This window comes from Sabethes cyaneus, chromosome 2 (assembly GCF_943734655.1).
Source record: "Sabethes cyaneus chromosome 2, idSabCyanKW18_F2, whole genome shotgun sequence".
In the NCBI taxonomy this organism is placed as follows: Eukaryota; Metazoa; Arthropoda; class Insecta; order Diptera; family Culicidae; genus Sabethes; species Sabethes cyaneus.
In genome coordinates, this window is record NC_071354.1 from 26,258,421 (window position 1) to 26,402,599 (window position 144,179).

A 144,179-nucleotide genomic window follows, 5' to 3' on the forward strand; every position below is an offset into this window, starting at 1 on the left:
ATTGCCGTCAAGTGGAAACATATGGTCTAAGAGATGTTTGGTTGCTAGAAATGTGGTACATAAAAAAGGTATCACATATTGTCGAAACTTTTTCTATCCATTTATGTAACAATTCTGGCTTTAGTTTTCAAAAGGTCGCATAACCCATGCAAAAGGATTGATTATGCGACCTTTTGATAACTAAAGCCAGAATTAGATAACATATGCATTTAAAAAAGAGGACTGATTCTAGCGATTTGTCATGCGATTACCCTGCCACTTGGGGGTTAATGTACCTATACAGCACAAGTCCTAATAACCCTGTTGTGTACAGATTGACATTTGATTTGATTTGCAGCTGTCGAAGTGAAAACAGTCGAACAATTACGCTATATGTTTTATTCGCACTGCTAGCTCCACCGCGGAGCGAAAAAGTATCGTGAGGCACGTCGTGTCCACCGGCTATAGCCGATTCAGCAGATACAACATTTTTTCTCTTCTGGAAAAAAGCAAGGCCATCGAACGTAAGCTTGGTTCCTGAAGAGAAAGACCGAGCGCAAGAAGGCGTCGTCGTTCCACCGCTTGGGCTGGAAGGACGCAATAACTGGCCAAACGGTGAAGAAGTACCTGGCCAAAATAGATATTTTTATGCGAAAACGTCAGTCAAGACTGTAGAGTATAAACTGTAATGTGTTAAAACATCCTAAGAATACAAAAAAAAATTGGCGTATTAAAAAACAAAGCAAGCTAATTTTCAACATGAGAAAAAACGAATGTTAATTCTTCCTCTTTCTGACGATAATTGGTAGCTGACGGACGCATGTAAAAAAACTGCGTGAAAATGGAAAATCACTACAATGGCGCAGTCGGTTTTCCATCAAGGAGATAAAGGTAAGTAAGCAGAGCAAATACAAAGCCTTGGTGTTACGTTCCGCTTTCGGAACTTGACTTTCTTTTAACGTGTGAAGTTCAATTTCGCTTTGTCACTATCAGTGACGTTTGCTTTTCCATTTGATCGTTCCTGAAATGAGCCCGCAATCATCGCACATTTTCGACATACTCGACGGTACTCAAAGTCACATTCCCCCACCTGTAAACCATTTAGTTGCTCTGTTCTGGTAGTTTTGTATGCAATTAGATAAATTTGGTTCTATTGTGTTTTGCAGGAGGCGGTGCAGATTTTCTCTAGAGTTGTTCGTATTTTTTTAACTGAATTTAGAGGACAATAGTCGGTGCCTTTATCCTTACAGCTCCGGTAACCCATTAGAGGGTTAATTTCTATTTTTCTACAGATATATTTATTAAAGTCTGCAAAAATTATCTTTTGTGTTTACATATATGCTTGTATAAAGCACGTAAATATTATAAAACTAAATCCTAGGGCATTAAAGACATACTGTTTGGGATATGTGAGCGATAGAATTATTTATTAGGTAGCTGCAAGCAGTTGGCGGGACGATAAACTTAAAAATTGAATTACTCAAAATAATGTTTTTGGCGCTTGGTTCGTTCTGGTAGAACCCCGACCAAATAAGGTGTTGATAGAGTAAATCAAATGACATTCACAGAAAATATAACTATTGCACGCAGTTCGAAGTTGTGAATTTTACTGTTAAATAAGAATTTTGAGGAATAAGAAACTGATATTCGAATAGTCAACTTAATCATAGATGTTCCTGAGAAATTAAAAAATAACTATAGTTGCAGTAGAAAGGCTAGGTCACACCGCTAGGTGGATTAATTCGGGTTTTGTAGAAACGGGATCAAAATTTTCTTCAGATATTCGTCTAGCGCACATTTTAATTGAAAGCCAAACCAGAGGGTTTGTTGTTGAAGGCAAGAGAGAGAGAGAATAATGTCCTTCTGCGTCCATAATTTTGGCTGGTCTTCCACTACCTTGCTTACGAATAGTTGTTGGGCATCTTAGGATATGGTAAACGGCTGAATAATGCGTACCGTCGATGCCTTGTGCACGTGTAGGCATAAAATAGACCCTACAGTGGTTCATAGTCTTTTATTCGGCAACTCTTATTCCTACCTTCTCGTGGTACCAGCCGAGATACGAGCAGCTTTGGTGGAGATCGGGTAGCCAATCCCGGTGGAAGCCAAGGTCGTATGCTGACAGGAAAGGAGGGCTCTTCCGAGCTTCGTTGGCCCTCCGGCGAAAGAGGGCGTTGGTGTAGCAGGCTTTGCAAGCCGTCACCACGAAAAATACTAAAGCACGGAATGAAGAACAAATAAATTCTTACTGGAACAATCGGAATAGACCCACGCGACGAAAAAGGACTATGGATTGGAAACTCGGGACGTGGAACTGCCGATTTCTCAACTTCCAAGGGAGCACTCAAGTGCTCTCCGACCAAAGAACCGCAAGTTCGAAGTCGTAGCGCTGCAGGAGGTGTGCTGGAAGAACTCAACGGTACGTACGTTCAGAGATGGACATACCATCTACCAGAGCTGCGGCAACACACACGAGCTGGGTACAGCTTTCATAGTGATGGGCGAGATGCGGAAACGGGTGATTGAGTGGTGACTAATCAATCCTCGAATGTGCAGGTTGAGAATCAAGGGCCGATTCTTTAATATAAGCATCATCAACGTGCACGGCCCTCACCTCAGAAGTACCGATGACGACAAGGATGAATTCTACGCGCAGTTGGAGAGTGAATACGACCGCTGCCCAAAACATGATATCAAGATTGTCATCGGGGATTTCAATGCTCAGGTCGGCCAGGAGGAGGAATACAAACCGGTGATTGGAAGGTTGTAACCTTCGTTTACATATTTTTTATAAAATTAACTCTGCCAATTTAACATGCTTTTTTCAATCTGCTCATAATTCCCAATCCAAATTTCCTAAGTCCATCTCTGAGCAAGCTGTCGACTGTGTGATTGATAGCGCTCCAAACCTTCGGGTGGAGCGGTCACTCACACGGGTAAGCTTGTTCAGGCATATCTAAAACAACCTGAGTAAGCTGTCTACTGAGTGGGTGATAACCCTCCAAGTCTCTCGCTTTGCGAGGGGCGGACGGGTCACTCACTTAGGAAAGCTCTCTCGGGCATAGTTCAACAGGTTTGAGTTAGCAGTCAACGACGTGAGCGATATCCCTCCAAGTCTGTCGCAGTGCGACCGGGACGGACGGATCGCTCACTTCGGATAGCTCTCTCAATTATCTGCCAGAGAAACGGTGATGCGATCGACTGGGTGAGTTATATCCCTCCACGTCTGGCGTCTCTCGTCTGGGACGGAGCGGTAACTCTCTTGGGAAGGCCTTTTCAAATACAACCAGAAGATTCCTCTGTAAGTGGGATAACCCTCCACGTCCCCGATAGACGGAGGGGTCCCCCCCCCCACAGGGTTGCCCACAGATACCATGAGAAACACAACCAAGGTATTCAGAGCCATAGGGTATTATACAGTAAATAATGGTTGCCAGGACAAAAGATTGTTAAAAATTGAAAAACTTTTAAAGATTCAATTTTTAACTGACCGAACTTATAAAAGGGCTCAGGCTCGATAAACAGATCATTTTGATGTTTGGAAAAGTAAACGATAATAGTGCGCGAGAATCGTTTTGTCCATTACTATTTTAAAAATATATTTATATCGATTTGATTATTGTCGGTGAGATAAAAAGAAAGATTTTGTCGTGTGTTGTGTAAAGTTAAAAGGACTAAACTAGTGTTAAGCTATAAAAACACAGAAAGAGCTAAAAGCGAACAATTTACAAACACGTAACGAAGAAACAAACGTGGATAAAAAGAATTATAAAAGTAATAGTGCCGATATACAAGGAAGAAAAAAGGTCCTCGAGGGACCTTTTTATTCTTGGACTATTTCACAGGCGCAGAACATCAGCGCTAGCAACTGTACCCAGTGAGCCTGCGTGCCCGTCAGCATTCGGCGCAGAGCGAGTGAATCGGTGTTCTTGGCCGTTGGATCGTTTGGTACAGGCCGAGTCGCAATACCATCCGGTGTCTACTGCTGACCGTACCCGCCGCAAAAGCCTCCCTGCGGCTAATTCAACATATCTGCAATTCGAACACCCTTGCGTTGTGTAACGTAGCTGTTGATACACTCATTGCGGGACGAGAACAATACCCCGTACCATCAAGCTACGGTAGCCGAGGCCACTTTGACCACATTAACATCAAAATTGCCGTGTGTGGAAAAACCGTCGTCGGTGTTGAAAGGAGAAGGTCGTTCCACCAGCCTTAGATAAGCAAGTAACCTAGATTTAAGCCAAAATTGTCGGGAGAGGGCAAATAAACCTGTAAATTGTATACATAATCTAGAGTTTTACCAACAGCGTCACCTTCCTCTAATTTTATCTTCACCTTGATTGTAAATTTCGTTTGCGAGCTCGAAAGGAGTTTCAGTCCTGTTCGTTTATTTTTCTCCTGAGGTGTGACCCGAATGTAAACTCGATCATTGTGTTTCTGGTAGCATTATTCATCGTGATATTATCCTAATTGTTGGTTGATTTCCATCGGTTTCTGTTTGCGACGGAAACACTTATTGTATTGAGGAATAGCCGTGACGCACAACCGTTTCTATCCGTTTTAGCACCATTACCCTTCCCTTCCCTTCCCGCTGAGCAGTTTACAGGGTTACAAGGTTCAGTGCACACCAGCGGACCAACGAAATGGGCCTAAGACTTAACGAATTTGCCGCCTCCAAGAATATGGCCGTACGTAGTACTTTTTTCCAGCACAGAATCCATCACAAGTACACCTGGAGGTCACCAAATCAGACAGAATCACAGGTCGACCACGTTTTGATCGACAGTCGGCACTTCTCAGACATTATCGACGTCAGATCCTATCGAAGCGCTAACGTTGACTCGGACCACTACCTAGTGATGGTTAAGATGCGCCCAAGACTCTCCGTTGTGAACAACATTCGGTACCGACGCCAGCCTCGGTTAGATCTCGCGCGGCTGAAGCATCCAGACGTCGCCGCAAACTACGCGCATTCACTCGAAGCTGCGCTGCCAGAAGAGGACGAGCTGGACGAAGCCCCTCGAGGACTGTTGGAACACTATGAATGAACAATGAACTCGCACAGCTCTACGGCGAACCCATTATCCAGAAGGTGGCTAAAGCTGGACGGATACGATGGGCAGGGCATGTTGCAAGAATGCCGGACAACTACTCTGCAAAGATGGTGTTCGCCTCAAATCCGGTAGGAACAAGACGACCAGGAGCGCAGCGAGCAAGATGGTTAGACCAGGTGGAGCGAGATCTGGTGGAGAGTACTCGGTGTCCGAAGAATTGGAGAGCGGTAGCTCTCAACCGAGTTACATGGAAAAACTTTGTTCAACAGGCTTTCGCAAACCAGGCACGGCTTGTTGCAACGAACCAACCGGAAAGCCACAGCAGCTATGCGATAGACAAGCCGTTCGTGTATAGTCATGAGTCACAATGAAATACCAATCCAGGTGGCCAGCTGCAAGCGACCTGGGATAATTCTGGTCTTTTTGTTGTCGTGAGTAGGACTTCCGCAGTTAATTATTCCATCACGGTAGCCAGCTCCAGCTTCAATAGTTTCCTTTCCTAAGCAGCTAATGCAGCTAAGATGCTAATGAATACGACTGATCAGGAACTGACTTTGACTTTCGCTTGCTCTTGATGCTTTCTCCTTTGTCGCGTACAGACCTGCCAGTAAGATGTTGGCAGTAGCTCAGCTAGCATTTGAATAATGCTGTTCGCTGGCTTACCTCGTGTTATGTACCAGAGCAAGTGACAAGAATCGGTTCCGCCTATTTTTCGTGGTCCGTCATTCCATTATCTACGTTGAAGAAAATGGAGCATTTCAATTTCAGTCTGAACAAAAGAGCAAAGTTACCAGTGAGTCGTTCACCTTTTGTTGCCAAGGAAAAATTACGCTGCGTATTACTGTAGCACTGGGATGGATAGATTTGTGTTGCTAAAGAAAACCTAGTGAAAAGCCCTAAGTTCCAAGTTTCCTAAGTTTCATTAATTACTGAAAACCGTTCTTTTAAGAATGAAGAAATTCTTATATTAGAAAATGAACATTAACAGTTGACATCACTGTTAAATGTAATTCGCTTCCGAGTACCGTATATTATTTTTAACAATTTTGTTTGTGACCGAGTGACTGTTAATTACTGACTTGTGTTTTGTCGTTTTAAGAACTGATTTGGTCTTTTTGGCGATATTGAGTTTAATGTGGTAAACGCTAATTTACAGTTAAATTATAATTCTGCCATTCGGCTGGAGGAGTGAAGTAGTGTTGCTATTGTTTGTTAATCTTTCATTCGCTTTCTGATTACCTACGGCTGCAGCTACCACTGCTGTATACAAGCTCTCGTCGATTCGTCGGCTTCCATTCCAACGGAAGTATATCGTTAGGCGCTTCAATTTGCATTGCAACTTTCTTACCTGTGGCAAATATCATGGCTTGTGGCAGATGTAAGAAAACGGTCACTGTTTCTGACCGCATAGTTTGCCAAGGATTCTGTGGTGCCACTTTCCATGTCATCTGTGCCAAAGTTGATGATCCTGTGCGAGAGGCGCTGGGCATTGGTGGCAGCAATGTATTTTGGATGTGTGATCCGTGCGCAGAACTATTCTCGAGTTGTCACTTCTGCGCACCGCTAGCCGATTTCAATGGAAAATGTTCATCGTTTATGCCGAAAGCGATACAATCGATGAAAGAAGACATCGATAAACTGCATACAGCTTTTACTGCTTTAACTGCGAAAGTTGATGCTAAATCGAATGCTAGTACACCATATGCTTCTCCTATATCGTGGCCTAGCGTTACTCTTTCGAATGGTCTGCAGAGCACGCCGCACAGTGGGACGGTTTCAAAAATAGTGAGACATAAGTAATAGCATCGAAACCTTAACATTCAGTCCGCAGTGCGGGGTTCCTCAAGGAAGTAACTTAGGACCACTTCTATTCGTTCTTTTCTCCAATGATGTCTCTTCGATCATACCGAACAGTTGTGTGTTGATCTACGCAGATGATTTGAAAATTTATCTCGCCGTCCGCAAGCTAGATGATTGTTTCCGGCAACAGGATATGCTCGACAGCTTTACCACGTGGTGCCGGCTTAATTATCTCGTGATTAGTATAGCAAAATGCTGTGTGATTTCTTATCGGTGTCTGAAGAATCCTATTCTGTTCAACTACTCCATCGACGGAACTGTTTTGAATCGTGTCGATCAAATTAAGGATCTAGGCGTTCTGTTAGATTACTGTTAGATTCAAAACGCATTACTCTGCTATTATGGACAAGGCTAACCGCCAGCTTGGTTTTGTTTCGAAAGTTTCTGCTGATTTCACTGATCCAGTGTGTCTATGCGCATTGTACTGTTCTTTAGCATCCAAACTCAGGACAGTCCCGCATAATCCGGGACGTCTGGTCAGCCTAACTTAGGCCCAAACGCAATTGCTAAATTAGCTACTTGGGACCAGGGTTACTGCGCTCAGTTACGCTCACTTACGCTCATTGGACTGTACTGCCTGATAGAAGCAAAATCTGTAAATATCGTGTATGTAACTTTTGTAGAGCTGAGTGTAATTTAAATTAGTATAAGTGAGCGCAACAACGCTACTTGGGATTACAAAATATCTTGCTGTTGCACTTGAACTAGAGAGTATATATTGATATCGACTTGATAAAAAAAATCCATGTTTGTAGTAAATAGAAGTTGTAAATAGAATTTGCAACTGAGCATCTTGTACACGATGTAAGATTAGGCGGGTGATATATGAGAAGCAACAAATTCTACAACCCTTAAAAATGGTCTCAAATTTGCAAATGTTGACCGATTTGGCTGAAATTTTGACCAAAGTCTTAGGATTGAATATAAAACAAGTGATGTTGAGCTTAGGAATGTAGGTCACTTTTAAGGTCACTTTAGGGACCCCTAAAGTGAGAAAAATTTTAATTTTTTAGTTAAATTTCATATTTAATTGAAAAAATCATTGGGGTTGTGTACAAGACACGACCGCATATATAGGTGACGCAGGACTACGTAAGTCTCTTTGTTTAGTGATAGTAGCATGTATTCATGCTTGTAATCATTCGATTCTTCATGTATACATGCTATATGTAACATATATACATGCTACATGCGTTGTATGTAACGTTTATCAAAGTAGTAACATTGCATACGTTCAATTCTCAAAAGATTGTGCATTTGAAAACAATTTAACAAAATCAAGAACACAAACTATTGCTTTCCTGCTACCTTACTGAAATTAAAGATTGTTTTTATTATCCATGGTTTCCACGTTGAAGGGATTTTACAAATTCAATCCTATTTTATCAACAGCACATCTTTTCACTACACTTCTAATGAAACGGTAAGCATGCGTATTCATATAGAGTCATATTGTAACAAAACACTACAGCTGTAGCACATTTTTCCAACACAGATTTCAAAATCGCCTAGGTTTAATCGTCTCGCAGTAAAGAATTTGCGATCTATTGGGACAACGAACTTGTGTCATTTTTTCTGGCACACTTCCCTAACACAGACATCAAATTGGACTAGGTTTAATCGCGTTTGTAAGAAATCTGTTGGCACGAGGGGGTTTTGTCGCTCTCTCTGGCGTACTTCCCAAGCAAGGACATCAAAATGGTCTAGGTTGAAACACGGTGTTAAGAAATCTTATTGAAATGAGGAAGCTTTGTCACTTGTTTCTTTGTCACTTCCCAAGCACAGATATCAAATTGGTATAGGTTTAGATCATCGTATAGAATCTTCCAACCAATCACGAAGCGAGAATTCTGGTAAAACATAGGTTCATTATTTTCAATTTCAATAATTCAACATCAAGAATCCATACTTATCTTCATTTGAGTCAATTCTTAGAAGATTTTCCGATCGATTGGTGTAGGAATATTGAAAATCGATTGGAAAACCGCTGAGCTATTAGCGCTCAAAACCTTTCATTTTTCGTGACGCTCGCATTTTTCGATTTTGTGGAATGACACCCTATCTCTAAACTTGCCGTAAGACGTAGTCCTACGTCAAAATCTCGTCTAACTTTTGTAGAACCGAAGTGAATGTATATAAATCCTGAAAGCTTATCCTCTAAGCTTTCCAAAATTGTATAAAAAACTTAAAATTGCTTGAAAAATTATTGAGTTATTTATGATAGTATGTGTACACCTAGCCAAAAAACGTTTTTTGCAATAAATTGAAATTTTGGGGGTGTTAGGAAGATTTCAAATGTGTTTTTATGATGTACTAGGTGTGACTAACAACACATTAGGTCATTTGATAAGTATTTTTTCCGTGTAACACCGTGTATTTTATTTCAGATTTTGATTCTACAGACTTTTTCGCACATTTCGATACTAATTTTCGATACTATTTCGATACTAATTTTGTGATGATTTAATTATGAGGAGTGGGTGAAAAAAATCATACAGCATTAGTCTTTCCGTTCCGTGCGAAACCAACTCCACGCAATAAAATGCAGCTCCTATAGAAATACGATTTTCAAATTTTATGAAGTGCCTTCTTCCCGAAAACTAATATAATTGTATTGAAATAAACTTTTTTATGTTATATTGGTAAAAGTTTGTAGCAAACTTTTATTACTTTTTGCCTAAAACCGATTAAAGTAACGATTTGAGACACTCAATATTTTACTTAAATCGCACAACATGGGTAATCCGGTTTGTAAAATGAACTACGACCCTGCTGAACTCTTTTTCTAGTTAAGAGGGTCACAGTGACGGTTCACAAGAAACAATTACGACAATAATTAGTAGGTGGGAAGCTCTCTGTATTGACTGTTTATACTTTTCTTACGATGGCAGCAATCAAACACGTGGTGTGCTTACGTTCGTTAAACCACATTTCAAAACGTAATGAAACCCTTTCGTTCACAGTTGCTGTATGCGATTTCGGTTACATGCTTTCACATTATTTTACTAGAAACGACGAAACATTGTTTCGTGACAGAAACCTAACACAACTCAATGATTGCTCATTTCCTTCGAATGACCTCGCGTGAACATTCGTTGTATTTTTTCTAACCCACTTCGATGTCGTTTCGAAGCCAACGTGCATGCCGCTAGACAAAAAAAACTTCAAATGTTCGAGCCCGAACAAAGACAAAAAACACACATAATTACTACTTATAGAGCAAATAAAATCAAATTACCGAAAACTACCGTTTTCGATCATTTCCTGCATGCAACCACATCGCTCGAAAATTGCCAAATGACCAACACAGAAAAATAAAAAAATGGATTCCGGCTAAATGGCGCACACCATTGAACAGACAGGCTAGAGTTTGTACCACCGCCGATGCGCTGTGGGGTGGGAAACCCACTTCAAACCCTCGACTAGACTCGAGAGAAACAGCTTGCAAATGAACGAAGAAAAAAAGCAATGGCGTGTCTGTTTGATTTTCCACTTTTCTGGGTATACGCAGCTCAACTGTCGTCAGTTTTTCAGCGAAATTTCACCTAAGTGACCACCCAAAAGCCAATCGAAAAACCTTTGGCGTATCGATGGATTGTGCGTAAAAATAGCAGGAGAAAGGTATCCTACCCTTGGCAAACAAAAACAGATTGGTTTCACACCTCTTTCAGAACGCTTCAACTCCACAACATGCGTGTAAGAAGGTTCGGCCAAAAAAAATGCGTGATAAGTTATCAATTTTACTTCGTAAATAATCCGGGACTGTCTCTCATTCTGGTTTATGGGCACACGTACGGCACTGGTTCGTTGACACCGAGGAATTTCGTACAAACCACACCAGTGAGGGTCGGATTCGTTGACTCCAGCCACCAAACGATCAACGGTTCAACGGTCCCAAGGAGGTTGCTGCCACATTCAGTTACGATCAAGGTACTGCTGCTGGTCTAATTGACAGCACAACACCTCTCCGAGAAACGACGGAGGAGTGTTGAACCCGAACGGAACGGTTGCTGACCCGAACAGAGACAAACTCTGCTGCAGTTTGTGACAGATACAGTTCGAAGCAATTACTTCCAGGTAACTCACCAGAATGGTCCAATATTCGGTGCATCATCTCCCTCCATCACCATCTGACCAGGTGTTGTTTGAACATGAAAACTAAGGAACAAAAAAAAACGGTTTGGCGTGGTTTCATGCATCGCTACAAATTTTCGCACGTGAAATTTGATAGGTCAAGGGAGAAAAAAACAATTTTTTATTGTTGATGCGTACGTGAATGAATAGTGTCATATGATGGATATTATGAGGCGCGTACGCACATAGACATAGAATCTAGTAAAATATGTTTAAAAAGCTTGAAAACTACTGTATATTATGGAGCAATCTTCCGGGAGAAAAATTATTATTGCAAATAATAAGAACAATCTTCTTACTTATTAGATTGGAATGTTTTATAACTCAATTGAAGAAGTCAACAAATCTTATTCCAGAATAGCAAAATTTCTTAACAATCACGTTGAATGGTTGAATGCTGCTACCACATCAAAATAATAGAGTGGTGAACTTTCTAACGCTAACGTTTACTCGATTCGATTCCTTATCCACGCACCTTGATTCGGTGTAGTAACTTCAGGGTTTGAGTCTGGGATAAAAATCACGCAAAGGATAAGATTTGCCTATACAACGTTTATCCTATGATTTGTGTCTCGGATAAATGCGTTCGTCTGAAATATTTCTAGCACTGCGAACTCTTTCACCAAGAAAATTTCATGGCAGGAAATATTTCAGCTGAAATTTTAATGAATATAGGGGATATATTTATTCACTTCAACAGCTATCGCATGATATTTCGCGACTTGAACTCTAGTTTCTATAGTTATCTAGAACTATAGAAAACTGAAAATCGATACATGTTGCGAATGCAAAACATTACAAATATGCGACAGTGGAAAATCCCTATTACAGACAACCCAAAATTTACGACCAAGACTTAACGAGCGAAGGCTGTATACGACATGAAGCGAGAAGATATCACAAGTGCCAAGAACGATACAAGTGTTTGTACTGCTTCGTTAGATCTACAAAAGTGCCTCCCAACACCACACTTGACTTGTGGTCTTTTACAGTAGGCAGTAGTACACACTGAGCCTAACATTTTTTCAATCGTTCCGAGGTAAAAACACGGCCATTTGTTATCTCTGGGACGAAACGAAAGGCAGGCGCGGATCGCAGGAAATCGGATCATGCCTATACAAATGTATAGGCTCTCTGATGAGCCGGCAGTCCTGAAACTTTAATTTTGTATTCTGACCGGTATGTATACCTATACTATAGTGGTCAAAATCACAATTTTATAATTTTAATGATTTTCTTCTTTATAGTTGAAAATCTTGTAGCAACAAATTGTGATTATTCACAACTTTATGGTAACGAACCACAGCCACGAGCCACATGGATGTAGATTCCGTTCATGCAACAGTCAAAAGTGCGAAAAAAGTAAACGATTTTAGTATTGAAGTCCCGCGAGAATAAGCGGTATTCATAACACAAGTGGAAAGGAAAATTCCATTCAATGTTAAAGGAGCTTTAGCCTCCCAGTTGGCTTCGAGGTATGAACGCTGGTTTAATAAGCCAGCCGTCGTATGTTCGAATCTCGACTGGGAGAGGCTGTTAGAGTCAATAGGATCGTGGCAATGGGCCCTGCAATTGTCCTACATTCTAACAGCTAGCTGCGAAGTGTGTCGCATAAAAGCAGAAGATCAAGTTTCGATAACGGAATGTAGCACCTACACTGAGAAAACTTTTCGTTTAGTCCTACATATAGATTTTTGCAATGTGCCCAGTAAATGATTGTAATGTGCCAAACAGTTATCATTTATGTGCACGCGAAAAATTTGCACATACTATTCATATGCAAATAATTTTTATGTGTATTTCTATAAGATTGTGTTTATATGCGGCACATGCTAATCATATGGAAATTTACTATTAGTTATGTGCAGAATATTTTGAGTGCAGGCTTTGCTTTGCTTTGTTAAAGGAGCTGCACTTACCCGATTTTCTTGCTTCGAAGCTTCTACAAAAACGATATAAAAAACCAAATATTGATAACAGTGGAGGAAAACTGGAGGTAGCTGGTATAGGGGGGCATTCCAAAAAATCAAAAAAATGCGAGCGTCACGAAAAATGAAAGATTTTGAGCGCTAATAGCTTAGCGGTTTCCAGATGGATTTTATATATTTTTACGCCAATCGATCGGAAAATTTTCTACGCATCCACACCAATAATGAAACCTATTGATTTCAAAGTACGTACTATTGAAAAATTGAAAATAATGCAGCATTGTCCAACTATCGTGATTGGTTGGAAGATTCTTTACGATGATATAAACCTATACCAATTTGATATCTGTGCTTGAGAAGTAAGCCATAAAAAGTGACAAAGCTTCCTCGTCTCAACAAGATTTCTCGCGTAACTTTTCAAAAGGACCTTAGTAACAATGAGAGACTCTCTTTGGCGTCCCTCTCTTCTGATTATTACGGTGACATAAATGTATTCAAACTAAAATGTTCTTCATGTTTAGCTAGATAGTGACGAACAACCGATTCATGCAAAGCTGGTGTTTTAAACTGCATTTGCATTGCCGTGGGAGGTGAAAGAGAAGAGGCACAAAGAGAACCTCTCATTGTTAGTTAGGTCCTTTTGAAAAGTTACGCGAGATTTCTTAACACCGCGATTAAACATAGACCATTTTGATGTCCTTGCTTGGGAAATTTGCTAGAAATAGTGACAAAGTCCCCTCGTGTCAACAAATTTCTTTCGAATGCGATTAAACCTAGTTAAGTGTAATATCTGTGTTAGGGAAGTGTGCCAGTAAAAATGAATAAAGAACATCGCCTCGCAGATTGCAAATTTTTTACGGCGAGACGTTTAAACCTAGGCGAAGTTGATGGTTGTATAACATTTCGCCGAAGACCATATCGCGGAGTACCGTTTCGCGGAATACCATTTCGCGGAAAACATTTTCGCGGAAAGTACTATTTCGCGGAATGTACCAAAACGCCGAAAACCCTTTCGCGGAAAGGACTATTCCGCGGAAAACCGTTTGGGGGAAAGAAACATTTCGCGGAAAACCATTTGGCGGAAAATATTGTTTCGCGGAAAACCATGTTAGTAGCAAACGTTTCCTAGATGATTCAGGGCGAGCCGGCCGCAGGCAACGGCGAGTGTTCGCCGGTGACCCGCCGTCGGAAGCGCCGGCCACTGCGGGGGGGCAGCCCCCCTGCAGAGATCACATCTGTTTAGGTCTATTCGTTTTCCTAGGTCTACTGACCTCTAGTCAGTTTTCCCTAGTCCTCGCATCAATTTAACTTTCGTTGAATACAAAGCGGCGAAGCCGCGTTTTGCGGTTTCCAAACTGAATGAGCGGTGGTTCTCTGCCAAATAGTACTTTCGGCGAAAATTTTTTCCGCGAAATAGTACTTTCCGCAAAAACGTTTTCCGCGAAATGGTACTTTCCGCGAAAATGTTTTCCGCGAAATGGTTTTCCGCGAAACAGTATATTCCGCGTTATGGTCATCCGCGAATTGGTTTTCCGCGAAATGGTATTCGGCGAAATGTTATACAATCAAGTTGATATCTGTGTTGGAAAAGTGCGCTACAGTTGTAGTGTTCGGTTATAATTTAATTCTGTATGGGTGCGCGAATTTGTGTTGCATTGGAAGTGTAATGAAAAGATGTGCTGTTGATAAAATAGGATTGAATTGGTAAAATCTTTTAAACGTGGAAACTGTAATGTAGTAACTTTGAATAAGCTAGTTTTAACGTGTTGAACAGCACCTCTCATGTAAGTCATTACCTTTGTAACGTATATACTTTGAATAAAGCATCAGTCTCAACGCAACTCACATGGTGTCAGAAGTGGAGTTTTGGGAAAGCGCGGAGTTTCTGATTAAACCCGCCATGAAAACGTTGATAAACGTTAAGAAAAAGTGAAAAATAGTCAGCCTTTCGTCTCGAACGCACAAATCGCGCACATAAGTGAAATAATTTTTTTTTTTGATATACGTAGAAAATCGAGTGTTGCATAATCGCAGAAAATAAAATGGAGCATGTTGAGTCACTGGCTTCTGCAACGGGAGGGCTGAAGCCCCCAAAGCCACTAGTGCTAGATGACGAGCTCACACTTCAGAAAACAGCCGAAATCTGTCGCAACTACGAGCTTACATCGATACAAACGAGAGAGTTAAATAAGGAAGAAAAAATAGAAGTGTTAAGATCAGCAAAGCGAGAAGAACCAAAAAAGTGGAAAGAAAAAGTGTTCGACTGCAATCGATGTGGACAAAAGCACAAAAAGGGTGGCTGTCCGGCGTTTGGAAAAACGTGCAACTCTTGTGGACTTAAAGGTCATTTCGCGGTTATGTGCAGAATGAAAACAAAATCTGATAGAAAAGTGAATGAGGTTATACAGCAAGTGAGCGAATATGAAGAATCCGATGCAGAAGAAGAATTTTACGTACATGTCGTAGATAATAGCAATGAAGATGATTGGTTCGAAGTCGTCGAATTTCAAGGTAAACGTGTTTCGGCCAAGTTGGATACCGGTGCCCAATGTAACGTACTTCCCATAAGGATTCTTCAGGATACTTCAGCAGCTGTCAAGCCGTCTAGGACGAGAAATTTCGTAACGTACAATGGACAGAAAATTCCAGTCATCGGGGAAGTTTCAGCTAATTGCATCGTCAAAGGTAGGTCCAGTCCAATTACGTTTAAAGTCGTGAAGGAAGATGTCACACCAGTGCTAGGCCGCAAAACTTGTTGTTCTCTCGAATTGATTACTAGAATTCACACAGTCGAGGTAAACGAAGCCGTCCTGTACGATGGCTTAGGATGTTTGCGGAACTATATGATATCGATCTAATCGGCGATCCAAAATGGGAAATCCGCCCATCGAGAAACGTACCCCATAGCATCAGAGAAGATGTTAAGAAAGAACTATCGAATATGGAAAGGCTGGGAGTGATCGCCAAGATACATGAGCCTACCCCGGTTGTTAATGCTATGGTTATTGTTCGAAAGAGAGGAAAAATACGCATCTGCATAGACCCATCGCAGGTTAATCAGAACCTGTTAAGAAGGCACCACCCCCTCACGACAATTGAGGAAATAGCAGCACGCCTTAAGCACTCTCCACGGTTTACAATTTTGGATTGTAAAAAAGGATTCTGGCAGATTAAAGTGTCCGACCGAACATCGAAGTATCTTACCTTTGGAACACCGTGGGGTTGTTATTGTTGTAAGCGGCTCCCATTTGGCCTTGCATCAGCTCCCGAAATATTTCAAAATGTTATGCAGCAGCTGCTTGGGGATATAGATGGCGTTGAATGCTCGATGGACGATATATTAATTCATGCTAGGAGTTCAGCGGAGTTGCACCAAATTACAGATGGCGTATTAAAGCAAATCACTGCAGCGGGAATAAAATTAAACCGGGAGAAATGTTTGTTTGACCAGCCATCAGTTAAGTTCCTAGGACACATCCTTTCAGCCGAAGGGGTAGAGGCGGATGACGATAAACTTGACGCAAAACGGAAACTTCAGGTGCCGACTAATAAACAGCAACTGCAAAGAGCCCTTGGCATGATTACTTATCTCGGTAAGTTCATTAAAAATTTATCAGATATAACAAACCCGCTTCGAATGCTCTTGTCGAAGAATGTAATGTGGGAATGGAATGCAGAACAACAAGATGCCTTTTTGAAAATAAAAAATATGATGATTTCTCCTCCCATACTAGCTTTCTACGACGTCAACGCACCAGTCACGCTGTCAGTGGATGCCAGCTCAAAAGCATTTGGAGCTGTATTAATGCAAAGTGGTAAGCCAGTCGCTTATGCTTCGAAATCGTTGAATGCAGCAGAGCTCAATTATCTGCAAATAGAGAAAGAGGCTGCTGCAATTCGTTTTGCTTGTCAAAAGTTTCATCAGTACGTATACGGCAAAGAACTGATTGTCGAAAGTGACCATAAGCCACTCGTTGCCCACCACGGCTCAAGAGGATTAGGCTCGACGTTTCACAGTATAATCCACGTGTTATCTACGTACGAGGCAAGGACATACCAATTCCAGACATACTTAGTCGGGATGTTCTGAATCACCAAAAAGATGAGTTTGAGGATGAATTGGAGGTCCATATAGTTTTACAGATGTCGAAGCGAGCAGCAGGCGAGCTTCGAGATCATATCGTGATGGATGATGAGATGCAGCTATTGAAACAAACGATAATAACTGGTTGGCCGGATCGTAGGGATGAAGTAAATCCTATCTTGCGAAAATATTGGTGTTTCAGAGATGAGCTTGCTGTATACGAAGGAATTTTGTTCAAAGCTAATCAAGTAGTTGTACCGCAATCGCTGCGGAAGAAAATGCTTACCGCTATCCATAGTGGACACTCCGGCCTGCACAGCTGCATAAAACGAGCGAAACAGTAGTTGTGTTGGATAAATATGACTTCAGATATACAGGAGACGGTTGATGCCTGTAGAACTTGCCAGAAACATCAACATGATAATGTTAAACAAAGTATCGTGTCAAAAGAAATTCCAAGTTTGCCATTTGGGAGAGTAGCGACGGACTTATTCCACCTCAAAGGAAATGATTATATACTTATCGTGGATAGCTATTCGAGTTTCTTTGATTTTAAAAAGTTGACAGATTTATCATCACGGACAATAGTCACAAAACTCAAGGAATGGTTTGCGGTACATGGGATCCCACGAGTGCTTGAATCAGATAACGGACCTCAGTATTCTTCAGAAGAGTTCAAGGTGTTTGCAAGGGAGTGGAGTTTTGATCATAGCACTTCCAGTCCATGTTTTCCAAGAGCTAATGGATTAGCTGAACGCTACGTTCAGACAGACAAAAATATTCTAAAGAAATGCACCGAAGATAAATCTGATATCCAACTAGCTCTGCTACACGCCCGAAATACACCGAGATGCATTGGTTTACCTGCTTCTAGTGAAAGACTTATGGGAAGGCTTCTTCATACAAATTTGCCAATCACAGACAAAACTTTGCAACCCATGCTGATTTCGGGTGTTCCAGAAGCATTGTCGGAAGAGAGAAAGCTACAGAAGCAGTATGCTGATAGAGGAACAGTGGAATCGAAACAATATCAACCTGGAGAGCCAGTACTTGTTCAGAATCAAAACACTAAGTCATGGACACCAGCAACAGTGGTGCACTGTGTCGATGGAAGAAGATCGTATGCAGTAACTGACGGGGAAACAACACTCAGAAGAAATGCTCACCATATACGCCCAGTTAAGGCAGTGCAAAACGAAAATGAAGGAGTGTTAAAGCCACCACCTGTTTCGGAAAATCAATTAGCAACTGCGGAAGACGTTCCAGACAGCTTAGAAATCGACCAACCAGGTGAAAATGGAACTCTTAATAACCAGCAACAAACAACTCGTAGAGGCCGTATGCCTAAACCATTGAAGCTTAAAGATTTTGTGTATTATTAGTATTCTTTTTAAAAAAAAGGGAGATGTAATCTAGTAACTTTGAATAAGCTAGTTTTAACGTGTTGAACAGCACCTCTCATGTAAGTCATTACCTTTGTAACGTATATACTTTGAATAAAGCATCAGTCTCAACGCAACTCACAGAAACTATGGATAATAAAAACAATCTTTAATTTCAGTAAGGTAGTAGGAAAGTAATAGTTTGTGTTCTTGATTTTGTTAAATTGTTTTCAAATGCACAATCTTTTGAGAATTGAACGTATGCAATGTTACTACTTTGATAAATGTTACATACAATGCATGTAGCATGTATATATGTTGCATATAGCATGTATACATGAAGAAACGAATGATTACAAGCATGAATACATGCTACTATCACTACAAAGACACTTACGTAGTTCTGCGTCACCTACATATGCGGTCGTGTCTTGTACACAACCCCTCTGATTTTTTGGAAAAAAGTGTCTCACTGTAGACGTCCCTCCCCTACTAGTGTGTGTACAGTCAATCAAAAAAGTATTCGGACAGCAGCGCATAAATTTTTCTTTTAGTTATTTTGCGCAGTATTTTGCAAAGAATGGTAACACATATTTTTTAAAACAATGTTTACCTAAAGCACAGACAAACAGACGAGACACTCGCGATAATTCCATCGTCCAATCAAAAACCACTCATTTTTCAAAAAAGCATGTTTCGCAACATGGCCACACCGCGGCGCGCAAGTGTTGCTTTGAGTTTTCAGTATAAAACCATTCAAATGTACAAAACCCTACAGCATAAAACCCTGCAAATGCAAGCTACTCCGCAACATGCATAACAGAGGGTGCCAGTGTGCAAGCAAAATGTGCAGGACGATGGTTTTTAAAGGATTTTCTTCTAAGTGTCATGTCAGTTCGTCAGTGGCGATACTAACGCATTTTAACACACCAGCTTTGCATGAAATGGTTGCCGGAGTCACTAGTTAGCTAAATGTTTTGAAAATTTTCTTTTCTATGAATTTATGAAGCCGTAAAAAGCGGAAGAGAGGAGACTCAAAGAGAATCTCTCATTGTCACATAGGTCTATTTGAAAAATTACCCTAGATTTGTATGGGCACGAGGAAGAGATGCCAGTCTTCTTGATGGAATGTTTTTGGTATCGGTTAGGGCGAGCTTGAATTAATTTCGGCTAGAGAGAGCCACACAGAAAATTTTTCTGTACACTCTTAAATGATTCTACCTGTAAATAGGTCGGATTTAGTTAAAGCTAGGTTGAAACTACTCAAAATGCCCTTAAAGTGTACAAACTCAAACTTTGGGTAAAAATTTCAACCAATTTTGGCGACTTGCTACCGATAATTGAATTATTCTCTATGACAAATAACGCAATTTTAAGTTCCTACTACCAATTTTTTTGTTGAAAAACTACTCAAAATCTGAGTTTGTACACTTTAAGGGCATTTTGAGTAGTTTCCACCTAACTTTAACTAAATCCGACCAATTTACAGGTAGAATCATTTAAGAGTGTACGGTAACAGCGAACAACTTTATCCAGTACCAAAGTAAATTGATATATACCAGGTATATGACAATGCGAGCTGTCATATACACTTTGCACTAACACATCTACACTAGTTCTGAGATTTCGAGCATTTTGTATGGAAAATTAGTTAATTTTTTAAAAAAATCATTGGATACGCAAGATTTGTCTTTTTTTTCTTACAGCTTTTATGTTTATGCTTAGAACATTATTTCTAGTATGTATTTTCATGAATACAATGAAGTGCAACATTCCAAATTGCAAGCGGAAATTTTTTCGTCAGAGCGGTATCAAGATGTCTCAAAGAAATGTCGTTATATCGCTTTCCTACAAGTAGTAAAACAAAAAAGATTTTTTTTAAAATGCTCGGACATGATTGTTCAATAAGCAGCATGAGCAACATTGTTATCCGCCCGCGATATTTTTCGTCTGATTTCTGGTAAGCTTTTAAAGTGTTAATTATCTTCTAAGACCGTTTTGTAGCAATCTAAGATTACTTTTTATGGTTTTCTACGTAGTGTTGAGACGGGTAAATTTATGATAAAAAGGTATCATCTTGGAACAGTGACTTTTCAAGCAATAGCACAAGCATCTATTCGAATAAAACTATTTTTTAAAAGAAGACATCAAAGGCAGATATTCAAGAGCATCATGCAAGCAAAATGTTGGATGGAACGTGTTTTAATTCAAGCAACCGTATACCGTATTGATCGTGAAGTATTACATTAACATTAATTCATTTTTCAATTGCACATCGAAATAGTTAGTCACCCATGTTCTCAAATTTTTTACGCATAATAAAGAAGGCTACAAGTGCAAATGACTTTAAAATATATTCCTTACATTTCATTGTAAATGTTCAAATATTTGTCTGGAATAATATAGCTGCATTCATTAATTACAATTAATTTAGTTTTAATTTTCATGCAAGTTCCATCATATTTCAGAACTATTTCTTCTTCTTTCTACACACACTAATGCAACCCTCGATGGTCACATACCTGGTATATATCAATTTACTTTGATCCAGTACATGGAACTAGTTTTGCCCTTGTTGAACAGCACTCTGAGCGGCATTTACACGAAGCTCTAGCTCCCGATCAAATCTAGATAAATCTCCAGTGGTTTGCGTCTGAGCTAGGACTTTTAATCCATTGAAATATTTCAACGATGCTAATATACACTCTTAAATGATTCTACCTGTAAATAGGTCGGATTTAGTTAAAGCTAGGTTGAAACTACTCAAAATGCCCTTAAAGTGTACAAACTCAAACTTTGGGTAAAAATTTCAACCAATTTTGGCTACTTGCTACCGATAATTGAATTAATCTCTATGACAAATAACGCAATTTTAAGTTCCTACTACCAATTTTTTGGTTGAAAAACTACTCAAAATCTGAGTTTGTACACTTTAAGGGTAGTTTGAGTAGTTTCAACCTAACTTTAACTAAATCCGACCAATTTACAGGTAGAATCATTTAAGAGTGTACGTACTCGTACACACTAAAAGTATTCTTCATCAACATGCTGGCACATAGTAAATATTCACTGCAGCTGTATCGCATCCGCTAACTTTGAAATCATATTTCCGTCGCATCAGCTTTGTTCCAAGTCGGCCGCTCAGAGCATGGAACAAATAGTAAAATTAGATTTCTAATATTTTAAATCGTCCAGTTCAGTCCAATCTACGCATAGTTGGCGGGGAAGTACACAACTGAAAAACTTTTGTAAAAAAAAACGGTCTAGAAATACCGAAGTACCCCTTTTCCCAATAAAAACATAATATTTTACGAGAAGGTTGTTGTTTTTAACAAAGTAATTCATAATAGAATACTGTTTTTCTATTAACAAAAAATCCCTAATTTTTTTTTAAATTCTCCATATCTCAGAGAATTATTAGAGTCGATACAAGGCTATCATGTATATTTTGTTTTGATTAAAATTTAAAGTTTTGTCTGTTTTTTATAAGTTTGACTTACAAAGACGTATAAGCCCAGTTTTACTAAAAATGGCGTCGACACAAGAAGCATTTCGGAAGCGCGTTGTACACTTCTACGAACTGCAACAGAAATCTCGGTAAAAAGTATATGGCACAACATTTAAAAAGCAAACATGTTGCGACTTCGACTGTTTATTATATCCTAAGATGCCCAACCATTATTCGCAAGCAAGGCAGGGGAAGACCAGCCAAAATATGGACGCAGAAGGACATCGTTCTCTTTCTCGTTTCTTCAACAACAAGCCCTCTGGTTTGGCTTTCAAATAAAATGCACCAGACGAATGTTTGAAGAAAATTTTGATCCCATTTCTACAAAAACATCATGCAGATGGACAACACGTGTTTTGGCCGGATAGAGCATCATCCCATTACGCCAGAAAAACACAATCGTTCCTGAATACCCATTCGATCCCATTTTTACCCAAAAACCACGACCCGAAAAATCTATTTCAGTGCGCCCAATCGAAGATTTCTTCAGAATTTTGAGTTCCTTGGTATTCAAAAATAACTGGAGAGCCACGAATTGGAAACAGTTGAAGAACTTCAAGAGATGCATTCGCAAAGTTGACATGATGGTCGTACAACGCTCCTGTTTGTACATCAAACGGAAACTTCGCCGAACTGCCGATTATGAACCATTTTCAAATGTACTCTAATTTTTTTTTCTACAATGGATAATGTATATTTAATTCGGTAAATCAGATTTTCTTCATGTATCTTTGTTTTTTTTTTGACAGTTTGAGAAAAAAATTCCTAAATTTTAGTTGCCACCCGTTATGTAAATAATAGCCCGAAATCGTACTGAATTGAACTCAATCTCAGCATGTGACAATGGCAGCCACACGTGTTTTTTCACAATATTGCTATGCACCCTACCGGCAAAATCCAAAGTAACGCCATCATAATATATCATAAACTTTATTAATCGTCTTTTGCTGGGATCATAACACATCGTCACAAAACAATGATATTTAGCCTACCTTTTCTTGTTTGGGTAGCAGATAGATGCTAGTTGAGTTGTCCGCCATCGATCGTGAGTAATATAATATCTTCTTACAATTTATGTCAAAAAACATGAAATAGGATTTTTTTTCTTAGAGCTTTGTCTCTTCTTATCTTACGTCGCTAGTGTTGTATAGAAAAAATCGCCATTGTAGTAAATATTACACTGTAAATGGGTTCGGTTTTCCGTTCATTCATTCGTTATTCTGTGTTTTGTTTTATTTTCTTAAAGAAATTCGCTTGTGTAGTGTATAAATATAGCTGCTGTTAAATGTTCTAACCACAAGCATTCGGTGGCGGGATTGAAGGATTACAACAAACTAAGGTAAAAGCCCAATCATACCATACCTAAGCGATTGTTTGTCAAATGATTCCTTTCTTTTTTTTCGACACGCTAAACTATATGTAGAGTAGTTTTAAATAACAAACAATTAATAGCACTTCAAATCACTGCGTGATAAGTCTTTTTATTTGATTAGCTGCTGCTGGTTATGTTCTAGCCAGCGTTGCTGGGTGCTGAACTGAACGAATCAAGTCTTCAAAATGCAACCAAGCAACCAAGAACAACAAACGGGATGCCACGATCAATCAATCAGTTGATCAGTTGATAAACTTTAACTTGAGCTTAAAGCTAAACAGGGGAAGTTGGTATAATTTACTTCAAGTTCTTTTTTTTCGTTTGTTTTTATCAGCTAATTGTTTTCTTTTTTATTGAATACGTTTATCTAACAGATGCCATCGAAGTAGATAAAATGTGTTTTTTCTTCTTTAGTTCTGTCTGTTGACTATTCTACACACAATGAGATCGAAAAAATATGGTGCTTTCTACTAGGATCGTATGGTCTGTGGGTGTGCTCTATTCGGCTGAATTTGCGATTAATATTTTACTCGATAAGAACAGTGAAAATTTCTTTCTTAAGGTGAAATTAGTCATCATCGATTCTGCCAATTTCAAAAGCAGTTTTTTTGTTTGAAACAAAAATTCGGTTTATGAAAATATATTCGCTGTGTTCAGATTGGCAAGAAGAATGCAGCATATACATTTTTGTAAACAGAATCCCGCTTTTGGGCCGAAAAACTGCTTCCGAAATTGGGCTTTCCGACGAAAAGTCAATGACTGGTAGTTTCCCGTTAAAAGACTTCCGAAAGGGTAGTAGAGTTGTTGGCCATGCGAAGCTTATTAAAATTGTTCGCTTGTTTGAGGAAAGTTGTAGTTTTGGTTGTTCAGGAAACCGTCGGTTTATTTTGTTTTGTATTTGGTATTGTTTTCTTCAAAAGGTGTTTGATTTATGTTGCACTTGGACTTACTTGGATTAGTAGTTGGTTTATGGTTTTCGCTATTTATCTTTTTTTTACTCAATTTAACTAGTTGAAAATTCAATCTACTTAAAGCTTATTTTTTGTCACTTTCGGACGAATTTGCGTTGCATTGCACTGCCATAGATACGGATTATAATCAGTGGTATAGGAGAGAAAATATATTACTTACAATTTGTACGTGTTAAAATTTTTATCAAACATTTTCATAACATTTAAGGAAGTGGTATTGCTCTGGATTGGTTCTAGTGATACGAGTTGAGTGAATAGATATTGGATCAGGCTTGATTATTTCTTCGCCTCCGGCGTTCGCTAAATCGTTCAGTTTGTTCTCAGATCGTTACTAAATTGGTACCTTCGTTCTGCTTTAAAACAAGAAAAGACGCTTAGGTTCAATAGTTCACGGTGCAAAATAGGTTTCACAAGAAACTAGGAGACGCCGAACACTCTGCCAAATGAGATTAGATAAAACTTTCACCGGTGGCTTGGCTTGAAACTGACAGCTGGTTGGAATTTCGAGCAAGGATGAAATTTCATTAATTACCAACCTGCCACTACTTGCTGCCCAGAGTAGAACATCTTTGGACAAAGATTCAATTTATAAGCTCGGAGCTGGTATTACACGAAAAAGCAATATTATTTTTGCTATCATGGGCGAGACGGTTCCGGTAGCAAAACGAAATTGACGCTTTTTTGGCTACTTGCGTGCTACGCCGAGAAGTAGCTAGATACATAGGACAGCACGCTTCCGGTTTCGGGGGCGGCGTTTGAAGTGGAAAAATGGACCGGGCGAAGAAAGTAATGTCGAGGCAAATTAAATTAGTACTGGAAGAGCAATCGAGTGGCAAATGAAATGAAATTTTTGCTCAGTTCGGCCGGAACCGTGATCGTTCTGCCAGGTGGAGTGCAATTTAGGTATTTTATAATAGATTGTGATTACTGTTTTTCGAGGAAATGGTTCTGATAACTTGCTTCAAATTACAATTACAGACACGTGGCAGAAAACCCAAATTAATGCAGTGAAAAAGATTGTAAGTATAAGTCGTCATCTGTTTCTCAAAAAGATATCAGCTATCTTTCGAAGTCCAAAGCAAAAAAAGTGCATTATTTGCTGAAAAATCATATCAAAGAGAAAATAAAGCCACGTTCATTAAAAAGTGCATCAAATTGCAAATGAAGTTCAAACCAAAATTACCATAAAACCACTCGAGATCATACCATGTTTCAACCACCAAACCACCGGAAGGGACCCACTGCCTACACATTCGTTTAACCATTTTCACCCTCCTGATCGGTGGTGCCACCATTCACCGCCATCCCCGTTACCGTACCGTTGGCATTAGCAGCCGCTGCCACAACCACCGCAGAGGACGTTTTCGCGCTCTGTTTCCGTTGTTCCGCCGCTGTCGCATTCGTTCCATCGTTCGCTTCATAATCTTCATAATCATCCGAGTCTTCGGCTGTTTTGGAAGAATCATTATTTTTTCCGCTCGAACGTTTTCGGTTACCCTTACGTTTGCCACCCAACCCATTGATCCCATTATCCCCATTGGCAATTGCATCCTCCTTACCGCTAGAATCGCGCCTGTTTTCCGCTGTTTTACCGTCCACGGCCAGTGCCGTTTCCTGCAGGCTGCTCAGCAGTTGTGCCTTGGCATTCTCGCACAGCCGGAACGTTTCCAGGAACTCATTCAAATCGACCAGTCCATCCTTATTGATGTCCATCATTTTGCACATGTCCAGCAGCTGTTCGTGGGTGTTGTGCGGAAAGTGTTTCTCCAGCAGGGCGCAAGCCTCGCCGAACTCCTCCAGTGAAATCTGACCCGAATTGTCCTTGTCCAGGATGCGGAAGATGGTCTCCAGGCTGCTCTTATTTTTGTAGAGGGATTCCGCCACCGATGTCGTTCCATTTTGGGCACATTTCTGGAATGGATCCGAGGTTCAAAATGGGATTAAGTCAATTAGTGAAAACGACCAATCGAGCCTACGAAAATGGGGTTTAATTAGGGAAAATAGCATCAATTGGCACCCGCGCTGATGGCGGTGATGAAACGATGCTGAGTGGTTTTCCGAGCGGGTGCAGTAAGGGTAGCGTTTTGGTTGGGAAAAAGATCGTTAGGGGGGATTTGACCTTTTTCTTTGATGATGTACGACTTGTTGTGATAAATTGATTTAAATTTTTAAGTAAAAGCGCGATGGTCCCATATTGAGTTTGAAAAGGGTACGGTAAAACGATGTGGTTGAGTTTTTAATCACGAAAACTCAATCTATTGGTGTTTAATTTTTCAATTACAACTTACGAAAGAATCCGTATCGAGCAGATGTAAAGTTTTTCGGTAGCACACCTCGGTTACGGTACCGGTCGTGCTGGTGGCTGTGTTGTCCGTCGGTGCCAGTTTATCCCTCAGCATTCGCCAGGGCAGTCCCAAGTTGGTGGCAGCTTCCATCGCTTCACTCCATTTGGCAACCGTTAGCATTCCTGTGAAGAAGAGCAGATTTTTAAAAAGCTACCACCCACAGCAATAAATTGTTATAATTTTTGTTATTTTAAAACCCAAAGAACTTTCTGTTATAAATTCAAGCTTCAATTATAATTTTCAAGACCTATTATTAAATTTAAAAATCAGCGTACAGTTTTGGTCGAAGGATCGCGGAATTTCAACAAATTTTGTATAGTTTTTAGACTACTTAACAAAGACCATATCGAAGTCGAGGTCACCAATTAAGTGGTCCTGAAAAATCTTAAAGAAATTTTTCGATTTGCACAGATGTCGTTTATTTCAAAAATTTATAATAAAAAAGAAGACTAATTTTTTTTCTAGAATACTTTCACAAACACTTTTACAAACAATTGTATTTCCATAAATAAAAATCAGTACCTATTTTTAATTTGATGGAGCAATTCACAGCCGAGATACGTATTTGTCAAAATAGTGAGGAACTAGTGTATTTAAGAGGTGCCTTCTTCCTAAATCTACGGGCTAGATTAAGCTCGTTGAAGGAATATTAGACAAAATAACATTAAAAAGGTTTAGAAATAACAGGACAGGTAACAAAATTCAACCGAACAACAATATTTTCGTAACTCGTTCATGATTTCGCTTGCACCGACGCACGAGCAATACGAATTTTATTTAGACAGATACTTTCTTATTAGACCGATCGTTATTTAATTGTTGCAAACTCGGTATGAAATTTATCATTAGCTGGTTCAGGGATTTCATTGAACAACTTACTACTACATATTCTTATGCCGTGCGCTTCTATTCCATTTTATTTAGCTACGAAGCTGATGAGTAAAACGTTCAACATGACGAGATCGTTGGTTCAACGCTCGGTTGGTTCAAAAGAGTATGTGAAAAAGCTGTTTCACTCGATATGAAAATAGTGGTGTGGTGGCCATATCTGAGAGCATCATTCGAAAAAATTCTTATTTGTTGGTTCAGCCATATTTTTTGTTTGTTTAGATTATAGTCACTTTAACCAGCTTTGGGTCATTCGTGACTTCTGCGGGGTTGGGATTTGAACCCGGGTCCTCGGCGTGAGAGGCGTGAATGCTAACCACTATGCCGGGACTGGCCCCTTAGCGATATAATTGAGCAACTTACCACGGCACATTGCTTATGGCGTTCTGCAAAGCTTCTTCAGCTTTTTACGAGCCATAATGACAGACGTGTTCGTAATGTTTGAACAGCATTTTTGACATTTTCCTAATACATCGCACGTTTTCTTTCCGCGTGTTTACGGTAAAACTAAAAGAATGTACGGGAAGAAAACGTGCGATGTATTAGGAAAATGTCAAAAACGCTGTTCAAACATTACGAACACGTCCGCCATTATGGCTCGTAAAAAGCTGGATAAGCACTGACGAACTGACAATACACATAGAAGAAAATCCTTTAAAAACAATCGTCCTACACATTTTGCTTGCACACTAGCACCCCCTGCTATGCATGTTGCGGAGTAGCTTGCATTTGCAGTGTTTTATGTTGAAGGATTTTTACATTTGTATGGTTTTATACTGAAAACTCGAAGCAAAACTCGCGCGCCGCGGTGTGGCCATGTTGCGAAACATGCTTTTTTGAAAAATGAGTGGTTTTTGATTGGACGATGGAATTAACTTGAGTGTCTCGTTTGTTTGTCTGTGTCATAAGCCTATTCGCCATCGTGTGCACGCGTCGCAGTTAAGTTATTATTCTTGACTTTGGTTTGTTGTAATTTGGTTTTTGTTGGTGGAAAAGGCAGGCTAAACATCCAAAAGTAGCCCCTGATAAAAATAACGTAATAATAAATCAAAAACAATAACAAAGACAGACAGGCAGGCATTGCTGGTCCTGGAGATAAAAACGAAAAAGAGCACGAGGAAAAACGAGACAAAAACTTAACAAACCGGATAAAAAAGAAGAAAAATACTGGAGATTTAAAGTAGAAAAGCTGAAGGAAAAAAGTAGAAAAATGGGCATGAAACAAAGAATATCGAAAGAAAAATCATGGCACAATGCACAATGGGGGAAAAACGAGCTCGTAATCCCAAGTATTAGAAGCCGCTGGTTTGGAATCTTACAAGATACCTATTCTTATGTAAAAAGATGCGGGAAATCGATTGGTGATGGTTTTATTCTGCGCAGACTTCGGGAAGGGGTCCATTTTACCCTATTTTCCCCAAAAATCATAATAAAAGCTAATTAAACAGTATAAAAACTTATATGCCGCCCGTGAAACGAACTCAAATAGCTTCCAAATTTTGTCAAAACATCAGAAGAATCAAATTCCATCCATTCCATACTGTGCGAAATGCAAGAATAGTTCATTTTTCCAATTCACCCCCATATACGTAGCTAACTTAATTAAAGCAAATAAAACTAACTCAAAGGCAAAAACAACCTTCAAAAGAAATGTGTATTTTATCATACTGAATAACTTCGGAGAACAGTTGAAAGCAATAAATTCATTGGATGTGGAGTTATTGTACAGAATTGATTTTTAAGTGTACTTTTAAAAAAAATCGTTATATCTCGCAACTAACAAAAGATAGATAGTTACTATATTCAGCAAAGTTGCTTATTTTAGTGTGTTCTATAATTTTTCTGAATAACAAAAAATTTTTGGACAAGTTCGAAAAAAACAAAAGTTTGTATCACCCTGATAGATGAATATGAGATTACCTTGATAGTTTGAAAAGATGCGCTGTATTATATTGATAAACTTCTCCAAAGATATTATCGTAGAAAAATTACGATTTTTTACGCAACAGCAAAAAAACGTGTTTTTGTAGATCTAGGAGAGAATCAGGCAAAACGGACGGTTTGTGAATTCATCACGCTTCACGCTTTGAATTAGGTATTACTACACTCAAAAAAATCAGCACGTCAAGTTTACGTGAAAACATAGGTAATTCTCATCCATCACAGTTTTCATGTAACATTCACGTGAATTGTTGGTAACTCGCACTCATACTAACCAGTTTGCGTGCGATACCGGTAAATTTTATCAATTTTCCCGTTAACTAGTACATGAAGTTCACGCAAGTTGCTGTACAGAAGTTTACATGATTTTTCACGTGGATGCGACGTGTCGATTTTTTTAAGTGTATGTATTTAGGGGTGAATTGGGTAAAATGGACTATTCCTGCATTTCGCACAGTATGGAATGAATTGAATTTGATTCTTCTGATGTTTTGACAAAATTTGGAAACTATTTGAGTTCGTTTCACGGGCGGCAAATAAGTTTTTATACTGTTTAATTAGCTTTTATCATGATTTTTAGGGAAAATAGTGCAAAACGGACCACTTCCCGAAGTCTGCGCAGGATGAAACCATCACCAATCGAGTTCCCGCATTTTTTACATAAGAATAGGTATCTTGTAAGATTCCAAACCAGCGGCTTCTAATACTTGGGATTACGAGCTCGTTTTTGCCCATTGTGCAATGGGAAGGAAAATGGGATGTAAAGAGAAAGAAAAAAGTAGACAAGAAGAAAACGAGGCAAAAAAGAGGATACTGTTCAGAAAAAGAGGGAGAATGGAAGAGAAAAGAAGGGAAAACGATTAAAAGGAAAAAGAGATAGAAAATTAGGACAATTTGGACGGAAAATGCAAAAAAAAGGGAACAAATTTTGAAAACAACGGGTTAGAAAAGAGGGAAAGAAAAGGAGAAAATATGCAGCAGGAAATTTAAGAAACAAGAGCAAATAAAGAGGAAAATGAAGAAAAATATGAAAACGGAAGGCAAAAGGGATGAAACGAGAAACAAAACATGACAAAAGAAAGGAAATCAGGATTTAATAAGAGGCAACGGAGTTAACGGGACAGAAAACAAAAAAACGAGACTGTAAAAGGGGAAATTGGAAGAAAAACGGCGAAAAACAGAACTGAAATGATAAAATCAAGCAGAAAATCTAGACTGAAAAAAACGGGACAAAGAAATAAGATAAAGAAAAAAAACAGCGGGCAGAGATATGAGAAGGAAAATAGAAGCCTAATCGAGAGAGAGCGAGAGAGAGAGAGAGAGAGAGAGAGAGAGAGAGAGAGAGAGAGAGAGAGAGAACGTTGTAGCAAACAAAGACAACGAGTCGAACGGGATTTATAAGGAGAAAGATGGGACAGTGATAGGAAATGGGGATAGGATGAGGAAATTGAAAAAAGAAAACAGGCAAAAAGGACCAAAGAAAACGGTAAAACTGTAGAGATTAACGGAAGATAAAAAAGAAAGCCGGAGAATAAAAGGAAAAACGTGAGAAAAGAAGAAAAAACAGGGCATCTTAATGAGGAACAATGGAACAGATGAAGATGGAAAACGAAAAAGAGGAGAATTCGAAAAAAACAAAAACCGGAAACGAAAACAAAAAATGAAAAGACGAAAGAAAATTATAAAAAATGAGTGAAAAACTAGAGGAAAAACCGGACTGAAAATAAGACAAAATGAGGCAGAAAACGAAGAAAAACGGAACAATGAAACAGAAAACACAAGACAAAAAGAAAAGGAAAATGAGAGAAGAAGAGTAAAATCGGAAGGAAAAAGAAGCAAACTGAGAGTTAGAATCAAGGAAATGGAACAGAAAAGAAAAAATTAAACAAAAGTATAAAAACGGGACTGGAAAACAAAATAACAGAAAAGAGGTTAGTGAATAAGCCGAGATATGTTAATCCTAATTTCAAGTAAAACTTAGCTGAAAGCCTCTGAAATACAGAACTTCGTCCATGTTCATGTCTCAAGTCCTGCATGTCCGATTTTAAGGTCAATTTCAAGTCAAATTTAAGCTTTGATTTCAAGTCTAATTTCTAGTAAAATTTGAATTCCAATTTCAAACCTATTTTAAAATGTTATTCCATGTCTAATTTCAAGTCCAATTTATATCCAATTTTCGTCTAATTTCAGTTATAATTGTAAGTTCTATTTCGAGCATAATTCCAGATACAGTTTCATGTCAAATTCCAAGCTTAATTTTATTCCAACTGTAAAGTAAAATTTCAAGTCCAACTTTATGTCTAATTCCAAGTAAAACTTCATGTCCAAATTAAAGTCCAATTTGCAACTCAATTTGAAATAAAGCTTCAAGCCCAAATCCAAATAGTCCAAATTCAAGTCTATTTTAATGCCCTATGTAAAGTCCGATTTAAAGTCCAAAAATGTATTGAGTTGTGCATGTGCAGTCTCACCTACCATTCGCACCCACGCTCTTTCGGTTGCCAGCCGAATGTTTCATCAACTAAACTACTGCCGCTCTCTTATATTATATAGTCTAATACCTTCGCCCAATTCCAGCATTCCACGCGCGAACCAATAAAACATTAGGTTAGAGTAGTCTGTTTCGTTATTGTTTTCCATATGCGTCAGACCCTGTTCGTTGCACGCGGTGATCTAGTGTGCTATACGTGATGTATGAGTTTGTGCAGTTTTCAGATACTTATTCAACACCCAAAACCATACGTTTGAAATAAAATTGCAGCGAAACTAAAAGAGATAGGTGTTCCACGTCGAAAAAAAATTGTAAAACGATGCCATAGCTTTAAATTAGTCAATAAAAGCAATCAGTTTTATCACACCTGTTTAGTAGAATTGAATAAAAACGTCTTGAGAAACACTTTGCTTTGCTTTGAAGCCTCGAAGCTTTTTGCTTCTAAAAAGTTACTAAATTTCATGAAGTGGGAGGTTTAGGAGCAATTTTCAATACAAAATTTTCTCAGCTCTCAAAAGAAAGTAACAAAATTGAGCTAGTTAGCATAGTTTTTGTACTAGAGCTAATTTAAGGTAAACAGAACCGAAAACTATAAACATTTAATAACTCTGTGACGATTGAGATTTCCCCTCACCCCATGAACCTTGCACTAAGATACTTAACACGATGTATAAAAATTTCTAGTGCATCCAATATTATCATTCGTCGCACCAGATTGTAATTGTAAAACGGTGGAAGACTCCTCCTCCACACCCATACACAAGTCCAGGACGACTGTTGAGCAAAAGCAGGACGAATGCGACTTTACCGAATGACTTGCGGCTTCCATGGTACCAGCATTGCTGTGTCCCGGAAACAGGAAGTCAGATTCAGCAATGGTGCAACTGCCCAGATAACACAAAATCGTAATAGAAAGTTCACATTAAATCGTTTTCATGTCAATTTCACATTGGAATTGTATAATGATTAGAGTATGTCAAACCGAAGGAAACAATAAGTTGTTTTGCAGACGTGCGTGTCTTCATATACAATTCATGACTGTGAATTATAAAGCAGTATAGACGATTGCAATATTAAGTTATATCTTAATCATATATTCAGGAGTATTTAGTTGCGTGTTATAAAAACTACGCAAAATAGAATTACAAATAGGTGTCATAATTTTCGCACGTATATCGCCTCCACTTTGCTACATATATGTTCTTATATGGCGTGAAATATAACTTTTTCGTTCAGATATGATTTCGTATATCTCAGTTGCAATCGAGATATACAAACCAAATGGTTTACTGGGTGGTGAACGGGACACAAGGTGGTATAATCGTTGAATTTTCATACCTGCCCTTTTCTTAGGCTGGTGGGAGGATTAGTTGCACTCATAGTATCAAAATCATTGCACCCCAGTGAAGACCCAGTACCATCCACGAAACTAAAGGTTGATTGCTAAATCGAGTAGTTAACTATTTGCCGGGCATTCTTCATGCGTTAATGATAAACAGGGTACTTGACGTTCCATGCTGACCTCCTTATTCTTCGGCCGATTACCTGTTTTGTTCGTCAATTCACAATTCACAGTATGTTAATTGGCTGGAGATTAAATAGCTTGAATCGACTAATTCCAAAGTCCAGAAGGTCTTCGCCGGTTAGAATAACATCGCTACCTAGTCAATCAATCTTCATCCTACGGGTAGGAATGCACACGCGATACTCCCACTTAAAGAGTACACAAGCGGCAATCTGATTTGCTGGCTTGAGGCTCAGACTTTCCCCCATGACCCATGGTCCACCAGACACTAGTAGATCCAGCAGACCTCTCCTGGTAGAGCTTAACTGGAAGGGCTAACAATTGCAACGCGGATTTATATTTTCTTGACGATTTTATAAAAGTCCAAGTAGAATCAGACATGGAAGCAGCTGTGAGCTATCAGACACTCGTGACATTCGGAAAGATTTATTTGATCCGTATCAAATGCGTAACACAAGTACGAAAAAATAAAAGCGCAATGAAACGAAACTACTTATGGGTATGAAATGGGGAAGGCAAATTAGGAGCGTCCAATATAGCTCTAGCTTTCCCAAGCCCCTACCTAGCGCCTCCACGTGGCCATACCCGGTAATGCTCTATTGAGTAGCCAATCTAGGAGGTGCGATACTGGGTGGTTCCCGGCTGCCTGATCTGAAAATCGAGGTTTTGGGAGACGGCGGCTCCACCCGACCTTGTTAATGGGTAAGCATAAAATAAGTTATTTTAATTATTTTTTTCGTTTTAGCTTATGAAGCAGCTCCTGCTATATAGTGAAAACTTTGGCCAATACGAGTGTTAATACTGCACATGGATATTGAATACCAGAAGAAAAAATTGAATTAATTGTTAGAAGCACTTATGGAAACCAAAAGGACGCAACTCCATTCCATTCCAAGGACTGCTGGTGAGATTGTTCTATTTTTACTCATATATACAACATTTCATAAATAAACTAGAATCGGGAAGAGGGAGGGACCATCAGAGCACTTGTTTGAAGCGGTGGGCCTAGGGAGAGTGAAACAGTCAACTTTCTAGGGTTAATATTGGCCCGATTAACAACATATCGTGGATAATGAGCGGGCTCTTCTCCCCACCTGCTGGAGTCATTCTGCATTAAGACGGTTTATTCAACGATTGATTCAGGCGACTTAGCCCTTGGAAGGAAATTCTCTAAATCCCTGGTACGTGTAAGTGATGTTGCTTATCGACCAATTCCCTTTTGGCCCTTCATACAACAGTTAGGAAGCATGACCAATCGTTGAATATGTTCAACTCTTTGTGACATGATAGGTTCATTGCTATGAACGGATGTTCTGCTAAGGTAGTACCATATATTCATATTCAATGAAACGAAACTACTTAACCAAGGCACTCGCTGGAAAGCGCTTTGTACAAAACCTTATACGCGAGAAACACCGAATTGAAAGTCCGAGCTACAGTAAATTAAACATAACTTCTATAAAAAAATTGCCTTTCTAAAAAAAATGTGCGCTGCATAAAATATTTGTTTTGTTAAAAAAAAAAGAAAATAAAACTAAAAAGTTAAATATCTAAAAAAATGCATTTTTAAAAAAAATTATTTTTTGACATGTGAAAGGTAACAATATACACTACTTGTACTGAAAGTTTCACTACTGGCGAATGAAGGGCACATAAGTTATAATATTTTGAAAATTTCATGTTTTTTTATTTTCACCAAAAATATATTTTACAGTGTATATCTTTTTCTAAAGATGAGAATTATACTTATTAAAGTTTAGAAAAAGTTATACACTGTACAAAATTATTTTTGGTGAAAATAAAAATAACATGAAATTTTCAAAATATTATAACTTTGCCCTTCATTCGCCAGTAACGAAACTTTCAGAAAACCTTTAACATGTCCAAAATAAAAAAATTTAAAAATGCACTTTTTTAGATATTTAACGTTTTAGTTTCATTTCCTTTTTTTTTCAAAAAAAAAAAAATTTTGTTTTATAAGCCAACAAAAAGAGCATCCATGGAACATCGTTTTTAATTTTTTGCGTACTTTGCATAATGAATGATGAATTAATAAAAATTTATGAGTTATTTTATTAATTAATAGTATAGTATAAAAAAGTGAATAGTACTCATGTGTCAAAACGCGACACGAGTGTCAAAACCGTTTAGAGAAAGGAACTTTAATTGATGCAACATAGTTTCTATCATGTGTTTTGAACCGTACATATTGCTATATTTTGTGCTCCTTTGTCGGTCATCCTGGGGAACAAATGAGGTTGGTGACGGAAGTAAACCATAACCGACCGACCTATTCCTCAGGGTGACCGCTAAAGTATCGCAAAATATGGCAATATGTGACAGGCAGTAAAAAAACGGACGACGAGGCGAAAACAGGGAGCCAACCATGCGTCGCCGGCGACGACGCCGTCACCTTCAGTAGAGAGAACCATACAGCATATTTTACCGCGACAGAACAGAGCGGAAGTGATGTATGGGCTGCGGTTCTGCTCATGTACTTCGGTGGGATGTTGGAGTTGACGGGGTTTCTCCACGCTGAGAGCTGGCTGGTAGTTTCTTTTCGTAATGACAGCTTCTGAAGTAATTCAGTGCGTTTTTTCCATAGTAGCGGAGACCAGAAAGACATAAAGCTTCAACTTTTTTCTTCTGACATAAATTTATGATAATCATTGCATTAGCATTGAATTGAATAAAATTTTGCAGTGAATGTTTGCCCATCCAAAGCAGCTTCAGCAAACGGCAGCAGAAGCGAACGAAAAAGGATACTTTGTTTCGTGACTGCTTTGCTATAATGTTTTCCCGCAGAAAAAATATGCTATTAAAATCCATTTTAATTACTTGGGTATCCTTTTCTGATATAGCTTAAACGGTCCCAGCACTTTTTGGGATTTTCTTGCATTTGGGAGAATTTTCGGTTCATCAGTTTTTCGTATCATAATTTATTACCTTTCCCAGAGACCTTTTTGCAGTTTACGATAAAAGGTTGGCGGTGTCTCGTGACAGTAAACGGTAATGGAATCGAATTTAACCAGCATTGATGCAAATGGAAAATGGAATCAAAATCGATTTTGAAAGATAATATTATAATGTAAAGTTTGTATAATAAATTAAAAAATATTAACAATTCATATTGTTTTATCTTTCACCAGTCAATGGTTTCCAGCAGTTAAACTCTGATGAAATATTATTCGTTTGTAGCCCCATTTGTATGAAACGCAAGTCATTAATTAGTAGAATAAATAATAATCATCATTCATTCGACCGTTTTTGTATCCACTTCAGCTCGATTTGATAAACGCTTCAATTAACCAACAATAGTCCTCTCTTGATCCTCAAACGCACTGTTATCAAATAAATGCAATCTCACACCACTTGGTGGCTAACGGCAGGCTTTAGCACACGATACTCACCGGTATTTTTCTCATCCCGCGAAACGAACTCCCGCTCCAGTTCGACGCGACGTTCCCGTAGACGCGCCGCCAGTTCCCGCAGGGCCGAACTCTCCACCAGGCCGACCTGCTGCCGGAAGGTTAGCTTGCGTGTCTTGGATGCAGCTGCAGTGTACATCAGAAAACGGATATCCAGCTGGGGGTTCAGCTTGAGGTAGGCACCCTTGTTGGAGCCAATTTCGTAGTAGTTGGAGGCGGAAAATATCGTGATGACCTACATATAGCGGGACCGGCCGGTGCGCATGCAATCGAATAGGAAAGTTTATTAGCACTGCAGCACCGCTGGCTGGCATGGCGTCGTCCGTGGGCACCGTGGGAGGACACTTACCTTGCCGCCGTGCATGGTCTCGTAGCCAACGGGCTTGCACTCGTGCGACCGGACCAGATACTGCAGCTTGTAGCGTTGTAGGAACTTGTTGGTCACATCCGGGCCGAAATACGTGCCGGCACCGCGCAGCGAGTTCGGCCGACAGCCTTCGCTGGGCTGTGGGTCACTCCAGAGGATGTCGAATACCTGCGAATGGTTGGATAGGTCGTAAATAAAAACATTTCCCACGACACCGATGCAGTTCGCTATGATTTAGTATAGGTGCGATGAAGTGGTTCAGGATTATAAAACAACATGCTAGTAAAAGTAGCCATCACAGTGCTACAAAACAGCAGGACGACTGTGGGCAGAGTCAACCGAAAGAAAAACCTCACAATCGATATTTGCAGCCATCGTGCATAATCGAGTTTCCACCTAGCCGCGACTGCATGCAAACGATGACGAAAACGATCAGGATGTGCTATTCGTACCCGTCTAAACAAGGAAATTTGTGTGTTGAAGTTTCACCACACCCACCCGCCCACCGACCGTGTCTAGTCTGGTTGGTCAACAGCAGCTATATGCGAGTGACGACGGACGGCTACGAGGATTTGCACTTAGTGTGGTTTACTGCCACCGGTATTGGATGAATGTGCAAATAGACGGAACATCAGGACAAATTAGATATGCATATTTTGCAACTACACAGGTCTACACCGGACTGAACTGCGAAACATGCCGGTCATGCAACCGGCGGCGGACGAGCCTACGAGTGCCGTTGTCCTAAACACAATGTGCGTCGGTTGGGATAAAAAGAAAAGCGGTGAAAGGGGTTCTTTTCTTCATTGAACTGGACTTGTTTTAGACTGCAGTCTATTTTGGAGGCGTCCCATAGAAGTCCGCACGTAGACGGGGAGTAAGAAGGATATGTAAATTATTTTCGTGGAACCATAGGGTACGAAAGCAATTTCTTCGGCCTGCTTGACTTTGCCAAAAGATACTACTTTGCTTCCACATCCATTATGTGGCGATAAATTAACTTTTTTAAGTTCATGAAACACTAAAGCAGAGATTGCCGAATAATTAGAAGCCTGCCCGAAATTCCATCCATAAAATTTAAATACAAAAATGTGTAATATAACAATAGGTAATGTATAATATTTGATAAAGATATATATTTTTTATTATGATAATCCATCATAATCGACAAATATAAATAACAACATGGCTATCATTGTGTACATAGAGCCAAGCGTTCAATCATCATTGGCGACAATCCGGTTTCTATAAATAGAGACACCCGGCCATCCTCCGTTCGGTACAGCAACGCAGCTGGGCCTGTCGGTAGTTTGTGCATTCATGTTTAGATAGTGCAGCAGCAGCTTTGTAGTACGTACGAACGATGCAGATTGTACGTACAACACTCTTATTTACACCGGAACTACTAAATTAATTAACAGTGTTTATTCAGTGGAATCCCGGCCGATACTTCAAACACTGTTGGCCTATTTTCCGCAATATAGTGGCTGATTATTGAACAATCGATCAATAGAAGGAGATTTAAGGGGGCTAGCTGCAATTGATTTGGCTAATATGCTGTAGCAGTTGCAAGTAAAGGGCCTACCAGTTAGCCGCTAGGCACGAGATACAACACTACTGGTCTAACAAGCCAGACATCGTTGATTCAAATTTTGACTGGAGAGACTATTAGAGTCAATAAGATTGCAACACTAGTCTAGAAATTGTCCCGTACAATAGCAGTTGGCTGCGAAGTATGTCGAACAAAACATCAAATAGCCAAATTCCGAAAACGGACCAGGACTTTGTTTTGATTTGTTTTGCTTCCAAGTAAATAATTTATGGAATGTTTCTCTCTGAAAAATTTTGTTCACAAAGTCTCGAGCAGTGACTAAAATTAAGATGAAATAATTTTCAAAAACTGCTGCCTGGTGGAAGTTGTTCGCGGTAATCCCTTCTTCGTTGGCTGACTTCTACGACATGTACGTCATCGGTCATGCTTCATGCTTTCCTTCACCGACTGCACCCTCCGCTCCCATATTCCGCCCTTGTGCGGCGCGGCTGGCGGATTGAAATGCCATACTGTCGATGTGCTGCCTAAAGCTTCTGCACATTCGTATTGGATTCTCTGCATCTCGTTGGTGGTACCTTGAAAGTGCGTAGCATTACCCGAAAAGATCTCTGTTTATGTGCGTTGCAGAACCTCCAGATGGCCATCATGTAAGACTAAGTACTGAGGGTATGGAGGTATAGCTAGGCAGGTGAAAACTATGACCCACCTTTTGATCTTCGTCCAGCAGATGATCACTTCGATAGGGCTCAAAAAGTCTATGCTCACCGCGCTAAATGGCCAAAGGTAGAACGTCACTCGTTTAATCGGAAGCGGATTCATCCGTGAAGCTACTGGTAGACAGCGATGCACTTTGCACCAAATGCACTGTCTCGTAACCTTGGAAAGTGCATTTCGGATGTTCGAGATACAGAACTGCTGGCGAGGCTCAGTCACCACGGTTTCCCGATTGGCATGTCCGGATTTTCTTGCCTTCTCCGCACGTGCAATGTCGGCCGTCCATTTGATCCTGAGCTTCTACGCGACGCACAGCTCTACTAGCCGATCCACCAGGCTTTTTTCCACATCAACATCACTGATGCTCCTTCATCCAGGAACGCAAAAATTGTAATTGTCCGTTCGCCGTAGTGAAGGTTCTCCCGGATATGAACGCCGACTACCCCTTGTGCCGGATGTAGAAGAGGATTGTTTGCATCTTTGCATTCGCCGACGTTACACCGCAGCTCAAACTTGCATTAGGCTGTTCCATGCAAATAAGGCATACCTGGCACAGCTTGAAACAATCGACTATTTTTATCCGGTTAACATGCGATAGCTTCTTGAAGCCTTCGTAGCATCGCAGTCGATGATCCGTGCACTCAATAAAATGAATCAAAGAATAAAATGCTCGTTAGTATCGCTAATATGATAACCCCAATGCTCAATGGCGAAGTCGCAGAAGGAGGTGTAACAGAAATTAACCTAGCAACTGATCTCCAAGAAGTCAAACGAGAAATCGGGCTGCTGAGGATCAATAAAGCCGCTGGGAAGAACCGCCTACCGGCAGAGCTTTGGAAACATGGCGGAGAAACGCTAGCAAAGGCTCTACACCGGGTTATTTTGAGGATTTGAGAGGAGGAAAAGTTGCCGGAGGAATGGACGGTAGGAGTGGTTTGCCCCATCTACAAAAAGGGTGATCGGCTAGCTGCTGCAACTATCGCGGTATTACGTTGGTAAACGTCGCCTACAAGGTACTCTCCCAGATCCTGTTACGCCGGTTGTCACCGATAGCACAGAAAACAAACGCGCGTCTCCCACGGACGGTAACAGGATGGAGTACAAACTGAAAGCGGAGAGTCGCGGAGGTGCATAAATCACGAGCTACAGGCACTGCTTGGGGAGACTCCCATCATCAAACCTAGCGAAAGTTAGCAGGCTACGGTGGGCCGGACACGTCGTAAGGATGCCGGACGACAGTGCGACGAAAATAGTCCTCTTCAACAACCCCACCGGCACCAGGAACGTGCACGATGGCTCGACCAAGTCGAAAGCGATTTGCGACTTCTGAGACGACTAGGAAATTGGCGACGAGTGGCCCAAGCACGGAAGAATGGAGACGAGTGTTGAAACAGCACGAGCCACCCCGGCTCTATGCTGAAGAAGAAGAAGAAGAAGAAGAAGAAGAAGAAGAAGAAGAAGAAGAAGAAGAAGAAGAAGAAGAAGAAGAAGAAGAAGAAGAAGCGGCATAAACCCGAAGATATTTGATTTGGTGAAGGCTATGTGGGTTCAACATATCTGTTCAAGTGTCGACAGAAATTTAGATTAGCGACGTGGCGAAGATAGCGGATGCTTCCATCTGAATTGTCCAAAAAAGCAATGAAACGCGCCGGCCTCCACGTCTTCAAGATCCGGAAGGTACCGAATCGGAACGACAAACAAAACAAGGTAACCAAGACCTGTGTCAGGAAGCTATTCCGAGAGTGACGGGCGGAATTGAGGTGCGTCGTGATGGATGACGGGATTTACATCAAGGTGGACACAAAGCAGTAGTCCAGGGCAGGAGTTTTACCTTGCCACACCACGGTTGGTCGTTATTGAGGAGGTAAAGAAGAAGAAGAAAAAGAAGAAGAAGAAGGTGGGCATATTTGCCAAAAAGTTTAGGGTTTGCCAGGTCATCAATGGGTGCGGCAGCATGATCCCGCCTTACATCACAACGGGTACCATCAACATGCAAATCTGCCGAAACGAGTGCCACAAGAGGCACCTTCTGGCTTTCCTGCGTTACTCGTATGGAAGTGAAACGCTGCTTTGGTTGGATTTGGCATCCTGCCGCATCGCACGGCCGGTGTTAGACTGTTACAGAGGAAACAATGTTATTTTTGTACAAAAAGACGTCAACCAACGAATTCACCATAATTTTGTTGGAGATAGAGAAGTTATGGACCACCATGAAGGACAGACTTGGAAATACACCTTAGTCAATGTACCTTATGAACAGAACAGGGCCCATAGGAGAACCTTGAAGAACTCCATAAGTGATCGTTCTAAAAGTTATGGTTCCATTGCATATTTTGACAAGGGATTTCCAATACGTTATAGGGTAACGTAGGGTTTCATACCAAAAAAAATCTAAAAAAGCAAGCGTCAGAACAAGTTTTTAGGATTCATGCGCTAATATCTCAGCGATTTTCTGATCGATTATCGATATTTTTGCACCAATACAGAAAACTATTGATTTCTAAGTACGTATTAATGAAAAATTGCCAGAGCTCATGCAGCTGTTCCAATAGCACAAACATCAAGTTGGTCTTTGCTAGTGCTGCTACAGATGACTGCAGATATACATAATGAGCAGTAGGTACATTAATTTTCATCGGCTTTTAAAGTTTAGATAAATCCCTGGGGTCAGTTTCTTTATAATTTTTCGATATCGCAAGGACGGACTGCATAACTGGATACCAGACCTGTTACGGTTTAGTTCCTGGGATGTAATTTTAGTGCCTTGACGGCTCTGGAAATCGAGTAAAACCTGTTCGAAGAAAACAAAAAAACATTGGGCAAGTAGTTTTTGTTTGTTTGTCATTGCCAATGCAGCTGCAAACAAAAGTACGCTTGATATGGATGAAAGCTTGTAAATGGATTTTTCTCGCTTTCGAGGATTTGAAAAAATAGGTATTAATGAATTTTCTAGAAACTTTTTGATAGGTATAATTTATGTCATGGAACGAAACGAATAGAACGGAACATGGTAGTGAGAATTTGAATTTTGTAGGGGAATGTCGTCGTGGTTGGGCCATCTTTTGGTCTACAAATCTCATTTCAAAAGAAACTTTGGAAATTTGATAAGGGTGTATCCATAAAGTACGTCACGCTTATAGGGGGGAGGGGGGTTGACCTAATCGTGACAATTTGTGATGTAGGGGGGAGGGGGTATGAAGTTATGTGACGTCACATGAAAAAAAATCAAATGGAAAATTTATTCGGGAAATTATAATTTAGCCTTCATTTTAAGATACAACTATTGAAGGCTTCTATAAAATTAGCGTACTGATGGATTTTAAAACAAATAGTTAAATTTTTTGAATGAACACTTTTTTGAACATATATGCGTGAACAGGACTCATTTATTCTATGTAGTAACTCTCCATTAAGGCTTTACAGAATATGCAGTACACCGCTGAAGAGCTGCTTGAGTACCGTCCTGCTTAAAAGATTTTTGCAACCGCAAATAGCAGTCGCACAAACTCCTGAAGGGTTACGGGATGCTACCAGAGACCCATGGCAACGTTGATTTTGGTCAAAATTTGCGTGACGTACTAAATGGATGTCGCCCAAAGGTCTTATTAATAGTTCGTATTAAGACCTTTGTATTTAGACCTTTGTTAAATTTCCAAAACTTCTTTTAAAATGGAATTCATGGACGTCTTTTGGCCCAACCACGACGACATTCCCCTACTTCCTGACTAAATCGGACGAAGTCGGTTTAGGCATACTTAGGCATATCGCTAGTATTACCACACTTCGGAGGTACGTGGGAGCGTCTCGTTCAGTTAGTTAAAAAGACCAGGAAACACCGGCCGACTGATGAACTATTAAGTAATATGATGACCAAAATCGAGATCGCACACGACCATTGATCAGATTGTCCTTATAAGATGAATTGTCCTTGTCTTATTCTTGGATCCTAATACGATTCTAACCCCGCGAACGCATTCGAAGATACCATACCATTCTAGGAAGTGGTCGCAGGTCTGTCGAAGTATGGAAGTGGTTTGCTTTGACCAAATCCATCACTAAAATAGATGTAGTTATCATAGGGGATGTGACTTTACCAAGAACCAGCTGGCCAAAAGGTCGAATAGTTCATACCACCTGCTCCAAAGATGGACATAGCTTAGGGTATACGGACTTAAGGTATATGGACGCCAGGCATAATTTTTTTTTGCATAATGAATATTAGGCATAATAGACGATAAACATACTGGACATGATTTTCGAAGCTTCGCTTTCGCGTTGCTATAAATGCCCACTTAAATCAATTATCGCACTGCCACAATATGACGAAAACAGGGAGCACCCATTTAGCATAATGCTGTTTGGTCTTAAGCCGCTTCTCATAAAACTTCGGTATAATCATCATTTGGCATGAAGATATTTGGCATAATTCCTCCACCAACACTGAACTTAAATTTGAACTTGAAATTAAATTTAGAATTGGTGTTGTGACGATCTATTTTTACGCAATTAGTTTACTCACCGCAAAAATACCAGGGAATTGAATTGACAACTGCCGATTACGCCTTGAGGAATTATTTTGTTTCACATTTAATTTTTAAGAGAATGCCTAGACAGGCCAGTTACAAAGAATATTGGTAAATAGCAAATTTTCAGACGGTTAGTCGGTTGAACGAATTAAAAATGTATACTTTTAATTTTGGTCAATTTAAAAATATGCGCGTTAATCTGTTAGAAAGCAAGTCTGCAAAAATTCATACGGACCGGCTTGGTTCGCTCATTCTGCTTCGATTTTGCGATTTAGACTAAGCACAATGCATGCATTAATGCTCACGCTTATCTACAATATGGCTGAATTGAGCATTGTTGCGTCTCCTATATTTATGGTGCTATTAGCAAAGATTGCAGTGCCGTTGGCAGCACATTGGACGCTCATTTCACGTTACCAAGCAGGTTTGGAACCTTATAGCACAGTAAATTCAAAAGATAAAGCAATGCTTAGTTAAGCATTATTATAGGGATAAATTTACTCTAAAGGTTTCTCTTATGGTACAATTTTAAATTCAACTTGGCAGAGGCAGTACAGTCATATGAACCAAGCCTGCGCTACGGCACGGGATACGACAATGTGCTAAATCGACAGCAAATGTGTACAGGACAACATCTTTGCTATTCTATCCTGTTTGTATTATGCCATTGACATACATTATTAATTTATTTTCCTTCTGAAAGGATAAATTGAACAAATTCGTAAACACCACACAAGTATGGTATGAACAGGATTCATTTTCAGTTTTTTGCTCAATAGATTCTCATTTGACTGCAGTGCCTCAACGAAACAGAATTCAAGAAAGTAATGTAAAAGGCAATGGTAGAGTTAATTATTACCTACATTATTGTTGAAAAACGTATATTTCTATCTCTTGTATTTACGGCGCTATGGGGCTGATATCCCGTTGGTAGCAAAATGAGCGTTCATTTGGCTACCAACGGGGTAGCAATTGCATAACGCCGTAAATACTTACTTTACTTTAGTGGCAACGGTCCGTTACCGATCCTGCGCCGAACGAATTATAGTCCTCCAGTACCGTCGGTCCTGGGCTGCCGTTCTCCAATCCCCACGAACACCAGCTGAACGTGCATCGTCTTCGACAGCACACACCCACCGGGTGCGGGGTCTGCCTCGGAGTCTACGGCCTCTTCCTGGTTCTCTGCTGAAAATAGTTTTGGCTACTCTTTCATCGGGCATTCTGGCCACGTGTCCAGCCCACCGCAGCCTGCCACATTGCACTACCTTCACTATATCAGCATATTTGTATACTTGGTACAGCTCGTGATTCATGCGTCTGCGCCACACTCCATTTTCCATTTTGCCACCAAGTATAGATCGCAGAATTTTACGCTCAAAAACCCCAAGCACTCGCCGATCAGCTTCCTTTAGCGTCCATGATTCGTGTCCGTAAAGGGCCACCGGGAGGATTAGTGTTCTGTAGAGCGCCAGTTTTGTGCGAATTTGCAAACTACGGGACTTCAGCTGGCTACGTAATCCGTAGAAAGCCCGATTCGCGGCTGCAACTCGTCGTTTCACTTCGCGGCTTACATCGTTGTCACATGTCACGAGTGTACCAAGGTATATAAATTCCTCCACTACTTCATATCGTTCCCCATCTAACTCCACCTCGGCACCAACACCACTTGAGCTCCCACGTTCCCTACCAGCAACCATGTACTTCGTTTTGGCGGTATTAATGGTAAGTCCCAATCTCGCTGCTTCCCTTTTAAAGGGCCTAAAGGCCTCTTCTACTGCTCTACGGTTGATTCCGATGATATCGACGTCATCCGCAAAACCAAGAAGCATGTGAGATTTCGTGATGATAGTTCCATTCCTTTCCACGTTTGCTCTTCGTAATGCACCTTCCAAGGCAATGTTGAATAGCAGGTTAGAGAGTGCGTCCCCTTGCTTCAGTCCATCCAACGTCACGAAAGCAGCTGAGGTCTCACCCGCTATTCTAACGCATGATTTGGATCCATCCAGCGTCGCACGAATCAGCGTAACTAGTTTCGTCGGAAAACCATGTTCTAGCATTATCTGCCACAGCTCATTTCGTTTAACTGAATCGTACGCCGCTTTAAAATCCACAAACAGATGGTGTGTCTGCAAGTTGTACTCCCGGAACTTGTCTAGCAACTGGCGCAGGGTAAACATCTGATCCGTCGTGGAGCGACCCTCACGAAAACCCGCTTGGTACTCGCCGACGAAGGACTCCGCTAACGGTCTCAGTCTGCAGAACAGGATACGGGAAAGCACCTTGTAGGCAGAATTGAGCAATGTAATTCCTCGATAGTTTTTACACTCCATTCGATGTCCCTTTTTGAAAATTGGGCAAATGAGGCCATCCAACCACTCCTCCGGCATTTGTTCTTCCTCCCAGATCCTGACAATGATCCGGTGGATTGCTTCGTACAGCCGCTCGCTCCCCGCTTTTAGAAGTTCAGCCGGGATACCGTCCTTCCCAGCAGCCTTACCGTTTTTCAGCTCACTGATTGCCTTCTTAACCTCTTCCTGTGTTGGTGGCTCCACAGCTTGACCATCGCTTACAATTTCTATCCTGTCCCTGCTGATCTCCTCATTTACCTCTCCATTCAATAGTGTCTGGAAGTGCTCCTTCCACCTGGCTGCTACCGCCGTTTTGTCGGTAAGCAGGTTGCCAGCACTATCATTGCACATCACAGGCATGGCAAAATTCCTGCTTCTCACCGTTTTATAGAAACTCCGTGTGTCGTTGCTGGCGTATCGCTCCTCTGCGCCGGCAAGCACGTGCTCCTCGTACTCGCGTTTCTTTAGACGATGGATTCTTTTTTCCGCAGCTCTAGTCTCTCTGTATCTCTCTCTGTTTTGACGCGTTGCCGCAGTGAGCATGCGACTCCTGGCCTGGTTCTTTTCGTCTGTCACTCTCTGGCATTCGGCATCAAACCAGCTGTTACGCTGTCTTCCACGCGTCGTGCCTACCACCTCTCTCGCTGTTGTTTGGATGGCACCATGGATGTTCCTCCACAGCCCATTTATATCTTCTTCTTCTACCTGCTGTTCTGCGATTCGCTGGTCAAGCTTCCTGGCGTACTCCACTGCAACGCCGTCTGCCGTTAACCGCTGGATGTTGAAACGCAGCGTCCTTTCAGTGCGAGCTTTCGCCGTGTTCGACAGCCTTGCGCGAATCTTACTCACTACGAGATAGTGGTCAGAGTCGATATTTGGTCCACGAAAAGACCGTACATCGATAACATCCGAAAAGTGTCGACCGTCAATCAAGACATGATCGATCTGAGAGCTAGAGTCTCCATTTGGATGCCTCCAGGTTTGTTTCCGAATATTCAAACGTGGAAAGTAGGTGCTACAGATGGCCATCCCTCTGGCCGCGGCAAAATTTATGAGCCTCAGACCGTTATCATTGGTCGACAGATGCAGGCTATGTCTTCCAATAACTGGACGGAAGAATTCCTCCCTCCCGATCTGCGCGTTTGCATCTCCGATGATGATTTTCACGTCGTGTTTTGGGCACTCTCCATAGGTCCTCTCAAGCTTGTCGTAAAACTCGTCTTTAGCATCATCGGATTTATCATTTGTCGGTGCGTATAAGTTGATTAGGCTATAGTTGAAGAATTTGCCCTTAATCCTCAACACGCATATACGGTCATCTACGGGCCTCCACCGGATAACTCGTTGCTTTTGTTTTCCCAACACTACGAAACCGACTCCATGTTCAGCTTTCTTACCGCCACTGTAGTAGATGTGGTACTTAAAAGAAGTGCCTGCAATAGGGTCTACTGCACGGAACTCCCTTTCTCCGGAATTTGGCCACCGAACTTCCTGAATAGCAGCGATCTCCGCTCCGAGTTGATGCAGCTCTCGAGCAAGCAAGCCAGCCCGTGCCGGTTCATGGAGAGTTCGGACATTCCAGGTACCAAGTTTCCAATCGTTATCCCTTAATCGTTTCCTTGTCCCTTGCCGTGTCCTATACCGATTGTTCCGTCCTGAATTTCTTTGTTCGTTGTTCGTGGTAATTGAGTTTTCGGTATACTACCTCACCGGGGTCGCGATACCTACATCCCGCTGATGGGTCTGCCATCTTAGGTATAGCTTGCGGGATACAGCATTTCATATTCAGCCGCCCGTTACGAGACAGACGCTGTGTGAGCCGCCCCTCACCTGGAGAACAGGCGCTCTAGTTCGCACCTCCTAGCTTAGCTGCTTCAGTAAGTACATGAAGCATTTCCGGGTAAGGCCATCGACCGTCATCATTTGACTTAGATCTGCGTGGAGGCGCCAGGTGGGAGCTTGAGAGAGCCAGAGCTATGTTTGACGCTCCTTCCAGGTAACTCTCTCCATTTCATACCCAACGCCGTAAATACTGAAGATAAAACTATACTTTCTTCAACAATAATGTAGATAATAATTAGCTCTATAATAGCCTTTTAAATTACTTTTTCTAATTCTGTTCAGTTGAAGCGCTGTAGTCAAATAAGCATCTACTGAGCAAAAAAAAAAAACCGTGAATGAAACCTGGGTATGAATTGGCCAGCAAAATTGCAAACTCTAATGGCAAATTAATGTGACATGTATATGTCCTCATACATGAATGTAGGTAAAGTTGGTAAATTTTGTTTTTTTTTCAATCCCATACGGTACGATAAGAATTTTAAACGGAACGGCATGCCCCCGCTATAGAATTGAATTAGAGGGTGGACTGGATCCATTACTCAGCGTAGTTCATTGTTGTTTGATATAATGAAAAGCAAAGGAAACAAAAGCTAAACTAAAACAGGAAAACCTACTGAAACGATTAAAATTCAGTGTAGCTTACAGGTATCTGAAATAAGTAAAGAAATGTAATTAACCTTGCCTGGAAATCAGCTACTCATCATGGGTAGCAAGCATTTCTACCTGACATGGATCAGTTAGAATTTTGATCCGCGGTAATAATGTTATGTTTCTACCCGGGGAAATCCCACTGGTTATAGGTAAAACTTTGGTTTTGTATATGTTCGATTATAACGGATTGACATTTTCGAAAAAAATTCCATTAAGGGCTATTTATTGAAAATTTTTTAACCTCAGAGAAATTATAAACAGAAAAAAAATCTTTTTAATTCTACTATATTGAACAAACAATTTATTCAGATTATTTATTATTATTCAGAGAACTTTTCAAAAAGAAATAAAATGTTTTGTAGGGATACAACGTAGATTAATTGATTACAGTTGAACTTAAAAAATGCTTCGAAAAGCCGGATCACTCCAAAAATTACAATCCAGTAACAAAGAAGTAAGGGTACTGCAAAGTATCCAAAAAAATCAGAGGGGTTGACGCATATTTAACGTAGGACTACGCAAAGTTAATATAAAGGTGCGTTTAGAACGGGCAATTTTGGTTACATTTGGAATGCGATATGTTGCAAGTTTTGCTCAATGTTGCTTCTGTCGCCACTGAACATTTGTGATACGTCGCCATAGTTACTTGGAAACATCAGCAACAGTTAGGGACAATTGCATACCACTAGTTGCCAATCTAGACACACCTTACTAGAACACTTATGAGAAAATTGATTGCTAGTGGAAATCATAATACTCTTCATTGGCAGTTATGATGGTTCTGAAAAGAACCATTTTGAAAGTTTAACATTGACTGGAACAATTGGATTGGCTACTTTGTGCTGTAGAGAAAAAGCATAGTGTTATCAGATATAAAATTATAATTCTTACATCATACTGAAAGCTACTATCCAGTGACACCACTACGTAAAAGACGTTTGATCAAAATATTTGTCTTAATATTTGAAAGAAGTAACCGTAACTGCGTATTACAATGGTCCTAGATAGGCACTGTGAAATAGAAATGGTTATTGATTTTATGAATTTGCAAATCAGATTATTGCATTACATATTGCTTCGCATCGTGTAAATTAAAAGCAATCTGGCACATGCTAAACCGTTATTTAGAGCAGCATGAGATTGAAATCAGACGTCATGATAATGCTGATTATTCAAGTTTTATGTTTGGACACTGTGAATTAAAGTAATGTATGGTATAATCATAAATGACATTCTTTTTCTTACATTTGATTTCCGATGGCATGGCAAAGAAAAGCTCCTGGCACAAATGTCGATATGGAAATAACTTCAATACTGTCCATCCATGTTTCGCTGAGCACAAGGATATCTGCCTGTCTGAGAACCGCATCGGTTGAAATATCTGCTGAATGTGCGTTTAGACTTTGTATATTCAGGCTCAGCCGTACAGCAAAATGGCTTACGTTAGATATAAATTCTAGAAGTTCAGTACCTAAAGTAACCAATTTGTGGTTTTCCAGTCGCCTAAGTTCCTTCCGTAATTCCTGGATTCTCGGCGTCGTTTTCTGTCTTTGCGTTGTACCGCTTTACATAGCCGTTTCGATGAAATAGACGCACTGCGCTTGGTAGGTTCTGATTACACCATTCTGCTGTGCGGAACCTTCCCTCTACGAGCTTAGTTTCATCAGGGTCGAGTTGCTTTCCATTCCCAACTTTGGTTAAAACAGCGGAAAATTGTTCGTTGGTCGGACGCATTACTCATTATCTCATTTGCCGCCGCAAGCAGGACATGTTATGATTATAGACATTAAGTAACAGAGGAATGCGTATAAACGTGATAAACAGTATCGTTCAAGCATTAAAAGAGACAACTAATGACTTTGTTTGCTCGTAATTTATTTTGGTAATGCTGAATATGGCAGTAAATATCTAGCTGTATTCAGCCTCCATCAAATATTGTGTATGGTTATAGATTTTTTTTATTCAACAAAGTAAAGTTTACTTAGGATTCCTTGTAGAGAACATCGTATTTTTATTAAAACAATACTTTACCCGAGAATTGTAACACTTTTGTATGTAAGCAATGATAATAAAGCACAGGTTGCAACTATTTCACAAATTAATATTTTGAACCTACATTATTTTTAATAATATTCTATCCGGCAAGTTGAAAGCAAGGAATGGTATATCCATAAACAAGCCGAAAATGTTTGATGACTGATCCCGCACCCTACATTTTTACATCTTTTCGGCTTCTATTATAGGACTCACCTGTTACGTTAGGCGATACGCTGGCCTCTACGTGCGCCGGAGCGGTCACCTCACGTAACACTTCAACGTTGGAGGGACCAGCTATTTCGTGCTATGCACCATCTAACGATGTATTGTCCACTTTAGAATACATTGAATCACTATGATTTCCATTTCTTCTCAAACGGTAGAATTTACAGCGCTGTGCCACCGTCAACGCTGGCCTCTTAGCTGGTCCAGTTAATAATGCCTGCTCACGCATATATTTTGCTGAAGCAATTGAGACATTGTAAAATCAGATGCACAAAATCACTCACTTCTCACTTAAATTGATTGTATGTTATTAATAACAATTTCATATGGTAACTATGGCGACGATTGAACGAATACTGTAGGGAATTTGGAAAAATTTTTCAACTTTACGTGAAAATTCCAGAAGTTACATGCAAAATACAGTCTTCTAATGAAAACTATACAAAAGGCTGATATTTTGTGATTCGAATGGTATGCAAACCATAAAAATATATTCAGAATTGGCTGAGCTATAAGCGCTCAAAATCTATCACTTTGTCGTGTCGCGGTCATTTTTGCTTCTCCAACGTGCCAACCTATTAAAGTAAGACGTAGTCCTACGTCAAAAGATAGTGTGAAGTTTTTTAAACGCAATAAGTCACAAAAAATAGCCGAACTTGAAGGCAAGTGAGATTGCTGAGCTTATGTGCATTTACCTAAAACAAGTAAAAGTTTCCTAAAGCTTGGCATGCTGCCGCTACTCACATGACAGTCCCATTTATATAGGAAATTCCATGGAAAATGGGACTGTTATACGAGTAGTGGCAGTACAGTTCTAGCAACATGTTCCCTAGTATGAAAATCCCCAAATCACCACATAGCAAACACTTCCAAAAGAACAAAAATGCCATACTGCCGATGTATGCTGGCTTGAGATTCGGTAACAATAAATTGAAGAAAATTACATTTATCAAAAGATTTATTTTGCGAGCGCAGAAAAGCGGATACACTAAATCTCTTTTGACCTTCATTCTTTTTACGTGATTTTACGACAACTTTTTCACGTACAAAATTTGAATTAACGTCCTCACTTTTTACGTCCAAAATTTGAATTAACATCCACTCTTTTAAGGGCCAAATTTTAAATTAACGTCCTCTCTTTTTACGCCCGAAGTTTGAATTAACGTCCTCTATTTTAAGGCACAAAATTTGAATAATGTCTTTTATTTTTACGTACGAAATTTGAATTACGTCTTCTCATTTTACGTACATAATTTGTATTAACGTCCATAGTTTGAATTTTTCTCCCTTCTTACTTCCAAAGTTGGAAATAACGTCCTCTCTTTTAACATCCAAAATTTGAATGAACGTCTTCTCTTTTTACGTGCATAATTGGAATTAGCTTCCTCTCTTTTTTTACGCCCAAAATTTGAATTACCGTTCTCTATTTTAACACCTAAAATTTGAATTAGCGTCCTTTCTTTTAACGTCCAAATTTTTAATTAACGTCCTCTCGTTTAACGTCCACAACTTGAATTAACGTCTTTTCATTTTACGTACATAATTTGAATTAACGTCCTTTCTTTTAACGTCCAAAGTTTGAATTGACGTATTCTCTTTTTATGTCCGAAATTGGAATTAACGTCATCTCGTTTTAGCAAAATTTGAATGAACGTCCAAAATTGGAATTAACGTTCTCTCTTTTTACGTCCAAAATTTGACTTAACATCCTCTCTTTTCACGTCTTAAATTTGAATTACCGACCTCTCTTTTAACGTCCAAAATTTGAATTAACGTCCTCTCTTTTAACGTCCAAAGTATAAATTGACGTCCTCTTTTTACGTCCAAAGTTGGAATTAACGACCTCTCTTTTAACGTCCAAAATTTGAATGAATGGTTTCTCTTTTAACGTACATAATTGGAATTAGCTTCCTCTCTTTTTTCGCCCGAAATTTGAATTACCGTCCTCTATTTTAACGTCTAAAATTTGAATTACCGTCCTTTCTTTTAACGTCCAAAATTTGAATTACCGTCCCCTCGTTTCACGTCCACAATTTGAATTAACATCTTCTCATTTTACATACATAATTTTAATACTTTTTGACATCTTTTTAATAATAATTTTAATTATTTTAATAATTAATAATTTTAATTAACGTCGTCTCTTTTAACGTCCAAAGTTTGAATTGACGTCCTCTCTTTTTACGTCCAAAATTTGAATTAGCGACCTTTCTTTTTACGTCCAAAATTTGAATTACCATCCTCTCTTTTTATGTCCGAAATTGGAATTAACGTCATCTCGTTTTAGCAAAATTTGAATGAACGTCCAAAATTGGAATTAACGTTCTCTCTTTTTACGTCCAAAATTTGACTTAACATCCTCTCTTTTCACGTCTTAAATTTGAATTACCGACCTCTCTTTTAACGTCCAAAATTTGAATTACTGTCCTCTCTTTTCACTTGCAAAATTTGAATTAACGTTCTCTCTTTTTACATAGTGCGTCTACTATCTGGAAAACCTGGAACACTAGGAATCCTCAGGGATTTTTATTTACTCTGGGAAAACCTGGAATTTTTGAGAGATTTTATCCAGCCTTAGGGGATTCTTAAAATCTAATTTCACGCGGATTTCGAAATTTACACGGTTTTTTACGCGATTTTCGGAATTTACGCGGTTTTTTACGCGATTTTCGAAATTCACACGGTTTTTTACGCGATTTTCGGAATTCACGCGGATGTGCTCAAAACGTCTATTTTATCGCGTCGTGTTGAGATCCACAAAGTTTTTTTAACGCGAAATTTTGTTTTTTTACGCAAATTTTGGAACTTACGGCGGTTTTTTTACGCGAATTTCGGAATTTACGCGGTTTTTTCTGCGCGATTTTCGGAATTTACCAGGTTTTTTTTACGCGAATTTCGAAATTTACGCGTTTTTTTTACGCGATTTTCGGAATTTACGCGGTTTTTTAACGCGATTTTCGGAATTTACGCGGATGTGCTCAAAACGTCTATTTTTTTCGCGTCGTGTTGAGATCAGCAAAGTTTTTTAACGCGAAATTTTGTTTTTTTTACGCGAATTTTGGAACTTACGCGAATTTCAGAATTTACGCAGTTTTTTTCACGCGAATTTCGGAATTTACGCGGTTTCTTTTACGCGATTTTCGGAATTTACGCGTTTTTTTTCACGCGGTTTTTGGAATTTACGCGGTTTTTTACGCGAATTTCGGAATTTGCGCTGTTTTTTTACGCGATTTTCGGAATTTACGCGGATGTGCTCAAAACGTCTATTTTATCGCGTCGTAATGAGATCCACAAAGTTTTTTTAACGCGAAATTTTGTTGTTTTACGCGAATTTCAGAATTTACGCAGTTTTTTTCACGCGAATTTCGGAATTTACGCGTTTTTTTACGCGATTTTCGGAATTTACGCGGTTTTTTACGCGAATTTCGGAATTTGCGCTGTTTTTTACGCGAATTTCGGAATTTACGCGATTTTTTTACACGAATGTCAGAATTTACGCGATTTTCGGAATTTACGCGATTTTGATTTACGAGGGACGTATCCTTCGCGTAAAAAGCGACTTGAGTGTATAACCAACCGCGTTGGTCAAAAAGTAAAAATATAAAACATCTTCGGAATGCGCGGCCCGGTTTCTCCCAGGGTGCGCGCAACGAAATTAAACTCAAACAAAAGCTTAAACTGTTTCGCATGCCTTGTGGCTCGGAGAACGAAAATTAATCATATAAACAATTTCGCATGGTTTGTTGAAAAACACCACGGCAGGTTCTAGAGTTAACCGCAATGGGTGCTAAAGAATTCGGCAATTTGCCGGTCGGCAAAATAGAAGAAAGCGGTTCTCGCATCGAGAACTCGCCTAGGGAAAAAGGGTTGCTCAAGGCTAGCTCCGGGCTGTTCAATGTTTGGGAAGAAGGCACATTTATGTATATAGAAGATGAATATAGGCTGTCTTAACATTTTCCCTGCAATCTGAAATCTGTTTGAGATAAGTTCTTTTCCCTAAAGCAAAGCAAAGCGTAGGTTTTACATTCTGTTTTCCAAACTAAATATTATTTGAGTAACCTGGATTTGTTCCTCCAATCCCGGAAAAAATTCTTCGCAATTCTTTTTTCGAAACTGCGTAGACACCCTGGTCCAAAAATTGCCCAACTACCTTTCTTTTCACGTCTAAAATTTGACTTAACGTCCTCTCTTTTAGCGTCTTAAATTTGAATTAACGTCCTCTTATTCTACGTCCAAAATATGAAGTAACGTCCTCTCTTTTTATGTCGAAATTTTGAATTAAAGTCCTCTTTTTTAACGTTCAAAACTTGAATTAACATCGTCTCTTTTTACGTCCATAATTTGACTTAAGGTCCTCTTTTAAGTTCGATTTTTTAGCATCCCACCAGTGGACGTTAAACGAATCTTGAGAGTAAAAGAGCAAACTTCATTTTTTGTGCTCTGTGCTTCAAAATAACAAAAATAATTTTAAAACTAGTCTTAATTAAAGCACTGCTATTATCAGTATTTATTTCGGGTCTGACCTTCAAAAGAAGTGTGAATTAATTACGAACACTTTCCAATTACGCCCCAGAGCATCTCCGATGTAAAATGTCAACCCCCAAACCACGACCCGGAAAAACGGATTAATGTATGACATCCATCCGAAAGAGTAACAAAAAACCCCCGACCGGCTCAGGGTGAATCCCCCGCAAGAAAGTTTCGCGTTAATCAAATACCCGGAGCGAAATCGCTCATTACGACACGCGTACGACACACATTTCCGTGCTGTATCTCTCTGTCTTCCTGCATTGTTGACGATTGTCCTCAGCAGGGGTCTCATCATCATCATCATCCGCACTGGCACAGTCGGTTCTGTCTGTGTTTTCCGTCAGGAAAATGTCACAAAATTGCTAGCCCTGTACGAAGGAAAGTACCTATGCTGGCTGGTCCAAATTGCGACAGGAACAGGAAGGAGGGCGGAAAATGTTTCATTCTGCCAGTAGTCGATGGGAATGACGTCGTTGGCTGGGTGGTAGGTGAGCCTTCCTGTACCGGTATCGTACGAGCCGAATTTAAATGATGGGAAAATCGTTTATCCACACGGGATGAGGTCGGGGCGCGGGGCGCGCCGTGCGCCTAAAATGATTTTGTCTTCTCCTGAACTTGCTCCACATTTAGTGTGCAAATGTCAAGCGGGCGGGATGGCGTGAGACGAACGATGATGGCGGCGGAATAACATATTTTAGGAAGTATCACCGGAATCACCTTCCGTATCATACCGGGCGTCTTCCGGAGGGAACGGGATAAAGATAGCAATTTTGGAATTAAGTATTTACGCGCCGGCAATAAATTTTCTGGGAGTTTTAAAAGTTTTGCTTCTTTGGAGAGCTAACTTTACTGTGCGAAAAGGCAAGATGTTACATTTTTCGAGCCATTTTTGAGGGTATTTAATTTGAATAGGACCTTTTATGGTTATGTTTAATTCATGTATGATAACGAAAAAATAATCTAAATGAAAATAATAAAAAACCTTAGCTCAGATCAAATGTACTCACCTGTTTCCACTCAACTTTATCGATAATCTCTGCCCCCGGGGCTGAGCTCTCGGTGATCGGTGGTCGCAAAATGGAAACGTACTGCAAAGAAAAACCAACCGTTAGATCCCCCTGTTGGTAAACCCCCTATTTAATTTACCTTTCCCCGGTCCAGGCTTCGAATGAGATCCAGATCGGTGGAATCGGAAATGCCACCGTGCACCACCAGTACCCGATTGTTGACTATCGTGCCCAGCGGCAGCCAACGGTAGACTTCGTCGATGAGCTTCAGCAGTCTTTCGGCGTTGTGTTTATACTTTTGGTGCACCTCGCGGACAAAGCCATACCGTACGTTCATGACCGTATCCTCGTGGTTGCCACGGTTTAGGAACACTCCACCCGGATAGACTAGGAAGGTGGACAGCAACAGCAGCAGAACTTCCAAGCCCTTTTTACCTCGATCAACAAAGTCTCCATTGAAGACGTACGGATTCTCCGGCGATGGCAGGCCATTCTGTAAGTGGGAAAATTTCCGTTTAAAAAATATTCCACCAAACCCCGTTTAGGTAGATTACCTTGTGAAAAACCACCAGCAAATCGTCCAGCTTCCCGTGCAGATCACCACAGATTGTGACCTGCTTGGAGATGGCCGTCGAGGCCTGGTTCAAATTTGGCAGCCTTTTCAGCTTGGAGGACGCTTCCCGCAGGATGCCGGCAACATACTTCGCATGTAGTCGGTTTTTCTTCTTCCGAAACAGATCAATTATCACATCGAGTTCCTTCTTGTCGAGCGGAAATTTAATGTGTGGTCCCTGGTAGGTCCGCTCCGGCGCAGTTATACCCTCGTCGGCTAGGTCGTCCGATTCGTCCGAAAACTTAAAATCGAGAGCCTCTGTAGAGATTTAAACATGCCATCAGTAACCGAATAGAGTGAGCAAAATGAATCAGCCTACAAACCGTTGGAAGAGGCCCGTGAGGTCTCCTTGGAATTGGTGGGTCGTCCGGCGGTTTCTGGAATGTGCGTCAGTAGTGCGTTGAAAAAATTGTAAAGCTGAAAAGAAAACGAGCAAACATGGAAAGCATATAATGTTTCCGGTCTCAAAAGGCCAACAAAAAAAAAACGAATTCAATTACTACTGTTGTTTGTTGATGTACAACAGGCTGCATTTGCTGTTATGTTTCAATGCCAGTTAATTCCATTGTGAGCCGCAGCTGTGAAATGCCCCGGACTGATTGTCTCTCAGTTCAATTCAATTCAATTGAAAGTGGCGACATGACACAACCGAAGATCACTCACTGTAATTAAAATTGATTTTCTCAGCATGGACTCGATTGGCTGACGGTTGCAACAATTAACCTATATTTATCCAACAGACAGTCAAATGGGATCAGCGAGCAGAAATGTTCATTAAAAAAAATAAATCCTTCAACATCCACAGTCGTTGATTGCCTTTCGATGTTCACCATTTGAATTCATTTGTTTAATCCAGACATGTGATATTAAACAGTAAAAATAAATCGTATAAATATGTATTTTTTCTAACTTTATTTATTTCATTAAGCGGTATCAGGGATTAAAGTATCTTTTTTAGCCAGCAGAGCCTTATTGATGTGCGGGATGACGCCTCCTCCGGCGATGGTTGCCTTAATCAGCAGGTCCAGCTCTTCGTCGCCGCGGATGGCCAACTGCAGGTGCCGTGGTGTGATTCTTTTCACTCGCAAATCTTTGCAAGCGTTGCCGGCCAACTCGAGCACTTCGGCCGAAAGGTATTCCATGATGGCGGCCGTATAAACGGCGGAGGTAGATCCAACGCGGCCATGGCTGTGGGCACTTTTCTTCAGGTGACGGTGAATTCTGCCTACCGGAAACTGAAGCCCGGAACGCGATGAACGGGATACGGCCTTCGCCTTTAGCTTACCGGTGTCCTTGCCTGTTTTAGCTGACATTTTTCGATGGGAAATAGGTTGGTTTAAAAGGATCCTTACGAACTGTTGTACTCGTTCAAATGATAGCTTCAAGTGATACAGCGATAAGATTTTGTGTGCTTTTATATGATGTTGGGGTAATCGCTTTTAAGAGCAGGTCAACTTACTACCGACACACAGGCAGTTAATTGTGTTTTAACTCGTTAAAACTATTATTAAAACACAATATAAAAAAATACTTTTGTGTGTTGGTGTGAAAGAGGTAGAGGTACTAATCTTTACAAAAAGTTCTTGTTTAAAACATTCTTATTGCAGGCAGTCTGGATAGGTAAAATTTGTAAGCTAGCTAGGGCCAACCAACACACTGCAACGTGTACTCGAGTGTGAAGCTACTGAATGTTGTGCTTATGGAAAAACCGAATTGGAAGAGATCATCGTTTAATTTTTGCTTGTAAAATAACAATGAACGTCATTTTAAAATTCGTAATTTTTTTTATTTAGGCCATTGCAAATCATTTCGAAAGTTTTTGTCATCCCCCCCCCTTGGAAATTCGCTTGAAAAACCGGGGGGCAAAAAAATAATTTGTAGGATATGAGTTAAAAATTTTTTATAATATCAATTGTCTGTGGGCTCTACAGCCTGAAAAACTTGAAAAATGAGTGTACGAGTTGAGTTAACGCTTCTAGTATGAAATAGAAATGTAAATTCAAATAGCGGAATTTCCGAAAATCGACCAAAAAAATTATCTTTCTTTTTTGTCTTTTTTTCGTAGATTTGGAAATTATGGAAATTAACAACGTAGGGTATTTTGCCTATCATTGAACGATTCCAATGATTGAACAGCGTCCAATAAAACGCTAATTCTAGAATACATATACGCTCAAACCCTATCAAAGTGCACGAATTATTCGCTTTGATCAGTTGTGGATAATTTCTTGTAACAATAGCGTTACATAAGGCAAGATTTAATAACAAAAATTCAAGTTGAACATTGTCATATATAATATGGGCTATAACCCTGAATTTTGTTAGCATTTCAGATAAGAAACATGTCTCACTAATTAACGTTTAAAATAATTATATTGCCATATCATGCTGTACACAGCTAATGATATTCATCTATGCAATATTTGTCAACATTTTCAAGCAAAATAGAAAATTATTTACAGTTTTTGAAGTATTAAAATTTGACTGTTCAATCATTGGACAATAAAGCAACGATGGTCCTAAGCTTGTACAAGAACTGACATTGCATGAAAAAACCGCTTTACTTCTCATTATGCATGTGTATTTGACAGTTTTCATGTTTATGTCACTGTTTACAAATGGTTTTCATTTGTACGCAAAAATCTTTGGTTGAAAATTTATGTAATAGCACTAATTGTTTATTTTATATACATGCTTTGGTTTTTTTTTGTTTTAATACAACAATTCCACGAAAAATACTCCTATTGCGAATTAAAGCTACTCCAGATTTGTTTAAACCATGTTTACTTGAACCTTATCTGAAAAGTTTTATTATCGTGTATTTGATTTGGCCTACTCCTGAATTAGGGATTAGGGTAATCACACAATCATTTTCAGATTATTATCTTGCTAACAAATTTGTTTCGAGTAACCAGGAGAAAAACAAACATAGCTTCCCTTGTAAAAGACAGATCTTGCCATTAGGCCACAGGAAATATAAGTATGCTTCGAGGGAACCGTAAAGAGAGAAAAATTTAGGGGAAAGCAACAGAAATGAAGGATAAGAGCATCGTAGATTAGAAGGGGAAATTAACATCCCTTAAGAAATATATTGTAATTAGTAACATGTTAGCTAATTGCTGATTATTGTTAATGAATATCGGCACCAACTTTTCAAAAGGGCAAATCTGCAAAATGTAAACAAACCGAGTGAGGGTTATTTTCTGCTGGACTAAGATAGGTAAAGAAACCCTCACTCGGTTTGTTTACATTTTGCAGACTGGCCCTTTTGAGTAGTTGGTGCCGATATATCTTAAAATGTATTCATTCTTAATAGTAAGCTATCAAATTAACTTTAAGGTCGGTGCTATATATTGCATGTCCAACCATTGGGCAATAAGTGTCCAACTATAGGATAATACGGTTTCAGAAGTGTTCAACGATTAAGCATTCAAGCGTTGTCAGAAAATCGCATATTTTTCCACGAAAAGCTTATTTATTTCGTGAAAATGCCCATGTAATGTGAACATATTTTGTATCTGATTCAGATTTCCATGTTTCTGTCTATTTGTAATTATTTGTTTAGAAAATATCGTTAAAACTAAAAACACAGTGGCTTAGCTGTGCGATCATTGGCAAATTACCCTATATATCAAAAGCAAGAATAGATTTGGTTTTCACGATTAAACTTAAAATAAAAAATGCCTAAAATCCATTTTTTTGCTTCATTAAAAAATTCTCTTTGTTGTTTTTCGCCTCCCCCCCTTCAGTGGCCCAACAATGGAGGGACAAAAACTTTTTAAAATATTTGTAATGGCCTTATAGCCTTTTTTCGACTAACCTTATATATAAATGAAGATTATGGTCTGTGAATTGGAAAATTCGGTTCAAGTTCAAGTTCAAGTAGCTTATCGTTGAGCGTTTAGCACACTGTTTATGTTACATTATTATAACATTGATCGAATTTCATTCTTTTAAATCCAATGACTCAATTTACAGGCAAACTACATGATTATGCTCATTGATGTGCCCAGGTTGTGGCACGTGTCCCACCATCTCTGCAAAATTTATTGTAAAACCAAATAATTTCAGTTACCCAGAAGTCTGCGGTTTTTAATTCGGTCATTATATTTGCGGTAAATAAATTTATTGTTTAAAAAGTTCCAGTTTCAAGTCCAATTTTCATTCCAGTTATAGGTTTATCTAAGCTCAATCGCGAGTTCAAATTCAATTCTAATTTCATGTCCGATTTTAACACCGATTTTAAACCAATTTTAAGTCTAGTTTAAAGTCCAATTTCCAACACAATTTGAAATACTATTAAAATCCAATTTATACTTTAAGTTCAATGCATAGTTTAATTTTATGGCCAAATTTAATTTCAACTTTGATTTTAAGTCCAACTTCAATGCCGATTTCAAAACCAATTAACAATAAATATATGTATATAGGTAGTTATTTGAGTCCAATTTTATGCCAGGCCATTACAAATCTATCTATACCTATAAAGAAGGATTTCTGTCTGTCTGTCTGTCTGTCTGTCTGTCTGTCTGTCTGTCTGTCTGTCTGTCCGTATGTTCCTTATAGAAACGAAAACTACTGAACCAATCGGCATGAAAATATGCATGTAGAGGGTTTTTGGGGCCAGGAAAGGTTTTAGTGATGGTTAGAAACCCCTCCCCCCACTAGGAGGGGGGGCTCCTATACAAATGAAACGCAAATTTCTGCATAACTCGACAACTAATCAAGCAAATAGAACAAAATTTGGCATGTGGGTGTTTTCGGTGACAAGAATTTATTCTATGGTAAATTGAGACCCCTCCCCTCTTTATAAGGGGAATTATAACTCCTCTCCTCTTTAAAAGGGGGGGCTTCCATACAAATTTCCTCATAACTCGAGAACTAATCAAGCAAATGGAACCAAATTTGGCATGTGAAGGTTTTCGAGGGCAAGAATATTTTCTATAGTAAATTAGGACCCCTCCCCACTTTAAGAGGGGGGGCTCCTGTACCAAAGAAACACAATTTTCCTCATAACTCGAGAAGTAATTAAGCAAATGGAACCAAATTTGGCATGTGGGTGTTTTTGGAGACAAAATTTTTTTCTATGATGAATTGGGACCCCTCCCCGTTTTAGGAGGGGGGGATCCTATACACATGAAATAAAAATTTCCTCATAACTGAAGAACTAATCAAACAAATGGAACAAAATTTGGCATGTGAAAGTTTTCGAGGGCAAGAATATTTTCTATGGTAAATAAGGACCCCTCCCCACTTTAAGAGGGGGGGCTCCTATTCAAACGAAATACAAATTTCCTCATAACTCGAGAACTAATCAAGCAAATGGAACAAAATTTGGCACGTGGGTGTTTTTGGAGACAAATTTTTTTTCCATAATGAATTGGGACCCCTCCCCAATTTAGGAAGGGGGGCTCCTATACAAGTGAAATGCAAATTTCCACATAACTCGAGAATTAATCAAGCAAATGGAACCAAATTTGGCATGTGAAAGTTTTCTAGGGCATGAATATTTTCTATGGTGAATTAGAACCCTTCCCCACTTTAAGAGGGGGGGCTCCTATACAAACGAAATACAAATTTCCTCATAACTCGAGAAGTAATCAAGCAAATGGAACCAAATTTGACACGTGGGTGTTTTTGGAGACAAAAATTTTTTCGATGATGAACTGGGACCCCTCCTCACTTTAGGAGGGGGGGCTCCTATACAAATGAAATACAAATTTCCTCATAACTCGAGAGCTAATCAAGCAAATGGAACCAAATTTGGCATGTGAAAGTTTTCGAGGGCAAGAATATTTTCTATGGTGAATTAGGACCCCTCCCAACTTTAAGAGGGGGTGCTTCTACACAAATGAACTACAAATTTCCTCATAATTCGAGAACTAATCAAGCAAATGGAACCATATTTGGCATGTGGGTGTTTTTGGAGGCAACCATTTTTTCTATGATGAATTAGGACCCCTTACCTTTTTAAGAGGGGGGGGGGCTCCTATACAAATGAAAAACAAATTTCCTCATAACTCGAGAACTAATCAAGCAAATGGAACTAAATTTGACATGTAAGTGGTTTTGGACGCAAGATTTTTTTCAATGGTGAATTGAGACCCCTCTCTTCTTTAGAAAGCGAGTTATGGCCCATCTCCCCTTTAAGAGGGTGGGCTTCCATACAAATGAAATGCAAATTTCCTCTTATCTCGAGAACTAATCAATCAAATGGAACCAAATTTGGCATGTGGAAGTTTTAGATGGCAGAAATTTTTTCTATGGTGAATTACGACCCCTTCCCCTTTTAAGAGGGGAGCTCCCAGACAAATGAAATTCAAATTTCCTTATAACTTGAGAACTAATCAAGCAAATGGAACCAAATTTGGCATGTGGGAGATTTTGGAGTCTTGAATTCATTTTACGATAGTTAGAGACCTCTCACCCCTGTGGTAGGGGGATATGGACTCTCATACAAATAAAACAGAAATTTTTGCGAAACTCAAAAACTAATCGAACTCGAGAAATTCGAGACTCTTCCATAAAACATTAGTCAATACAAGACCACAAAAACTATCTATAGTAACACTAGATCATTCAGGACGAGACGGTCGCGAGTGTTGCCGGTGACCCGCCGTCGGAAGCGCCGCCCACTGGGGGGCTTGCAAAACTCGAGATTGTGACAAAGATCATCCGAGTTTCATGATTTATGTACAACACAGGTTAATGTGTAGCAATACGAAGTTTGTCGGGTCAGCTAGTATTTTATAAAGTTTTTATCCTTCCGAGGCACTATGCCGCAAAGCTGGCCAAAAGTCAAACATCCAATTTCAAGTTTTTGCCATTATTATATTTTTATCATTTTCTGGAATAGTTTGGGTGTCTGAAGTTTTTGGAGCGTCTTACCTGAAATTAAATTAAAAAACTTTCCAATTAAATTCTGCTATGTATATTTATTCTCGATAGATACGTATTTCACCTACGACTTGCCAATTTAATTGGAAAGTTTTCTTTTTTATATTATTCAATTTCAGATAGTTTGGAAGGTTTGCCTGAAAGTTTTAGCCACTGTGAAGTTCAAATTAATTTTTGACAAATGTCTAAAGTTGAACATGTCGAAGAATGATTCTTCTATACAAAATGTATGGGAAACACAGCACCTCAGCAATTCAGCGATCAAGAATGGCGATGGGAAACGTCAAAAATCGTTCACAAGGTGGCTTTCTGCGTTTGGCTGCGCTAAAGAAAGAATCTCGATTTTTTGACGGGTATATTGTAAGTGATTTCTTCGCGTAATATGATTTTCTCTTCCATAAGAGGAATGTAATCACTATAAAAATCCTCTTTTCAACACAAAAATCAAAAGCTCAAGTGTTATGCATCATTTAACTCCTCCGATAAACACACTATTTTGTGTATTCATACATGTATATTAGAGTGTCCCAAAATAGCACTATGTCAGAAAACCCGGGGGCTCACCCCTCAAATGATAGCTTAGGGTATCACAACAAAACTTTTATATGACGTCAACATTGGCTGCCGCGATTTAGGGGTCGCACATTTGAGTTTTATGAAAAAATGTCATTTTTCAGGAGTAAATTCAAAACAATATTTTTAGAAATGTTAAAGTAGGTGAAAAAAGGTACTTAACTATTTTTTCACAATCATTGGGATCTGATACATTCATAAAAAAGTTATGGTGGCATGTCTGGAGTCATATTTGGTTACAAAAATTTATTGAATTCGGCAAAAATTTAAAATTTTCGAAATTTCATTTAAATAAACGTCAAAACAGGGTATCGAACAGTATCTCAGAGTAACGTAGCTATACTGTATAGATGGAAAATTTTATGACGAACAACTTTGCCGAAGAAAGTATGGACGTATGTTCAAATCTCGCTGAGGTATTCACGTTTTTCTAAAGGCGGAACCAAACATATTTTCGCAATTTTTAAATTTTAACAGTTCCACGTGAAAAAGGTAAATGATAAAACTTGAACTATCTATTCTAAACGTTACCTACGTGTTTGATGCGAGAAAATATGCACCTTCCACAGAATTTCGAATTGTATATATGTGTGTGCAAATGTGTGGTATGAGTGTATATACATATTCAGCAATTCCACGAAAAAGTCCTATTCAAAAATGCTCTGGGGTGGTTACAATTTTGTGTACTGGTTACTTTTCGAAAAATTTTGGAGTCCTACATTTTTACTTGGTGCTTCATCCACCGCTTCCTATTCCTCCTGCTTTCCTTCCCGTCCTCGTCAGGTAAACGAAGGGCAAGATGAACAAGGCGCTACCCGTAAAAAATTACATTAAATTTTGCAGTAGAAACAATGCATCTACAGCAGTTTTTATTGTGAACATTGAAACACAGACTAACAGACGTAACACTTCGAACAAATTTTCTAACAAAACATCGTTTCAATGACACCCCTAAAACTTGGAAAAAACACTAGCATCACCTAGTGCAGTCTTCGCGCTACGCAAAGCAGCTTGCTATAAATTTAGCAATGCTATAAATTTACTTGTATATTACCTGACAACAGCGCCAGTGCAAGCGAGCGGCGTTCTCGCGCAGCGACTGTTGTTTGAGTCTTGGCTTAAGTGAACATTTGAAATGATCGTTTTTATTGGCGATGGAATGAGGCTTCAGTGTTACGTCTGTTAGTCTGTGATTGAGACTTATGGCAAATTTATTGTAAATTGCCTCAAATTCAAATTTTATTCATATTTTTGTTTCTTGTTTTATGCAAAAGAATTGGCCATATTTCATCATAAACTTGCTGCCTCTTTTAATTATATTTTGTTTTTTCGCCTTAAAAATTACCATAAAAGGATGATAACTTTTATTGTAAATGAAAATTTTTGTTCGCGAAAAAATATTTTTTTTTATTGTTAAGATAATAACCCGTCATTTTTATGGTAGAATCTCTGAAAACCATCAAAGTTATGGTAGACAACAATAAGTTTGATGGTTTGGCTGTCTTTTTTGACGATAAATTTTATTGTTTTTGCTGTATTTTGTATCCTACTGTGACAATAACATTACAACAATTGTTACAATTTTATCTTCGTGTTATGGATATTTTTTTCCGGGAAATCTTCCACATGATTGTGAGGAACGTGCTGTTCGAGCCAAAGACGCTGATACCTGATACCTGATACTTGGTGCTTAGGGTGCCTCTTTCTGAGCTAGGGTGGTCCAAAAAATCATCATTTTTGCCAAATTTCCTTTCTTCAAAAATTCGTAGCTGGGCAACCAGCACTAACTCGTCTGTCAATGTACGATATTAATCGTAAATATGTATCTCTAAACAAAATCGGCATCGTAAATCGTCGTTAATGGTCCTTCATTTATAACGATAGTAGCAAACAAACATACGATTTTCAGCACAAAGTTGTATAGCTGTATGAATCTGGTCGCGCTTAATCAGTTCTTATCGTATAGAAATACCTATATATGTGAATCGTTTAAAATTATTCTTCAAAGCGTACAACGCCTCCAAAATGGTACGTAAAAACTAGTTTTGTGCACTATGAGATTTTTTTAATAAGCTAAAATCATTAAGCTTTTTATGCTTTTTTCCATGCAAAGACCTACCAAAAGAGAGACGGCATTACATCCGTCACGACGGCAATCCGGCGTAAGTTGTTAAAGTAAACTAGTAAAACCTAAAGTTAAAGTAAATTAGTAAAGCCTGTTGTCTTTTTCGTCAAAAGAGAAGGACATTCGAATGGCACGTCATATTTGCGATGAACGCGCTTTGGTTTTAATGTTATTTGTAACCAACGACCCTTTTAAAGGCCACAAGCGAGTTAAAGTAAGATTATTGAAACATGTCCAGCTACGCATAATTATATTTAATACAATAACCTGTGGGCTGGTCAATCATTACTTTTTCAACCTTTATGAGGCACAAGAAAGAAATCTCTGTCTCAATGTTTGAAGGCGTTGTACTTATGAACCCACGTCCACGTATTTTCAAAGTCATCATTGAATTCAATGAAGAATTGAATCTGAATATTTCGCTTTTTTATTCATTCACATGAACAATGGCACTCACAGGTTCTTGTAAACATACATATGTCAGAAATGCAGTTTACATTAGTCTTCGACCTAAGGATCTAATATAATCCTACGTCATCCTTTCGTACAACCCAAAGGGCTTTATACCTTGTAGTTTTTATTCATGTCCAACAAATTTTTTTGCCCCTGAACCAATTCTAAAAGCAGAGGGGGGAGGGGGAGGAGAGACAGAAACTTTAAAAATAATTTGCAATGGCGATGGTGGAAAACTCCAAAGAAAAATCAGAAAATTATGTTCTGTCACTTGGATTTTTATCGAAACCAATATCCCCTTCCCCCCTCCCTTCCTTTCCGCTCTTTCCCCTCCTTAACCAAAAATTTTCATTTCTTTCGCCTACCGTCCCTTCATCAATTGTAGAACCACCGTTTCACTTGATCGGCAATTGATCGGCCACCTGCAATTGCACAAACCAATATATTTTTTGTCTTTATATTAAAAAAATTCAATTTCCAGTTCATCCAATTAATCATTCTTCACATTGGACACTTACACCCTTTCCAAAATAGAGTTTACGACATGACCGCTTATACACACTCAAAAAAATCAACACGTCAAGTTTACGTGAAAACATAGGTAATTCTCATCCATCTCACTTTTGATGTAACATTCACGTGAATTGTTGGTAACTCGCACTCATACTAACCAGTTTACGTGCGATCCCGGTGAATTTTATCAATTTTCCCATTAACTCGTACATGAAGTTCACGTAAGTTGCTGTACAGAAGTTTACATGATTTTGCACGTGGATGGGACGTGTCGATTTTTTTGAGTGCAGTCATATACATGCAGCGCCGTCGCGTGTAGTTGACCAAACTGGCCCTCGCACTATGGGCCAGAAATTAAAATTTCGGGACAAAAATATTTACGGTTAAACAGCATGTCTCAGCTCAATGTGGTCTACGGCAACTTTTTGAATAAAAAATTGATGCATATTTTGAAGGGGTCGTCCAATATTTAAGCATTACTTAAACAACAATTTAAGTAATAACTTTTTGAGTAAACTTTTTTTACCTTTTTGGTTTCAAAATATTAAAGATAAATCAATTTCAAGTAATTTTTGTGAAGATATCAAACTTCTACCTTTTACCCATTTTCAGCAATAGACCTTTGTTTATAAACGACCTCTTAAATCACATTTCTTCTTGTAACATGTTTATTTCAACAGACAGCTCAATATGATGTTCTAGAAAATATTTTGCACATAACAGAGGAATATTTTTGCTGAAGACTGTTTTTCTTTATATGCATTAATTAATAAGATATAACTGATCTTAGGTTAAAAACCGTCTGATGAAAAATCTGAATATCTTAGTCATCTGCAAGTATCTGCAATTAGTTTGCATAAGGGAAACAAGGGAGACTTGATCCCCATTTTGTTTTATGTATGTTTCTCAAAAGTCCACTAGAAAAAAAACCTGGGTTTTCAATTTTTCGGCAGTTTACAATACAGCTTACTACCTACAATTTATCAGTTAATGATACGTAGCGCTAAACAAAAGATATGGGATATTTTGGAAAGTACAGAAAATTGTACATATTCAAAATATGCGGGAGACTTGATCCTCAGTTTAGGCACAATTGATCCATTTGCAAATATATTTTTAAAGCACAACTTTCATTTAGAAGTTTTATTAAAATGGACATAGTTCATGTAGTATCATTATTTAGTGTACAACAGTTTAATTCAAAAGTACAAAAAGTATTTAAAAATCGTTAACTGCATCGATCTTTAAAAGTATAGCTTTGGACATCTTTTATAATTTGCGACGAAAACTTTTTCGTTGGGTTTTAATTTTTGAATCATTATATTTTTCCTGTTTAATAATCAGAGCAGCCTCCAGCTTAAATTTCGTTGGTAAATCTGTAAGGATGTATATCTCCTCGTTTTCTTACTCTTCGCATATTTTTACGTGGTGATGCCTTTGGAAATGGTTTAATATCTTCAGGTGTTTTGATAATTGCATTGTTCGGAATTATCGATTTTGGTACCTGATTAACAAAATTCTTCAAAGAAGATGAGTTGTTTTGTTCAGATGAATTCTTTGTTCGACTGCGTCTTCCTTGGAAAATGCACGGGTTGCTCCTCCGTAGTCCGGTTGGTAAATGATCTTTTCAGAAGCATTTTTTTCGTTTTCTCACATATCGCTTAAATGTCATTATATTCAAATTGAACATTTTTGCGGTTGTTCTGACCGGATCTCCGGACTATTTGTGATTTTTACATAGCGAATGTTTACGATATGCAGAATTGTTCATTTTATTATTTACGACATAACGGCCTTGAAGCTCTTCATTTCCTAACAAAAGGATCAAGTGTCACTAAAATTATGTGGATCAAGTGTACCTGTCGTAGTAAGTTTTACTGAAAATTAATTTTGTAAAATATATACAAGTTTTATTGTAAAATGTGTACAGCATCAATGAATAAACATGTTTAGCTAATTTTTTCTTTGAAAAGCAATTCAAAAATTTCAAGACATTTCTACGTAGCCAAAAAGTTGGACTTCACTAAAAAAAGAAGTATAGAGAATTATTCCGTTGCAAAACTTATTATATTAGATTTTCATTGCAATGTAAAAATTTATTACATTTTTGTTAGTTGAATGAAATGTACAACTTTATTTTTTTTCTGCATAAAAAACATTGTATTTACTGAGAAACAATGAATGGATCAAGTGTCCCAAGGGATCAAGTCTACCTGGTCTCCCCTACCAATTTGTAGGGAATTATTAAAGCTATCTGCCCAAATGTGTATTTCAGAGAATACCTGGGAATACCAGGGCTGGGAATACCTGGGAATAGTGCGGACTTTTTTTTTCATATATTTAATAACTTAATAAATATGTGTCCTAGCGTCAAACAGTTTTCACAGAAAATATGTATTTCAACATACTAAATAACTTTGTAGAACATTTGTAAGCAATAAAATAATCATGTGCAAAGTTATTGAGTGTAATTGACTTTAAATGCTCTTTTTTAACACATCATTATATTTCGTAACCGGTAAGAGATAGATAGTTACTTTATTCAGCAAAGTTGCTTATTTTAGTATTTTCTGCAACTTTTGGAGAAAAAAACTTTTTTTTAAAATTATTTAAGACAACAAAAGTTTGTATCGCCCTAATAGGTGAATTCATGATCATCCTAATAGCGCAGGAGGATGCGCTATATTTTATTTTTTTACTTCTCTGAAGACACCACCCTTGAAAAAATACACATTTTTCATCAAACGGTTTTTAGCCTAAAACAGTTATATCTTATTAATTAATGCAGAAAAAGCGAAACAGTCTCCAGCAAAAATATTCCTCTTTAATGTGCAAAATGTTGTCTAGAACATCACATTGAGCTGTCTGTTGAAATAAACATGTTACAAGAAGAAATGTGATTTGAGAGGTCATTTATAAACAAAGGTCTATTGCTGAAAATGGGTAAAAGGTAGAAGTTTGATATCTTCAGAAAAAATACTTGAAATCGGTTTATCTTTAATATTCTGAAACCAAAAAGGTGAAAAAAAATTTACTCAAAAAGTTATTACTTAAATTGTTGTTGAAGTAACACGTAAATATTGGACAACCCCTTCAAAAGATGCATAATTTCATCATTCAAAAAGTTGCCGAAGACTACATTGAGCTGAGACACGCCGTTTAACCGCAAATATATTTGTCCCGAAATTTTAATTTCTGGCCCATAGTGCCTCGCCAAGGGCAGTAGCTCTAGGGGGGACGCTAAAAACGGCCTGAACCTGAGTAAGGCACTCTCGAGTGTATGCGAAGTACTGGTTATAGGGAGTTGTACTAATCATGTATGACAGTCGACAATCAAATTCTTAAATATTAACTTCGAAGAAGTACGCATTTATGAAACGAGGTGGCGCCAAATCTGGTCTTCGCCAAGGCCGCCACGGCTCTGGAACCAGGTCTAGAATCTGGATCCAAAATCTGGTAGGTTAAAAGACGATTAAAAATGTGGAAAAATCTGCTCCAGGACCAAATCTCTTAAAAAAATGTGATCCAAAATGCTATCTAAAGCCTGGTCCAAATTTGATAAAAATGTGGTCCAGATCCAGAATTCTGGTCCAGTTCCAGAATCTGGACTCCAATTTGATTCAAAATCTGGTCCAAAATCTAAAAAATGTGGTCCAGAATCTGATGCAGGTCCAGAATGGTCCAGACCAAGTCTAGAAACTGGGCCCAAAATCAAGTTAAGCCACAATACGATCCAAGTTCTGGAATGTGGTCCAATACATGATTCAGAATCCAGTTCAAATCTGTTCCAGAATTTGGAACAATATTTGATAAAGAAAGTGGTGTACGATCTCAGTTTAGGTTTAAAATATGTACGAGGTCCACAATCTGGCTCAAAATCTTATCCAAAATCTGGTTAACCTGTTATGACCCGGACTCCACTGAAAACACATATTAAATTTCATACGCTAGGACATATTGGGTTGAAAATGTTGCTCAAAATTTGCTCCAGGTGCAAAATTTGATCAAAAATATAGTCCAAAATCAGGTTTATAATCTGGCCCAGTTTGTGAGAATGAGAATTTGTTTCAAAATTTGAACTAATATCTGAACCGAAATCTCATAAAAAATATGGTCCAGAATCTGGTCTAGACCCAAAGTCTAGTTTTGGTCTAATATGTGGTTCAAAATCTGGTGCAACATCTGATGTGGTCCAAAACCTGATCCAAATTTGATAGAAATGCAGTCCAAAATCTGTTCCAAAATCCGGAAGAAAATTTGATAAAAATTGTAGTCTGCCCCTTAGTCTACGTCCAATATACGGTCGGTATCTAGTTCAAACCGTGGTCCAAAATTGTGGCCATAAATTTGGTTTATATTCTGGTCTAATATGTTGGCCTACTCTGGTCTAGACTCTCATGCAGGTCCAGACTAGGCCTACAATCTGAGTCCAAATCTAATCTAAAATCTAATTCAAAATCTGGTCAAAAATGCAATCAAAAATGTAGTTCAAAATTTGGTCTCCAGAATCTGTTCAAAAATCTGTCAATTTAAAAAGTTGATAAAAATTGTGGTCCATGATGGTCCAAAATACGGTCCAGATCCTGAGTCTGGTCCAAAATTCAATCCAAAATCTGGTTCGAAATCTGACAAAAAATGAACCAAAATGTGGTCCTGGTCCAAAAGCTGGTCTTTTGGTCTAGAATGTGGTCCAAATCTGTCTATGTAGCAGGTGGAAAATACCTGCGAACAATATTCACTGCGCAATCTGACAAAACCACACACTGTCCAAAATTTGACCCAAAATATGATGAATAATATCCAGAATCTCCAGTTCAGGCTCAGAAGGCTGGCTGGAGGTTTTAAATTTCATCAAAAATAAACATCTTGAAAGGAGAAAGGATACAAGAAACGACGGAGCGCTAAATCGGGGTTTCGCCAAGGGCGCCACAATGTCACGCTATGGCTCTGTATACACGTAAAGGAAAATAGAACTATTTGCATTTTCAACCCCTCATTTTGATCACCTGGTTAATGGATAACTGCTAAGGTAATCAAGAAATGCACTTAAAAATTCAGCTGCTCGTTCATAAATATAATAATTAATCTTGAAATAAACTTTCCACAAATGCAATACCGGTAGCATACGAAACAGATAAATAGTACATATATGAATTGAAAAATACCGGAAATAAAAACAAACAATAAAAGCACCCGCTTTCATACCATCCAGAAGACTACCTGCTTTTCTGGATGAAATATTTTCAGACCAACAAATTCTGCGCAACAACTGCAGAGTGGAACTCGAACAAAAGGGGGGCCTCGAAGCCCGACAGACTAACTCACTAGCAGCAACTAACTCACCCGAACTTGGTCCTGCTCGCCGGCGTATTCGATGCTCTGGAAGATGGTCCACGTGTAGCGGCGTCGAATTTCCATCCGCGCCAGATACCGCCGGTACCAGCGCTGAATCAGGAGAGCGGATTTTATGGCTATGCGGAGGAACAACATGAAACAAAGAGAAGCAAATAAAACACGATTAGGTTAGGCAGTAAAATACGAATCCGAATAGGGCGAGTGGGAGGGGGGTGGGGGGAGGTAGGAAAAAGGTTTCCCACAGGCCCCCCCGGGGGGAGTATTCGGCGGAGAAGATGAACTTTACCGCTTGGAACTGGAGTTATTGCTCGGAAAAATAAGATGAAAATAAAAATCTAGGTAACCATAGCTTATGGAATTGGATATTCTGTACAATTTCGTTGCTAGCATTCTGAGCGAAATTGCACAAAAGTTGTATTATCTTCTACTGTTACAATGTTGTTGTGGGTGAACGGATCTATGGATTTGTATCTCATATCCAGTAAAGGAGCGAGTAACGTTTGGAAATAGTCCAATTCCAATTGGCTGCAATAATTTCGTATGGCGTAAATTAGAGTTTATCTTAAATAATTTCATAAAGGGGCAAATACTGATACGCGACTTCATAATGTTTTACTCTATTTTATCTAAACAGATCTTTAGTCTTGATTCGGTTTTGTTTTGCACATAATGACAACCTTTGGCTTACGACATAATTACACTTCCGTCATTAGTTTAGAAATAATTTTACAACGTATATGTCGTATGTTTATATAACAAATGCATGGAAAGCATGAACTTGACAATACTTACCAACAATATATCTAAAACTATGAAATATCACAAATGGTTTGATATTTCGCAAACAGAAACAATATCATCAGCAACAAAACTTATACCTCGCAGAAAAATTAGAAAACAGAATAAAAATACTAGAAGGTAATTTCAGAACGGTTCCATTCCCACTTTAATGAATGCTATGACCTTTTGCGTCCTCCACAGAACGAGATCGGCACGGTGCTTATCAAAGAGTACACAACCGTTGCGCACGCTGCAAAGGTAGCCTCCTACCTTCATCGTCGTGAAAACCGGAAATTCTTTATTTTTCACTGAGCCATACACGTAGTGAAAAGTTTTTCCTTCTTATTGTGTCTTTTCATTTAGGAACACCACTTATTATTTACTCAAGGTGGGTGGCTTGCAAACTGCGAACCAACCCCGTGTGCCGTAGAAAAACCTACACCACGTGGCCGCTGCTGGCTGGCTGGAATGTACGACCTAAATTTGCAGCCGCTCACCTGGTCCAGACGCATTGAATTTTCTTTTCTGTTTTTCCTAAGGGATGGCTTCCATATTTTGGGCACGTGTTAAGTGAATCATTTCGCACCATCCGCGACGCTTCCGGACCGGCGATAAAATGCGGTATGTGATTGTGTGGTGGCGTGGGGAGACCCAAAAAAAACAAAGAAACCCCTCTGTAAAGTGGGTGATAACGACGCAGGAAAAAAGGAAATACAAATGGCACGGACTCGAATCGGAAAGGTCGAGACCGATTTCCTTCCGAGTTGGGTGTGCTACCGTAGTACCACTGATACGTTGGAGCACACAATTTTCTTGGGTTTATTATCCTCTTCGTTATGAGTCCTTGTGCATTTGTGCTTTGTTTCTAGTGTGTTTATAATATACAGAGGAAAATGTAGTGAAGCACCTGCTGTGCGGGGCAGCCGCTGGAGTCTCTTGAGAAATATTAGCATTGTGTTTAGAATTGAATGTGAAATAGGTAGACCAAACAGTTGCTCGCCAATTTCAAAGAAGAAGGCCTTCAAAACGCTTTGTTTTTTCGAATTGTCTAAGGAAGCGTTTATGGGGCTGAATCAGAATCAGCAGAATCAGAACTAAAATAAAAGTAATCCCTTACTAACACATACTGGACTCCTGCTTTCAGAATCCCGCGGACTACGATTTCATAGTAAAGGGGATTCCATTACCGAGTTATAAGTATCCTGGGGATTCACCTTTTGGATTATTATACAAGAATCCTGATTCTATAAGCAAAGCATTCGGTACGAACCTTATGCAGAATTCTTCTACACGATTCCAATGCGAATGCGATGAATCTCAGAGGTTCTATGCGAATAGTTTTGGTTTATCCGAGATGTGAGTTTAAAAAAATACTAAGTAACTCAAATGCCTGGCGGGATGGACCAACCATCATGGTCTTAGCTATCCTCGTGACAAAAAAAATCTCACACACCATTCCGAGCCCTATTTTATTCTCTTGCAGTGAAAATAAAATATTTTGTAAGATATCTAACATGCATAAACAAAGCATTTTTGCAATATACTCCCTCTCTAGTTCCGCCAATGCCTGAACATTTCTTTTAACTCCTACCATTAGATTTGGTACAGCTACGTAGTTCCCTTTGTTTACCGCAAAACGCCGCAAACTGTTTGTCCCATACGGCTTCTCGCTTCCAATAGTTTTTGGGTCTACTTTAGGTTTCCCTTTCACGATGGCCCAATATTTGTCGACTGGGCGGAACTCTGCCCGTTGCGTAATGGTAGAATGCCAAATCCGCCCAAAACATCAAAGATCCATATTTCGCCAGTTTGATGAATCCGAAGCCTTTTTGCATATTTTTGGCAGACTTAAAAGAAATTATTTGACGAATTGGTAAAATTGCTGTCCTCAATTTTACCAATTTGTCAAGTAATTTCTTTTAAGGCTACCAAAAATATGCAGAAAGGCTTTGGGTTCATCAAACTAGCCGAATATGGCTGCTGGCGAAATATGGATCCTTCACCCTACTTGTTTCTAAATATGCGTTCACGAAAATTTTCGATTGACTGTGCCGGTTGCAATGAAAATGACGCTTTCCAAGCCACTGGAATTTTTCGACTCATGCCTGCCAAACCTATTGTCTACCATCTTTCGCTTCCCGAATGCCGTAGAAAACTCCTGCTCAGCAAGCTGTTAGAAATATGCCTTTCTGTAGCTTTTGTCGTTCATCACCACGCAATTGCACCGAGTCAGCATAGTTATGTACAGCTTCCGGGATCATGTTTCGGCCGTGTTGTTTTGTTTAACATCGCATGGTTGCAGACTGAGGTGGACGCACCCACGCTCTTTCGGTTGGTACCCGAATGTTTTACTAACTAAACTACTGTCGCCCGTTATATTAGGTTGTCTAGTAGCTAGGGCGAGCCGCCCAGTTAGCTTCGAGGTACAATGCTGGACTCACAAGCCCGTCGTCGTCGTCACAAGCCCGTGTGTTCGAATCTCGGCTAGGCGGTGCTACTAGATAGAGTCAGTAGGATTGTTGCACTAGTCCCGTAACTGTCCTGTACTCTAACAGCTGGCTGCGAAGTCCCTCAATAAAGAAGGGTACCAAAGTTACAATTTGGGTTTTATTACACTCTTATGATGGCATTTAAGACCAAAATTGGTTTTGAAGACCACCATAAGAGTACAATAAAACTCACATTGTTGCTTGGGTAATGTCTAAAGACGGTTATGCCCAAGGTTTTTTGAGTAGCTAGGGCATTTGATGGTATTTTCAGCATGCTTCTAATTGTTAGGCCTACTCTGTTTTCGTATTACCTGTACCTGAAGAACCAATTTCTCACCACGAAACGAATGTGCAACCATAGTAGTATAAATTGGTAAGAATTAGTGATGATCTTCGCCCTAGGATGCGGAGAACAAGAGTAGGCCCAAAATAGAAGCAGGCCGAAAAACTGATGCCGCAACTCCACCTTTTTTTTATTCTCCAATTATATAATCCTACATTCACACCACATGCTCTTCTTGCGACGATCTTGCGAGATGTTTACGGGGTATTATGTCATGGCCGCGTATAGAGTTTTATATCAGTAAATAGAAGAAAAAAAAACACTCCGTAGTGGTTAATCATACTAAGACTTGCCGAATCGATAGTCAGCAACGCATTGCATGTTTTTTTCTATCGCACTAATAACAGTGCATAACAGTCTATCTTCTTCGCGATAGAAACAAAGAGCAGTCATACAAAAATAATATCTTCGAAAGAGCTGGGTGTGGTGCGAAAAGGAAATGATAGAATTGAAAGAATAAAACAACAGTTTAGTTAGTAAAACATTCGGGTACCAATCGACAGAGCGTAGACGTGAGGTCCACCTGCCTTTGCACAAATTTTTGATGTGTATGGAAATTTTCCACTTCATTCAACTAGAAGTCGTAGGCGAAATACGTATCTGACGCGAATAAATATACAGTCAGTCCACAATCATGGGTCACACACAATTAAGAGTTATTATGGGAGCGGGGCAGAGCAGAGCAGAGCAGAGCAGAGCAGAGCAGAGCAGAGCAGAGCAGAGCAGAGCAGAGCAGAGCAGAGCAGAGCAGAGCAGAGCAGAGCAGAGCAGAGCAGAGCAGAGCAGAGCAGAGCAGAGCAGAGCAGAGCAGAGCAGAGCAGAGCAGAGCAGAGCAGAGCAGAGCAGAGCAGAGCAGAGCAGAGCAGAGCAGAGCAGAGCAGAGCAGAGCAGAGCAGAGCAGAGCAGAGCAGAGCAGAGCAGAGCAGAGCAGAGCAGAGCAGAGCAGAGCAGAGCAGAGCAGAGCAGAGCAGAGCAGAGCAGAGCAGAGCAGAGCAGAGCAGAGCAGAGCAGAGCAGAGCAGAGCAGAGCAGAGCAGAGCAGAGCAGAGCAGAGCAGAGCAGAGCAGAGCAGAGCAGAGCAGAGCAGAGCAGAGCAGAGCAGAGCAGAGCAGAGCAGAGCAGAGCAGAGCAGAGCAGAGCAGAGCAGAGCAGAGCAGAGCAGAGCAGAGCAGAGCAGAGCAGAGCAGAGCAGAGCAGAGCAGAGCAGAGCAGAGCAGAGCAGAGCAGAGCAGAGCAGAGCAGAGCAGAGCAGAGCAGAGCAGAGCAGAGCAGAGCAGAGCAGAGCAGAGCAGAGCAGAGCAGAGCAGAGCAGAGCAGAGCAGAGCAGAGCAGAGCAGAGCAGAGCAGAGCAGAGCAGAGCAGAGCAGAGCAGAGCAGAGCAGAGCAGAGCAGAGCAGAGCAGAGCAGAGCAGAGCAGAGCAGAGCAGAGCAGAGCAGAGCAGAGCAGAGCAGAGCAGAGCAGAGCAGAGCAGAGCAGAGCAGAGCAGAGCAGAGCAGAGCAGAGCAGAGCAGAGCAGAGCAGAGCAGAGCAGAGCAGAGCAGAGCAGAGCAGAGCAGAGCAGAGCAGAGCAGAGCAGAGCAGAGCAGAGCAGAGCAGAGCAGAGCAGAGCAGAGCAGAGCAGAGCAGAGCAGAGCAGAGCAGAGCAGAGCAGAGCAGAGCAGAGCAGAGCAGAGCAGAGCAGAGCAGAGCAGAGCAGAGCAGAGCAGAGCAGAGCAGAGCAGAGCAGAGCAGAGCAGAGCAGAGCAGAGCAGAGCAGAGCAGAGCAGAGCAGAGCAGAGCAGAGCAGAGCAGAGCAGAGCAGAGCAGAGCAGAGCAGAGCAGAGCAGAGCAGAGCAGAGCAGAGCAGAGCAGAGCAGAGCAGAGCAGAGCAGAGCAGAGCAGAGCAGAGCAGAGCAGAGCAGAGCAGAGCAGAGCAGAGCAGAGCAGAGCAGAGCAGAGCAGAGCAGAGCAGAGCAGAGCAGAGCAGAGCAGAGCAGAGCAGAGCAGAGCAGAGCAGAGTTATTAAAATGCCTTTCGACCAAGGGACTATTTTCTTCAGAAGGTACAACCTCTGCAGAAAACATCAATAAAACCGATCATGCTTTTCGTTGCTTAATCATCGCGTCTACATTGAACACTTCGTGGGCCGCCACACGTGAGCAGAAAAATAAAAGTTTTACTGTCAGATCTCCCTGATTGATTTGGTTTATAGCGGCGTGACTGGTCGAATAAATAATCAATTTTCAGCCGTTTCCGCAGTTGTGTAGCCTATGCGCATTAAATTTTATCTTGCGTATTGGTATTGGTAATAGGTGAATACAACCAACGTGCCATCGAAATTTGGCAATTTTTGGAAACTAGTTGATTTAACGAAATAAATATATTTAATTAGTCAATCTCAACCTCTAAAAAAATCATTTCAGTTATGACTGTGACATGAAAACCAACTGATAATAACTTTCGTTTTGCAAATCACTCCTGGTTTTAATGAATATCTGTTTGCGGCCAAAACAATAATAGAATATGGCAATATAGCCTATGTTCGGTGTTGTATTCTAATATTCTCCATAATAGTAGTAATAAATTTGTTTGGTCACCATATTCATAGCACTGTAAAACTAACAGAGTATTATAAGCAACTACAATAAATTAGCTTTATTCACTGTTATATAGAGGTTTTATACTTAGCTGTAAGAGTATATTTTGACTTGTAATATCTTAGTATTGCGTAATACCTTAATAAAACCAGAGGTAATAATTAATACCGCAATAAAATCTTTACAAAATTCAAATAAAACCAAACGACTTTTTTTTACCCTCTTCCGACCCCCGCACCAAAGAGCTCATAATGAGAACCTCCTGGTAGTGGACACAAAAAAATAAAATATTAAAAAAGAACAATTAGGAGTATTCAGCTAAGCAAAAACAAAGTGAGATCCCAATGGAACTTAGTTCCTTCGAAGGGAAAAGGGACTTTAGAATCGTTACTTGGGTTGGCCTACTTTTCATAACTTTTACGGTATCTTTCCGTCATATTGTGGCTGTCTTTTCGCAGCTTCTTCGTCGTCTAATTGCTGTCTTTTCGTCGTTTTTTGTCGTCTTTTCATCGTTTTATCGTTCATCGTTTTATTCATTTCATCGTTCTTTTTAGCATCCGTTTTTAGCGTTTTTTGTCGTTTTTTTCGACGACTTCTTATCGGTTTTGTAGCTGTTTTACGTCTTTATTTTTTTTGTTATCTCTTAATCGTCTTTCGTCATCGTTTCCCCGGTTTTTTATGTTCTTCTCGCTGATTTTTGCATTTTTACCACTTTTCGAATAAGAAGTAAGAAGTAAGAAGTAAGAAGTAAGAAGTAAGAAGTAAGAAGTAAGAAGTAAGAAGTAAGAAGTAAGAAGTAAGAAGTAAGAAGTAAGAAGTAAGAAGTAAGAAGTAAGAAGTAAGAAGTAAGAAGTAAGAAGTAAGAAGTAAGAAGTAAGAAGTAAGAAGTAAGAAGTAAGAAGTAAGAAGTAAGAAGTAAGAAGTAAGAAGTAAGAAGTAAGAAGTAAGAAGTAAGAAGTAAGAAGTAAGAAGTAAGAAGTAAGAAGTAAGAAGTAAGAAGTAAGAAGTAAGAAGTAAGAAGTAAGAAGTAAGAAGTAAGAAGTAAGAAGTAAGAAGTAAGAAGTAAGAAGTAAGAAGTAAGAAGTAAGAAGTAAGAAGTAAGAAGTAAGAAGTAAGAAGTAAGAAGTAAGAAGTAAGAAGTAAGAAGTAAGAAGTAAGAAGTAAGAAGTAAGAAGTAAGAAGTAAGAAGTAAGAAGTAAGAAGTAAGAAGTAAGAAGTAAGAAGTAAGAAGTAAGAAGTAAGAAGTAAGAAGTAAGAAGTAAGAAGTAAGAAGTAAGAAGTAAGAAGTAAGAAGTAAGAAGTAAGAAGTAAGAAGTAAGAAGTAAGAAGTAAGAAGTAAGAAGTAAGAAGTAAGAAGTAAGAAGTAAGAAGTAAGAAGTAAGAAATAAGAAAATACGGCAACCCAACCGACATTCCCCTAGATATTTAATATGTTTCAAGTACTTATAAATAGCGATACGGTCCTTTAATTGCATTTCCGCTTTGGTAATTACCTATAGTTTTTACCCCAACCTAACAGAAAGCCTACTGTTAAAGCATCTAAACCGTTCCGAAACCGATAATGTCGAGTTTGTTTCACGCATAAATTTTCGTGCACAGGCACACTGCCGGTTGTGGTGCATACATTAGCATAATTGGGTCCTTTCTGGCTCAGACACATCAAAGGCGCTCCGATAGTCCTGCTCGCTGAAAGTTCATTAGCCAAAGCGTGCACCTGGAGCGGAACGCCAAAAGGAAAATTCGGAAAATCATCACCATTATTCGAACGAAATGGAAATAGATCCGCTGTCGGAAGATTGCGAATGATGTGAAACAAGTATTTGGGTTTTTTCTTGTATTCGTTTTTCAAGTGGTCCATTGAAAGTGTCACCAACAACGTTCAAGCTTCTTCTAGTTCCGGTGAACTTTCAGCAAAGCTTCACAGGAAAAACGCGAATGGAAGAAAAAATGCCTTTTCTAAACAGAATGATATTATAAAAACTTATTTCTAAATGGATTTGTTAACACCCAGTAATGTAAATTTATTCTGAACACTCGTTTGTGATAAAAATATAAAGTAACTAAGAGAAATCTATCATGCAAATTTTGCTTTTATTCAAACAACAATTTTTAAATTGAAACATCAGCAGTCACACTGCTAGAAGAATTAGTAAATAAACTTTCTTCGATTGCAGAGATGGTCGTTTCGACTGAATTACCTCGGCGCAATATTCGATTGTCAACTGTTCTAGTAAGTATGCGGGCTTCCTGCTGCTGCTGGAGGACTAATTTTAGCTTCATTGCCAGCGATACTTCATTAATTATCGACCCCCGAGACAGGTTCCATTCGGAATGAAAGGAAATTCGCCCACTTGATGGTCAGGTCAGGTCAGGCAGGTCTTTTCAAATGGCATTCGTCTCGAGTCTCGAGTGTCTCCTCTGTGCCTTTTCCTGTGCAGTGGAAGTTGAGTGCTTTTTCTGCCCTGCCGTACTCCTCCAACGGTCGGTGCTGTACGGTTTTAATTAAAAACGTTAGGTTCGAGAGTGGGAATGGAATAACATCGAAGGGCAATATAATTTCTTCGGTTTACAGCGCTCAGTCAGTACTCTCGATACTGGGGCCATCGCATTCTCCTAAACTAATCGATTGTGACGATAGAAAAACAGTTAGATAGCAGGAAGCTGTTTCGCTTCCGCTCCATTTCTACAGTTAAACATTCCAGCGCTAAATTGGATTTTCCGGTGATCCCTAATCGAACGGAGCTTATATTGTTTTTTTTTTCAATTTCACAATTAGGTACTACTTTTATTATATAAATTCAAAAGTAAATCCCCCACAATGAAAATTTCAGTCACCTGTTAGAGCACAATCCCGCAGGAAGCCATAAAATCAGAAGGCCCACTTGAACTTGCCATTGTGCCAATAATAGCCACAGTAAAGGAAGCCATATTTTGCGCTATCATATTGGCTGCAATTTCCCACCAATTTAGATTTCCTTCCCCGAAATGTCACAGCAATTTAGTCTTTATGGCCTGTACCGGTCGTCGTCGGTCGGTGTGGCACTGCGAAACCATTTTCACACCTTTGTTGGCCTCGCTGGGGCTCGAGTGAGATCGGTCCTAATGAGTACCAGCGCCCGCCGGGTAGGCGATGGGGAACCGGCAGCTGGCCGGCCGGGCGGCTGGGGAAAACAAACAGCAATCGCGTGTCCAACGACTACTAAAAGGCCGGCGTAATTCTGCAGCACTTTGACTAACCAGCCAATGACCGGGCCCGCATAGCCACGGAGCGGACAGGTGTAAACAGACTTGAACCAAGCAAAAAACCGTTCCCAGTCGGGATCGCTACTGTCTAAGTGCTCACATATCTGCAGTAGATGGAGAACCGGCTCTGAGTCATCATAACCCGAAGCAGTAAGTGACACGGTCCGGCACAAACGGAACGGTTATATGAAAACTCGATATGGCAAATGTTGGTGCTCTTCCCGGCCTCCCCGGTTTTGCAGTGGAGAATGACAACCGAAAGCGGTTATGCTAACGTGTGAACGGCGTTGAGTCACCAAGCGGCAACGTTGCCGTTGCTGACCTTTCTCCACCTATCTACCTATTCGCAAAGGATTCGCAGTCATCATATGGAGCTTCGAGCAGACAACCTTCGTGTTCCGGTGGGCGCAATGGGACCAAAAGTGCCAAAAGACAAATACAAACTACACAAATTCACGAATGGACACTTACTTACAGTTCAATATGATGACGCTGGAGCTGCGACGACGGCGAAATGCCGTGGACCGTCTCGGTCCCTGAAAGGATGAAGTGTTATTTCCCATGAGAGGTTTCGTCCGGCAATTTACCACCGGCTAGACACTAACTTTGTAATGAACATGAATCGTAAAAAAGGAAAAAAATTCGATTATCGTTTGCTATTTGGTTTGACTTTGGTCTCTCTGGCACTTGGCTGGTAGCTGGAATTTGACACTTCTGTATGTTTACTTGATTGTAGATGGCAAGTAAGTCGTGGGTTGCTGCCATCTGTATTACCACATTTTTTCATTTCAACATTAAAGTTCAACGTGGTGTTTAATGGCGTGACCTTCCATGCATTACAAGTGTTTTTTAGGAATGCATTGTACCTAGATCATTTTTAATGGGTTTCAAAATGTTCGAGATAATTAGAGTAGGTACCTAAGTTATTTTAATAGCGTCTATTTCTTGAATTTTCGAATAGAAAAAGCTGAATCATATTCTCACGAATTGTTATTTATTTGCCAGTTTATATGATTGCACTGGTTGGCTCAATGCAAGCATAGCTTACAAACAATGCCGGAAACGCGTCAAGTTTACTCACACAATTCGGACCCTGAACCGATAGCAAAACAGCGGCTCTCCATCGTCTCCGGTCAGTTGATTTTCCAGATCGACGGTAACGTTGGCATACGGAGCCGCCACCGGGGTACGCAGATGGTAGTTAATTGGCTGCCCTGCTTCGATAGGACAACCGCGCCCGTTGAAGAAATTACACGCATTGTGCTTATCGGCCGGCAGCTCGTACGGTATCCGGTTTGCACCGGCAAACACACTTAGGGCTGCCGTTACGGTGCTACTGTCCTGATTCGCACTGAAATCCACATCCAAATCGACTATGTCACTCAATTTCATCTTGCAGGGTTGCTCATTGCAACCAAGGACTCGTACCGCAGCCGGTAGGGAGGCATTGTTGGGACCTGGTTCATAGTAAAAGGTAAGTTAATTTTGACGTTTATCTCCGAGTATACGTTACCGTACAGGGTCTTACTGCCAAACCGAGAACATCGGCGAACAGGAAGGCTGCTAGCACAAACAGTTTATACATGTTGTCAATGAAATCGATTTCGGAACTGAGATACATCCGACTTCTGAGCTTGACGGTTTTATAGTTATTTGGGCTGCGTAATCTAATCGATGTTGAGATTATCTAACTGTGGTTGTTGTTTTCCATGAGATCAAAAAATTTATCTTATCACACAACAAAATCACATATTCTACCACCTGCGGATTGCACCCAGTGACCGACGGTTGACATTAGTCATCATCCCAGAATACGTGTACTACTACAGGCCCTTATTTACAAATCCGAAAAATATCCCATTCATTGGGATTGTGATTTATTTCACTTTTAGTCTTTGAGCTATCCGGTACATCCCGAACGCGGTATAAAATGCTATCACAAAGCGAGCAGATCGAAAGCCTCAAATCCTCATCCGGTTTGGAAACCGCGCTAATGAATCATCGAGCTCGACGAAGCCAAAGAATAAATCAAAATATTATACCTAGGCAAGAGGCGCCGATGAACACACAACATGTTTACTGAGTTGACAGCGCTTGACATGTATGCATACAAGGTTCTATCAATGTTCGGGAATTATTCAAAACGAAGAGTGATGCAAACCGGAATTATTATGGGCGTTTATCGAATGAAGGTAATGAATGTAGTGAATGGTCTGTGTTACGATTGGAACTATTTATTCTAACAATAAAGCAGTAGAAAGTGTAATAAAATTATTAAAACATGTAAGCTAGAGATGTGTCAATCATGCTTGTCAGTTAGTTGCCACAATAAAACCTAGGTATCAAGGCTTTTCATAAGATTCTATCATTTCCATGTCTAAACAGTATTTAGAAAAGTAGATAGTCTACTGCCGTGAATAAATCAATGAATAATTTCATTTTATGAAAATTATTAGTGATACTAATTTCCATCATTCTTTTTTGTTTGATCTTTATAGTCATACTATTTAGATTTTCATATCTAGTAGAAAAAGTGTTCCAGCACAACTGGTTCGTATTTTTTCTAGTCTAACAAAAACACTAATTGATGATACTACCATCATGTTATAATAACATGTCGTACTGAAATAGATGCTCTGGGCGAAATATCCGTAAGCACGTAAACTAGACTGGTTTACAAAAATACATGTATATAATTTTAGTACCCTTCATTATTATTAATTTGACATTAACAGGTTACAGTTGTCCTAGTTTTTTAGTGTAATAAAAGTAACAGTTAAAAAAATTACGAATCTGTATATACACATTTTTTATTTGTAGAAAAAAACACAGGAAAGCTACGAAAAACTTTTTCATGCGACAAATTAAAAACAAAGACGGAAGTATTCTTCTTCTTCTTCAGCAGCATAGAGCCGGGCCGGAGCCGGAGGCTGGTAAACGGCTTGGTAATGCGTACCATCGATGCCTTGTGCACTGGGCATAAAATAGACCCCACAGTGGTTCACAGCCTCTTACCTAGCAACTCCTACCCCAACCTCCTCGTGGTACCAGCCGGGATACGAGCAACCTCGGTGGAGATCGGGTATCCAACCCCGGTGGAAACCAAGGTCGTATGCTGACAGGGAAGGAGGGCTCCTTCGAGTTACGTTGGCCCTCCGGCGATACTGTGGGGTTGGTTGCGGGCTTCGCAAGCCTGAACCACTAAAAAACCCAAAGCAATGGGCTCCGTAAGTAATAATAATAACTCTAATCAGAACAATCGGCAAAGACCCAGGCGACGAAAACGGACTAACGATTGGAAATTAGGAACATGAAACTGTCGGTCTCTAAATTTCCTCGGAAGTACTCACGTGCTTTCTAAAGAAGTGAAGAGCCGCAAGTTCGACATCGTAGCGCTGCAGGAGGTATGCTGGAAAGGAACGATGGTACGTACGTATGGAGATGGTCATACCATCTACCAGAGCAGCGGCAATACACACGAGCTGGGCACAGCTTTTATAGTGATGGGCGAGATGCAGAAGCGGGTGATCGGGTGGTGGCCGATCAACCCCCGAATGTGCAGATTAAGAATCAAGGGCCGATTGTTCAATATTAGCATAATTAACGTGCACAGCCCTCACCTCGGAAGTACCGATGATGACAAAGACGAATTCTACGCGCAGTTGGAGCGTGAATACGACCGCTGCCCAAGACATGATGTCAAAATTATCATCGGGGACTGTAATGCTCAGGTTGGTCAGGAGGAGGAATTCAAACCGGTGATTGGACGGTTCAGCGCTCACCTGCAAACGAACGAAAACGGCCTAAGACTTGTCGACTTCGCCGCCTCCAAGAACATGGCCATACGTAGTGCCTTCTTCCATTGATTCGGATCACTACCTAGTGATGGTAAGGATACGTCAAAAACTATCTGTTGTGAACAACATACGATACCGCCGCCCGCCACGGTACAATCTAGCGCGACTGAAGCAACCGGAGTTCACCGAAAACTGCGCGTTATCTCTCGAAACCGCGCTATCGGAAGAGGGTGAGCTGGATGAAGCCCCTCTTGAGGACTGTTGGGATGCCGTGAAAACAGCCATTAACAGCGTAGAGGAGAACGTCCTAGGCAGTGTGGTACCAAATCGACGTAACGAATGGTTTGACGAGGAATGCCAGCAGATATTGGCTGAGAAGAACGCAGCGCGGGTACAAATACTGCGTTGAGCCACCCGTCAGAATGTGGAGCGATACAAACAGAAGTGGAGGCAGCAAACCCGACTCTTCAAGGAGAAGAAGCGCCACCAAGAGGAGAAGGAGTGCGAAGAACTCGAACAGCTGTACCGCTTTCACGACACACGGAAGTTCAATCAGAGACTCAACGGATCTCGCAAAGGCTTCGTGTCGCGTGCCGAAATGTGCAGAGATAAAGATGGAGGTATCTTGACGACCGTGCGGTGATCGAAAGGTGGAAGCAGCACTACGATGAACACCTGAATGGCGTGCAGGCGGAAGACCATGATAGCGGAGGAAGTGACCACATTGGTGTAGCAAGCGACGAAGATGTGCCACCCCCATCGATAAGGGAAGTTAAAGAAGCCATCCAGCGGCTGAAGAACAACAAAGCAGCGGGAAAGGATGGCATTGGAGCGGAATTTATTAAAATGGGCCCGAACAAGTTGGCCGGCTGTCTGCATCAATTGATTGTCAAGATTTGGGATACGGAACGACTACCGGAGGAGTGAAAAGACGGGGTTATCTGCCCTATCTACAAGAAAGGTGATAAGCTGGATTGTGAGAACTACCGAGCCATCACTATCCTGAATGCCGCTACAAAGTGCTGTCCCAAGTCCTCTTTCATCGACTATCGCATAGCCAATAGATTTGTGGGAGGTTACCAGGCCGGCTTCATGGAGGGTCCGTCTATAACAGACCAAATCTTCACCCTGCGGCACATCCTCCATAAGTGCCGCGAATTCCGAGTCCCCACACACCACCTGTTCATCGATTTCAAAGCCGCATATGATAGCGTAAACCGACAAGAGCTATGGAAAATTTTGGACGAAAACGGCTTTCCGGGTAAGCTTACTAGACTTATCATGGCTACGATGGATGGGATCCAGTGCTGTGTGAGAATCTCGGGTGGATTGTCGGACCCATTCGAATCTCGCAGGGGACTTCGACAAGGAGATGGTCTTTCCCGCCTGCTATTCAACATTGCGCTTGAAGGTGTTATAAGACGAGCAGCGATCGAAATGCGGGACACGATTTTCAATAAATCCAGTCAATTTATCTGCTTTGTTGACGACGTGGATGCTGTCGGCAGAACATTTGAGGCGGTGGAAGATCAGTACACCAGACTGAAACGCGAAGCAGAGAAGATTGGATTGAAGATAAATACGTCTAAAACGAAGTATATGCTGGCGGGAGGGACCGAGCGCGACAGGGCTCGTCTGGGCAGTACCGTGGTAATCGACGGGGATGAGTTCGAGGTAGTCGACGAGTTCGTATACCTTGGCTCACTGGCAACAGAGAACAACACCAATATCTGCCGTGAGATTAAAAGACGTATTATCAGCGGAAGTCGGGCCTACTACGGACTCCACAAACACTTGCGGTCGAACGATCTGAGCCCCCGTACAAAGTGCATACCATACAAAACGCTAATTAGACCGGTTGTCCTCTACGGGCACGAAACATGGACAATGCTCGAGGAGGACCTACGAGCACTTGGAGTTTTCGAACGGCAGGTGCTGAGAACCATCTTTGGTGGAGTGCAGTAGAATGGTGTATGGAGGTGAAGAATGAACCACGAGCTCGCGCGTCTCTACGGCGAACCAAGTATTTAGAAAGTGGTTAAAGCTGGACGGATACGTTGGGCAGGACATGTTGCTAGTATGCCGGACAACTATCCTGCAAAAATGGTTTTCGCGTCAAATCCGGTAGGAACAAGACGAAGAGGGGCACAGCGAGCGAGGTGGCAAGACCAGGTGGAGCGAGATCTAGCGAGCACTGGGTGCCCGCGGAACTGGAGATCAGTTGCCATGGACCGAAACAGATGGAGAAATTATACTGTGCAGGCCTTGTCATAAGACGTTAGGCCAATTAAGTAAGTCGCTTTCGACCTGGTCGAGCCATAATGCACGTTGCCCCCCCCCCCCCCCCCCCGCTCTGTTCCTGATGCCGGTGGGGTTGTTGAAGAGGACTATTTTCGTCGCACTGTCGTCCGGCATCCTTATGACGTGTCCGGCCCACCGTAGCCTGCTAACTTTTGCTAGATGTACGATGAGAGTCTCCCCAAGCAGTACCTGTAGCCAAGGTTGGTTCGAATCGGATCAAAACTCACTCACTCCCCATTCATTTGCCGATTCAATACATGCAGATCACGGCACGCTTGTATCTTCTTGCGAAAAGAGAACCAAAGACGCAAAAGAATGAGGCGAAAAAACAACACGTGAACCTCTATCGCCGATAAAGCTTTGTGTGTGTATCGCTGCTTGCGTGTGCCATATTTGATTCTCTCCGAGTGAACGGATCGGCGATAATTATCGTTTCCCGATACGAGTGAGTGATGAGTCTTGAACTTCCGATCGAATCACTTGGCGATAATGCAGTACAGCGATCGGAATAAAATTTTATCGCAAGCAGCAAACACAGGAAACAATCCACGAGCGGCGGGTACCTACGCATAATTTTGAATTGAAATTGGCAAATAGAAGCCGTATACCACTAGCACAGTTGTGTAAACACTAAGATGACCGTTATTACATAAAAATGAGCTTGATAATTTTGACGTAGGACTACGTCTTTTAACATAATAGACTTCATTTTAAAATATTTTACTAGATTTGAAATTGCTATCTTAACGTGTGATTTGCCTTTGCAGGTGGATTTGTATCGAACCGCGTTGGCGGATGCAAAAGAAGAAGAGATGACAATTGAATTTTGAATATTTCTAGTGTGATTTGAGATCACAGATGATGTGATTCGGTTCAGGTCGTAAAGTAGTCATTCCCTCGACGGCAACTTAACCCGGCTCAAAATTTCTCGCCAATGGGCATACAGTGGGGTTTCGAATTTGGCATGGTTAGATTTTGGCATGCCTCGATTTTGGCAACAAAAGTATCCATTTTTGGCAACATAAAATATTTTACTTCCAAAAATATGCGTTAATATCAATCAATTTTCGCATACATACTTGAAATGACGAAAAATTATTGCCCTAAGTGTGTCCATGAAAAAAAGTTTGCGATTTCGAACAAACAAAAATTATTTTTATTGCCGTAGGACTACGTTTAACCGCAGGTCGCCAAAAATTGACATGCACCACACGGATAGCTCTTGGCGGATTTTATAAACATAAAAAGGTTGCAATCGTTGATTAATTAGCTTTAGTCAATTTCTAACGCACATCCATTAAATTTTTTCATCTTAAAAAAGGGTCTCGATTTTGGCACGGTTTCGATTTTGGCAACATAGGCGACACGCATTTGTTGCCAAATTCGAAATCCAACTGTATTTTGCAAAACAATTACAATACAGGCTGCGATGTATGTTCATTGCGGAAGTGTAATTGATGATTTTTATTTACTTTATATGAGCAATTTGCCCTTTAAAACTTTAAAAGGACGTAACTAAATATAACTTACCTATACTTACTCAGCAATTTATTGTAAAAAAGGATCTATCAAAATTCAAAAGTGCTTTGATTATGTTCAAATTTAGTAAACTTTTTCGTTTTTAAAACAATTTTAGATTTGTATTTTTTTCGTTTGGCGTTTAGGTTGGCTTTTTCTAAGGCCCTCTTCCAAAAATCATTGTTTTGCCAGACTTATTTTCAAATAACTTTTGGACAACCAAATCGATTTTAATGATTTTACTACCAAATAAATGGTTTTGTCATTCTTTATATTTAAATGTCAGTACAAGTTATATGGAATAAATTGTAAAGCGTCAACTAACAGTTGAATTATGTTCCCAAGATGTTTCGAGTTCTGTATCAAATAACATGTAAGATGGTATAGCAAAGGTTCCTTTCACCAGCAGGTGGATTAAATCCGGTTTTTTAAACGAATTTCGGAATTTACGCGGTTTACGTGATTTTCGGAATTTACGTGGATGTGCTCAAAACGTCTTTTTTATACGTACCTAGGTTTGAAAATTACAAGGTTTACGTGGTTTTTACGCGAATTCACGCGTTTTTCTAATCGAATTTGGCAACAAATGCAGGTCCCCTATGTTGCCAAAATCGAAACCGTGCCAAATCGAGACCCTTTTTGGATATGAAAATATTGACTGTAGTTGCGTTAGAAATTGACTAAATATTATTAATCAACGATTGCAAGTCCGCCAAGAGTTATCCGTCCGGTGCAAGTAAGTTTTTGGCAACCTGCGGTAAGACGTAGTCCTACGGCAATAAAAATAATACTGTTCGTAACATTCATTTTTTCGTCATTTAAGGCTTGTATGCGGAAACTGACTGTTATTTAAGCATATTTTTGAAGTGAAATATTTTATGTTGCCAAAAACGGATTATTTTGTTACTAAAATGCCAAATGTGAAATCCCACTGTATAATGGCCCTAAATTCACAGAGGTGGTGATATGGATAACCAGAATAAAAGTGTATCAACACAACTGAGTACGCAAAACGGTTTTATAAACGTGCAGTGCCATTCAAATCTTTGCTTTCCACGCGCTGCCTCGTTCTTAAATTGCAAAACTTGCTGCAACATTTCTTTAATTCAGCCATAATATTTTTTTGTAAACATTTTATTAAACAGCAAGTTGCTGCCTTGTATTTATATTAAAACAATATCAGACATCACCATATCCTCCATTCGCCAACACAATTGCAACAAAAATATCCATAACCGAAAAATCTTACATTTTTTACCAATCGAAAAAAGAACGATAATCATCCAATGATCGCAATCCTTTCTCATCTGCGAAAATTATCGCCTGGCGATCCTTTTCCGTGATATTTACACACAGAGCGAATCACGAGAGAGTGAATCGCATTCCCCATGGCGCGTACACATTCAGGATACAATACAGAGAGAACTAACTCACAGGATTGCCGATTGTGCTCACACACGGAGCAGTATCGTACGATGAACATAGCAATACATTGATAGACGATGTCGTTTCATATACCGAGAAAAAGTTGAATGCCACTCGCAGTTTTCTCGCGGATCACCAACATTGCCTGTAGCTTGTGATTCATACGCTTTCGCCACTTTCCCATTTTCAGTTTGTACTTCGCTAAATATCGCCCGCAGCACTTTTCGCTCAAACACGGCAAGGGCGCGTATGTCCCCCGTGAGCAGCGTCACGGCTTCAAGTCCATAAAGAACTACCGGTCTAATAAGGGTTTTGTACATTGTTAGCTTCGTGCGGCGGCGTATACTTCCTGGTCGTAGCGTTTTACTAAGGGCAAAGTAGGCCCGATTTCCCGCTTGGGTGTGCCGCTGGATCGCCTTACTAGTGTTGTTGTCCGCGAACACGAAACGAACACGAACGAAAATACACGAACTCCTCTACCACTTCTAGTTCGTTGCCGTCAACGGATACCGCTCGTGGGAGACGCGCGTTTGTTTCCTTTGAGTCTCTTTCTTTCATGTATTTGGTCTTCGACGCATTTAGTTTTAGCCCACTTCTCCTAGACTCCGCTTTCAGTGTAGCGTAGATTACCTTCGCCGTCGCAAAGTTCCTGGCTATGATACCAAAGTCATCTGCAAAACCTAGAAGTTGGCTACCCTTGGTAAAAATCGTGCCTCTCGTTTCGATGCCCGTTCGTCGGAGAGCGATGTTGAACAGCATGCAGGATAAACCGTCACCTTGTCTCAACCCTCGTCAACCCGCGTCTCGAAGGGACTCGAGAGTGTCCCAGAGATGCGTACGAAATACATCACTCGATCCAATGTAGCTCTGATCAGTCGCGTCAGTTTGTCCGGAAAATCGTGTTCGTGCATTATCTGCCATAGCTTGTCACGACCGACTGTATCGTCTATCGTATCCTGCTTTGAAATCAATAGAGATGTGATGCGTGGGCACGTTGTACTCCCGACATTTCTGCAAGATCTCTCGGATAGTAAAAATTTGGTCCCTAGTTGCGCGAGCTCCCATGAAACCCGCCTTATAATTCCCTACGAAACCTTGTGCTAACGGTGACAACCGGCGTAACAGGATCTGGGAGAGTACCTTGTAGGCGGCGTTTACCAGCGTAATACCGCGATAGTTGCAGCAGTCTAGCCGATCACCGTTTTTGTAGATGGGACAAACCACTCCTTCCATCCATTCCTCCGGTAGTTTTTCCTCCTTCCAAATCCTCGAAATAACCCAGTGTAGAGCCTTTGCTAGCGTTTCTCCGCCATGCTTATAAAGCTCTACCGGTAAGCGGTCCTTCCTTCCTTCCTTCCAGCGGTTTCATTGGTCTTCAGCAGCCCGATTTCTCGTTTGACTTATTGGAGATCAGGTGCTAGGACATTACTATCTTCCATCCCTACTAGCACGATTGTTACAAAGTAGTTGTGGTAACCGAATTATGACTAATTCCAGTCGTAATCCGGTTGCTTCAACTGAATGAACCTAGAGTACCGAGTCTCCATTCGTCGTCTTTGTTCCGTCGCCTAGGTCGATGCTGAATATTCAATGCTCCAAATTTACTAGATTTTTGTAAATGTGATTTAATTTAGGTGTGTAACCGTACTGGGGCAACACTACCGAGCCTCGCGATGGGGCTGCCATCTTATAGTGCCGAGACTCACTATACCTCCTTCCCGGTTAGTATACGACCTTAGTTTCCACCGGAGTTGGTTACCCGATCTCCGCTAAGGTTGCTCGTATTCCGCCTGGTATCACGAGGAAGTCGGGATCGGAGTTGCTTTCCGTTTAACATCGATTATATTAATGTTGCCCCCGATATTACACCGGTTGTGTACGCTGTTGATGCTCGCTGTGAGTGGGTTTGAAACAGATGTTATTTTAACCTGTACACTTTTAAGCTTTATTGCTAGCTCCTAAGTTTGTTTTGTTAAGTTTAATACAACCAAAAAGAAGGGTATTTTATGCCTTCCCGGCTTTTTCCCCAAATTCATTAAGACCCAAGTCAGATGAATAAAATCAATAAATAAATAAATAAAAACACATAAGCTTTCTATTTCTAGCAAATGCACTTGGTCTTTCGTTATCTTGCATCAACAGGCGGTCATCACCGCTTATGTTTTGTGTGGATTCTCTATTCTCTAAGTTCATAGGTCTCCCCTTTGGGTCGCTATCTCCGCTCGTTGAAGATAACCGTCTTCCGTGATCTCATGGTTGTCCTTGCTAGCAGAGAAAGGGCAGGGTTTCTGGAAAGTATCACCCTTCCATGCTCAGATAGTAGAATAGCAACACCACCTCCAGCTCTGAGTGCCCTGTGTGCTGGCCTGGGTAGAGAAGACCATTTCCTTTCTAACCGAGACATCATAAATGTAACGAACGCTAACTTGTTACTGTTTCTGTAGCAGAACCTGGGCGTATCTGTTTAGTACAGAAATTCCTAAAGCGCGTTGAACCACCTGAAGTTGTTAAATTAATAAAAAAAAAGCGTCGATATGAAGTTGCTGCGTTTCATTTATTTTAGCTCAAACATGCCCCTTTAGCACCAACTAGTTCTACCTAACGTTCTTTTCTTTCCAGAATTTGAAAAATATGGAACAAAAAGCGACCGTGAAGTAGCATCAGGTTTCCTCGTGGAACAACTGCGTACGAAATAGAGTGCAAGGAACGATGATTGCCATGTATCAAAATTTACGAGAAAAACTTCAACCGGTGGCTCTTGATAACGGAATCTTCGAAGATTTTGATCGCCTCGACAAGATAACGACAAGATAACATCAGTGCTAGAAGAAAAGAGAAAAGAGTGTGTGCCTTTGTGTTCAACGGGATGGCTTATGGTTATTCAACCAATAGTTCAGTATTGTTACAATTTAAATGACGATGATTCATGATTTTCATGGCAGTAGAAGTTAAATCGAGATGGAAGCAAGTTGTTGCATATCACTTCACAAAAACCATCGTGAGGAAGGGATTTATGGACAACGGAGTTCAATTCTGATCCATTGATTCTTTAGTATTCTTTAGTTTAGATGATTCGGACCGTATGTACTGCTATATGTTTACCTCTTTTGTTCTCCCACCATCCTTATGAACAGCGAGTGAGACGTCAAACTCGCAGTTTCCCATAAGAACACTAGAGAATAAAAGAGACGACGAATACCGTTTGCCGAGCGGTGCGGTGAGTGTATGCCCCGATAAACAATTTAGACAGATGGCATTTTACGCATTTATGCCGATACGCTATGCCGATTACGCATCAGATGCCGATTTGTAGGTCGCTGATAGGAACGCGAACTTACTGAATAGGGGGAATAGTTCGAGTGTTTTTTTATGGGGACGTAAAAAAATTCAGATTTCAGGATTGCTTAACAAAGCACCATGAGGGTGAAAATATGTTGGGTATGATCAAAACTAGTTCCACCGCTCGAACTTTTAAAGCGAAAAATCAAAAGTTTAGCTGAACAATAGTGTCTTCCGAAGGTAACAGCTTGAAGAACTAAAGATAGCAAGAAGATTGCTATGGTGATATCCCCCACTTAGTCAACCCATCGCTTGTAATAAGGTAAAACAATCAGTGACCCGCTTAGACTGCTTAAAACCGGTTCTTTACCCTATGTGATAGCATGAGTAAGCGGCTCTCGTCGTTAGTCGGAAATTAGTAGGAGAATAAGCGATAGCGCTCGCGCATAGCACAAAACAAACTACATGAAAGGTAGCTAAATGAAAGGAAATCCAAGCATTAGACTTAACCAGACTTAACTTAGCCCGGCTTGTAGGATTCGTCGGTGTCTGCTTCAATTCAATTAATTTCTTCAATTAAAGTAATCCAAAAAATATTTTCTGCAGCGCTCATAATAGCCTCTATGATAACATTTCCTTAGGGAATTTCCTTTGTGGACGCGACAGCTGAAAGCATACTTGTTGTAGATAATTTAGTTTCGCTTGTAGGCGGAAAGAATCTATGTAAACAATTTCGGATGGCACGCATGCTAATAATAGGATATAAATGTATAACAGGAAATATATGTGCCACAATATGTGGGCTATAATTAACGAGCGGCACCAAAGCTATTTGGTGTTTGCTTTCGCATATCACATTGCTCCCCAAAAATGTGGACCTTCCTCCCACTCGAAGTTCCTCCATCGGAGAAACTTTCATCGCGCTTTAGCCACTAAAGAATTTAGTCAAAGTGGAATGTCATAGTAAACATGATGACATTTTCATTGATGTGGAATTTTACATCGCGCTTCAACGCGGAGCTCTTGCCTTCTATAGTAGTCCCCGGGCAAAACGAATCTTTTCCAACCCGAATGCCGTCGACAACGACGACGTAGTCGCAAGCAGCCGAGTAACTAAAACTCGAAAGCCGGATAATTTTAGCTCATCGCAATCGGCAGACAGGTGGAAGCTGGATTTTCCCTGCGATTTCATTCATAAAAACTCCTCCCGTCTGATACTGGGGTTTTCAAGCGATTGCTTCCCACACGGCAGTGACGCTGACTAGAGACTTGGTTACTTGGTTACAAATGTGAAAAGCTACGGAAAAAGGGGATTAAAGGATATACCTTGTTTGTTAAAAGAATATTTCACCGGTAGGTATGACGTCGTCAGGAAAATGAACAAATTCGGTTCAGTCCGTTGCTAAATTGGGAACGAAATGATTAGAGTTCGATGTGGGTGTCGATTTTCACTTTATTTGCTTGAATGATTAAATTGGAAGTAGAGAAAAGGACACCGAAAATATCGACGACTGCCATCGTCACGGGATTAGTTTTTTACCTTGCTCGACAGTGAAACGGGAGGTTCACAAGGGATCGATCTTTCACCTATACACCCACATGGTAAAACAAAAATATCATCAATCACAATTTATTTTCCATTGACTATTCTTTTCTGGTTTTTGTCCCACCACCATTCCATCATTCCATCCTTCTGATTGATAGTTATCCATCGACTGATTTCCTTTTTGCTGTCAGTCGATGTTTGTACGCTGAATCTGTATGGAGTGAGACGTACATCGGAACAGACATTTAACTACCACATCATTGTAACGAGGAAATAAAAGAAACAACATGTAAAACAATAAAGATTTTCCCACTTATTTGGTGTCCTACTTTATTGGTAATTATAGCTTTGATTACAGTTAGAAGTACTTATTAATGCGTGAGTGTGTCTGGAAGCGGAAAAAGCAAAGAATATCACGCAATTTTCTACAGATATTCTTTTAAAAGCGTAAACTTCATAAAACTTTAGTCATCAATTTACACCGCAAGTATGAAAAACTGCCAACGAACACATAATTCAATGAGAAACCACCCTTTCAGCGATATCAAGAGAAGAGACCGACAATACATATATTAACAATAAAGCACTTACTTCGTTCGACCTTCGTCATGCTCCCGCGGCCGGTTTTTCGCCACCGTTGGCACCAGGTCTTGGACTTGAACAGCTTCAGCTGTCTGGCTTTGTGCGGTACAGTCTCACCACCCCGTTCGATCTCCGACGACCGGCAGGAGGACGAGTCCTCGATGCTGGAACCGCGTCGATTTCGCCGGAAGCAACCGCACCTCCGCAATATCTCAGTCATTTTCCGCACTGGTTTTCTCCTCTTTTTTTCACTTTCACCAAGCTCACTTTCGGCGCGCGGGGTTACCACCCCAAAATAACCCACAGATAGGCAGAAAACTTTTCAGGAATTGTCGTACAGGATTTTCTTCGCTTCAATCACTTCTGTCGTGATTTCTTATCCGAAACATCGGTAAAAGCACCTGCCGGCCCCGTTGCCAACCGAATCGAACCGAACCGAACCGAACCGCCCACGGCGACAACCGTGGAGACAACTTTTTAATTTGTTTTCTCACTTCTTGGGTTTGGATGCGTTGCTCCAGTTCCAGGTATAGGAAGTAAAAAACGACAGGCAGGCAGGCCGCACGGTCGGCTCAACACACGGAGGAAGGGTAATCTTTAATTAACCTTCCACATTGTCTAGCTTTCCAGCAGCGTGTCGATGGTGTTGCGGATCGGATTGCACCGCAGGGAGCACTGCTCGGGCGTCGTGACGATGAGTTTTCCGACCGCGTTCATTGGATGGCTTCCAGTGGGTTCTGTAAGGAAGAAACAAAACAAAAACAATGGTTCAAAACTATGCGGATAAACTGGAACGGATGGAGGTGCAGAACATCGGCGGTGGGTGGGACTATGCGTCTGTCTTGGGATGTGGTTTTTATGGCAAAAACTTTCCAGTGTGGTTTTCTTTTAAAAGTTTATCAGAGGCTGCGTTGATTGTTTTAATTTTAAGGATGCATTCACTGTATTCACCCCGACTTGATCTTATTCTATTTAACCATGTTTTGTTGGAAATAATATAATAACTGCAAACAAATCAAAATTAGTCTTAAACTTAAGAAAGGGGTTCGAAAGCTACGCCATAAAACATTTTATCACAATTAGGGTTTATTTCTAATTCCCGTCGTAGTAAGGAAAGTCACTCTAATTTTCACCATTACTTAGGTGGATTTAATGAATACATACTCCAAAATCTCTGCTGCTGATTTAAATCAAACACACTTACCTTCCGATCCGTGCCCTTTGAATTCACTACAAAGCGATTAATAAAGCATTCGATTGAAATTACGCAACTGACTTTATATCTTAAATTCGTCGTACCGTTTTAAAATCCGTTCATCAAAATTTTTCATCGTCTGAACTAAAAATCACAATAATGTTTATGAAGCTAGTGCGTATGTATTTGTGAAGGACAGCATGACAAATGTTATTCTGCAAAATTTCTGCAAGTAATGCAAGTTTTCCCGGCTGTAGAATAACGACAATGGCTTGCATGAGTTATTTTCATTTATGAATGACGGAAATTGAAACAATTAGTCGACATTTTCTTCTTCGTCGCACGAAAAAACGTTGGAAATTTGGCTGGTAGGAATTCTTTAATGAAAAAAAGCATTTAAATGGATCTCAGCTCACTTTGATTGATTGCGTATGAGAGGCAACAAACTAAAATATTAGGGAATAACTAATTTTGCATTGTGTGTCATAAAAATCGCTGATATTTTTAATAATTTGTATTGGATAGGACGGGAATAGGCAATTACGACGAAGCAGCAGCATACCCTATGTGCAATAGATTCAGACAGTCAGATCCTTCTTTCGATTATTATCAAACCGATATGATTGCGACAACCCTTACAACCTCTTTGGACAGTTCTTTGAATTATTTTGGAAAGTGCAATAAGCGTCAACCATCATGTGACGAAATATTTAAGACCAGCGGTAAGAACTCGCGTGGAGTCTCACAACGTGACTTATTAAAGCAGTAGATGATCCAATTGACTTCAATTAAGACATAACTGAAAAAGTAAAAAGCAAGCGTATAAGTAGACGAATCTTCCGCTCTCCCATGCACAGTGGTCATAGTGGTGGAACTGTGGATAAAATGCCCAACCGGGGTAAAACGCGCTATTGTATAACCCTCTTTAACAGCAATTTGGAGATAATTTAGTTCTCTCGTTGACCCATATATGTACTAAATGATTATAGCTTGGTTCGATCCGCGGACCTCTACGCTTGGGTAAAGAGGAATGTTATACAAACTTAATAAGCGTTGCTTCAATTACTCTTTCTTACCTAATTTTTCGCTTCACGCCTTGTCTTTCCTGCGATGCGTTGAACACCTATATTTCATTATTTCCCTCTACCGTTCTCACCATCGATGGTAAAACCTTGCATTATAAAAAATATTTTCAACAAATTTTAATTTAAATTTCATGGAAGTTTAACCGACATTTGTGCCTCATTTGAAGGTTTGTTAGTATTAAGTAGGGGAAAGTAGTCAACAGTGAAATAGCAGGAACAGTGAGACAACATGGATAACTTCGCCATAAAGCATAAAAATTCCATGATTTCAACAACAACCATTTTGAAGGGTCAGAGTAAATTTTTTCAATGTTAAATGTTCAATTGCCCTTATTCTGCGAGTCACGTGATCAATACGACAATTGTCACTCGCTGTGACTCGCCACGCAATTTACAGTCAAAATTTTTTTTCTCTTCGGAATATTTTTTTTACGTTCTTTGTTAAAAAAAATCGACACGTATTTTTGTATTTCGATGTTACTGTTGGAATTCGCAAGATATGATTTTTTAAAGTATTGTAATCCGAAAAAATCACTATTTTTTAAATACTGATTGTAAACATAGTTTGTAATATCAAAAAATGACTTTGTACCAGATGTGTTCACTATTCCACAAGCTTTCAAAATTGGAATACCATACCTCCTTTCGATTGTTTTTCAATAGTTAAATAGCGCATTTTTATAAACAATTGCAATTTTTTCAAAGTTGGAACTTTTTTTTCTCGATTTTTTTTACTTGAAAATATTTGTTAATCTTTCTCGAAGAAGCATGCAAAATTTGGAAATGGAGAAATGAAAATTCTAGAAGCTATGAACGCCTCTGTGGTTCAAAGGTACACGGGTACCAGTGAGCGACACGCCCTGGCAGGTGTTGTGGGTTCAAATCCGGTTATAATCTCTGATTACAGCTTGGTTCGACCCATGCACCTTCCAGCATTGGACAAAAGATAGGAGTCACAACGACAACTTGTTAACCATAGCTACCTATTACCCCCCCCCCCCCCCCCTTCCTTTCCACCCTTCCCCTTCATTCCCGAAAAAATCCTTCTTCATTACTTTCCCTTATCGTCCCTTCATCAATTGTAGAATCATCGTTTCAAAAAAAAATATTAATATATGCCTGACCGCATTTCAAGGTCATGACTAAGGTCACGAGTTTGGTCAATATCAGCAAATGTAAAATGTAAAGCCAAAAATCTAGTGCGCACGTTTTCTTTGGTTTGGGGCTATTGTGCGCGCGAGTAACCGTGTTACAAATGTTGGAGCGAGTGTTCGAGGGTTAATATCTTTTGACCGGAAAAACCAATTCTTATGAAATTTTGCATATATATTCGTAGTGTCAAAACCTCTCGTTTGACATTAAAATAATTGAAATTAGGCAAATTAACTTGGTTAAAATTATTATAAATTATAGTAAATTTTGGTGTGGTGTATACGGTTGTTCATAACTTTCAAACTAAAAGTCCAATCAAAAAACAATTCAATAGTGATCTATCCGGCTATATTTTATTTTTATTTTTATTTATTTTGTTAATTCATCTGACAATAATGGTCTACATGAATACTAATTACTATAAGAGATGGCTACTTCGTATTTTCTGCACAAACTTATGCGATGGCTGTCCAAATTCGAACAGTTCTTCTACTCTCGAAAACATCCTGACGCAGGCAGTTACAGGTTCGTTACATCCAAAGGCAGTACGATGAAATGGTGCTTGCAGTAAACCGGTCGATCTCAAATTTCGTTGTGAAGCGCGGAAATCCATGAGCGATAAAAGTTGTGGGGAATCGATTTCACCATTCAAGACTTTAGACACAAACGCCGCCTGCTGGGTTTTACGTCGATACTCCAGAGATTCGAGGTCAAGTAGGCGGCAACGATCCATGTACGGTGGAAGATCTACCGGATTACGCCACGGTAAATGTCGCAAAGCTATTCGGATAAATCTTCTTTGCACTCTTTCGATGCGTAAGTTCCACGACAGTTGCTGTGGACACCATACTAAGCTGCAGTTCTCAAGCAGCGGTCGGACAAGGGCGCAATATAGTGATTTAAGGCAGTATGGATCCTTGAAATCCCGTCCGATTTTTGAAATAAATCCGAGTTGACGCGTTGCTTTAGAAATAATTGACTCGCGATGTGCGTTAAACGTTAGCTTAGTATCAAGTAAAATGCCAAGGTCCGTAACATGTTCGACTCTGCGCAAATCAAGTCCATCAATTCGGTAACTAAAGAAGATCGGATTTTTTAAGCGATAAAGGCGCATCACCTCGCATTTAGCAACACTTATTGTGAGCCAGTTTCGTTTGCACCAAACAACAAAAATATCGAGTAGAGCTTGTAGGCGGCGACAATCATCAACTTTTTCAACAGCTAGAAACAGTTTAAGGTCATCAGCATACACAAGTCTGCATCCGGTAGCCAACTGGAAGGTGACATCGTTGAAAAACAGCGAGAAAAGCAACGGGCCAAAATTGCTGCCTTGCGGAACTCCAGAAACGTTAGTAAATTGAGAGGATACACAGGAACCTAGTTTCACACGCAACATTCTACCACGCAGGTACGTGCTCAGCCATTGTATCATCTGTGGAGATGCACCGACCCGGGAAAGTTTCCGCAATAATATTGCATGATCAATTCGGTCAAAAGCTGCTTTCAAGTCTGTGTAAATTACATCAACTTGCTTCTTGTTCTCCATATGCGAGATGCAAGCCGAAGTAAATTCCATCATGTTTGTGCAAACGGAACGACCCGGCATAAAACCATGCTGAGCTGTAGATATATAATTTTTTGTGCGGGACAACATCACTCCACTCACGATTATCTCAAACAGCTTTGACGCTGCAGATAGGCTAGTAATTCCACGATAATTTCTTACGTTTCTACGGTCGCCAGTTTTATAAACGGGAAACATAAACGACTGCTTCCAAATATTCGGGAATTTGCATTGTTCAAACGATTTGTTGAAAATAGTACATAGAGGAGTGGCCAATGGCACGATGCAACGACTCAAAACTACAGCTGGAATACCATCAGGTCCGGCGGAGAAAGAACGCTTCAACTTTTTGCCGCCGGCCATTACCATTTCGTTATTGATCTCAAACACGCTCAAGTCGATCAAATCAGCAGGAACATATGATACAGCGATTTGTGCGTCCAGATCAGAAGCAGTCTTATCGGCGAATACAGACGTAAAAAACTTTGCAAACTGCTCACAAGAGTCAGGAACGGTTGTAGATTCAATTCCATCAAGGTACACACGGGAAGGAATAGAAGAGTTGAGAGAGAGTTGACGAAATTCCAAAAAGTTTTCGGTTTTTTCCGGAGGTCAGTTTGCACACGTAATACATAGGATTTATATAGAGCGGCGTTGAGACGACGGTATTCGTCACTAGACTGTTTAAAATTACGTTGAGTTAGCGCTGTTTTATTTCTACGATATGCACGTTGTGCTCGGTTGCGTTGCCTTTTTAATAGTCTAAGATGTGGGGAGCCCCACGCGGGCGTAGCCGGTCGCTTCACGAGAGGTACGTTCGAATTCATCCATTGCGATATAGTATCACAAAACTGCAGAGCCATCTCATCAACGTCGACATGCGCAAGTAAGGTACTCCAATCGATAGAAAGTAAGTACTGTTCCAATGCAGAAAAATTGATCTTACGAAAATTTAATTTTTTTGTTTCATCAGTCAAAACCGGATCGATACCATTGTCACCAGCCGGCAGCGATATTACAAGTGGTGGATGATGAGGGTCGACAGGAAGCAACGGGGCGGCACAGCGATCGACCGAGAATAAGCAGCCTGAAGTGCAAAACACCAGGTCCAAAAGGCGCCCAAGATAGTTTTGTTGTGTATTGACTTGAGTGAGATTCAAAAAGTTCATACCGTCAATCAAAGCCGCACTAGCACCAGGCAACTGAGCAGTGGATCCCACATTTCGAATCCCATCCGATCCCCATTCAATACGAGGTTGGTTAAAATCACCGCACACCAGTAACGAGTCACTATCAGAGCATTTGTCCCACAGCTCACAAACCGATGAGATATGACTTTCAATAATATCGGTGTCTCTTGCCCTATCAGGTGGGACGTACGAGCAGCAGAGCGACAATTGATTACCACGGACAGTGGCATTCACACAAACTTGCTCTATGTGAGTGCTGTTTGTGGTTTCTACCATCGAGCTAGAGTAACACTGTGCGACGGCAATAAGAACACCTCCGAAGCTGGATTTATCGCTGTTGCGTGGATTACGGTCACAACGGAAAACATTATAAGACGTTCCGAATAATTGCAGCGAGTCGATGCGGTCGTCTAGTCCGGTCTCGGTTAAAAATATTACGTCAAAATCGCACTCTTGAGTCGTCAGAAAAAATTCGTCAATTTTGGTCCTCAATCCGCGCACATTTTGGAGGTAGAAAGTTATGTCAGTCACATCATTCACATCACGCTGCAATACGGAATCGCTGAGGGCAGAAAGATTAGAATGTACGCAGAAATACTCGCCTCTGATGGGAACCCTGGGGCTCCCATCTTCCAACAAAAATCGCCTTGAATTTACATTCTCTCTCTTTCCATTGATCTGGGTGGTCCGCTGAAGTTTTTTGGTTGGTTTACGAATTCTCTAAACAGCACACCAGCCGGCCAAGACGAGGGATCCAGGGCTCGACTTTTCAGTGCAGGATCAAGCCCAACTTTGTACGACACAAAGGACAATTGGCTAATATCCTTGCCCTTGGGTACTAGTCGTATTACTTCGACGGTGTCGGGAACATTTAAACATTGGGAGACGATTTTTTGCACGTCGCTGTTATTGGCTAACGGATTTAATCCAGAAAGATACAGCCAAAATCTAGCTGGCGTAGTATTGGGCAGAATGGAAACAATCGAAAGATCATTTAATGAAATGTCTTTTGTTCCACGGTCAGTAGCCACCGCATTGGAAGGCAGAGGCTCTTCGCGACGACGTTTAGCACCACGCACAGGCCAAGTTGGCGTGTCGCACTGTTGTAGTGGAGCAAGTGGCATCATTGGATTCAATGAGATGCTGTCGATTTTTGTGCTTAGCGTTTGCACAATTTCACACAATTGTTCGCATTGCGCAGATAGAACAGATGGTAGGTTGGAGATGGTAGATGGAGCGATAGGTTGACATTGTGTTTCAGCAATATACGCTTTTACGCTGCGGTTATTCAGTTCAGCTCTGCATGTAGAACACAGTAGCAAAACCTTTCCTTGAGTGAGGGCATCTTTTAATCCACGGACATTAATGCCGCAGCACTGCTGGCCTATATGCATGTAAGCCTCGCAAAAACCGCAACGCAATGGTTCTAAATCGTTTATTTCGGTATTGCATTCGCAGCACTGTTTTTTCTCCATTACGTTGTGTGTGTTGATTCGTAGGCGAAGATAACACTCAAGGCAATGTCAAAAATTTGACGAAGAAGCTGGTGCTGTCGGTTTATGAAACGCGATTCCGAAAACAAAACAGCTAGCGGTATGAGATGAATAATCCTCTGCGAAACCAGATGAATGCACAAATCACTTTTATTCTACGATATTGTAGTACTGGGGATGACTACTGAACGCGTTGAGCAAACTTTACAACAAAATCGGGTATTTTGCAATCCAAAAATATAGAAAAACTAAAGAGCCGATTACTTTCGAACTGTTATAGAAACTGAACGAAACGAAAATATTACCATCCAAATGAAACTAATAGCGCATAAATCGGTTTGGCCATCTCTGAGCAACAGGCGATCATTTGGACCTTGTCAAAGCAGGTTTTTTAAGCGTAACTTTTAAACTGAATATTGGTTTTCAATGAAACTTGGTAAAAAGTTTAACGATAGCAAGAGCTTTCATTTGATACTAAGATCATTAAAATTGGTTGTGTAGTTTCGGAAAAAACCGTGTCACGTAGTTTTCACATTTTTGCTTATAACTTTTAAACGAAAAATCGGACCACGAAACAACTGAATGGTGATATACTAGGCATGAATACCTTTCAAACAAAAGTAATAGCGGATGAATCGGTTCAGCCATCTCAGAGAAACAGGCGGTTGACAATGAGCTGCACACACATCCATACACACACACACACACACACACACACACACACACACACACACACACACACACACACACACACACACACACACACACACACACACACACACACACACACACACACACACACACACACACACACACACACACACACACACACACACACACACACACACACACACACACACACACACACACACACACACACACACACACACACACACACACACACACACACACACACACATACACACACACACACACACACACACACACACACACACACACACACACACATACAGAAATTGCTCAATTCGTCGAACCCTATCGATTGGTATATGACAATTGGCCCTCCGGGCCTTGGTTCTTAGCGATAACTCAAGAATTTTCGGATATTTCACTGCCACACTAAGCCACTTTTTAAATTTTTAAATCTATAATGAACCTTACAATAAATTACACTGGTAAGTAGTTTCCTGACGTTCCCTGTACTACGGCGTAATGGAATAAGAGAGTGCGATGATGTTGTAACAAGCCTTTTGTAACAAGCCTTTTATAGCATAAATTATATCGTGGTCGTCGATCAGTTTCAGTGCAGTGGAGTCGAAATTATTCGATGCATAGGTGGCGAATTTGATCTGCATTCAGCGAACCGGTTGAAGAGTAACATTCCATCGCGGATACGCGACCAGTTCTATTTCGCGTTTTTCGACCAATTTCTAAACCTTTGTTATATAGTATAACAAAGGTAAAAAGGATCGGTCGAAGCCACCTCCACGACATCGCTATCTTGGTCTACAGAGTTTGACAGTACCCCCATTAAGTTGGACCCCTCAGTAATGTACCCAAAACAATAATGGCGTCGCATTGATTTTCTACGGAGTGATTTCCCGCCCTAGTATTTTTGACGTTTCAGATTCAGTCACAGAAAAATGGCGACCTGCCGGGGGGTCGGTCGAAGCGCTGGTAGTAAGGAACACATACACGCCCTCACTCTGTGCTGAACTCTGCTTTACCGACTATGAAGCCTTTAGCCGGGACTAGTTATAAGAATGATACTTGCCCGTACAAAAAAACAAAGTGAATTTTTTAATCGAGCAAAAAAAACATGGATTTTAAGAATTTTTATTTAAGGTTTAAACGTGAAAACCGTATCTATTCTTGTTTATAATATATACGTTATTGTTTTCTATGCAAAAATATACGAAAAAAGACAAAAACGAAGGAAATTTTTTTTGGACGATTTTCGGAAATTCCATTGTCCGAATTTCCATGTTTGTTTCGTGCTAGAAGCGTTAATTCAGCTCGGAGACTCATTTTTCGACTGTTTTTCAGACTGTAGAACCCACAGACAATTGATTTTATAAAAAGAAACTTGACTCATATCCTACAAATTATTTTTTTGCCCCCCGATTTTTCAAGCCAATTTCCAAGGGGGGGGGGGGGGGGGGTGAGAAAAACTTTAAATATGATTTGCAATGGCCTTATTAGCATTTTGTCACGTTATCCGTTTATGTCGTGTTGTTTTTTTGTTGTTTTCACCGTCTTTTTTTGTCTTTTCGTCATCACTCCATCGTATTTTTAAACTATTTCCGGCATATTTTGGTAGCCTGTAATTGATTTTTCTTCAACTTTTAATCATATTTCCGCCATCTTTTCATTAAATTTTTATCATTCTGTATGCTGTCCTTTCACCGCCAGTTTACATTCTCTTTTTCGTATTTTAGTCATCATTTCTTCGCGTTTTTGTTAGGTTTTCTGGCTCAAATATTCAACAGATTTTAATTACCACGTAAAAAGAGCAATTGGAGATAAATTTTGATCCTGGATTTGGTCGCCATGTGTTAATTTATCGGAAATGGCCATTTTTCTCCATGGGCGCACTAAGAAGGTACAAGGAAGAAGTGAGAAGTAAGAGGTAAGAGGTAAGAGGTAAGAGGTAAGAGGTAAGAGGTAAGAGGTAAGAGGTAAGAGGTAAGAGGTAAGAGGTAAGAGGTAAGAGGTAAGAGGTAAGAGGTAAGAGGTAAGAGGTAAGAGGTAAGAGGTAAGAGGTAAGAGGTAAGAGGTAAGAGGTAAGAGGTAAGAGGTAAGAAGTAAGAAGTAAGAAGTAAGAAGTAAGAAGTAAGAAGTAAGAAGTAAGAAGTAAGAAGTAAGAAGTAAAAAGTAAAAAGTAAGAAGTAAGAAGTAAGAAGTAAGAAGTAAGAAGTAAGAAGTAAGAAGTAAGAAGTAAGAAGTAAGAAGTAAGAAGTAAGAAGTAAGAAGTAAGAAGTAAGAAGTAAGAAGTAAGAAGTAAGAAGTAAGAAGTAAGAAGTAAGAAGTAAGAAGTAAGAAGTAAGAAGTAAGAAGTAAGAAGTAAGAAGTAAGAAGTAAGAAGTAAGAAGTAAGAAGTAAGAAGTAAGAAGTAAGAAGTAAGAAGTAAGAAGTAAGAAGTAAGAAGTAAGAAGTAAGAAGTAAGAAGTAAGAAGTAAGAAGTAAGAAGTAAGAAGTAAGAAGTAAGAAGTAAGAAGTAAGAAGTAAGAAGTAAGAAGTAAGAAGTAAGAAGTAAGAAGTAAGAAGTAAGAAGTAAGAAGTAAGAAGTAAGAAGTAAGAAGTAAGAAGTAAGAAGTAAGAAGTAAGAAGTAAGAAGTAAGAAGTAAGAAGTAAGAAGTAAGAAGTAAGAAGTAAGAAGTAAGAAGTAAGAAGTAAGAAGTAAGAAGTAAGAAGTAAGAAGTAAGAAGTAAGAAGTAAGAAGTAAGAAGTAAGAAGTAAGAAGTAAGAAGTAAGAAGTAAGAAATAAGAAGTAAGAAGTAAGAAGTAAGAAGTAAGAAGAAAGAAGAAAGAAAGAATATTATGGAAGGAAGGAAGGAGAAGGAAGAAAGAAGAAGCAGGGAGAAAAAGAAAAGCAAGATGGAAGGAGGAAAAGAAGAAAGGAAGAAGGGAAAAGGGAGAAGAAAAGAAACCGAAGAAAACAGGAAGATGGAAGAAGAAAGAAGCGAAAAGAAAGAAAGAAGAAAGCGAGGAAAAAGTGGAAGATAAAAAGGAGTAGAAAAATGAAAGAAGGAAAAGAGAAGAAGGAAAATAGGAGGGAGAAAGGAAACGGAACAAGGAAGAAGGCACCAGGAAGAAGGAAGAAAGAAGGCGATATTTTAAACGCCAAATTGATATTGGCGGTTGAGCAGTGAAAAGAAAAATGCTTTTCCTCAGATTGAAACTCGGCAACAATTTAAAACCCCAGAGAAGCAAATGGTAGAAAGGGATGTTATGTTTTGCGCAATGTTAAAAATAGCCAAACCATTATCAATTAATCTATCAAGAAGGAGTAAAATTTCTATGAACGCAGTCCCATAGCAGTGTTACAGCGTGAAAAGAAGCACCGCGTGACGAAAACACAGCGCACATCAATCTTGCATGGTCGCCGGCTAGCTGCTGCTAACAACTGCAATTAAGCCGGGCATCTTTTCGGGAGATTATTTATTTATCTTCCGATTTATTAGATTCCGGCCCCATGATCCGGTAAAGTAACTTGGGCACCATAAAACTTCCCGAACCGGATCGGACGGCTTGCTTCCGTCAGTTCCGTCTCAGCAGACCGAACTGATTGGCTGTAAAACAGTTGGAAAACTTAACTTCCACAACTTTTCCACCGCCGCCGCTCCTCGGTCGACGATTGACGGCTAAACTCAAGTTGAAGGTTGATCGGCAGGCAGGCAAAAGTCGGCGATATTTTGCGCTCGCACGTTGACGTGATCCTAGGAGATTGCCAGAAGGCGATAGAGAAGACTGCTTGCTATCATCGGGATGGGTGGTGCTGGCGAACCAAACAGCTGTTCGTTCGTTCGTTCGTTCGTTAGAAGTCGCCGTGAGAACGCAGTTTGTGTGCGCATTCATGCTGTGATGCGAAGCATCGAGTGAAAGCATCACTGACTGACAGGCACGCCGAAACAAACAGGTTGTCATGTGCTGTGCGCTACAGAGCACTGCACTGCTACGGCGGAGGAGAATTACGTCCAAACAGTTTGCTCGTCAACGCGTATGCAAAGTTGGAAAAGCGGATGAAAATATAGTCAAGCAGTGAGTGTTTGTCGTTGTCTTGCTGTACAAACATGACAAATAGATGAAAACGAGATACATTTCCGATTGAAGTCATCCGAATGCATTCAATCTGTGTCGAAAGAACTAATGTAATTGTATTTGAAATGTTTTGATGTAGAATGTAGTGACACTATCAATCTGGAGTTGGATGTCAGATCAAATTCATCTTTTCAAATATATTTTCTGTCTGAAATATAAATTTAAATTTGGAATTTAAAACGAATGGTGCTTAATAGAAACTGTCACAGCTACATTAAACAAAATTAATAACCACAATCATTGCTCCTTACGTGCAACATTTGTTGGCCATACGGTCGTAGAATAAGGTAGAAGTAGTCATAGTCAGCACTTAACCTAAATAAATTATTGCACTTCTCTCGTGCGCCGAAACGAATAATATTGTTCATCGTTTTCTTCGTCGATCCGGTGGAAACCGGACGGCGCCACGCGATGTCAGTCTGGCAGAATATTACTCATCAATTACGTTCGTTTGCCTTCGAAGTGAAAATATCTCATTATTGGAAAGAAAGTTACTGCGCCGACAGACACCGGGTCATCGGATGCACTCCTTACCGATTTACAGCCATTTTCGCGCTACGGGTAAAATTAAATTTAGAAAATTACTGTAAACTTTGCGACTTGCTGACTGGCTGGCTGGCTGGCTGGCTGGGGCATGATTTCAACCATTTATGATCGGTACGACACAGCCTTATGCAATCACCGACTGGCGCGGGATGTACATTCCTCCTTCTTCTTCTACTCCAATAACTGGTGGCTATTTTAAACAGTATACTGAGCGTAGTTCAAGTAGAGCACCCTGTAGCTTTAACAAACATTCTCTATGATTGGATGTGGAATAGAATAAAAGTAAAATTCAAACGAGCTATTCTATGCCAATGTAATAAAATATTAGATCATATCACATTGTGTTGCATAATTTCTATCCGCACGTAGAAAAAATAGAACTAAATCAGAAATACTCAATACAATTAATAAATTGATTATCTTCAGATCGATCATAAAGTGATTGCAAAAACTTCAAGGATACAAATTGATTTCCTTCCAAACTAAACCAGTGCAACTCCAACTCATTCTTTTGACTGAAACTACCAAACTCCTATTCGTTTGCCTTCCTTCGTTGGTGTCTCTTGTGCTGAAAACGTTGCTGTAATAGCGCAGTCCATCACAATCTATCTTCTCCGAGAAACTGACCGTGTGCCAACTTCATGCGAAGACAGCTCAGTCATATGTCACAAAAGACGGCAGGCACCCGGCGGGGCACAACCGAGCGGACTTTCCCATTAAATCACGATAGGAGGACACAGAGGAGCACCCATAATCGATTCACCCGAACGATCTTTCACCTGTTCACCCCTAGAGTTCGACGTCGGCAGCAATCCTCCGATGACCCCGATTGTGTGCTGTGCATCATGTTGCCGGTTGGGAAGAATGTGTGTGATGCACGCCGACCCGGTCCGGTCCAGGTGGAACGTCGTGTTGAGTGACAATATCAATTTACGTTAACTAGATTAGATATCTGCCCCCAACGGGGGCAGAAGTTTCCCAGAAGTTTGACATTGTGGCAGTTGGTTTGTACAGGCTCGATCTGCACACATTTTAGCTGCTATAAAACACTTTCATGTACCTTCGAACACTCTGAAGAATGTGTGGTTTCAACTTGTTTTCAGCTTTTTCATCCAATTTAAGGTTCTCAATTAGGAAAAATTTAATAAATAGTTGATAGTTTTTCATGTTCAAAATTAGCTAAAATCAGGCAAACGTGTCAGCAAGTGAACAAAGTAAAAAAGCCGCTCTGTTCAGGTACACCTCGTGTTCACGCCGAGTTTCATCAGCAATACAAAAATATTGTAAAATCTGTTATCGACAAACACATAGGTCGAAAAACACCATCCGATGAACCCACACGGTTTAGCACCTATGCTGCTTTACTACGACGTACACACATAAGTTGGAATCGGTAAACAGGAAATCAATTACCGATAGCGTGTTTCTCGTATCCTTCTGTCGTCGCCGTCGTGTGGCACCAATATTGTTGATTTAGTGCAGCAACCTGCAGCTCGGGTCACCGCATCACGGAAGCTTCCGATGAAAGCAATTTTATCGATGTCGAAAGACATCGACCCTTGCCTAGCCGACGGGGCCGCCGCCGGTGGGCGGGAGTTTAATCAAGAAAATACCTGTTCCGAGCATCCATCGCCTGACATTTCGAAGATAATGAGCTTCATCGTCTGTAAGGAAATATATCTGTACAGCTATATGTCACGTTGTTATTGAGGAACCGTCCCGTGAGTCCCCAATAATAATGTGTCGGATTTCCGTGTGTAAGAAATGCTTTTCGTTTGTTTGCTGTGGGTGGCGAACACAGCTCATGTTACAGTCCTTGTGACTCATCTTTGGCCGAAGATAAATTGGTCAATGAGAAAGGTCACCGGGATTAGATGATTCTTTTTTCTTTAGTCTGAATATGAGTTGCGAAGAAAACTATAAATAGGTATAAATTTATTATGAAATTTGTACATGATATGAATAAAGTGGTCCACAGCCTCTTACCCAGCAACTCCTACCCCTACCACCTCGTGGTACCAGCCGGGATACGAGCAACCTCGGTGGAGATCGGGTAACCAACCCCAGTGGAAACCAAGGTCGTATGCTGACATAGGAGGAGGGCTCCTTCGAGCTACATTGGCCCTACGGGCGACGAAAACGGACTAACGATTGGAAATTAAGAACATGGAACTGTCGGTCTCTAAATTTCCTCGGAAGTACCCACGTGCTTTCTAAAGAAGTTAAGCAACCGGATGTCGCCGAAAACTACGCGTTATCTCTTGTATCCGCGCTCCCGGAAGAGGGTGAGCTGAAACCCCTCTTGAGGACTGATGGAATGCCGTGAAAACAGCCATTAACAGCGTAGCGGAGAACGTCCTAGGCCGTGTGGCACCGAATCGACGTAACGAATGGTTTGACGAGGAATGCCAGCAGATATTGGCTGAGAAGAACGCAGCACGGGTACAAATGCTGCGTAGAGCCACCCGTCAGAATATGGAGCGATACAAACAGAAGCGGAGGCAGCAAACCCGACTCTTCAAGGAGAAGAAGCGCCACCAAGATGAGAAGGAGTGCGAAGAACTCGAACAGCTGTACCGCTTTCACGTCACACGGAAATTCTATCAAAGACTTAACGGATCTCGCAAAGGCTTTGTACCGCGGGCCGGAATGTGCAGAGATAAAGATGGAGGTATCTTGGCTGACGACCTTACGGTGATCGAAAGGAGGAAGCAGCACTACGATGAACACCTGAATGGCGTGCAGGCGGAAGACCATAATAGCGGAGGAAGTGACCATATTGGTGCAGCAAGCGACGAAGATGTGCCGCCCCCATCGATAAGGGAAGTTAAAGAAGCCATCTAGCGGCTGATGAACAACAAAGCAGCGAAAAAGGATGGCATTGGAGCGGAACTTATTAAAATGGGCCCGGACAAGTTGGCCGGCTGTCTGCATCAACTGATTGTCAAGATTTGGGATACGGAATGACTACCGGAGGAGTGGAGAGACGGGGTTATCTGCCCTATCTACATCCTGAATGCCGCCTACAAAGTGCTGTCCCGAGTTATCTTTCATCGACTATCGCCAATAGCCAATAGATTTGTGGGAAGTTAGCAGGCCGGCTTCATGGAGGGTCGGTCTACAACGGACCAAATCTTCACCCTGCGGCAGATCCTCCAGAAGTGCCACAAATTCAGAGTTCCCACGCACCACCTGTTCATCGATTTCAAAGCCGCATATGATAGCGTAAACCGGCAAGAGCTATGGAAAATTTTGGACGAAAACGGTTTTCCGGGTAAGCTTACTAGACTTATCATGGCTACGATGGATGGGATCCAGTGCTGTGTGAGAATCTCGGGTTGATTGTCGGACCCATTCGAATCTCGCAGGGGACTTCGATAAGGAGATGGTCTTTCCTGCCTGCTATTGAACATTGCGCTTGAAGGTGTGATAAGACGAGCGGTTTTCAATAAATTCAGTCAATTGATTTGCTTTGCTGACGACGTGAATACTATCGACAGAACATTTGAGGCGGTGGAAGATCAGTACACCAGACTAAAACGCGAAGCAGAGAAGATTGGATTGAAGATAAATACGTCTAAAACGAAGTATATACTGGCGGGCGGGGCCGAGCGCGACAAGGCCCACTTGGGCAGTACCGTGGTAATCGACGGGGATGAGTTCGAGGTAGTCGACGAGTTCGTATACCTTGGCTCACTGGCAACAGAGGGCACCAATACCAGCCGAGGTTAAAAGATGTATTATCAACGGAAGTCGGGCCTACTACGGACTCCACAAACACTTGCGGTCGAACGATCTGAGCCCCCGTACAAAGTGCACACTGTACAAAACGCTAATTAGACCGGTTGTTCTCTACGGGCATGAAACATGGACAATGCTCGAGGAGGACCTGTAAGTGCTCGGAGTTTTCGAACGACGAGTGCTAAGAACAATCTTCGGCAGCGTACAGGAGAACGAAGCTAGGAGGCAGACGATGAACTATGAACTTGCACAGCTGTATGGCGTACCCAGTATGCAAAAGGAGGTTAAAGCTGGATATGGATACGATGAGTAGGGCATGTTGCAAGAATGCCGGTCAACTACCCAACAAAGATGGTATTTATTTCAAATTCGCTAGGAACAAGACGACCAGGGGCGCTGCGAGCAAGATGGGGTAGACCAGGTGCAGCGAGATTTGGCGGAGAGCACACGGTGCTCAAGAAATTAGAAAGGAGTAGTCCATAACCGAGTTACATGGAGTCACTTTGTTCATCAGGCTTAGGACGGAAAATCAACTTAGTAAGTAAGTAACTCCATCGCCGTCAATAGTCATTGTCCATGGTAGGCGAACGTTGTTTTCTCTGGAGTTTCTTCCTAACATATAAGTAATTCTCGCTGAAACGGGGCCACTACTGACACGAGGTCTTTAAATATTGGAACTTTTGCGTTTAATTGGTTGAAAATGGTTAGAAAATAAGAATTACACTTTTGATACCTCGAAATAGTGTACCCCTCGTTCGCCAAGGGGTCTAACAGTTTCAAAAAGGTGAATTTTGAGCAAATCTTGAGATCTATATCATGTGATATTTCATAAATTGGCCATGAAACAACTAACAAATAGCCCGATTCTGTAAAGAAGAAGAAAAGGGCTTTCAAATGGATTCAAATTTTTTGGCGGTCATCTTGGATTTGGTCGCCATATTGGATTTTATCAAAAAATCGCTGTTTTCACCATGAGCCCCCCAACCAATTAATTTCAAGACCACCATCGGAAAGCTGAGAAAAAATGCTATGAGAAACATTCATCAAGTTACGTGTACAATTGCATTAACTAAATAAAACAATTAATTCTCTGTATCAAGTTTTACAACTCTCATATAATGGAATATCTTGCTACAGAGAATTAATTGTCTTATTTAGTTAATGCCATTGCACACCTAACTTGATGAATGTTTCTTATAGCATTTTTTCAGCTTTCCGATGGTGGTCTTAAATTTAAATTGGTTGGGGGGATCATGGCGAAAACAGCGATTTTTTGATAAAACCCAACATGACGGCCAAATCCAAGATGGCCGCCGATTTTTTTTTACTTCGCTTATAAACCGTATCTCTCCTCTTTACAAAACCGTGTCGTTTGTAGTTTGATGCATAGCAAATTTTGGAAATATCACAATAATTTTATGAAAATTGTGAACCTTGCTACAAATAACTGGTTGTTTTATTCAGTTAATGTCATTGCACACCTAATTTTATGGATGTTTCTTGTAGAATTTTTTCTCAGCTTTCCAATGGTGGTCTTAAAATGAAAATCAGTTGGAAGGGCTCATGGTGAAAACGGCCATTTTTAGATAAAATCCAATATGGCGACCAAATCCAAGATGGCCGCCAAAATTTTTTTTACTCTATTTGAATGCTCTGTTCTTCTTCTTTACAGAATGGCGCCATTTTTTAGTTGTTTCATGGCAAATTTATGAAATATCACATGATATAAATCTCAAGGTTTGCATAAAATTCAACTTTTTTTGAAATTGTTAGGTCCCTTGGCGAACGAGGGATCCACTATTTCGAGGTATCAAAAGTAAAATTCTTATTTTTTAACCAATTTCAACCAATTAAGCGCAAAAGTTCCAATATTTGAAGAGCTCGAGTCAGTAGTCGCCCCGTTTCAGCGAGAATTACTCATATATTAGGTTTTCGACGCATTAATTTGTAACCTAATTCTCTCTGCCTGCGTTTTTAGTCGCGCGTAGATTGCTTCCGCAGCCCCGAGGTTTCTAGTAATGACGAGTCGAGGTAGGAGTTGGCTACTTTTGCTGCAGTTCGTTCCTCTAATTTCGCTGCTCGCTTACCGGATCACACCTTTAATAGCGATGTTGTCCATCGCTCTGCGGGATTCAGAGGGACTCGAGAGTACCCCCGATACACGCACGTAGCATATCATCCGCTCCAGGACAGCGGTAACCTACAGCGTCAGTTTGTTCTTAAGCATTATCTGCCATAGCTGTTCGCGCTCAACTGTATCGTATGCTGCCTTGAAATCCACGAAAATATGATGCGTAGCCACGTTGTTCTCCCGACGTTCCAGGAGGCTTTGTCGCAGAGTGGAAATTGAACCAGTAGTAGCGCTGGCCCCCATAAAGCCCGCCTGATTCTGCCCTACGAATTCTCTTTCTATTGGGGTTAGACGACGTAACAACGTAACCAAAGAGCACCTTGTGCCTTGGTTTGCGTTTATTGCTTGCTTTGCGTTTATTGCTTGCTAAACATTTGCGTTTATTGCTTGCTAAACATTGCACTTTATACTAATATTTGCAGTTTTGTTTGCATATGTGAACCTCTTCCCCTCTCCCCTACGGCTCCTTGAACATGATCTTTCGAAAAAAAACATGATTTGCGGTACCATGGATTGACGCTGGGGGGCTTATCCGAATTGAAAAATTCCAAAACGACATGAAAGAATATTAAATTATCTCGTGTTTGACCCATCCTTTTTTTAAAATTCGAACGCATAACAAAATGGCGGACATTCAAACATAAACGTAAGGTTTTTAGCCGAAAAAATTGACTTTAAACATTTCTAAAAAGTACACAAATTGTAATATCGAAAAAAGGATGGGTCAAACACTAGATAATTTTGTTGGCTTTGAAACTAAAAAAGAATCATGAGAATTGCTTCAGCCGTTCTTTAGATATTTATGGTACCGACTTTCACAACCTGGTTTCGCAAAAAACGACGTTGAAGTTTTTATTCGCTGTGTAATCGCTCCAGACGTGCGCGGTACAAATAGCTGTAACTTTGTCAATTTTTGGAATTAATCGAAATGACTTGAAACACATATGGTCAGAATGTTAATCTTTCGAAATAATCAATAAAAAAAATTTGGATTTTTTTAAATTGAAAAAGTACTATGCCCCCTTAAGGGGATAACATATTTGAAAAAAATTTATTTATAGGAATTAGATAGCATGTTCATGTGTTCGGCAAAGTTGTAGAACTTTGATATTCATCAAACTTTGCCGAAGATACTAAATATCTGCATCATATGGTTTGCGAGATATAATTGACTTTCTGTCATGACCCCTTTAAAATCAGTTTATTAAACATTTTGTCCACAAAACCTCATCTAACAGGTTTGACATGTTCTACAAACTTTTTGATACTATTAAAATACGTAACTTTCTAGAAGGTGTAAATATCGTATGTTGCTTTATTTGCCTTAAAAATTGATTTGAAGTATAAATTGTATCGTTTTTATAAGTATTTTTTCCGTAAATAGGCACCTACTGTCAGCTAAAGTTAGCATCGCTTGAATCGCCATAGAAGATAGCATAAGTGTGCCAAAAATCACGGCCGGGCCTGCTCGGGCATTTTGGTTATTTCAATTATGAATTACATACATATATGCTGGTTATAGTAAGTTATTAGGGTTGTATTATTTTTAAAGCAAATAAAGCAACATACAATATTTACACCTTCTAGAAAGTTACGTTTTTTGATAGTGTCAAAAAGTTTGTAGAACATTTCAAACCTGTTAGATGAGGTTTTGTGTACAAAAAGTTAAATAAACTGATTTTATGGGGGTCATAACAAAAAGTCAATTATATCTCGCAAACCATATGATGCCGATACTTAGTACCTTCGGTAAAGTTTGATGAAATTCAAAGATCTACAACTTTACCGAACACATGAACATGCTATCTAGTTCCTATAAAAAGTTAATTTTTTCAAATGTGTTATCCCCTTAATGTCTAATTGTGTGAAAATGTCAACAGATGCAGAATACTTTTTAAGGAACTACTCTGAAGACTTCTAAGCTTAAAACGTCAGAAAAAGGGAGAAAAGACTTTTGACCGCCTTTTTCCAGAATGGTCCCACTGTGCGATCGTCCGATAGATGGGGTAAACCACACCTTCCATCCACTCCTCCGGTAGCTTTGAGAACCATTTGAAATTATCCAGTGAAATGTCTTGCCTGATCTCTGCGAAAGCAGGAGCCGGGACACTGGTTGTAGACATTCCTAGATTCACTTCCGTTCCGTGTCCGGCTGTTATATCGCCACTGAGATGTTCATCGAACAACTGCTTCAACCTGTCGACCACCTCGCGCTCGTTTGTGATAAGGAGGTATATAAAAACAATCACGATTTGGAAAATGACTATCTTCCAAACTTTAATATAAAGTTTTGAGTACGACTTGAGTAATGCAAATTACCAACTTTCAACAAAACATTTAAAGTACTATTCAAAGCATCATCAGCAGCGATCGTAAAAATTTTTTTACGAGAAAAATCAATCTATAAAAATGTTATTGATTGCACAACGAAAAAAAGTTTTGTGACCGCTATGCTCTCTCATATGACCTCCGACAGAATCACGTAAAACAAATCCGCAAATCGCAGATTATGCGCTCACTCATTTGTTTCGCAACAGTCCTGTTTCTGTTCGTGAAAAGACTTTTCCACCGCAATAAATAAATTCGATTTCACTATTGCATTTATTTCATCATTAATGATGGGCCATATTTCTCTTTGATTTTCCATTTTTAACGCCACGCGTATAAAACAATTCCATTCGATTTCACGCGGTTTTTACGTGGCGTCATTGCAACACATGTACGGGCACTGATTTCACTGGATTGCTCATTAAAATCGGTTCTGATCTGTTGGCATATTAACGCGTTGAATCTGGATGGAGGAAATTCGCCTGAAACCCCCAAATTTATCTCCCGCCAGCACCGTTATTCCGTTCATAAACGAGATCAACGTCAATGGATGTGACAGCTATCGAGCAATAAATCTGATAGATATTGATAGATTGCAGGATTATAGTAGACACACACACACTCACACGTATCCGATTGAGTCAGAAATATCTTCTCAGCATCGCTCGGATAGCAGAAATTTATTTTGATTTTTGTAAAAGTTTATGTCATATCAATCATCGGCGAAACTCTTTCTTTAGTATACCCTTGCCGAGCTTTTATGTCAAATAAGATCGGCATTGTTCTTGACAAATTTAAATATTTCCAGTTTTTTTTCGATGATAGAATGATCCACCGGAGGCGTTTACGAGCGAGCAGTAGGTACGGTAACCGCGAAAGGTTCGCACAGTTCAAATTTATCCCAATTTCGCAATCGAAAAGATTAATGGGAATTATAGCACTTGGGTCATCCAATCATTTTAGTCTTGTTTTAATGAAAGCGCAACGGCGCGTTAGGAGGTGGAACGAGATGAGCCCGGACTGCGATTGATTCCGGACGTTCAATTGGTGAATAAACCGATTGACACAACTACGATTGAAACAAAGGCTAATAAAAATTGCCATGAAAATGAATTCAAAGACGATATTAAATGCTTTTATTTTTGCTGAGTTCGGATTTTACTTTTTTAGGATCAATTAAATAATGGTCGTAAAACATTCGGAAAAAAAATTCCCAGTACCAAAACTTACCCATTTAATTAATTACAATGCGTTAACAGTCCATTTCCGATGACTTATGCGTATAACTGCCAATAATGTTCAACAAACTTTATGTATTGTGCCTTCGAATCACGAAATTATTCAAACTGTTGTGGAAACGAACGAGTGGTTTGAAAAATTTCCAACACTCTAATCGAATTTATCTCTATTATGATGACCGACTACTAGCTATTGGCAATAGCCAATCCCATGTCGATCGAAAGCACAATGGTCCCGGGGAAAGCGTTGGTGGCAGACAAAAAGCTACACGTTTCATGGATGAAGATTTTTCCTGTACGTGTAGAGCACACTTCTGCTAGTGAATTGGATGTAAGATTAGACTGAAGTAGTAAAAAGACGACGATGATGATGTTTGCCTTTACTTTACACATGTATAGAGAAGGATATTTTATTGTACGCTTCATGTTTGCATGTTCGAATGGATTTACTTATTTCAACGTGGCACTGCATATTGTAACGACAGAACGCTGTCAGCAGAAAATGAGCAATCCTATTAGTCATATTCTTATAAAAAGGTTTCCCTCTCATTCTCAAATCCATGGGAATAATTTAATGGTCCTGGCAGAAGCTCTGTTTGTGAAAAAGCGGGAGAAAAGTATATTTGCTTTTGACATATCATTCACATGTTGACAGCGGTTCCCAGTATAAACCATTTGGTTTGTATATCTCGATTGCAACTGAGAAATACGACATCATATCTGAACGAAAAAGTTATATTTCACGCCAGATAAGAACATATATGCACCAAAGTGGAGACAATATACGTGCGAAAATTTTGACAATTATTTGTAATTCTATCTTGCATTTTATACAGTGCTTTTCATAACACGCCACTTAATACTTCTGAATGTATGATTAAGATATAGCTTAATGTTGCAAACATCTATACTGCTTGATAATTCACAGTCATGAGTTGTATATGAGGACACGCACGACTGTAAAACAACTTATTGTTCACTTTGTTTTGACATACTCTAATCATTCTAAATTCCAATGTAAAATTGACATACATACGATTTAATGTGCACTTTCTATTACGATGTTGTGTTATCTGGGTTGGAGTAATGTTTGATTTTAATGGGAGTGTGATTCAAAATTCAAGATATATAGTTATATTAGTCAAATTTACAAATTTATTAATTAGGTTTATGAATGTCTAACTTGAAGTATGTTAACACTGGCATGCCTAGGTTAGGAAACGTGCCCCACCTTCTGTTTTAAATTGAGTGTCTGGTCTATTGCTGGTTACTAACTTTTTTCAAAACCATTATTTATTACTAGTTGAGCCCGAATCTTAGGATCCGGAAAATATAAATGTCTGTTCGGAATTCAGAAAACTGTGGATACCTTCTATTGGTCAGTGTTTGCGATATTGCATTATATAGCTCTAAGATGTTGTACATAAAAGAGTCAAAGCCGAAAACTAAAACAAATATTTTTTATGGTCGTATTGCATTTTATTTAACAGAATAAAAACATCTCCACTGCGGTGATTCTACAGCCGGGCAGTGATGCCAGGTTTTGCTGAAGAAAAATCCGTAGTTTTACCATCTGTGTTTTAATTAAAGAGGAAAGGGTTATAAATTATAAAACTTAATCAAAATTTTAATTTAAATGGAAATTTGGCCGACATTTGTTCTTCATATAAAGTGTTTCTCAGTTTTGCTAAAAAGTAACATTTTTTATCGCATAGGTATTCTTGATTGCATTTGAAACAAACTAATACATTTTGAATCGAATTAGTTTATAATACATTTCAAATTTTCTCTGTATTAATCAAGAACGCATAAACTTGACTTTTGTCATTCGCCTTTAGGCTTTATTTTTCTAAATTCTTACATTTGTCGTCGTTTGGTTATTTTGTATTTTGTCTTCAATTTTTCGTTTTTTTGTTTTGCTAAGTGTACTCCGTCAACTTTTCCGCCGATATTGTTATCTTCTTATCGTTTTTTGTTTATTTTAATGTGAGCTGCGTGACAGCTTGGATCATTCGTGGTTTCTGTGGGATTGTAATTTGAACAAAAGTCATCGGCGTGAAAGATGTGAATGCTTGTTTGTTTTGTTTGTTTCCTTTTAGCGTTTGTTGGTCGTTTTTCGTTATTTTTAACATCTGGTATTCTATCATCGTCTTTTTTTCTCTCCAAATCACTTCCAAATCACTTAGGTCGTCATTTTTTATTGCTTTTTGTGGCGTTTTTGGTTTGATGGCACCGTCATTAGTGTCTTTTTTGGCAGAGCTTGTCACTGTTTTGTTGATTTTTGTTTGTTTCTCCAATACTTTTAGCCAAAGGCTACATCTATTTACAGTCTTTTCGTCGTTTTGTATGGTTTTTTTGGCATTTTTGTCACATTTTTGTTTGTTACGTTTTTTTGGCGTCTTTTAACCGTATTTTAGTCGTCTTTTAACTTTTCGCCTACTTGTCTTCACTTCTTCGTCATATCTATTCGCAGGTATTTCACTGGCTGTTCGTCGATTGTTGTTTCATCGTCTTTTCGCTACCTTGCATCGTCTGTTCGTCATATTATCGTTGCTTTTCCGGAACCATTTAGTCGTCTTTTTATAATCTCTTTACTGCCCTTTCTCCGTATTCGTCAGCTCATTGTCATTTCTCTGTTACATTTTTATCGTCTTTTTATGATCTTTTTGCCATCTTTCCATCGTATTTTCGTTTTATGACATTTTACCGCTTTTTCTTCGTTTTCATTGTCACCTTCTATCATCTTTCGTCCTGTTTGTTTCCAAGACTACAAAATTGTTGTAATTTTATTGTCTTTTCGTTATTCTTTAGGCGTCTTTTTGATGACCTATATTCGACATCTTTTCGTAGTCTTTTTTGCATGTTTTATCGTCTGTTTTTCGTCAACCTTCCGCTGTCTTTTGCCGGCTCCAGTGTCTTTTCTATTTATTTTAGTCAACTTTTCATCGTTTTCTGAGCCCTCTTGAGCAAATAACAGAAAACAACGGAGATTTTATTTGTCGCGTAGAAAGAGCATATTGTGCATTAATGCATATGGAACAAGAATTCCGTCTACTTTATTAAAAAGAAAAACCTTATTCGCTAGATTTTGAAGTTCTATCGCACTACAGAAATCATATTACGGAACTGCCAAAATGTGAGAAGAACTAAAAATGAAAATATTTAGCCATTTTACCGCACTCCAACCAGGAAAATATCAGTATTATTATAAATATCTCCCGCCAAAGCAAAAACTGCTAGTTTTTATTGACAGCATAACAGCAATAAAGGAAATCTTCCATTTTAAAAACACTTCTCGTTAAAAAAATGTATTCTTTTCGCTTCTTTCTCTCAGAAACAATAAAGTTGTGCTTTTCGGGATATTATTCATTGCATGTAGCGTACGCGTACTTTTTGTCACTAAATGAAACTTTCAATCTTTTCCGCAAAGTTTATGAAAATCCGTAGATTTGAGCACTTGATCCGTAGGTCCGTAGAAAATTCCTAAATCCGTAGAACTACGGATAAATCCGTAGATCTGGCATCACTGCAGCCGGGCAATATGTGTGAGTGGTTCTGAACCGTCTATTGTCTGCCATAAACCGATTGATATGGTCAGTGTTAAGTCAGACAGAACCGAGTGGCAAAATTCTGACTTCGAGAAAAACGCATTCAAAGTTTGCTGCATTCGAAATCATTTTCTAACTCTGGCTGTTTGCAACATTTATGTAGTCTGATTAGAGTAAAATGTTGCTTAGAAAATTCTTGATCGTTTGCTATAATTACCCCATTTTATAAAATTTTGCGATTTGATCCGATCTGGTTCAACACCGACCGCGACAAGCTATCGAGTTGAACAGGCGAGTCGAGCAGTCGAATCAAGCAATCAAGTCAAGCAGTTGGGTCGAGCAGTCGAGTCGAACAGTCAAGTCAAGCAGTAAAATCGAGCAGTCTAGTCGAGCAGTTAAATCAAACTGTTCAGTCAATCAGTCCGGTCGAGCAGTTGAGTCGAGCAGTCGAGTCGAGCAGTTGAATCGAGTGGTCCAGTGGAGCAGTCAAGTCGAGCAGTTAAATCGGGTAGTTCAGTCGAGTAGTTTAATCGAGCAGTTAAGTCGAGTAGTCCAGTCGAGCAGTTGAATCGAGTCGTCTGGTCGAGTAGTTGAGTCAAGCACTTGAATCGAACGGTTTAGTCAAGCAGTCTAGTCGAGCAGTAGAGTTAAGCGGTTCAGTCGAACAGTTGAATCGAATAGTCCAGTCGAGCAGTCGGGTCGAGTAGTACGTCAAGCCAATGTGTCAAGCAGTCGAATCGAGTAGTTAAGTCGGGTAGTCCACTCGAGCAGTTAAATCGAGCTGTTCATTCAAGCAGTCAAATCGATCTGTCCAATCAAGCAGTTGAGTCGAGCAGTCTAGTCAACCAGTTGAGCAATCGAGCAGTGAGGTGACAGAATACAACCCATTGCCACGAAAGCATAACGTCCTGTCAGGGGCCTGTGTTTAGATACCGATAAGCCTCTTATGACGTCCTGTCAGAGACCTGGTTGTCGGTACAGACATAAGCCTCTTATATAAATAGATAGATTATCGCCCAGTTAAGGTCGGACTGAAATTTTGTTAGAAGGAAAACTGCCATCTTCTTCAATGCCACAAAATGCCACAAAATTACATAAAATGATTCAGAATTAACAATTCCTAGATCTGACACAAAACTACACAACAACAATAAAAGTGACACATATAAATGACATTCATAATATATTTGGCAATTGCAAAATAAATATGATGTATAAAAGGAACAATGGTATTACAAAAATGGCACCCGAAAGTACAAAAACAACAGGAAAATCATTCAGGAAGGATACTAGAAGCAATACAAAAACTGGCGCAATAATGAAGCACAAAAAGAACACAACAAAAATCCAAAATGGCACAAAACACCAAAAAAATTAACACAGATGTGAAAAAAATTCCAAAAAAGCACCAAAATGATTCCAAAATATTATGAAAATGAAAATTATTTTGCAAGAAATAATTCTTTTTAGCCGTATTTTAGCCTATGTTGAGAGGTTTTTTAGTCTTCTTTCAGAATTCTTTTAGGCTTCTTTTATAGTTCTTTAAAGCATCTTCTGGATTTCTTTTATACTTCTTTCAGACTTCTTCTAGACCTTTTTTAAACTTTAAACTCTAATGTTTAGATGTCTTTTGGACTTCTTTTGGACTTCCATAAGGCTTCTTTAAGACTTTTTTCAGACTTCTTCTAGGCGTATTTGAAGTTTTTTTTCATTAAAAACTTCTAGTGAACCTTTTCAAGACTTCTCTTACACTTATTTTAGACTTCTTTTGAACTTCTTTAAAACTTATTTCAGACTTTTTTCTGACTGCTTTTGTTGTTCTTTCACTGCTACTATTAGACTTTTTCCAGACTTGTTTTAGACTCATTGTAGACTTCTTTGTGATTTTGATATTTAACTTTGTACTGTTAGATCTGATTTTTTAAATCAGTTAACTACTGCCGTCGTCGCTGGTGTATTTATTTTGATATTGGAAAATGAGTTTATTTGGAACACAATAAAGTAAAAATAAAACTTTATTTTAAAGTCATAGGCGTAAACATACTGGAATACTGGCAGTTTTGCAAGCAGAATTTACTGTTTATTGCAACTATTTATTGCACCTTTACCAAGGTCTGGTCACGCTAGTTAGTGTCTGTGTGTCTATCAAATAATGATTTTTTTTTATTTCACTTTTCACACAAAGCATCGACTAGCATCCAGCGAGCATCAACTTAAATCTCAAACCTGCTCAGTTAAAAATCGTTTAAAGGACAAAGTTTCGCTCCGCTATTTTTGAACTGATTGAAAGTGTTTCAACGTAATTAATTGCTGCCAACATGATGGGTTGCAACAATGTTCATACAAAATATTTCCTGATACCACAAATTTAGAGTGAAATGTAATTACGTTTCGAAATTCATTAGACAACCGGTGCCGTGCCCAGTCCCTTATCCCAGTTTGGCACTAATTTGCGAATTAATTAAAGTCAACGAATAGCCACAGGCAAAACGGTTCTGGTTTGATTTGTCTTGTTATCCTCAATTAAAAGTGAAACAATTTGATCTAGCAGCAGCGTTGGCGGTTGAAAGAGAGCAAACACCAGCTAAAGATTCCTGTTCGAAGCCACCGTGCGTCAGTAACCCACAGGAAACTTCTGACACCGGTTTTCTTCGGTCGACAAAAGGGTCACTAGAGCAAGAACTCACTCCGAGGTTGAATCAGCTGCAAATTTAAAATGGCAAAAACAAATTAACTCCTTCCTGGTAAAGAAAAGTTTGGCAATTCGTGGATTTTTCGTTCGATTCGATCGTTTCACTTACACATTTTCGTATGACATCGTATTGACCCCCAAAAGAAGAAAGCGACGAATGTTGTCCCACACGTAGATTATCTCACTTGATTAGTGCGCGCTACCCCGGCAGGCATGCCGGTGGGTGTAGGCTGAACGTGCTCGGAATGAGGACCAGCTTTTGTTGTATTATTTTATTGGCTAAAATACTTTGTCACCGAAGGATTACATCCCGTTCAACGCCGGGTTTGACCTTGCCCGGAGCACCTTTTTGTTTTTCCGACGAATATTCGCACCGCTTTGTTTTCCGGCTTATCGGTATCGGTTTACCAGTTTGCTGTCTGGAGTCTAGACCGGCCGGACGCATTCATCCGTGCAGAGAAAAAAGACGTTAGAACAACCTTTGGAGACTTATCGCACAGCAGCCTTATGCTGCTTACTGAGCTGAGAAATGGTGTCATTCAGTCGGGTTGAATGGACGGTCCGTCCACCCTTGCCCGGTTGAGGATCCCCAATTCCTACGGCAGCAGTTGAATGCTTGAAGGAAAATCAAACAAACGGAAGCCCAGGGAAATCCCTGCCTCTACCTTGCGATTGAATGCGAACAAAGCGAACTGAAATGGGGTAGGTACCCACTCCGGTTTGGATGAGAAATCCCGACAATGACAGTGCCAACCAACCGTGCGTCGGCTGTGAAAGGAACGCCGCCTCTACGTTTGTGTGCGAGTCGAGTGGTTGTACCCAGTCGGCTATGAAAAACGAGGAAAATATACAATAACACCGTTATCAGTCACGGTTTTTGGGGTTTATCCCTGTTTGCGGTGACCTGATTTCAGTCCGAAATAAAAAAACACGTCGAAAAGCTAAGCCATATTGTTTTGATCTGATCTGGCGATGAGCGCTGCTATGTGGAGAAAAGCCGGCAAAAAGCAATGAATGCGGTGAGTTATTTATTGTGCCTTTTCACCTCCTTCCCGCTCTGTCCGAGGTAGAATTTATTAACGATTGATCTTTAAACTGGTTTCTACTTGTGAACTGTTGAGGATATTTTAACCATTTTACATTCAAGCCCCTTTCTTCGTTTTATAGCCGTGCTAATTGAAGTTAGGCTTATTTAGTGGCACCAAGTCAGTGTTGAATTATTTTGACACCAAACAAAACGCTCACTGGCGAGCGGTATCGATTTCAATTGATGGGATTGAGTCGACAACTGTGTGAAAAACAGCCACAGTGAGTCGCAACGAAAATGGTAGGAATTTTGCAATCCAGAAAGCATGGAAGATGACTGGTTTGAGAAACTGCAATGCACAAGTAATAAAATGTACTGCAAGATTTGCATAATTTGTCTAGTACCATTAGTACCAGCGAGCCACATGCCCTGACGGGTGTTGTAGGTTCGAATCCGGTTATTCATTCATTCATTTATTCATTCATTCATTCATTTATTCATTGTCCAGTAGCTTAAGACATAAATCTTTTAAAAATTTGCTACCTCCGATTACCAACAGTTATTATACAATTTTACAACTTAATTAACTATCGTACTACTACAACTACATTATCAGGATTTTTCCCTCGAATTCAAAATAAAATTAGTCTCGGTTCCAAAAGTCGATGCAGCCTCTCTTGAAATTTGCTTCCGACGATGAACGTTTAACAGCGGGCGGTAACGAATTCCAATTTACCACGCCTCGAACAAACAATGAATTTGCGTAGATTGTCGTGTTATTGGCTGGAACTACCAAACTCTGCAAACGGCGTCCACGGGTTTAGATAAGCCTCCTATGTAGAGTACTAGGAGACTGTGTTTTTAACAGATTCCTCAGGAAAACGCATGACTGATAAGCATAAAAGCATTGTAAAGGGCACCAAATGAGGTTCTGCTGAAGGTGACTCATATGGTCATAGCGGCTCAATCCGTACACAAATCTCACGCAACAGTTTAATGCGACACGCAAACGATTTAAGGAGTTTGCGCTGGGACGAATGTGCAGAACATCGCCAAACAGGAAATGCGGCAGGATCAGGGATTTGAACAGATTCAGTTTGGTGGCAGTCGGTGCGGAGGGTGTGCAGCAATACAACGTTTGTAGACTAGCATAAATCTTTCCGCATTGCTGCGCTATCAGGCCATCCCACTGCAAATCATTTTGGAAGATAAAACCTAGGTTGCTGGCACTTTCTGACCATTCGATGCTTTGACCATCCGGTACAAGTCCAGGTGCTGACAAATCGGTACCTCCGACTCTACGACGTCGACTTGCGATGAATAGAGCTTTGCTCTTGGCTGAATTCACAAGAAGTTCATTTCGTCGTGACCAATCCGCAACTCGTTCCAGATCAGCATTCACCATTCTGACTAATTCGCGCAAACAAGGGCCAAGCTTACCGATATAGCGCTGCACATCGTCGGCATACATTTGAATAGAACAGTACTTTATCACCGTAGGCAGATTATTTATATGGCAGCAAAAAAGTAATGGGCCAAGCACTGAGCCTTGAGGAACGCCAGACGGCACTTCCATGCTACGTGAGCAGCGATCACCACAGAAAACTGTCTGTTGTCTTCCAAGCAGGTACGATTTCATCAGACTCACGGCAGCGGAGGAAAAGTTGAACTGAGCACTCAGCTTGGTCAGTAGCTTACTGTGCGGAATTGTATCAAAAGCCTTTGAGAAATCGAGCAGTAGCAATATACCGGAACCTTTTTTATCGACAATGGATGCTAAATCGTCATACACTCGAAGAGCTGCGGTTTTGATGCTATGTCCCCGACGGAAGCCAGCCTGATAGTCCGTTAGCAAGCCATTACCTTCTATGTAGAACCTTATTTGCTGTTTAAGAAGCTTCTCAAAAGCCTTCGACAACGCACAAAGTATGCTGATAGGTCGCAGATTACTGATGTCGTTCAAACGAGCCTTTTTCTTCAATGGTAAAACTTTTGCGTGTTTCCAAGAGTCAGGAAATGTGGAGCCCTCGATAAACATATTAAACAAATATATGTAATGTGTTGCACGACTAGCGGTAGGATGATCTTCACAAATTTAATGGGCAAGCCGTCCGGTTGGTTGGGCGGCCGGTTATGGGCGGTTATAATGTCAGATTATAGCTTGGTTCGACCCATACACCTTCCAGCATTGGACAAAAGGTAGGAGCAAGGTAGGTAGGTAGGTCACAACGACTACTTTTTAAGCGTTGCTACTAATAACCTCCCTCCCCTCTCACCTTTCCGCTCTTTCACCTTCACTCTAAAATTTTCATTACTTGCTTCTACCGTCCCACAGTGGACCATTCTGGAAAAATGCGGTCAAAAGTGGTTTTTAAGCTTAGGTATCTTGGGAGAAGTTCCTTAAAAAAGTGTTCTGCATCTATTGACATTTTCATACAATTAGATATTAAAGGGATAACACATTTGAAAAAATTAACTTTTTATAGGAACTAGATAGCATGTTCATGTTTTCGGCAAAGTTGTAGAACTTTGAATTTCATTAAACTTTGCGGAAATACTAAGTATCTGCATCGTATGGTTTGCGAGGTATAATTGACTTTCTGTCGTGACCCCCTTGATATGAGTTTATTAAACTTTTTGTACACAAAACCTCATCCAACAGGTTTGAAATGTTCTACAAACTTCTGGACACTATCAAAAAAATGTAACTTTCTGGTAGGTGTAAATATCGTATGTTGCTTTATTTGGTTTAAAAATAAATTTTACCGTTTTTACAAGTAATTTTTTTCGTAAATAGGCACCTTCTGGCAGCTAAAGTTAGCATCGCTTGTACCGCCATAGAAGATAGTATAAGTGTGCCAAAATCACGTCCGTGTCTGCTCGGACATTTTGGTTATTTCATTTGTGAATTACATACATAGGGTAAAGAACTAGTTTTAAGCAGTCTAAGCGGGTCACTGATTGTTTTACCTTATTACAAGCGATGGGTTGACTAAGTGGGGGATATCAGCATACCAATCTTCTTGCTATCTTTAGTTCTTCAAGCTGTTACCTTTGGAAGACACTATTGTTGAGCTAAACTTTTGATTTTTCGCTTTAAAAGTTGGCGCAGCGCAACTAATTATGAACAGACCGAACCCATTTTCACCCGCAAGGTGCTTTTTTAAGCAATCCTGAAATCTGAATTTTTTTACGTCCCCTTAAAAAGTCCCTCGAACTTTTCCCCCTATTCAGTAAGTTCGCGTTCCTATCCGCGACCTACTAATCGGCATCTGGTGCGTAATCGGCATAGCGTATCGGCATAGATGCGTAAAATGCCATCTGTCTAAATTGTTTATCGGGGCATACACTCACCGCACCGTTCGGCAAACGGTATTCGTCGTCTCTTTTATACTCTGGTGTTCTTATGGGAAACTGCGAGTTTGACGTCTCACTCGCTCTTAATAAGGATGGTGGGAGAACAAAAGAGGTAAACATATAGCAGTACAAACGATCCTACTCAGAACAGTGTTGTCAAAGCAAATAACATTGAAACACATCGTTGCTTTATTAAATCACCGATAAAATCTTCGAAAATTATTGAAAAAGCTGTCTTTTGTGTTGTTTTTAATAAAGAAAAATTAATTATGAACATACATTTCTCTTGTAAGTATTGAACCACGTTTTCACCATAGGAGGTTTCAGTTAATTTCAAACTTAAAATTCTTATTTCCAGAACCGAAACAGTGCCTTGGCAACACGATAGTTCATCAGTTGTGCTGCAGCTGCTGCTAGTGGTGAACAGGTTCCGTCAATTCAGAATTTGTTTTCAGTTTTGTTAGAAAATAATAAAACTTTCGGCTAGTGACAAAGCCTTAGATAATAGAGAAAAAGAAAGTGAATAATATGGTATGTGACAATTGAGTGCTTGACTTTTAGAGTGGTTGTAATCAGTGCTGAAAAATGTAATGGATTCGTTAGTAGCGAGGTGGCGATTGCCTTCAGCAGCTGAAAAATGTACGTTTTTGGACAACAATTTTTTATTTATCATATTTCTTGTCGGAAACCCAATAAATTGTGTTTGTGTGAATCAAATGTATGATTAAGTGATTTGTGAAGATGATCCTATCAAAAGATTTTGAAAATATGAATAAAAAAGTGCATTTTGGGCTCATTTATGTTCAACTGATTAAAATAGGTGACACTGCTTAACTCTTTCCTTACCCTCTATGGTGGTTTTAGTAAGTTATCAGGGTTTTATTATTCCTATACTGCCGCTACTCGCATAACAGTCCCATTTATATAGGAAGCTCTATAGAAAATGGGACTGTTATGCGAGTAGCGGCAGTATATGTTCATAATAATTTCACAGGACCTCGTCCACGTATGTTTCACTATCTGTTGCTGAACTACTTTGAACCGCATTGATTTTTTAACTGTTGGTCTTCTTAAAGTTGAAATCAACGGATGCGACGTCATTAACAATCTTCTGAAAACATCTTCGTATGTCGATGTTCTGTTCAGAAATCAGATTATTTAAATAATTCCATACAATCATGATTAATTACTGTTGACATAACGGGTGGCAACTAAAATTTTGTAATTTTTTTCTCACGCTGTCAAAAAACGACAGATACATGAAGAAGATCTGATTTAGCAAAATTAAAGATACATTCCCCATTGTTGAAAAAAATTAATGAAAATTTGAAAACGATCCGTAATTGGCTGTTCGGCGAAGCTTTCGTTTGACGTCGAAACAGGAGCGTTGTACGGCCGTCATGTCAACTTTGCGAATGCATCTCTTGATTCTACCAATCAATTTTTTGCAATTCATGGTTCTCCAGTTATTTTTGTACACTAAGGAACTCAAAATCCCGAAGAAATCTTCGATTGGGCGCACTGAGACAGATTTTTCGGGTCGTACTTTTTGGGTAAAAAATGGGATCGAATGGGTATTCAGGAACGATTGTGTTTTTTTGGCGTAATGCGATGATGCTCTGTCCGACCAAAACACGTATTGTCCATCTGCAAGATGTTTTTGTAGAAACGGGATCAAAATTTTCTTCAAACATTCGTCTGGTGCATCTTAATGGATAGCCAAACCAGAGGGCATGTTGTTGAAGAAACGAGAAAGAGAACGATGTCCTTCTGCGTCCACAATTTTGGCTGGTCTTTCACTACCTTGCTTGCGAATAGTTGTTGGGTATCTTAGGATATGGTAAACAGTCGAAGGTGCAACATATTTGCTTTTTAAATATTGTACCGTATACTTTTTGCCGAGATTTCTGTTGCAGTTCGTAGAAATGTACGACGCGCTCCCGAAATGCTTCTTGTTTTGACACCATCTTTAGCAAAACTGGACAAGCATAAACAAAACAAAAAATATTAACAAAAAGAGGAGAGAGGGAGCTAACACATACATACTCTCATTTCTCTCTGAGCTCGCTTGTGGTTGAGCATAAGGGCCGCGAAAAAAATTCCAAAATTTTTGTTGCCGCCCGTTACCTTGAACATTTACGTGCGCGCTTTTCTCTAAAAACTTTTATGTCTTTGTTACGGCACTCTTACAGTTCTTCCGAAAGACGACCGACCGTTAGAACAGCTGCATCTATTATTTTTGCACCGTTAATTAATTGTGGCATATAATACCAACCGTACAGTTGAACATATTTCATGGCTGTATCATAACAATAAATACTAAAACTGGCAACATCGGCAACTAAATTTAATGTAGTATTTCTGGCACTTGACGTACACTGAATGCAATAGGATATCCGAGCGAACTGAAAGTTCGGTGCAATTATATTTTCAAATAAATCCGGTAAACTCATATGTAAATGCATAATTGAAATAACCAAAACGATTAAAGCAAAACTCAAAATGCCCGAGCAGACCCGGCCATGATTTTTGGCACACTTATACTATATTCTATGGTGGTACAAGCGATGCTAACTTTAGCTGCCAGTAGGTGCCTATTTACGGAAAAAAATACTTGTAAAATCGGTAAAATTAATGCTTCAAATCAATTTTTAAGGCAAATAAAGCGACATACGATATTAACACCTTCTAGAAAGTTACGTATTTTGATAGTATCAAAAAGTTTGTCGAACATATCAAACTTGTTAGATGAGGTTTTGTGGACAAAATGTTTAATAAACTGATTTTAAGCAGATCGTGACAGAAAGTCAATTATATCTCGCAAACCATATGATGCAGATACTTAGTAACTTCGGCAAAGTTTAACGAATTTCAAAGTTCTACAACTTTGCCGAACACATGAACATGATATCTAGTTTCTATAAAAAGTTGATTTTTTCAAATATGTTATCCCCTTAAAATCTAATTGCATGAAAATGTCAACAGATGCAGAATACCTTTTTAAGAAACTTCTCGGAAGACACCTAAGTTCAAAAACGTCAGGAAAAGCCGAAAAAGACTTTTGACCGTCTTTTCCTAGAACGGTCCCACTGTGCAACCCTTCGTCAATTCTAGATAAAACAAACAAAAGGGCGAATGTCGCAACTGTAAACAAAACAGGTGAGAGTTATTTTTTGCTGGACCAGCATAGGAAAATCAATCCTCACTCGTTTTGTTTACGCTTGCGACATTCGCCCTTTTGTTAATTCTATCTTCAATTGTAAAAGAACTACCGTTTCAAAATATATCAATAATTTGTTCGATCGACCGAGTTATTGGGAAAATTACAAAATAAAAATAAATCGAAGCACCAGAAAAAAGGGCCGAGAAACCTATTGATTATTCCTATGAGGTCCAACCAACGTCAGAAAAGTGAACGTGAAATTGACATGACGTTCAGAATAGCTCCCAGTGACAACCGTAATAGGAATTTTCCCACTTCATATTGCTTTCATCGTGAAGTGACGACTGTGACAGGGAGCTTAGGGTTCAAACACGTGTTCTGTTTATATTTAGAATCCTCTTTTTCTATAAAAAATATTAACATCAAATCAACATTAAATTATCCAACAGAAAAAGCAAATCACGTTCAAACCCTTCCAGCGGGTGTTAGCGACATGAAAACCCTGCTAAAACGCACGGTTGAAAGTTTCTCGTTTCTGTTTACAATCAGATTATCTCCTGCTTGATGCAGAGAAAAGTGATTGTCTGTCCACATTGGTTGGCAGAAATGGTGAACGGTTTACTTTTTGTTTTTTTTTGGGATGCGTTCCTACGCAAATAGAGAGCTTTTAGAACTGAAGTGGTGTGGCAGCGTCACTGACTGGTAGCTGTGGGAAAAGTTTTCGGATACCCTGGCTAGAAATTTAGATTGGTGGGTTGTGAAAAGTTTCCGGCCATGCATGTGCGTCCCTGCAGAGAAGATTTAATTTTTCGTTTTAGTAGTTGAGATACAGCTCAAGATTAAAATTCAACTTTTTTCTGTACCAAACTGACGGTCTGTTCTGTTCATTAACAAATCTTATCTTTCGAAATTTTGTTTTCCAGTAAAAACAAAAATAACTGCGATTTTATAAACAATGAGATCAACAAAGCTATGAAAGATTTAAATGGCAATTTAAAGGAATTGAAAATATCCAATACGTTCGAAAGTCAACCTAAAAATACTTTCGGATTTCCCTGATTTTTATTTTCAAGAGTTAATTTGCGTATTCAATTCCATTAGATTGAGGTAAAGATACGCAATAACATTTAAATCAGGTTTCAATTTTCCGATCCTTCAACTAAATTTTCCGATCCATAGAACCAATCTACTGAGAAACGTCGTTTATCTTCTGTACGTTCTTGCAAACCCATTCGGCGTTTTTTTTTTTCTCCATCCACCTCCTTTCCGTACCCACCATTTGACTATCGCATTCCGGTTGGCCTGCGGAACGGTCACAAAGCTGTGAGATAATCTTTCGGCGGCGGATACCGTGCCGCCACTCTGACTCTGTGTCATTGCGTTGTTGTTGGCGAGGAAACCGAATTTTGAACACACTAAATCAGTAGCGCCCGGAAAATGCGCTCGAGCTAGCCCCCAGACATAGAGTGCCGCCGTAACGCAGCCAGACGCCTGGCTGCTGGCATCAGCCAACAGGACGTGATCGAAGAAGGACACAAAAAAAATAACATGACGCCCAAGGTTAAATCTTTACAGAGCCGATTTCGGACGGGATTATATTATGCCACTGTATCACTACCGCCAACATCATCGGTAGGATGAATCTGGTCGGTAAGCCTATCAGCATGTAGAGTAGAGTGGTTCATGAGTGGAAATATCCTTTTTTCCTAACATTTGATTTCAGAATTACGCTTAATTACTTCAATTACCGACATGTTTTCATGATAGAAAATCTTACTTATTTTTGTAAATGTGACCGCATACTTACAGTCTCACTATGAACTATCAAACATAGGGTTTATTTCTAATTTTCATCATTTATTGGATGGATTTAATAAAAACTCCAAAAGTTCTTGTGCTGATTTGACTCAAACACACTTATCTTCCGATCCGTGCACTTTGAAATCACTGAAAAGCGATTATAAAAGCATTTTATTGAAATTACGCAACTGACTTTATTTCTTAAATTCGTCATACCGTTTCAAAATCCGTCCATCAAAATTTTTCATCGTCTGAACTAAAATGTTTACGAACGCGCATGTATTTGTGTAGGACGGCATGACAAATGTTATTCTGCAAAAATTTCTGCTGGTCATGCAAGTTTTCCCGGCTGCAGAATAACGACAATGCGTTGCGTGAGTTACTTTCATGTATGAATGACGGAAATTGAAACGATTAGTCGGCATTTTCTTCTTCGTCGCACGAAAAAACGTAGGAAATTTGACTGGTAGGAATTATTTAATGAAAAAAAAGCATTTAAATAGATCTCAGCTCACTTTGATTGATCGCGAATGATAGTCAGCAAACTAAAATATTAGCGAATAACTAATTTTGCATTGTGTGTCATAAAAAACGCTGATATTTCTAATAATTTGTGTTGGATAGGACGGGAATAGGCAATTACGACGAAGCAGCAACATACCCTATTATGAACTATCAAACATATGATCTATTTTTAGACAATAACTTAAATCGAATCAAAATTTTTGTATCGGTTTAACTTTTTCTTCACGATTTAGTTTCGCTAAAAATCTTTGGTTGTATGTTAAAGAATATTCCATGGGAATTAATTCTGTATGGGCGTTCTAAAGTTGGGTTGTTCTGAGCAACTAATCAATTTTTGCAAGTGGAAATTTTGCATTTATTTACTTTCAAAGCATTCTAATGCCGAATGCCGTTGTTGGGAGCCGAATTCTGGAACCGTGTTCCGATAGCGATATCATACTTTCTCATATCGGAATAGAGGGCGCAGTCGGCTAGCCCGTCGCCGTCCCCGGCTATAATCCGATACATATTTGATGGAAAACGAAACGATAAATTAATATTGATGATGGTGCAATTTACATGACAGTTCGCTTGTTTTGCATAAAAATGAGCTGATGCCAGGCGATGCGGCGTGACTGTGCTTTAAAATGCTGCTACGATTCGGGGTATATTAGCTGATGATTTGCGTGAAATTTCGTGGGAAAACATACAACTCTGCGATTCAGTGATTATTTCGTGACCTAATTTGTTGTTAGTTGGCAGTTCGATAAATAGGAAGTTGGATGAAAGGAGGATTGGAGTGAAAGCTTTAGGTAAAATTGGTTGCTATATGGACGCGAAAGAACTGCAGTGTAGAGCGGATGATGATGATGCGTAGGCGTTGCAGTTCAATGCAGTTGGTATCCATTTTGATTACCTTAAAGATTTGTATATAGTTGGCATGAAGAGACCGACAGCGAGGTGGCAAGAGAGCTGATAATTTAATTATAAAAAAGAAAAGTGCAGTGGTTCAAGCTGGATCCCCTGAGGTACGCCAGAGATGTTGCTGAACTAGTCAGAAAACTGGGACCCGATTTTCACACTCAGCCTACGGTGTGTTAGATGCGATTGTAGCCACTTGCAGAACGGTGCGGAAACTCCCAGCTACTCAAGCCTTGCAAGGAGGATACCGGGATCCACCCGATCAAACGCTGCTTTCAGGTCCGTGTACACTGCATCAATTTGCACTCCTTCAAACTTCATTCATGTTGCGCAACCAGAAACTAGACGAAATCAATGAGATTCGTAAAGTTTAAACGTTTTGGAAAACATACGGTCCGAATAAATGTAGTGTTGAAAGCTAACGGACACGACGCTCACGATTATGTCGAATGCTTTAGAGCTACCTTACATCACTAGGTATCTCGAGGTATCTTTGAATCCCTATAAATCTCCGCTATTTCATATTTATATATGGGTCATTCCACGTCAAGTGTCCGAGTGCCATGTAATCGACCTTTTCGGACAACCAAATTTTGTCAGCTTGTTCGTTTCAGGTCAGCAAGGAAACATCCTAAGTTTGTTGCCGATTGAACGTCCCCTCGATTAATGGGAGTACCTCCATTTCTAAAGAAAAGACACGTTTTCGTCAAATCCTCGTATTTTCTTTTGCCGAAACGTCAGGCAGTATAAAAATGCCGTTTTCAATTTAAAACTGACTGGAAAGCCGAAAATCCGCAATACAATATATGTACCTCAGTCGATCTTAACAGTATAATCAATTATAAAATTACATTTTCTTGAAGCACTGAATTTTTTGCAATGTAAACCCGATCGGCCATAACAAGATTATAGCTGTTTTATAACACATTTTCATATTTTTAACATATTATGTTACAAATCGAAAATAAACTAATTAGGAAGCAAATTCAAGTTTGTAACAGATTCAGATACAAGTAGCACATTGGGTTATGAGTAAGCTATATAGATTCCATCACTAAGAATGGCACATTTCGCTTTAATAACAAAATATGTTACCTGCAAATTACTTTTATAACAAAATATGTTACTTGCAAAACTTATTTTAATTACCATCATCATTTTAAAAGTATATTAAATACGTAACTTCACAGTTACAAATACTTGTTAATATATTTTTTTTTAGCTGTGTTATTTTTGGAATATCTTGAAATGTTGACAATTAACCTTTAACACAATGTGTCACAATTAAGATAAAAACATTACATGGTTTGTTATGAATCAGGTATTAATTAGAGGCAGTTTAATTATGATTTTTGATATTTTAACCACTTATGGAGGCTAATTTATACTAACGGTTGTTATAATATGATCAAATACCGTCAAACGGAGTAACTTGCAACAACGCTATATCGATCCAATTTACTGTACTTTTTGATCCGTTACTTCAATTTTTACTCTATATCAGTCACTGAATCTTGTTGTTAACACTTCAAAGAAGCCTTAGACACTGTTATGTTGATTTTCTGCTGTTTTGATTTTTTGCTGTGTAATGCGTCGTTACACAACTCCCGCTTCCCTAAGTGCGCTATGTAATATGTGAATGGTCTTTAAAAAAGGTAGCTCTATCGGATCCAGACAAGGAATATCAACTGCATGAAAAATAGAAAAAGTTATTCTGTAATTTTCGTTACGGGGCTCATAATTTTTTTTCACCAGCGTGACATAGGGCATTTATGCGTATATTCATAGCAAAAGCATTAAAAATATCAAGTCGGATTATTATTTGCATATTCAAGTCAAAGAAACTCATACAAATCTTAAAATTTGTTCAATGTCCAAAAAATATTGCTTGTTGCAAGTTACCCCGTTTAAGGGGTTATTAGTAACAAATTAGTTAAAAAATTCTACAACAGCCAATATTGATCGCATATTTTTTTTCAATATGTGAAATTGTTCTATGGTAGACCTAATAACTTTGTATTAAATAAATGTCCTCAAATGTACTACAGATAATTTTTCACTTGCACTCATAGTTGACAACTGTTGCAAGTTACCCCGTTTGACGGTATATCAAATTAATAACAACTCTTGTTAGAAAACTTGATAACAAAATAACAAGATCTGTTATAATTTTGTTAGGTCCTCCTGATCGGGAATGCACTTTTTGTTATCGTGAAAGCATGTCTACCGCATATAATAAAGTTTTTTCTTAACAGTGTTGCCAACTTTTTAGTTGTTCGTATAATTGTTAACGCTAATAATAGAAATATAAGTCTAAAATGGCGTTAAATATTCTAGTATTTGCTGTTACATCGTAAAATGTTTTTCAGCCTCTAGATTTTACCCCCTTTGTTTGTTGCTGATATGATACTAACATTGGTATAACTAGTGTAGGTTTCTTCTTCTTCTTTAGCATAGAGCCGGGGTGGCTCGTGCTGTTTCAAGCACTCGTCTCCATTCAACTCAGTCTTGGGCCACTTGTCGCCAATTTCCTAGTCGTCTCAGAAGTCGCAAATCGCTTTTGACATGGTCGAGCCATCGTGCACGTTGGGCCCCTTGTTCCTGGTGCCGGTGGGTTTGTTGAAGAGGACTATTTTCGTCGTACTGTCGTCCGGCATCCTTATGACGTGTCCGGCCCACCGTAGGCTGCTAATTTTCGCTAGATGTACGAAGGGAGTCTCCCCAAGCAGTGCCTGTAGCTCGTGATTCATACGCCTCCGCCACTCTCCGCTTTCAGTTTGTACTCCGCCAAATATCGTCCGCAGCACTTTCCGCTCGAACAGGGCAAGGGCGCGTATGTCCTTCGTGAGCAGCGTCACGGCTTCAAGTCCATAAAGAACTACCGGTCTAATAAGGGTTTTGTACATTGTTAGCTTCGTGCGGCTGCGTATGCTTCCTGATCGTAACGTTTTACGAAGGGCGGAGTAGGCCCGATTTCCCGCTTGGATGCGCCGCGGGATCTTTTTACTACTGTTGTTACCCGCGGTCACCAGCGATCCCAAATACACGAACTCATCTACCACTTCTAGCTCGTCGCCGTCAACGGTTACCGTCCGTGGGAGACGCGCGTTTGCTTCCTTTGAGCCTCTTCCTTTCATGTATTTGGTCTTCGACGCATTTATTTTTAGCCCAACTCTCCTAGACTCCGCTTTCAGTCTGGCGTAGATTGCTTCAGCCGTCGCAGGAACTTTCCTGGCTTTGATACCGAAGTCATCTGCAAAGCCTAGAAGTTGGCTACCCTTGGTAAAAATCGTGCCTCTCGTTTCGATGCCCGCTCGTCGGATCACCCCGCCAAGAGTGATGTTGAACAGCATGCAGGATAAACCGTCACCTTGTCTCAACCCTCGCCGCGTCTCGAAGGGACTCAAAGAGTGTCCCAGAGATGCGTACGAAATACCTCACTCGATCCAATGTAGCTCTGATTAGTCGCGTCAGTTTGTCCGGAAAACCCTGTTCGTGCATTATCTGCCATAGCTTGTCTCGATCGACTGTATCGTATGCTGCTTTGAAATCAATAAAGATGTGATGCAGGGGCACGTTGTACTCCCGACATTCCCTACGGTAATTCCCTACGAAACCTTGTGCTATCGGTGACAACCGGCGTAACAGGATCTGGGAGAGTACCTTGTAGGCGGCGTTTACCAGCGTAATACCGCGATAGTTGCAGCAGTCTAGCCGATCACCCTTTTTGTAGATGGGACAAACCACTCGTTTCATCCATTCCTCCGGTAGCTTTTTCTCTTCCCAAATCCTCGATATAACCCAGTGTAGAGCCTTTGCTAGCGTTTCTCCGCCATGTTTATAAAGCTCTACCGGTAGGCGGTCCTTCCCAGCGGCTTTATTGGTCTTCAGCAGCCCGATTTCTCGTTTGACTTCTTCAAGATCATGTGCTAGGACATGGCTATCTTCCATGGGCGCTCCTAGGTTAATTTTCGTTCCGCCTGCTTCTGCGACTTCGCCATTGTGGTGTTCATCGAAGAGCTCCTTTCATTTGACGACCACCTCGCGCTCGTTTGTGATTAGTTCCCTCGTCCCAACACATGTCTAGAGTAGGTAATAATGAGAAAAACTGAAAATTTGGCAACACTGTTAAGAAAACCTTCAAAGAAATTTTACTGTTGATTTTACTGCTTATTTGTGAAAAATCGCTGGTTTCAAATCGCTATAACTCTGGATCGGCAAAGAACATCTCGTGGTTTTGAGTGATACTTATGAAAAAAAAAACTGAGGAATACGATGGAGTTGGAATTTTTGAAATCAAATTGTACTCATTGAGAGAAAACCGCAAATTTAGTTTTTACATCGAGTTTTAAAATATTTGACAGCACTGCCCCTAAAAACATTATTATTTCAGATTCCTTGGGCAATTTCCTTTGGAAACATGATAAAATTGTCTTTCTAAACCTGGTGTTTCCAGAGTTACAAGCGAAAGAAAATACGAGGATTTGACGAAAACGTGTCTTTTCTTTAGAAATGGAGGTAGTTACTCCCATTAATCGAGGAGACATCCAATCGGCACCAAACTTAGGATTTTTTCTTGCTGACCTAAAACGAATAATCTGACAAAATTTGGTTCAAATCAAAGATGATCGATTACAAATTTATACTTTTTCTCGGTTACTTGACATGGAATGACCCATATTGCTTAAACTTTCTCATTACAATCTAGTATATCCATTCAAATAAATAGTATAATTTATTACGTTAATTTGTACCCATTACTTAGTGCGAAAGTTAAAAAACCTAAAAATTAAGAAAAAATTTGGGTTCCAGAGCGTTAATGTCTCAATATGGAAAACAAAAACATAGTTCTACCTTCTACGTTAAAAGCACTTGTCCTATTTATTCTGTATAAAAGCACTTTGAATTTATCATCAGTTTTCTTTGGCACCGAAAGATGTTGCCGCAATTTGTAAACATGATACACAATTATGATGAACGAAAAATGACGAATCCATCAATACAACGATTTGCCGCAAGAAAGTTCCTCCAGCATGAAAATGGAAATGATCCTACGTCGTTGATTATTTTCTCTCATTTCTTCCACTGAAATTCTGCAACCATTTATGGGAAATATGTGCGTCATCTTGTATTGATTGATTCATCGGTTACATCGGTCGTACTGCAATCTCGGCGAAAGTTTTGTGGCCTATGCGGAAGGTACTTGTTAAATATCGATTTTTAACAGTTGAGACAAATCGAAATTGATAAGTCAGACTGTTTGAGTCAAATTGACAAAACATCGAAATGACGAATTTGAAATCATCTGCAGGTCCTTAAGTCTTTTAGAGAAAGACTTTAAGACAACAATGAACTTGCTCCTGACTACAGCATTGTCAATTTCCGTCAGAATTTCCCCGAACAGCAACAGCAATCTCCATTCAGAAGAAAAAATTCGTTTACCTCGGCCACGTCAGAGCAGATTTGCTCTGCTGGTTTCTTATTTCCACCGCCATCGATGCGATCTGCTAAGGCACCGGAGTAGGAGTAAAAGAATTCTGCCCGAAAAAAAAACGAAGGCGAAGGTTTTCCCGGAGGGCCAAATCTCACTTACCAGCTCAGCTTCAGTCTCAGAGACTCTGCTGGCCCGCTTCGGGAAACGGATTTCTTTCTGCCTTAATTTATTGTTCTCAGCCATAATGCCCGGATTGGGATAAAAAGCGAACGACCGCCTGCTGCAGATGCTGCCATCGGCGAAAATTGTGACACATGTGAACCATATAAGCTTAGTTCTGCCGCAGCAGCAGGTTCATCACACATACACACATACTCGGGCATACACCTCATGATGGTTCGACAGAGTGGAAGATGGATCCATCCCGGTCGAATTCGATTTGAGCCTGCGTTGTTCTGGGGAGTGCCAATCAAGGTGTCAATTTAATTTTAACCTCCCGTTAACCTTATCAAATGCGGAATTCAAGAGCTAAGCTCACGGGAATTTGATTTACATTTCGCATTGACAAATAGAAATTCGTAATTCAATGCGGGTTTAACAAAGAAAATAAATAAAAGTTTTTGTGTGAAAATTCGATTTCATGGAATTTCATCGAAAAGAAAAATAGATACAATCCTTCGTAAATTTTGTTTCACCACATGATCTTGGCATCCGGTTTACCATGTGGGCAAGGTAAAAGCATTTTATAGCCCTTCTTGAAGCTTTTTCTTTTCCTTTACCATTCCGCTGGGAGCAGTTACCAAATTGCCACCTTCATTTTGGTATGTAGTCAGCTGTATAGGACAAATCGAATGGTGGCTCTCGATAACATCAGTGTTAATTTGCATTTAAAATAAACACACGTTTTAAAGCACTCACGAAATGTTTGCCGAGCTTTGGTAGTTTATCTAGCACTTAATCGGTCCTACAATCGATAGTGTTCACCATTTAAATACTTCACATTCTTCCCGTCCAACTGAAGCGCCCTTAAATTCCGATAGCACTAGAGAGCAATCGTGAACGATTGAATAATTTTAGTCGGATAAATTCTTTCCCTTTTCGAGCCGGTTTTCCGGTATCGAGCATCCAACCAGCAGCCAGCAGCACCCACCGATAAAACTTTTCCCGGCGTAACAGGAAAAGCTTGAAACAGTCAAAGCACTCGACATTGAGATATACCCACACCTAGTGCGGCGTTTATGGGCATCGAACGCGAAAAGAATTTTGCAACAACTCCGCAGCAGCATAACGACAGCATTCCGCCCCATTCCGGCGGAGAATGTCAGCTGGACGTGAGCTTTCCTAGGGGAAGTATCATTCACCTTTAGCGAAAATAAAGTTGTTGAAGGTGAAGGAATGCCAGATATGGCAGTTCTGTGCAAAGTTTGAAACACAGTGCAAATAGCATTGGGCTCATTGTTACGTTAAACAGTTCCACGGGAAAACTTTGAGTGGGAAAGTTTTCACCGAGTCCATGTTTAGTGTAATTACTAATGTTAAGTGGACTAGTCTGTATTCCACGAAACAGTATTTATTTCCAATGTTGAAACAATTTAACTAAACTCGAACTGTAAACAGAAAATTAAGATAAATTGAATTTGTTTACGACTCTTGTGCAAATTTTACTGTCAAACAAAATGTGTATTCTCCACTGCCATGGCTTGGGAACAATTTCAACAATTCGTAACTTTAAGGAAATGTTAATTATTTACACTTCCCTTGCGATTCTAACTGTCAAAGAAACTGTTTAACTTTCCGGCGATAAGCAGTCCCTTCTCATATTTTCTTTCCGTAGCACGCAGTTACAGTTGACTACAGACTACAGTTGACTCGTTTTCCAGGCGAACAAATAGCTTGTTATAATTTATAACCGTATGCATTAAATAAAATGGACGGTTCTAAAAGTGAGCTAGGATAAATATTAAATTACCTCTGTTCCTTTATAGAGAAATGTAAATAATCTTGCAATTGCCAGTCGCTGCCATCTAGAGTCAACTAAGTCTCATCATCTATGACTATCCTCCACGTCAGTATTGCCAGATATAAAGATTTATCCGTGGTTCTACGAGCTTAGGAAATTTTTACGGATCTACAGGTCAAGTGTTCAGATCTATGGATTTTCATAAACTTTACAGAATTCGATTACAAA

The 144,179-nt window shown here is 39.9% G+C and overlaps 1 protein-coding gene across 1 annotated transcript; it reads right to left on the bottom strand.

Annotated features, from left to right (window-relative positions):
• Positions 1-25,310: 25,310 nt before the first annotated feature.
• LOC128734363 (serine/threonine-protein phosphatase rdgC) lies at positions 25,311-97,460 on the bottom strand. Its single transcript, XM_053828534.1, has 10 exons — positions 97,110-97,460; positions 73,210-73,337; positions 57,629-57,722; positions 57,247-57,563; positions 56,832-57,185; positions 56,693-56,773; positions 37,243-37,428; positions 36,876-37,128; positions 26,564-26,742; positions 25,311-26,186 (listed from the first exon to the last, which is right to left on the bottom strand). The coding sequence occupies exons 1-10, from the start codon at positions 97,318-97,320 to the stop codon at positions 25,533-25,535; spliced, it is 2,457 nt and encodes an 818-aa protein (XP_053684509.1). The 5' UTR covers positions 97,321-97,460; the 3' UTR covers positions 25,311-25,532.
• Between the last annotated feature and the right edge of the window lie 46,719 nt (positions 97,461-144,179).

What these genes read in the sequence shown, in the direction of transcription:
- LOC128734363 (XM_053828534.1), bottom strand. Translation starts at nt 97,320, where the DNA reads ATGACTGAGATATTGCGGAGGTGCGGTTGCTTCCGGCGAAATCGACGC. An exon ending in ATAAAGTTGAGTGGAAACAG is followed by an intron (nt 37,429 to 56,692) that starts GTGAGTACATTT and finishes AACCATTCGCAG; the next exon opens with GTATTCGACATCCTCTGGAG. An exon ending in TGCTCGATACGGATTCTTTC is followed by an intron (nt 26,187 to 26,563) that starts GTAAGTTGTAAT and finishes GATCCATTCCAG; the next exon opens with AAATGTGCCCAAAATGGAAC.